Genomic DNA, 141,563 nt, shown 5'->3' on the forward strand with positions numbered 1-141,563 from the left:
CCACAAACATAGGATTACCTTCAAGACACAGAACGTCTTGCCTTTAAGCCATTATTTTGTGGTTGTTCTGTATTATATTCAAGTATCGCTTGTCAGAGAAAATATTACAGCGGTGCTCTGGCAGGATAGATCAGAGGGCTCGTCTAGGGAGGCCATTTGGGTGGAATTGAGGAATGGGAAAGGTGTAGTAACACTTATAAGGTGTATTATAGACCACCTAATGGGGAGCGAGAATTGGAGGAGCAAATTTGTAAGGAAATGGCAGATATTTGTAGTAAGCACAAGGTTGTGATTGTGGGAGATTTTAATTTTCCACACATAGACTGGGAAGCCCATACTGTAAAAGGGCTGGATGGTTTGGAGTTTGTAAAATGTGTGCAGGATAGTTTTTTGCAGCAATACATAGAGGTACCAACTAGAGAAGGGGCAGTGTTGGATCACCTGTTAGGGAATGAGATAGGACAGGTGATGGAGGTATGTGCTGGGGGGCACTTCGGGTCCAGTGAACACAATGCCATTAGTTTCAATATAATTATGGAGAAGGATAGGTCTGGACCCAGGGTTGGGATTTTTGATTGGAGAAAGGCTAACTTTAAGGAGATGCAAAAGGATTTAGAAGGAGTGGATTGGGATAGATTGTTTTATGGGAAGGATGTAATAGAGAAGTGGAGGTCATTTAAAGGTGAAATTTTGAGGGTACAGAATCTTTATGTTTGTGCTAGGTTGAAAGGAAAGGTTAAAAGTTTGAGAGAGCCATGATTTTCAAGGGATATTGGAAACTTGGTTCGGAAAAAGAGAGATATCTAGGTATATAAAGAATGTAAAAAAAATCTTAAGAAAGAAATGAGAAAAGCTAAAAGAAGATACAAGGTTGCTTTGGCAAGTAAGGTGAAAATAAATCCCAAGCGTTTCTACAGTTGTATTAATAGCAAAAGGATAGTGAGGGATAAAATTGGTCCCTTAGAGAATCAGAGTGGACAGCTATGTGTGGAACCAAAAGAGATGGGGGAGATTTTGAATAATTTCTTTTCTTCGGTATTCACTAAAGAGAAGGAGATTGAATTGTGTAAAGTAAGGGAAACAGATAGGGAAGTTATGGAAACTGTGGTGATTAAAGAGGGAGTGTTGGCATTTTTAAGGAATATAACAGTGGATAAGTCTCCGGGTCCTGACAAGATATTCCCTAGGACCTTAAGGGAAGTTAGTGTAGAAATAGCAGGGGCTCTGACAGAAATATTTCAAATGTCATTAGAAACGGGGATGGTGCCAGAGGATTGGCGTATTGCTCATGTTGTTTCATTGTTTAAAAGGGTTCTAAGAGTAAACCTAGCAATTATCGGCCTGTAAGTTTGACGTCAGTGGTGGGTAAATTAATGGAACGTATTCTTAGAGATAGTATATATAATTATCTGGATAGACAGGGTCGGATTTGTCCGTGGAAGGTCATGTTTGACAAATCTTATGGAATTTTTTGAAGGGGTTACTAGGAAAGTTGACAAGGGTAAAGTGGTGGATGTTATCTATATGGAATTCAGTAAGGCCTTTGACAAGGTTCCACATGGAAGGTTAGTTAGGAAGGTTCAATCGTTAGGTATTAATATTGAAGTAGTAAAATGGATTCAGCAGTGGCTGGATGGGAGACGCCAGAGAGTAGTGGTGAATAACTGTGTGTCAGATTGGAGGAGGGTGTCTAGCAGTGTGCCTCAGGGATCTGTACTGGGTCCAGTGTTGTTTGTCATATATATTAATGATCTGGATAATGGGGTGGTAAATTGCATTAGTAAGTATGCAGATGATACTAAGATAGGTGGAGTTGTGGATAATGAAGTAGGTTTTCAAAGCTTGCAGAGAGATTTAGGCCAGTTAGAAGAGTGGGCTGAAAGATGGCAGATGGAGTTTAATGCTGATAAATGTGATGTGCTATATTTTGGTAGGACTAATCAAAATAGGACATACATGGAAAATGGTAGAGCATTGAAGAATGCAGTAGAACAGAGGGATCTAGGAATAATGGTGCATAGTTCCCTGAAGGTGGAATCTCATGTGGATAGGGTGGTGAAGAAAGCTTTTGGTATCCTGGCCTTTATAAATCAGAGCATTGAGTATAGGAGTTGGGATGTAATGTTAAAATTGTACAAGGCATTGGTAAGGCCAAATTTGGAGTATTGTGTACAGTTCTGGTCACCGAGTTATAGGAAAGATGTCAACAAAATAGAGAGAATAGAGAGAGTACAGAGAAGATATACTAAAATGTTACCTGGGTTTCAGCACCTAATTTACAGAGAAAGGTTGAACAAGTTGGGTCTTTATTCTTTGGAGCTTAAAAGGTTGAGGGGGGACTTGATAGAGGTATTTAAAATTATGAGGGGGATAGATAGAGTTGATGTGGATAGGCTTTTTCCATTGAGAGTAGGGGAGATTCAAATAAGAGGACATGAGTTGAGAGTTAAAGGGCAAAAGTTCAGGGGTAACATGAGGGGGAACATCTTTACTCAGAGAGTGGTAGCTGTGTGTAATGAGCTTCCAGTAGAAGTGGTAGAGGCAGGCTTGATATTGTCATTTAAAGTAAAATTGGATAGCTATATGGACAGGAAAGGAATGGAGGGTTATGGGCTGAGTGCAGGTCGGTGGGACTAGGTGAGATTAAGCATTCGGCATGGACTAGAAGGGCCAAGATGGTCTGTTTCTGTGCTGTAGCTGTTATATGGTTATAGCAAATTTCAAGTCCTGATTCACAAGGTCAATGGTGACGATCAGGTTATTCTTGAAAAATGCAATTTAAGCTGAGAGATCTTAATATATATTCAATTGCAGTATTACTTAAATGAATCTAGGGCTATTGCTTTTACTACTCACATCAGTGAGCTGTGCTACACTTAGATCAGTTTTGTAACAAAACAAGTTTCCTAGAAAAAGCCCTGAAATTTGCTTAGCTGATTCAAACCCACGTTATCTTTTTTAAAAAATCAATTCAGTTTAAACTGACGTAAAGGTTATTCTTTATAGCTTAACACTTTAATAAATCAGCAGCCTAGCACGATGCTGTTCCAGAGTTTGGAGTTCAATTCCAGTGCCATCTGTAAGGAGTTTGGACGTTCTCCCCATGAACCCTGTGGATTTCCTTCAGGCACTCTGGTTTCCTCCCACAGTCCAAAAACGTGCTGGTTAATAGGTTAATTAGTCATTGTAAATTGTTCTGTGATTAGGCGAGGGAAAAAAAGACGGATTGCTGAGTGGTGCGGCTCGTTGGGTTAGAATGGCCAATCCGCTCTGTATCTCTAAATAAAAATAAAAATATAAATAATGTCAGGGAATAAATCTGTCTTTGTTGCATCTGTTGTAGTGAAGCAGTCAAAATTTCACACTTTGAATATCTCCCTATAACTATCACTACATTAAAGCCATAGGGAGAAAAATTTGCTAAGTTCTTTCGAAGTCAGGGAACCTTTCCACCAGATTGGTACCCAATAGTCACAAGCATTGGCTTTTTGTGTTTAATTGCTTTCTGATTTGTTTTTAGAAGAAAGCAAGATATGAGTGCTATAAAAAATCATTTTATTACATTTGTAGGATTGAAGTGGAAGTTAAACTCATCTTTTATTACATTAGAGATGATGGAGACAGAAGACAGCTTATTAATTATGCAAGGCGAACAGGAGCTATGTGCAGTACCATGTAAAAATGTACACTGACAAAATTCAGCGTAAAAAGTGAACTGGTATAGAACCTAGAAAATGAGAAATTTCAGAAGTGGTTCACAGAGACATTCAGAATCTAGTTTATGCAATTATAGTGATTCTGTTGTCAAGGGCTGTCACGTTAATGGGAAAATCCCATTAAAACTGAAGTTAGCTACCACCAGATGTAATATTGTTGTGTAGACAATTGACATTGAATTCTCCATGAATGATTTTGACAGGTGACAGTAGTTGAGGAATTGATGGATGCAGAAGCGCCATGGTGACAGGTAGGCATTGCATAGTTGGTAGTCACATAAGTCATGACGGCAAAGGATGTGCCCCTGTGACTAGCTGAGTCCACGCCAGCTGTGTATAGAGCAAATAAATCTCTTAATTCCTCCTACTTTATTCCTATAGCCTTGTAAATTTATTTCTAATTTCCTTTTGAAATCATCGATGTATTTGCTTTTCCTGTACTCTTGGCAGAGAGCTTCAGGTCATTATCACTAGTTACCTAATCCTTTAAATCTATATCTCCTAATCCTTGTGCTAACAACTTCAAAGAACAGCTTTTCTTTGTTATCTTATCTAAACTTGTCAAAATCTTGAAAACCTTTAGACTAGGTGACATCCATTCTAGGTATAGCCATCCTTTCTCATGCAACCTGCCTTTTTTCAGCCTTCTGTTACCTCTTCTATTCTGCTTTTATTAGTATATGGTTAGGATCTATTAGCTCTGCAAACACTGACAAAAGTACTCATTAAACATCCCAGCTTACCCCATGCCTTGTGAGCGTGATTCCTTAATTATCATGGGTGTCAACACACTTCTTTCTTCTTGCTGGTAAGTTATTTTTGGGTCATTTTATGTTAACTAGTATTCTAAAATCATTTTCTTATTTTCCTTCTCAATTTATAATACATAACCTCATTCTTTCTTGTAGAATCATCTGACAAACATTGTGATCCTTGTGGAACGCAAGCATCTTTTTTTCATGTTCTCTGTCTACCTTGACTTTTATGGAGCTCTGGCATTATATAATCTGAGAAGAAAATAAACTTCTGTTGAATTGTTCTTATATCGAATCTGCTAGTTACTTGTCATAATTTATTTTACAAGCTCAATTTCCATTTAATAAAACCATATTGACTCTGTAAAATCATACTTTTTTCCCCCCTGTCCTGAATGCTTAGCAATGAGTTCTAGCCTTTTCCCTATTACTAATGATAGTCTGTGCCTTTCATGCTCTGTTTTCTTCCTCCCACTTGTTTTGAAATATCAGAGTAAAATTCGAGTATCTAGGATTTTCTGGTGAATCCACCATCACTGCAGCTTTTTTTAATAATTAGAAGTATGTGATCAGCTTTGATGGATTTGAATGATTTATCAGATACTTTATTGTTACTGGTATTGATCTCAAAGTTCAAATTAGAGTTATTAGTACATATAATATCAAAGTATATATACTATATACATCCTTGAGATTTGACTCCTTGTAGGCAGCCACAAAACAAAGTAACCCAATAGAACCCATTAAAAAAGACCATCAAACACCCAAAGTGCAGGGGGAAAAATTGTTCAAACAATAAAAGTAAGCAAATAACATTCAGAACTGAAGTTCATGGAAGTGAGTCCACAGCCACGAAACCAGCCATCACTGCAGCCGATCCAGTTGTAGGCCACAGCCTCAGTTCAGCACAGATGAGTAAACCTTACGGAGCAGCGAGCTGAACACACCATCCCATCCCTCACCTCCGGCTCCGAAATCCTGACCTTTTCATTCTGGCCTGGCACTTAAATTGGCCAAAGCTCAGGTTGTTTTCTCGCTCCCTGACTCGGGCCCTGCTGCCTCGACTCTGACTCACTTTGGATCTGCGCTTTGAGTTTACTCCAAGGCTGCTCCACCAGTTGCCAAACGTTGGCTCATTTCCCACTCTCAGGCTTGGATCCCACTGCCTCAGTTAGAGGTCATAATTATGTTCTACATTTAAAATAAAGGCTTCCTTTCCATCTACTGTGTATGTTTTGCTTAAAACTTTAAATTCACCTTCTTATTTGAGCTTCTTTTCCAGTCCTGATGAAGGGTCTTGGCCCGAAATGTCGGCTGTTTATTCCCCTCCATAGATACTGCCTGGCTTGCTGCATCTCTCCAGTATTTTGAGTGTACTGCTCTGGATTGCCAGCATCTGCAGAATCTCTTGTGTTCATGAATTTAGCGAACCACAGTCTCAACGTATCTCATAGTTTTCAAAGACAGATGTAGCAATGCAACAGATCCCACTGTCCCTCTCTTTCATTACACCCTTTAGAACTATGCCAGTATATCTATGGTAGAATCTGTGGAAAAGGAGGCAGCACTAACGGTTCAAATCAAAGACCTTTCATCAAAACCAAGTGTCTTTGACTTTAAATATTAACTGAATTAAACTTTTCATGGATGCTGCTCAATTTGCTAAGCATTACCAGCCTGTTTTAATATTTTATTTAATCAATGTAGACTCTTCGAGGTCTCTCTGCCAAGATATAGCAATTAGTGCCTCTGAGCACTGGAATTTAGCTGTCTTTTACTGAAAAGGTGTGGGAGTTTGTGATTGGTTGGAATTTCCAGTGCTTGTGTGGCAAGACCATAAAGAGATAAAATAGGAAATGGAAAGTCAGCTGAGGAATGTAAAGGGAAGTATTCACAAAGTCAGGCGAGGAAAGAGTGGTCTGTAAGTAGTAGTTACATAAGAACTTAGAAAAATTGTAGAGTAGAAAAGAAGAGATCACTGGGTTTGGAATTGAAATAAAAAAGTATGAGTTTCATGTACAATGGAGTTGAATGATGAAGGATGTGATGGAAGTGAAGCATTACTAGGAATGGTAGGGGGGATAAGTTGAGAGTAGTGTTGAGACCTATGTGGGGAGGTGAAAATATCCCCTCAGTCTTATAGCATACTTCTTTATGGATTGAACCGGATTCTGAGATGTCTCTAGTAGCCCTTCCCCCACATACTTAATTCCTTTCCCTGGATTAGCATTGGAACATGTCAATGCTCATATCATTAACTCCTCGAAAATTGTCCATTCTTCTGCTCAAGCAATCAATCATCCACAGTATATTTTTCTTCTAGAGGGTACGTAAGATAGAATCAAACAGCGAGGAAACTGGTCCACTGGTCCACTTACAAAGAAGAGAAAATCTACAGATGCTGGAAATCTGAGCAACACACAAAAAATGTGTGTGTGTTGTTCCACTGGTCCACTTACTCCGTGCTGAGCCTTACTATCTATTTTCAGTAATCGCATTTCACTTTCCCCATATCTCCATGAACTAACCCCAGACTGGACCACTCATCGACACACTGGGCCGATTGACCTACCAATCTGCACGTCTTTGGGATGAAACAGGAGCAGACAGAGGAAACCCATGCAACAGAGTGAGAGGATGTAAATCCCACACTGATAGCACTGGAGGTCAGGATCGAGGTCATGTTTTCAGAGCTGTGAAGCAGTAGCTAGATTAGTTGGGCCATTGTGCACACGTTGTTAACAAACTTTCTACATTCCAGAGGTAAAACATGTTGAAACTTGAGTTGTTTTTTTAAAAAAATATAATTTTCCTTTCTTCTGCATCCACAGAATGTAGAGTTGTTAAATCTACATCATACACTAAAGTCCCTGGTGCCACTGGCCGAAATACCACTACAAAGAGCCCTGGGCCCTCACGGCGTAGCAAGTCCCCAGCTTCTACTGGCTCAGGTAATCAAGAAACATTGTCATCTACATTCTGTATTGGTGCGTGAAAAGTTAGTACACCCTGTGATAAAATCAACACTTTTAAAAAATAGAACTAACCATCACTACAACGCAATTCTTAGTGATTGTGAAACAGCAGGAACATGAAAACTACTTGTCTATTGAGCTGACTTATATTTTTATTTTCTTTCCTGCATTCTCATGTTATTTCATTGAAGATAAATTGTGACAGCTGAATTCATCTGCATATTTGTTAAGTTAATGTTACAAAAAGATCTTGGGAGTTAAATTGTTTTCTTGCTATTAGAGTTGTACCACAGAAACAGACATTTGGTTCACCACATCTCTGCTGATTTACTATTTTTCCTATCTACACTAATCCCACTTGACTATATTTGGTCCACATCCTTCCATATCTTATCCATTCAAGTGTCTATCAAAATGTCTCTTAAATGCACAATTGTATCTGATTCTACCTCTTTTCCTGAGAGCTCATTCAAGACATTAACCACTCCCTATGTTAAGAAAGTATAATTTCCCCGCAGTCCCTTTAAAGTTACTGCCTCTCACCATAAATCTTTTCCCCCATGTTTTTGATATCCTTAAGAAGGGTGGCAAAAGATTCTGACTGTCTGTCCTCCCTATATCTCCTATATACTGTTTCTCTATCAAGTCACCCTTCAGCCTTTGTTTTTGCAGGAAAAAACAAGTCCAGTCTATTAGCTATAGACACCCCTCCAAAACAGATAACATTCTGGTGAATCTCCTCTGCAGTGTCTCAAGACAACCATGTCTTTCCTGTTAGTATTGCACACAGTACTTCAAGAGTGGTCTAACCACTGCTTTGTAAAGTTGTAATATATTATCTCCACCTATTATGCTCTGTGCCCCAAGCTATAAAGCCAAGCAAGCCAAAAGCCTTATTCACCATGTATCTGTTGTGACAATTTACAAGATACGAGGTTCATGATTGTGTACTGTCATTTTTCAGTACAGGAGTCCAAAGGAGAACAAAATGATTGTTAACTCAGGAGCCAATGTAGCAGAAAAAACACAATAAGCATAAAGAACACGATAAATATAAATATAAAAGCAATCCTGTAAAACACAATGTACTGTTATATACATAGACTGACTGTATGTGTATGAAGTGATGCTAGGTGATGTGTACATAGTGGTGGTGGATCAGTAATTGGGTGGAAGATGTTGATCAGCCTGAGGTGTTTTTGAGTCTAATGGTCCTGGCATGGAAGCTGTGTAGCCTGTTCCCTGATGAGAGTGAGACAAGCAGTCCATAAGCAGGGTGGGTGGAATCCTTTGCAATAGTGCTGGCCTTTCCCAGTACCTTTCTATATATCCTTGATGGTAGGTAGGCTGAAACTGGTGATGCCCTGGACAGTTTTAACTATCCATTGCAGTTCGATACAGTGCAGTTTCTAAACCATACAGTGATGCTCTCCACTGTCCATCTGTAGAATGGCATGATTATGGTCTTGAAATCCGAAGTCCCTCTATTCATCAAAAATATATTTAAATTTACCTTCCATGCTGTTACCTAGGTAAAAACATTTACTTATGCCATCCCTGACTCAGCAAGTTATTTTTTCCTATTACATAAACCTCTCTCTCCTGTCTGTCTTCCATGAATCCCTGACACAGTTCTGTCATTTTTTTTTTGTATAATTGCATCAATGCAAACTTTGGCATCTATTCCATATGCACAATAAATGCTGGTGTTTTGCATATTGGAGCATTTAGGTTTCAGATATCCAGGAGCAGTGATCGCTGGTATACTGCCGCCTTTGGAGAAGGAAGATAGTGAAATTCCTTGACTCTTTCCTTATGGCTTCATAAAGCTTTTCTACTCATTCCACTGCAAATAGCATCAAAGTGCTGGTTTGTAAGGCTGCTGTGGGAAACTCTTACATTCTGCTTTTTTTGGAAAGAGGCTTATCCTCTTAAAAATCATTTTAAAATTCATTTGTGGTTTGTGGCCCTTTACTGTTTATTGTTAATTGCCTTTAAGTGTATCACAATTTTAGTTTGCCACTCATCCAGATCATGTTGCATGTGGTTTTTGGTTGGTTCATTTTCTGAGGGTTTATGAATGAATCTGACCTTCGTGCAAATACTGGCTTAATGGTCTCTTCATGATGGAGCAAAGGCTGCTAAGGATGATTGGATTTAAGACATACCCCTAATGAATTTCTGTTGCTGCCTTTTGTAAAGTCATGAAATTCTGACTTTAAGATTTCAATTCAAAAATAGAAGATTTCTGAAGCAACCCATATGAGAAACTCAGCATATCATAAGCCCGTAAGATACAGGAGCAGAACTAGGCCATTCGGTCTAACGAGTCTGCTCCGCATTTCATCATAGCTGCTCCGTCTTCCCTCTCAGCCTCACTGTCCTGCCCCTCCCCCCACCCCATATTCCTTCATACCCTCACCAGTCAAGAATCTATCAACCGGTGCTTCAAATAATATACATGAAAACTTGGCATCAACAGCTGCCTGTGGCAAAGAATTCCACAGGCACCACTCTGTGGCTAAAGAAATTCCTCCTCATGTCCATTCTAAAAGGACGCTTCTCTACTCTGAGGCTCTTCATATGACAAACCATTCAACTGTGGAATCATTTTGTGAACCTCCTTTGAACGCTCTCCTGTTTCAGCAAATCCTTTCTAAGATAAAGGGCTGAACCTGCTTACAGTACTCCAAGTGAGGCCTCACCAGTGCTTTATAAAGTCTCAACATTACATCCTTGCTTTTATATTCTAGTCCTCTTGAAGTGAATGCTAACATCGCATTTGCCTTCCTTATCACAGACTCAACTTGCAAATTAACATTGAGGGAATCCTGTACAAGGACTCCTAAATCCCGTTGCACTTCAGATTTTTGTATTTTCTCTCCAGTTAGAAAATAGTCAATCCTCTATGTTCGTTCTACCAAAGTGCATAACCGTAAACTTCCTGACATTGTATTCCATCTACCACTTCTTTGCCCATTCACCTAATCGATCTAGGTTCTTCTGTAGCTTCTCCACTTCATCAAAACTACCTGCCACTCCACCTATTTTTATATTGTTTGTAAGCTTTCCAACAAAGCCATCAATTCCATCATTCAAATCATTGACATATAACCTAAAAGGAATCGGTCCCAACACTGACGCCTGTGGAAGACCACTAGTCACCGGCAGCCAACAAAGAAAAGGCTCCCTTCATTCCTCCTCTTTGTCTCCTGCCAGTTAGCCACTGCTTTATCCATGCTAGAATCTTTCCTGTAATACCACGGGCTTGTAGCAGCCTCATGTGTGTCACCTTGTCAAAGGCCTTCTGAAAATCCAAGTACACAACATCAACAGATTTTCCTTTGTCTATTCAGCTTGTTATTTCTTCAAAGATTTCCAACCAGTTTGTCAGGTAAGATTTTCCCTTGAGGAAACCATGCTGACTACAGACTATTTTATCACGTGCCTCCAAGTACCCTGAAACCACATCCTTAATAATTGACTCCAACATCTTCCCAACCATTGAGGTCAGACTAACTGGCCTATAATTTCCTTCTGCATCTGTCCCTTCTTGAAGAGTGGAGTGACATTTGCAATTTTCCAGTCATCCGTAACCATTCCAGAAACTAGTGATCATTACTAATGCCTTCAGAACCCTGGGGTGTACACCATCTGATCCAGGTGACTTATCTACCTTCAGTGCTTTTAGTTTTCGAAGAGCCTTCTCCCTAGTAGTGATAACTTCACACACTTCATGACCCCTGACACCTGGCACTTCCACCATACTGCTAGTGTCTTCCACAGTGAAGACTGATGCAAAATAATTAATCAATTCGTCCACCATTTCCTTGTTCCCCATTACTCCCTCTCCAGCATTATTTTCCTGTGGTCCAATATTCACTCTCACCTCTCTTTTACACTTTATATTTCTGAAGAAACTTTTGGTATCCTCTTTAATAATATTGGCTAGCTTCCTTTCATATTCCATCTTTACCTTCTTAATGACATTTTAGGTACCTTCTGTTGGTATTCCCAATCCTCTAACTTCCACTAATTTTTGCTCTCTTATATGCCCTCTCTTTAGCTTTTATGTTGGCTTTGACTACTCTTGTAGCCATGGTTGTGTCATCTTGCCTTTAGAATACCTCTTCCTCTTTGTGATATATATGTCATGTGCCTTCCAAATTGCTTTCAGAAATTCCAGCCATTGCTGCTCAGCCGCCATCCCTGCCAGTGTTCTCTTCCAATCAATTCTGGCCAACTCCTCTCTCATGCCTCTGTAATCCCCTTTACTCCACTGTAATACTGATACTTCTGGTTTTAGCTTCTTCTCAAATTTCAGGGTGAATTCAATCATATTATGATCACATGCCCCAAAGTGTTCTTTTATCTTAAGCTCTCTAATCAATCCTGGTACATTGCACAACACCCAGTCCAGAATAGCTGATCCTCTTGTGGGCTCACCCACTAGCTGCTCCAAAAAGCCATCTTGTAGACGTTCTAGAAATTACCCCTCTTGGAATCCAGCAACAACCTGATTTTTCCTGAGGTCCCGGTGCCGGAGTCAAGGTTGCTGCTTTTACTGGGGGAAAGCAGGTCGTCTACAGGCTGAATGCCCAACGTTTTAGCCACCTGGGGAACTGCTAAGACTGTCGACATCCAGAGGACTGTGACGGTAACAGCCACTATGCCCACCCCCACGGATTCTGGTTTTGTGCTGAAGGCGGTGTTTACCTGGGGTAAGAACCTGAGGCAGCTAAAGGCTTTCATGGACCCTGGGGCAGTGGGTAATTTTCTGGATAGAGGAACCACCTGTTGGTTCAACATACCGCTGTGAGAGTTGAGTCAGTCCTTGCCCGTAACTGTCTTGGATGCCCACCTACTAGGTTCCAGGTAGATCCAGCAATAGACTGTCGTGTTGCAGATGAGAATAGGGGATCATGTGGAAGACATGAGTTTCTACATTATTGACTCTCCACTCGTACCCCTGATCCTCGGGTGCCTTTGGCTGTCTCAGTATAACTCATCCATGGACTGGAGGGAGGGGAGAATCACTGCTTGCCCAGCTATTGTAAGTTTGTTTGTTTTCGGCTTGGTGTTCTGACCCCCAGACTATCCCGAGACCAGCAGCTAACGAAGGGACAGACTTCTGCTCAGGATAACCTGGAGCCTTCAGGAGACCCAGTCAGGAAGACAAGCTGGCTCCAGCCAATAGGCTGTGCAAGTTCCAACCCAGTCCGGTCAGGGGTGTGTGGGAACAAAATCTCTAGTTCAGGAGCAAACCAAGGAGGTGCCCGAGCAGTATGGAACTCTTGCAGCTAAGCCCATGGGCTCCAGTTGCCAGGTCCTGTCTAAGGGGAAGGCTCCAAGATGGAGATCCTTGGAACCTAGTCCCAGGAGCACAAGGACCATGTGTCGCACCTTGCTGCCAATGTCTGAGGAGATAGATTAGGATTTGGACTGTGATTTAGCTTCTGTTTTCACTAAAGACTTTTATGGACCTATGGGCAGACTTTGGGATCTGCTGAAGCATCCCCACTACCGACGGAGTCTCAGGTCATCCTCAGAGGAAAGTTTGGGGGGTAATTGCAGCATCCAAGCTGGTAGAGATCCTTTCCCTCTACAAGGATTTGGAAGAGGTCTTCAGAAGGGAAAGGCCTTGATCCTTCCACCACACTGACCTTATGACTGTGAAATAGATCTACAGCCAGGCACGTGTCCTTCCCGAGATCAACTATAAGTGCTCTCAGGCCCAGAGAGAAGCGCTATGGAGGAGTATATTAAGGAGGCTTTTGCCTTGGGATTCATTCAGCCCTCCACCTCTCCAGCCGGCGCTGGCTTCTTCTTCGCAGGATTACAAAGGGCTGAATCGCATAATGCTTAAGAATCATTACCCTCTTCCACTCATGAACACTGCTTTCGAGATTCTCCAAGAGGCAAGAGTATTCTCGAAGCTAGACTTGTAGAGTGCATACAACCTGGTTCGCATAAAGGAGAGTGACTAGTAGAAGACTGCATTCAACACACTGACAGGGCACTATGAGTATTTGGTAAAGCCCTTCAGCTTTGTGAATGTACCACCAATTTTCCAGACCTTTATAAACAATGTGCTCTGGGATGCTCTCCATAAGTACATCTTCAGCTACTTGGATGACATCCTAATTTTCTCAAAGTCCATGGAGGAGCACATTGCTCACGTCAGAGATACCCTACTGAGGTTTCTTGATCATGGACTTTACGTCAAGCTGGAGAAGTCTCAACTTCACATAACCACTTTTTCTTTTTTGGGCTTTATCATCTCTAATGGCAATCTCAAGATGGACCCTAGTAAGATGGAGATTGGTAACAACCATCCAGTATGAAGCAGGTCCAATGATTCCTGGGATTTGCCAACTTCTATCAAAATTTTATCTGAAATTTCAGCTCAGTGGCGGCTCTGCTGAGGCATTAACCGAGAGATCCATGGGCCCTTTTGTTCAGACTACCGAGGCGAAGGCTGCTTTCACAGAACTCAAACGGCGGTTCATGACAGCTCCCATTTTGGTTACACCCAACCCAGACCTTCCCTTCATCATGGAAGTGGACACCTCAGATATCAGAGTGGGTGTAGCGTTGTTTCAACATCTTCAGGCAATAAAGGACACCTGTGTGCATTCTTTTCCAGGTGACTATCCCCAGCAGAAATGAATTACAACACTGGGAATAGAGAGCTGTCCCTGTTGGTCATTATTATTGAGGGAAATTGCCACAGGTGTACTCTGTACTGGCTGTGAATTTCCCCTCCTTGTCCTGACAGTCACCCAGTTATCTGGCTTCTGCAACCTCCCTGTAGCTCCTGTCTATCACCACCTCATTCTTCCAAGGTTATTGAGTAGCTGCTCCATGGATAAACCTGCAACCAATGACAAGAAGTAATATCTGCAAAAGAGACCATAGCCTTGAAATTTTACATAGCTGGCTCATTCCTAATATTCTCAGAAGATAACATACTCCTGCCTTCTGAACAGCAATGTGGCTGACTTTTACTTGACCTCTGAAATGACCTCAGTCAATTCAGAAGCAATTAGGGATGGACAGCAGGTGCCAGTGATATGCACAACTCATTAAGTATTTTTAAAAAATCTTCTAGGTGCAAGCATTGTATTAAGGGCCAGAGGTCTGCAAGAATAATGCTGGGGCTATAGCTGGAAATGTGACTTCGTGGTTAACTAATGGAATCTGAACAAAAGTTGGATAATATGCCTCTGTAAATGATGGAGTGAACAGAAATGATGTAGGCAAAATTTGAGAAAGTTTATTGAAAGCTTTTATGATCTAAAGAATTTTATTCTGCTATGTACCATCATGCAGACAGGAAAGAAAAGCAGCTTCAAGAGAACTGCAAGGAAAGGATATGCACAATAGCAAATAGTTCAATTGCAGGAGTTTTCAGTTAGGGTCCAGCAAACTTAAAAGACTTGGAATTCTGATATACAATGGTCAACTTGGGAGCAACATGCACCAGTGACCAAAATATCTTAAAGTGCGGTTAGCTTTGAAGTGCTAGCATGTCGAGAGCACACAGACTCTTTGTGGTCCTCTTGGCTGAAGTTTCAGTCAAAGGGGGTAAAGTCTCTGAAGGTGTTGGTTTAGGCTACATTGACAGAGTTGGAAGAGGTTTTCTTCTATGGAAATGGTACATATTGGGAAAGGAGATTCAAGGTTGCATGCAATTCATAGTAATACTTATCAACAATCAACAATTAGCAGTCCTGCTTGTATATTTTTAACCACTCAGTCTTTAGTCTCTCCAGAGAGCTCCTGCACTTCGGTGAGACATGAATGAGTAGTAGGCAGTGGTCACGATTCAGGCCATAGGATGCTCCAAGGATCTTCTGAAACATCCTTACTATTAAACCGTTCAGAATCTCCAAGTGAATAACAGCCTCATATATGGCAAGACCCCTTATACGCAATTTACTGGAAACTGCCTCGTGATTTCCACTAAGTTGTTACAGACAGGCCTATCTATGTAACTAGAGCCTAAAATGAAGCTTGAGTCAGCCATCTTGCAAAATATTCAGCCATGTTATAGCTGATGCAACAAGGAAATCACTAATTCTTTTTCATTCTACCACAGCATGAGAGGCGAATTAGAAGAAATGTCACTGGATTCAGATAGAGCACATATGGGGCAGCAAAAAAAATCAAGTTTAATTATCATTCAAACCATACATAGATACAGCTGAACGAGACAGTATTCCTCTGGGGCTAAGGTGCAAAACATTAAAAATAGGAACCAAACATTCAAAAATAGTGAGTAATATAATTCAAAAATATCGAGCAAAGGAACATATTTGCTCAAAAAAAGTAGTCTAAGACCCTGAGCAACAATGTCCAGCAATCGATGATACAGTCTCCTGGCAGTGTACAGACACATGCAGTCCAGCCTGTCATTCCGTCACTTGAACACGGGGGGCAGCACTGATGGGCAAGGCCTGGTCCCAGCCAAGCTCAACCACCTTGTAGCACTTTCACCTGGTCTGTGGCAGCAGGCAAGCTCGAGGCGTGAGGCCTAGTTCTCGCTACAACTGAGGGTACACAGCTCCCATGTTGACTGTCCTCCACTAGACAAGGGTAACAGGACTGCAGCAACCTACATTATCACTGTCCAATAGAGTCTTGCAATTGCAAGTGAAGTGTCCGAGACAATCTCCCATGGTTATACTCGGTCTGCAACACAGTCTGCAGCCAGGTCAGCTCCTCTGAACCCAAACCGGCTCCTCTGTCACATCGGCAGGCTCCTCCAATATCCTGACAGGCTCCTTCGATATCCTGTCCAGCTCCTTCGATATCTGGACCAGCTCCTTCGATATCTGGACCAGCTCCTTCGATATCTGGACCAGCTCCTTCGATATCTGGGCCAGCTCCTTCGATATCTGGGCCAGCTCCTTCGATATCTGGGCCAGCTCCTTCGATATCTGGGCCAGCTCCTTCGATATCTGGGCCAGCTCCTTCGATATCTGGGCCAGCTCCTTCGATATCTGGGCCAGCTCCTTCGATATCTGGGCCAGCTCCTTCGATATCTGGACCAGCTCCTTCGATATCTGGACCAGCTCCTCGATATTTGGACCAGCTCCTCGATATTTGGACTAGCTCCTCTGATATCCGGATCAGCTCCTCTGATATCCTGACAGGCTCCTCCAATATCCTGACAGGCTCCTTCGACGTCTCGGCCAACCCCTTTGACACGAAAGATCACCTTCTTCCATGAAAGATGGCAGAATAATCATCATTATCCAAGGAGACACTTCAGAAGGTTTGTAAGTGGCCATGAATAAGAGATTTTCAAGAAAGTGGTAGTGCTCATTTGGCTGGATGCCAGTACTTGCATCCACAATAGACTGCAAGATGTGTCTCATGACCTGTGGAACATGTAGAAGATGAAAGCCTGAAAGATTCTGCAAAATCAAGCTGCCACAAGTATCTTTAATTATTTATCAGGAATTTAAAGGGGACTGAGAAAAGGAGAATAATTTAACTTGTTTTCTCTCTCCTCCAGTTCTGACAAAAAGTCTTTGATTGTTAACTTGGAATCTCTTTCCACACCTTCTGAGTGTGAAGGGTAATGTAACTGGTGGAAATGTACAGAATTCACGACCACCGACATTGAGCTGGGGTTCACTTTAAGAGGCTGGTCTGACGTGATTACATAAAGGACTTCTACCGCACTTTGTGTTCAGTTTTTTTGGAGTTCAATAAATGAGTTCTTATGTTTTCTTCTAAAATATTAAACATCTTATGTTGTTTTATTTGTGAAAACCTACATTGGTGACCCTGATGCTCCAGGATGATTCCAGAGTTAATGAACACGTCAGCCAACACAATCGCTTTGAAATTGTTGGCGATTTGGGAACAAAATGCCATTGCTTGGTTTGTACAGGCTGGGGCCCAACTCGCGCTGTGAGAAATCACTGCTGACAGCACCAAATTCTACTATGTAGTAACATCGCTTAGAAGCTCCATAACTGTGAGAGTGGTGAGTCTACTAGAACACTCACCTGAACATGATAAATACCGATCGCTGAAACTCACCCTTCCCAGACTTTTGAATTATCGGAGTCTGAGCACGCCAAATAGTTGCTCCGATGCTAAGCCATCGGAGCTAATGGACCACATACCACCTCTTCTGGAAAACCACCTCCCCTGTTTTATTTTTAAAGAACTCTTCATGCTGCAAATGCCTGATCAAGTTTGCGTAGCCTCTGCTAATGCACCCGTGAATGGCTATAGGGAGCTTGCTAAACTGGATGATAATCCACGCTCAGCCAGGCGGTGCTGTATAATTCCTCCTCTTTTCCGTGCATCAGTAAGCCCAGTCAGCAAGGGCAAAACAAACTACGCTGGATCTGTGTTTTTACCACGCTCGCTTTGGTACGAATGCTAAGAAGTGCCGACCACCTTGCAGCTTCGACCGTGGCAGAGCATCAGGGCACCAGAGGTCCTGAACGCCGTGGGTTCCAGATGCTGTTCATTACGGATACTTTTCAACGTGACGCTCCCTGTGTGACACAGGTGCTCAGCACCGCCTATAGATGAGAAGGCAAGGAGTGATGAAACCTCGCTGGAGGTCACCAGCAGCAGCAAGATTCAGACTTATGCGATATAATGGGTGACATTCTGCTTGAGTGGGCAACGTTGCATATGGGACTTTGTCCTAGCTAAAGTGGCTAGACCTCTGCTCGGTGCCCAAGGATATTAGTCAATTGGCCCGCCAGTCCATGCCTATGTGTGTAGACTGGACCCAGAAAAGCTGGTAGCCATGAAGGCTGAGCTATCCAACATGGAAAGACTTGGCATGTATGCTGGTTGAATAGCCCCTGGGCAAACAAGAGAAGATCTGGAGATGCTGGAAATCCAAGCAACACAGAAGCCAAAATGCTGCAGGGACTCAGCGGGCCAGGCAGCATCTATGGAAAAGAGTAGGGTCGACGTTTTGGGCTGAGACCCTTCAGCAGGAGTGGAGAAAAAAAGATGAGGAGTCGGAGTTAAAAGGTGGGAGGAGGGGAGGGAGAAACACAAGGTGATAGGTGAAACCGGGAGGGGTGAAGTAAAGAGCTGGGAAGTTGGTAGGTGAAAGAGATACAAAGCTGGAGAAAGGGAAATCTACTAGGAGAGGACAGAAGGCTATGGAAGAAAGAAAAAGGGGGAGGAGCACCAGAGGGAAGTGATGGATAGGCAAGGAGAGGAGGTGACAGAGAGAAAAGGGGATGGGGAATAGTGGAGGAGAGAGGGCGCCATTACTGGAAGTTTGAGAAATTGATGTTCATACCATCAAGTTGGAGGCTACCCAGACAGAACATGAGGTTTATTCCTCCAACATGAGTGGTGGCCTCATCGCAGCTGTAGAGGAGGCCATGGATTGACATGTCGGAATGGGAATGGGAAGTGGAATTAAAATAGGTGGCCACCCACTTCTTCTGCTGGACAGAGTGCAGGTACTTGGCGAAGCGGCCTCCCAATCTATGTTGGGTCTCACCAATATATAGGATCCACACTGGGAGCACGGGACACAGTACATAAGCTCAACACAACTCACAGGGGAAGTGTCACCTCACCTGAAAGGACTGTTTGGGTCCCTGAATGGTAGTGAGGGAGGAGGTGTAGGAACAGGTATTAAACTTGTTGGGCTTGCAAGGGAGATCAGAGGGGAGGGATGAATGGACAAGGAGTCGCGTAGGAAGCGATCCCTGCAGAAAGCAGAAAGTAGGGGGATGGAAAGATGTGCTTAGAGGTAGTATCCCACTGGAGATGATGCAAGTTATGGAGAATTATGTGCTGGACGCGGAGGCTGGTGGGGTGGTAGGTGAGGACAAGAGGAACTCTATCCGTAGTAGGGCAGGGAGAGGATGGTGTGAGAGTAGATGTGCGTGAAATGGAAGAGATATGGTTGAGGGCAGCGTTGATGATGGAGGAAAGGAAGCCCCTTTCTTGAAGAAGGAGGACATCCCCTTTGTTCTGGAATGAAAAGCCTCATCCTGAGAGCAGATGTGGTGGAGACGGAGGAATTGAGAGAAGGGGATGGTGTTTATACAAGTACCAGGTGGGGAAGAGGTATAGTTGTGGTAGCTGTGAGTCCATGGGTTCATAGTAGACATCAGTAGATAAGCTGTCTCTAGAGACAGAGAGATCAAGAAAGGGGAGGGAGGTGTCAGAAATGGACCAGATAAATTTGAGGGCAGGGTGGAAGTTGGGGTCAAAATTGATGAAGCCGATGAGCTCTGCGCGGGTGCAGGAAGCAGTACCAATGCAGTTGTCGATGTAGCATAGGAAAATTGGGGAGTGGACACCAGTGTAGGCTTGGAACAAAGACTGTTTCATGTAGCCGACAAAAAGGCAGGCATAGCTGAGACCCATGAGAGTGCCCATGGCTACACCTTTTGTTTGAAGGAAGTGGGGGGAGTCAAAGGAGAATTTATTAAGAGGGAGGACAAGTTCTGTTAGATGGAGAAGAGTGGTGGTGGAGCGGAATTGGTTGGGTCTGGTGTCCAGAAAGAAATGGAGAGCTTTGAGGCTGTCCTGGTGGGGGATGGAGGTGTATTGTGAAAATAAAATGATGAGGCCAGGATCTTGAAATCATTGAAAAGATCCAGGGTGTGTGAAATGTCATGGATGTAGGTAGGAAGGGACTGAACTAGGAGGGATAAAACAGATTTGAGGTATGCAGATATGAGTTCAGTGGGGCAGGAACAAGTTGAAACAATGGGTCTACCTGGACAAGCAGGTTTGTGGATCTTGGGTAGGAGGTAGAATCAGGAAGTGCAGGGTGTGGAAGCTATAATGTTGGTGGCAATGGATAGGTGATCTCCAGAGCTAATAAGGTCAGTGGTAGTGTGGGAGACAACGGCTTGGTGCTCCTTAGTGGGGTCCTGTTTGAGGGGTAAGTAAGAAGAGGTGTCTGAGAATTGTGGGTGGACCTCAGCAGGGTACAGGTCAGTTCACCAGACTACTACAGCACTCCCTTTATCTGCGGGTTTGATCGTGAGTTTAGGGTTAGTGGAGTGGAGAGCAGAGCATTCGGAAGGAGTGAAGTTGGAGTTGGAGAGAGGAGTGTTGAAGTCGAGGCAGCTGTTGTCCTGTCAGCCGTTGGCAATAAAAAGGTCCAGAGCAAGCAGAAGTCCCGAGTGGGGTGTCCAGGAAGAGAAGGAGGGTTGAAGACACAAGAGGGGTCGATGGTGCGGGGTGGAGAGTTCTTGCCAAAGAAGTAGGCTCTGAGATGGGGACAGTGTAGGAAAAGCTCAGTGTCATGGCGGGTGTGGATCTCTCTGCGGTGTGAGCACAGGGGGACAATGGTGACTGCCCTTACTGAGGGCAGAATGTTCTGTCACAGAGAGGGGAAGGTCGGAGGGAATGGTGAAGACCTGGCATGGATGAGAACTGGGAACGAAGGGGGAAAGTGTCAAAGGAGAGGGGAGGGTTGGGGTGTTCAGGGAAGGTAGAATGAGAGGAGGATGGAGTCTTAGAGGACCCAAGAGCTGGTGGTGGGACCTGAAAGAGACAGGATTGCAGAATGGTGGTGGGGGAAGGAGAGACGGGGGTTTCAGTAGCAGGTGTCATGTACCCCGCGACGGGAATAAAGAACCAGCAGAAATAGAAAACACTTTGGAGTCCAGTATTGCTATTAACTAATAATATTTATTAGTAACTACACAATACAGTAATATAAATGTAGATAAATCAAACAGGTTAGCAGTGATTATATGTATATAAGTAAGTAAATCAGTAAGTGTGGAAATATATGTGAAAAAAACTAAGCTTCTTCAAGTCTAGGGGTAAAAAGATACAGTCTTACGATGATGAGTAAAGTTCAGTTCAGTTCGTGGTATTGAGTTGAGTAGTGATGGAGAGAGAGAGAAGGAGAGATTTGAGTCTTCAGGTGAGCTGACGCCATCGATCTTCTCGTTGTCCATCGAAATCCTTTAAAAGTCACCAACAAAGGGGACCGTTTTTCTGTGGTGGAGCTATGACCCAGGCAAGGGTGGACACATGGACAGCTCCCCACTGGTCACTGCCTTTTCCTTTCACTGCAAGAGCCACTGATCGATCTTCCAAAAACCCAGTTTTCTGCAGGCACCACAAAGCTCATTCAGTGTCCAAAACAAGTGTCTGAGGTCTATATCAACTGACCTCCTATTTATCTCACCATACTGGATACCAGCTGTCATTCAAGTAACTCCTCCTTCCTCTCTCTGTGTAAGTAATGCGAGCAGGCAAATGTCCTTGAGAAGTATCAACACGCTGCCGAAAAATCATAACATTGATTGTACATCAAATAACGCCCTCAGTCACCATAGCAACTTACGAGCTGCGCGGTGTTGTCTCCAACTCAGCAGAAATCCAAAAGTTAGCCAGTTCTTTCCTGTGCCTTAAAGTGACAGTCCAACAGTTAATCTTCGTCTCTGTCTCTCTCTCTCTCTCTCAAAACAACATGTCAGTGTTAAATAGCTCTCTCTCTTTCTTTTCAAAAGCACAGTTCATAGGGGTAATCGAGCACAGTTCATAGGGGTAATTCAGGACCCTGTCACACAGGGCGTGAAGACCCGGCCCTGGGCTTCACTCCTCCATATTGTCCCTAAGTTCAATGGTGGTTGCCGCCCATGTGGTGATTACCAACACCATAACAAGGCCACCACCCCCGGTCGTTACCCAGTCCCACAAATCCTAGACTTTTCAGCACATTTAGCAAGAAAGCTAATTTTTTTCCGAAGTCAGTTTAGTTAGGGGCTACTATCAGGTGCCTGAGTGCTCAGAGGACATTCCCAAAACAGCTGTGATAATCCCATGTGGCCTCTTTGAACTTCTGCGCATGCCGTTTGCACTGAAAAATGCAGCACAGACTTTCCAATAGCTGATGGACTCTGTATTGAACGACTTAGATTTTCTTTTAGTTTACTTGGATGACATACTTGTTGCTGGTGCATTCAAATCTGAACATGTATCTCATCTCTACATATGAACTTATACTCCCCTGTATAGTGTGCCCTAATCAAGTGCTTGGCTGGTCAGCAGACATGACCAGGGTCTTTGATGATACCGAGCAAGCTCTTTCCAATGCAATGCTTCTGGCACACTCGCTGCCCAAAGCACTCATAGCCATTACTACTGACACTTCGGACTACACTGTGCGTGCATCGACAGCTCTGTTCCCCCTGAAAGGAAGTACGGCACATTTGACTGTGAGTTTCTTGGTCCCTATCTGGCTGTCAACCATTTTAATTTTCTTCTAGTGGGTCGCCATTTCACAGTGTTCATTGAGCACAAACTGCTAGTGCACATGATGGCCAAAATATCAGACCCTTGGCCTGCATTGTAGCACACCAACCACCCTGCATAACAGAGTTCACAACCGATATACAACGTATCAAGGGAAAAATAATGCCATAGCTGATGCAGCCTTGTCTGCTGAGTTCCTCTGGCATTTTGTGTGTGTTGCTTGGATTTCCAGAATCTGCAGATTTTCTCTCGGCCGTGGCTGATTGCCTCTCACGGCCAGCCATTGAGGCCATAGACATAGGGACTGACTATGCCAGCTAACCAACTTACCGACCCGGAGATCCAGGCTTACCGAACAGCAGTCACGAGCCTGCAGCTGGCTGAATTTATGTTTGGAGAAGCTGAGGTTTCTTTCCTGTGCAATGTCTCAGCCTGGGGGAGAGGACTGTGTAGGGCAATGTAACTGACATTGAGATAGGGTTTCACTTTGAGGCTGGTCTGACGTGGTGGCATAATTACATAACGGACTTTTACCTTGCTTTGTGTTCAGTTGTTTGGAGTTCAATAAATGAGCAGGGCTATGGTTTTTACTTAAACATAAAATGCCTCACATGGTTTTATCTGCGAACATTTACAAGTGCTTTGGCATTTTCTGTTTTTATTTGAACCACCTCCTGCATCCCCCACTTAACTCTTTCAACACAGGAAGGCTGTTTATTCCATTGGGTTCATACGAGGCCACAGTAGAATTCCATCACTCCCACTCTTTTCCATTTTCTCCCTTTCATGAACATCAACTCCCCTTTTGATTCTATTTGGTTACACTAAGTGGTAACTTGTGATAACCATACCAGCATGTCTTTGGAAAATGGGGAAAACACTAAAAAAATGAGTGAAAACCCACATGACCAAAGGGAGGTATGCACACTGTAGACACCTCACTCAAGGTGACAACTGAACAGGGTAGTGAGGCAGCAAGGCTAACAATTATGCTATCTAGGTGTGTTGGACTCCATTCTTCCTGATCAAAATATACCCCCAAGCTTGGATTTCTTTTATTATTACTGAGTCACCTATCCATGTCATTACCGCAAGCTCAAGTAGTTTCAGGTCCGAGTGAACCTATTTCTCAAATAAATGGGCATGTAATGCAGCCTCACCACTGTCACTGACATCAGGAACAGGGCATTTAGCTGTGTGTTATCACATTGCTTTGCAAGAGGAAGTATTGGGTTGTGGGAGGAGTTCAGAGAAGTGAAAACAAAATGTGTTGATGTAATTCTTTTCACATCCTTCTATCAGAATCAGGTTTAATATCCATGGCATATGTCATGAAATTTGTTAGCTTAGCGGCAGCAGTACAATGCCATACATGATAATATGGAAAAAATAAATCAATTTCAGTTAAGTATATATATGTATATTAAACAGCTAGATTAAAAATAGTGCCAAAACAGAAATAATATGTTAAATAAGTGAGGTAGTGTTCATGGGTTCCATTCAGAAATTGGATGGCAGAGGAGAAGAAGCTGTCCCTGAAATCGCTGAGTGTTTGCCTTCAAGCATTTATACCTCCTTCTTTCTTTCAGAAAAAAAATACATTTCTTTAACTTGTTTTCTTACTGGCACAAGAATAAAAACAGAAAATACTGGAAACACTTAGCAGGTCAGACAACATTTGTGTCAGGACGCTGAAGCAGGGACCCAATCGCAGACCAAATACTGTGCACACTGTGATATTTCTTGAGTACCAAATCCAGAGGAGCAACTAAGTCAGCATCAAAGTTCCGGTGGAGATCTAAAGTTCCAGAGAAATCCAAAAACCAGAATCATATTCAGACAGAGTTCAAATGCTGGAAAGGCTCAGGAAAACTCACTGGCAAAATCTGGCAACAAACAAGTGAACACACAGGACTAAAATACACTAAGCAATAAACAGAGAGGCAGATGATAGGTGGAGCACAATGAGACAGAAGTGGCTGCAAAACAAGTGATAATGAGAAACAGATGGGAGGTGGAGTAGAGCAGGAGCGGAGACAGGAGCACATGGGGGATGAAAACAAACAAGGGCACATGGCAATGCAGAACCACAGACTGACGGCTAGGGGGATACACACAAAAACTCAGGGAGTTCAACTGGAGGTACTGACAATTTGCGTACAGAGAAACAGAGTTATGTTTCAAGTTGAACTTGATGGTGCACCTAGCTTTACTCCCATCTTCTGGTTAGCTGTATTTCCCTAAATATTTTCTAGAGTCAGGACTATAACAGTTGTTATCAAGACCCATTCCCAACTAAAATTATGCTTTTGAAGTTCATTTGTTGTAGAAGGTTCTTACTTAGCTTCCTCTTTCATTTCCTTTTCCTATTCTTTGCACTTAAATCCATTTTTATTCTCCTTTCATCTTTTAGTCCCCATTTGTTTTCTCTTTTTGATTGTTTTAAACTGACTACTTTGGACTTGGCTGTTAAAATTTTGTTGTCTAGGTGAAGAAGGTTTAGTATCTCCAGAAACTAATAAGGTGGGAGTGTGATGGTATTAGGTTCATTGTGCACAAAGCCCTAAACTCAAAAGAAGATTTTAAGCCCTATCCAATATAGAGCTGTACTGATACCCTCACTATAGTGAGGTTATACTGTGTCAACCTACTCTTCAAGGACTAGCTTGCTTCCCTGTCTAGTCTCTCCAGTGAGTTCTATCTGCCAATAATCACTATTTGAGTGGCGGTTTCCTCCTCTCTACCAAGGAAGAGATGCTTCCAGCTAATGAAATAGCTTAAATGAAACCCATTTTATTTTTAATGATACATGTTTAATTTTAGACAAATAGTTCTTAACACTTACTTAAAACTTGGAGGATTTCCAATTTATAAAAGATTTCCAAATTGCAGAAGATTTATAAATTACTGAAGATTTCCAAACACAGGTACAATTCTTAAGAACTAAAATAACATACCAACGAGTTGCAGATGAGTGAGTCATCCATCGCAGAAACTGAAGGTTGAGGAATGAATTCTAATTCTTTCTGTCACCCTGTCTTTCTGTCACTTTCCTTGTCATTCCTAACAATTCCCAATACTTCCTAACATTTATACTGTTTTGCTACTAGTTGACATTACCTTTATGTGATGTTCATCAGAAACCATTGCTGGACAAGGTATTTCATACAGATGGCCCAAATGTTTCTGGGGATGGAGATTCCAGAAGCACAAACTTGATGCTGTGATAAGGGTGACTGGCTGAGTACACAAATGTCCCAACTATTGATTGATCAACTATACCTGGGACCATGTTTCATCAGTCTGGTCTGCCAATTTCCTTGAATTCAGTCACAGTGGTGCAAATAATTTAGTCAATGTTGTCTGGTTTGATTCAGGCCAATTAACATAACCCCATTGTTGTGTTGATTAAACATGGGCCCACAAGTCCTCATTGTTTACATGTTTAAGTAAAGCAAGGAATATCAGTTAGAAGTTTAACTTTGTGTAGCCCCCCCCTCACTGGGCTGGTATGCAACCTTGGCTCATTAACCCGCTCTGCTAACAGCCACGGGACTCAGCAGTGAGAAGGCCACTTTTCATTAACCATAGGCGTCTAGGGTCAGTATGATTTGAGGTTCAACCAAATAGAAATGTCATGATGCTCTGATTAAAGAAACCTCAATTTGAGCGAGTGCTATGTAAATACTGCCCATACACAATTGTCGGCCAGCAAGAAATAACAGATCGTACACTGTATAAAATTATAAAGAAAGTATATTTACAAATTTCAGCTTTATCGAACAGTTAGTAGGAAAGAGAAAAGTAAAAAAATAAAAGGGCTCATTACAGTTAAACTAGTGCAAATGTGCACATAAGGTTGGAGCTCATACTGGAGTCCTTAACTCACGCGCTGGACCCACAGTTTGCATGAAAACACACACCACATTCTGAACTTAACTCAAAATCCATCTTGAACAAACGGGTGCTCTCAAGAGTATTGGCCCTTCTTCCCTGGAGCCATTCATCTGCACAAAGCACCATGCAATGGGGCTGCTCCTACCTACGGCACTCTCTGTCATCTTCTCTCCTGTCCTCTCTGCAGTTCCCCCCCCCCCAAAAAAACCCAAAACAGATGACTGTCCATCAAAAATCTCTCTCTGCCCTACTCTCTAGAACTTTCTCCTGATTGGCCGACACAATATTCCTAAATTGGACAGCAGGACTTCCAATTTCTAGCTGAAGCCAAAACATTCTACCAGCAGGACACACTGCTTTTGCAGAAACCGCAAAAATGAAATATCTACAGCATGGTAATAGAAACAGTGCATTACATTTGTCACCAACAACTCTGACCCATTGGAAAGGTCATGCTGCTGTGTTAGAAAGCTGAAGTGAGCAATAAGCTTTCCCAGCCCTGAAAAGTGAATATCCATCACAAGAGGTAGGGTTGCTGGATCCACAGTCAACTCCTGTGAGAGTTGTTTGTTTGTGAACCTGCACACAATTACATTATTTTTCAGTGTATTTGTAGTGGCAGTCCTACAACGGAAGTTTTTTGATAGTGTTGAACGTATAATTTGGAATATAGTAAGTTGAAATTGGCATATATAATTTAGGCACATTATTTAAGTAACAGAATTTATATTTAGCCACTGATGAAAATAATGAAAATTCATGGGAAGACTTAATGGTTTGGCAGTATATAGCAGTACCAGACATTGGCAATGTTAAAAGCCGGTGGATATGTCTGTGCATTTTATTCAATATCAGATTCATCATTTTGTCATTTGTTTTGATTCCGATTCAGATTCTGATTTCTACTGAACGTTACCTTGTTGATTGAGAACTTCACTGCATCTATTCAGAACCCCCACTGTAGTTTATTGAATGACACCAGCATTGAAGTGGGGCCTCAGTCAAAGTTAATTTAAAAGTTAAAATAAGTGATCTAACTGCAAGCACTGCTGAAAATGTAAGGACACATAAATAAAAATGTGTGAGAAGTTACAAGGAAAATGTCACACAATAACAGATTGAAAATAAACTGGCCCTATCCACCTTTCTGGAACAGACAGTTCATCACCGAGCTGCAATTTAAACCAATCCATAAAGCTGCTGAAGTACATTATAAGATTGTGTTAACTCATTTATTTGCACCATTAGAAAGGGAATTCTTCTCATTTCAAAAATCCTTTTAGATGAATTGTACTGATATATTTCAAATCTGCTATATTTTGTTCTGTGCTGCTTAATAAATTCATCCACATTTCATTTTATAGTAATTATTTTCAAATTGATTTACAACATTATGGTTATTACCATACAGAATGTAATCTGTTCTCATGTTTTGCAATCTTTGGGTTTCAAATGGCTTTTTAAAAAAGATTATTGAAAATGATAATTGGTATATAATACTAGCAATAAGATGCACTACCTATTATAATTGCAAGCCTTTATGAAAGATATAGCCCAACTCCGTTAAGCAGTCAGCTAAATTCAGCTCTGTGGGTCCTTGCAGTGTAATCTAGGGTCTTTCAGTCATGCCAAGGTAAATATCGGATTAAATGTTCTTGTTAGTTACCTTCTGTAGTAAACTTCAACAAACACTAATGTACACTGATGGTTTCTGTGGTAAACCATGTATATATGTTGTAACTCGGTTACCTGTCTGGACACACCCCTCTGCTGACTGCCCCTGTGGCTCCTCCCACAGAGTCCTGTATAAAGGTGTTCACCTTGCCCCTCCCCCTCAGTCCGGGAGCAGGCACTCACTGTGGAGGTCGTATTGTACAGCGAATAAAAGCCTTTCAGTATTTTACCAAAGCTTAGTCTTTTGGAGTAATTGAAGGTGCTTCAGTTTCTACATTGGTAAAATCAGTTCCTGAAACTCTCACATAGTAGAGCAATCACATTCAAGTCATTGCTTGTTACTTAATCTGGGCTCTAATAATGGACCAATGATCAACTGAGCCAGTCAATCTCAAACGTGCTAGCAAAGTAGTTATAGTGTAATTACAGGAATTGGTTTATTTTTCAGAAGTAGATGAAGAATAATAATTATTTTATTGATTTGCTAGTATTTAAGGTGAAGATTGTCAATCTGATATTGATCTCGATTTCCTTACTTGTCTATAGTAAGTAGCTATGGATTTGACCTTTTATTGTGTAACATTGGCTTTTCATTTAAAAGCCCACATTACCTTATCTCATATGATATAACTTTTGAGTACTTGTACCCAGCAGGGAAGCTTTGCTGTCAGCAGTGTGCATGGGAAAATCCTAGCTTACTGAACCTCATCTTCCCCCCATTTATGATATATTCTGAAAGTCACCAGCATGTTTTACATAATTACCTATGGTTTAATTTCTAGTAGGCAAGCATATATTCAATAGTATTATAAAAATGAGTGTTTAGCCAAAAATAATACTTCCAGAAATGTAACTGTCTGAAGCCAATTTTTAAATTGCATCACTCTAAGTGATGTCATGAAGCTTAGAAATTAAAATGCTCAGGCACCTTCTCTGAAAAGTTAGACAACCCACCAAACCTTCAATAAAGTGTGTAGAAAGGAGTTGTTACATTGAAAGGGTTTCCAAATAGGCTGCACTAGCATGAGCTCTACCACCCAGAAGGACGAAGAGTGCAGAAAGACGACATTTGAAAATCTAAAAACTTTAGCTGAAATAAACATACATAAGGAACTGAGAGCACTCCGCAGGGCAGGCAGTATCTGTAGAAGGGAAAACAGTTAATGTTTCAAATCAAAGACCGTTCATTGGAACTGGGTAAACGAGAAAACAGGTCAATTTAATATGCTTTAGTGTAAGTCTGTCCAATTCATCTTATCTCTTTCCCTGTTCAGATTAAGGTTCTTTGATCTAAAATTCTAACATTCTCTTCTTGACCTGCTAAGTGTTCCAACCTTCTGTTTTTTATTTAACATATTAAACATTTTGATAAGGAGCCAGGCAAAGGGTTCTGGCATTCAGCGTATCTACACCCAAAATTCTTGATCACAGGTATCTCCTGATCTGATTGCACCCTCTTCTCTTGCCATTCTAGTTGCTGATCACCTGCATAATCACCTTTAATCTCCTCATAAACAATGCCCAAGATAGATCTGGCCACACTAATAGGGTGCAATGTCAAATACAAACTGATAGCTCTCATGCTATCTGTATTTTTAAAATTTTTTATTCGAGATATCATAAATGCCTGCACCCATCATAGGTGCAATGCATTCATTGATCTGCACTTCAACTACAATTGATAGAAACCGTAAACTTGGTAAATACTGAAGTCCTGAATATCAACAGATGTTTGGCTGGAATTCACAAATGTTCAGCAGAGAGTCACGTAGCACGTACAGTGCTATTTGGTTTCTTTTACCTAAGCTGTTCTTTTTCAAAGGGTTATCTATCTTGTTCTTCTATTCTGATCTTTCCCTGTAACTCTGCCTTTCAAAACACTTATCCAATTCCATTTTGAAAGATACTGTTTTTATTACCTTTTTCAAGCTCTACCTTCCACATCAAAACATTTTATTGTGCAGTAATGTCCCCTAATTCCCTCCTGTATCCTATGTGGTTCATGGGGTTCCCAAATCCTTCTGCTATTTAATAGTTTCATTACTACCTTCTATAATCCTTCTAATACATTCTCCAAGAAGAATTATCCCTGCTCTAATTTCTTGATGTAACTGAAAGCCACCCAAATCACTTCAAACAAATCTATTTTTCACAAGCAACATGCACAAAATACTGGAGGAGCTCAGGAGGTCAGGCAGCATCTATGGAAAGGAATAAACAGTCTATATTTCAGGCCAAGACTTTTCATCAGGACTGGAAAGGAAAGGGACAGAAGGCAGAACATGGTTAAAGGAGGGGAAGGAGAACAAGCTAGAAAGTGGTAGGTGAAGCCTGGTGGGTGGAGGAGGGGGCTGGTGAAGTGAGAAGCTAGGAGGTGATAGGTGGAAAAGGTAAAGGCCAAAGAAGAAAGACTCTGTTAGGAGAGGATGTTGGGCCATAGGAGAAAGGGTAGGAGGACGGGCACCAGGGCTAAAATGTAGCAATTATCAAACACCAAATGTTCAGGAAGGGAAACAAACAAATCATGCGAAGTAAACATTCAGAACTGAAGTTCACGGAAGTTCAGCACAGAGACGAGTAAACTTTGTGGAGCATAGAGCTGAACTGGCCCATCCCTTGTCCTGGGACTCTGATCTTTTCAATCTGGCCCACCACTGAAATCGTTCAAATCTCAGGTCGTTCCTTGCTCACAGACTTGGGGCCTGTCACTTCGATATGCTCTTGGGCTGGGCCCTACCACCTCGATTCAGTCCGTACCCAACTTTTCCATTTCAGCCCGGCACTTAAGTCAGTCAAACCTCAGTTCTTTCCTTGCTCTCCGCCCCGGGTTCTGCCTCAACTATGCCTCACCTTGGCTCAGGCGAGGCATGATCTTTTAAGAAAGGTTTCATTGATTGTTGATATAAAAAAAATTATACTGAACGCTGCAGAAAAACTTCTAGAGATAAAAGACAACTTTAGAAGTTATTAACGATGCATTACAAGAAAAAGTAAATAATAGTCAGACTTCAAAGGAGGGTTGTTCGTGGTTTACCTAATCTTACAATCGAAGGCTAGAAGTTCTTGAAGATTCACCAAATAAATCTGGTGTTATATTTGTACAGGAAACCTGGTTGAAATCTTGTCTCAGTTTTAAGATACAAGGTTATGTTGATATAAGATGCAATCAGAAAATGAGTAATGGAGGAGTGGATACCTTTGTTAAAAATAGGGTAGTACATACAGATTTGGAAATTGGAGCCGTTTATGAGTCAACTGTGCTTGGAATTTGAGGCAAAAATAGTAAATTACAGATAATAGATGTTTATTGCCCTTGTGAAAGGTTAACACGATATATTGGGAAGTGTGGGTGGAAATGGGAGAAGTAAGGTTATATGTGTGGGGATTTTAATGCTCATAGTACTTTATGGGGTTGCAGTGACACAAATGTGAATGGGATGGTGGTGGAAGAAAAGTGTTTGGTGTGCTTGAATGATGGTAGTAGTACAAGGATAAATCTAATAATACTGTTTCACTATAGACCTTACGCTGGTATCTGAGGATACAGGAAGTGTGTGTATCAGGGAAGTGTATAATGATACAACAGTGGGGAGTGATCATTTCCCCATTATCTGTACAATGGAAATAGATGTGTGTCGGAGGAAAGTTTCTCATTTCTCCAGATGGAATTTTAAAACAACAAATTGGGATATACTTGATGGTTTATGTGAAAGTAGATTTCCTGATCATTTGGTTTTGGAGGTTGTTGAGCTGAGTACTCTGTACTCAACTGAAGTAAGTCCCAGATCGTTGGGAGATAATAAAAGGAAAGCTGTTCCCTGGTCGATGGATGAATGTAAAACAACTATGAAGGTGCGGAATAAAGCTTTAGGAAAGTTAGGCAATGTTACTCCTATTTGTCTTTCATACAATTTAAACGAGCTCAAACCATAGTAAGAAAGGTAACGAGAAGGGCAAAGAAAATGTATTGGAGAATATACAGTTTATGATAGTATTAGGAAAAAGATCCAGCTAGGGGAAGTTTGGAATATGATACAGAAAACAGGGGAGTTAGAAAACATGATGCATTGCTGGTTTTGTATGGTGGAGAGAAAGTAGCAGTTGCTGCCTCTGCAAAGACAGAATTATTTGCAAAAAGCATATGCCTGTGTACTTAGTTCATCCAATTTAAGTAAAGAAGAGCGATGTTATAGATGAACAGTTTTGGCAAGCAATCCTCAGATTGTTGAGAAAAACAATGTTCCAGTTCCTACTTGGATGTTGACTTCACATTATATAAACTTAAAAGGCCTGTTAATATTGCTGGTCAGACATCACCTGGGAAGGATGATATTTGTTATAGTATGTTTACGTGCTTATTGGATTCAAAACTTATGTTAGTTTTGGAATTTCTTCAATACAATACGGATTGAAGGTCAACTTCCTTTTTCCTGGAAATTAGTGAAAGTTATTGAAACCTGGTACGGATCAATCAGATCCTTCTAGTTATAAACCTATTTCACTAACTTCACATTTATGTAAGATAGTGGAACGAATGGTTATAGCAAGGCTTTCTTATTTTGTGGAGAGTCATGGAAAATTAGCTGTACTCTATACCAATCTGGATTTCAAAAAGAGAGAATGACCATGGACTTCGTGTTAAGTTTGGAATCTGATATTTGTAAGGCCCAAGTTAGTAAAGAGTCAGTGGTAGCAAGGGCTATTGCTTAAACTTGATTGTTCTAGAGATTGAACAACATCTGTCGAGGCTGCTATATATCCATTTCTTATGGCTCCCTGTCCATGCTGGGGTTGAAGGAAATGAGATGGCAGACATTCTAACCAAGCAATTACTTAAAATTAAGGATGTAAATAAAGTGGTGTCTTTGCATAATGGTGGGGGGAGTGAAAGTAATAATTACAAAGTCTATTAGGTCACTGTGGCAACAAAATTGGGATAAAGAAAAGAAAGCACAGTATTTTTATAAAATTCAGAGGATGGTGGGAGCTCGGTTGGGAGATGGGTGAACAGGAGGGAACAAGTTATACTTGGATGTTTACATATTGGACATGCTAAGTTGAATAATTCCTTGCTCAAAATTAATATGTATGACACAGACATTTGTAAGGAGTGCACTTGTCAAAAACAGTGCAGCATATATTGTTTGAATACAGATCCTATGAGGTAGAAAGGAAACATCTAATTGCTAAATTGAGATCTTTGGGACAGACACAATTTAATATGGATAATTTGTTCCAATATTACTGTTAATGTAATGTATATAAGTGCGCACTTGACCTTCTGAAGTTTTCGAGAGTATGTGTTCCAAGAAAGCCAGAAATCCTGTCCGATTTTTGCCACTATCACGGGGCAAGAGTCCATGTTGTAATTCTGCAGGAGTAGGCTGCCATGAATCAAAATTGAAATTACTCTGCCTGTGGGCTTTAATGAATAGATTTAATGACTTAATTTTTGACCATGTTTAATTTGCTGCACCTTTACTGTGGTCTGCAAACATTAAGAAGTTTAGTATCATGATCTAGATCTTCCAATCATATTTACTATATGTGTCCTGTACAAAAATATAATCCCATCTATATTTTTCGGCATGGTGCATTAGGCCTTTATTTTGCATCAAAAATTAGATATTCGTGCTTTTATCCCTGGTTGCTCAGAAAGCCAAATGTTGAGCAGCACCTTAGAAAATAAGAAAGAGACAGTAAATTATAGGTGATAACTCCAGTCTCTTATGGTATGCTTACATCGAGAACTTAGTAAAATACTCAATATACAGTTGTGGCCAACCAGTTGTTTAAAGTTAACTTCATGTATTTGGGATATTTTAGCAACTTACATTTAATGTCATGTGTTAAAACCAATTCCCAAACCTACAAAAAATGGTGTTAAACACTCAATGTACATAATTTCTCATGTCACATGTTGCAGGTTGGCACCTCACTTAAAATATAAATGCAGTGAAACAGTCTGACGCAGTATACTTTAAACTAGTATAATTGTGTAGCAGAGAAGAGTAGGAGTTTGTACAGAGTTATGTACGTCAGGGTTGCTATAGAAACTAACAGAGTAGCCTATAACAGGGAAGACAAGACTTTTATGTAATAATAATAAGACATCAGCAAGTGATTTTGAATTAGTCTGCCTTTTAAGGCCTTTCCGCTTGATTTTTGCCTATTACCATGCAACTATCAGTACACCTGACTGTTGTTTTGTTATTTACTGATTTAAACAATTGCTTGTAATCCTTTGATTTTACAAGATCATGAATGTAGGGTTGATTTGAATGGTGGAGGCTGAGGGGAGTCTTATAGAATTATGAAGAGCATAGATCGTGCAGACAGTTATTATCTTTCGTGCAGGGTTGAAAATGTCTGGTGCTAGAGGGCATGCATTTAAGGTACATGTGGGGTAGGGGTAGTGAATTTCAAAGGAGATGTGCGGCAAGTTTTTATTTTACGTAGGGTGATGGATGCCTGGACTATGCTGCTGGGGTAGAGATGGAGGCAGGTACAATAGAGGTGTTTAAGAGGCTCTTAGATAGGCATGTGAATTCACATAGAATGGAGCTATTTAGATCGTGTGGGATTAGTTTAATTAGGTAAACACAAAATAATCTGCAGATGCTGAGGTCAAAGCAACACTCCTGGTGCTCCCAGTGCAGCCTCATCTACATCGGTGAAACCCAACGCAGATTGGGGGACCGCTTCGTCGAGCACCTCCGCTCTGTCCGCCGCAACAGACAGGATCTCCCGGTTGCCACCCACTTCAACTCTGCTTCCCATTCCCATTCAGATATGTCCATACATGGCCTCCTCTACTGCCATGATGAGGCTAAACTCAGGTTGGAGGAGCAACACTTCATATACCGTCTGGGTAGTCTCCAGCCCCTTGGTATGAACATAGAATTCTCCAACTTCTGGTAATTCCCTCCCCCTCCCTTCCTCTATCCCTATTTCGCTCTGCCCCCTCCCCCAGCTGCCTATCACCTCCCTCATGGTTCCGCCTCCTTCTACTACTCATTGTGCTTTTCCCTATTCCTTCTTCACCTTTCCTGCCTATCACCTCCCTGCTTCCCCTCCCCCACCCCTTTGTCTTTCAAATTACTGGTTTTTCAACTGGACCTACCAGCCTTCTCCTTCCCACCCTCCCCCCACCTTCTTTATAGAGCCTCTGCCCCCCTCCCTCTACAGTCCTGACGAAGGGTTCCAGCCCGAAACGTTGACCAATCTTTTCCACGGATGCTTCCCAACCTGCTGAGTTCCTCCAGCGTGTTGTGAGTTTAATTAGGTGCCATTAACATAATTAGTACAGCACAACATTGAGGGCTGAGGGGTCTGTCCTTGAGGTGTACTTTCCTATGTTCAGTTTTTCTATCTTTGTGTCTGCTGACTTGAAATGTTCACTTTGGAATTGGTAAGTTCAAGGCAAATTGTCAAAACAGAAATAATCACTAAACTCTTTTAATACATAATTTTAAAAGAAAAAAAGATTATAACAAATCTTATGCTGAATCATATGGACACAACATTTATACTCACAACTAGTTAAGGAGTAATGAACCAAAAACAGAAATGTTGGACAAACCCATCTGATCAAGTAGTATCATGAAAAGAGAAATCAGTCAATATTTCTGGGCATTGACCCTCCTCCTCAGGAGCTAGTGACCGGCTGGAACAATTTCAATCCTTTATAAATAAATACATTTGAATCACAGTCACAAAGACTTAAAAATGTAAAGGTTATTTTTCTATCTATTCCCCTATCCATGTCATTCATAAATGTATGTGCCTCAGTTAAATCTTCCATTAAATTCAATCAATTATCAAATATAAATATAAACTACACCCTACAATAGTCCATTACTCAGTATACCAGTCCATTAACAATATTTTCCATTTATGCAAAATGCCTCACAGACAGCATATTCATGTCAAATGGATGGAGGCAAAGTTATGAGTGGGAGGTTTTGCTCAAAGCGAGCCTTGAAGGGTGAAGGAAGCATTGCACATTAGTGAGGGAGCTCCAGTGTGAGTGAGTCTAGACAGATTAAAATGGTGGATTAAAAGGTAGGGACATTATTATAAACCAGAAAAGCAGATACGAAGAATTTGGAGTTCAGTGATGGGATTTGGTTATAATATTTAGATGTAGTGAAGAGATAAAGTTTGGCAAGGCTAAGAAGGGATTTAAACAGAGCTGAGAGACTTAGTTAAGATGATAAGCACAGTGAATAAGGTCTTAGAAGTGTTTTGTTTTGGTCAGTGACAAAATGGAAAGCTTGGAAAATCTACAAGCAAAGCATGTCCATGCTGGCAATATGAATTGAAAAGAAAGTACTAGAATTATTCAATAGCTCAGGCAGCATGTGTGGAAAGAAACTGAATTAATATTTGAATAATGATGAAAATTAATTACACTAATAAATCTGTGTCTCTGTCTACTGATGCATCTGGCGTCCTGGTTACTTTGGGGAAAATAATCCTGAGGCGGATGGAATTTTCTGAAACAGATGGACTACGGTGATGATCTTGCCTGAAACTGAAGTTCTTCCTGCTCTTGAGAAATTTCCTTCTGGTTCCTTCTTCTACTTCATGAGTCGATCCTATATGTGACTAACTGAATATGTTTGTGCTATTTTACTATGCTTTGCTAATATTATACGTCAAATAAATATTTTTCAAATATTTGTACATAGTCTGAATATTTTCAAATAGTTTTGAAAATAATAAAATAAATTTATTCCCTTTTTTTTCTTTACCATTATTGAGATTGGAATGCAAAATAAAAATTCTGCAGGACATCATATAGAGCCACGATTTTAGTTTGAGTTCAAAGTAAAAATATATTATTTTTATAAGGGAATTGTGGGTCTGACTGACAGTTGCATTATTTATATTTCCAAGACATAATATTACTTTTATTGACATAATGACTTTTAACATAATTTTTTTGAAAAAGAAAAGATATTCAGATGTTGATACTCTTGAATGTCATTAAATGGAAAGCAATAATCTTGCCTTAGCTACAGAAAAGTATATTCTCAATATTGTATTGATGATAATTGCAATGAAAACTTCAAGGTTCCCAGTGCCAGCAGCAAGCACATTTTATCTGTAGGGCTGTTGAAAAATCATACACTAGGTCATATACGTATTCACAAAGATGAAAGAAAATGACATTGCTCATAATATAGCATTGATCATAAAATACAAGAAGGAAAATGAATTTGAGACCAAATGGAACTTTGTAAGATTAAATTTCCATACACTTAAATCACTGTTTCTCCTTCAAGCTTTGAAATATTGACTAACATCAGAATCGGCTTTAATATCATTAGTATATGTCATGAAAGTTGTTGTTTTCCTGCAGCAGAACATTGCAATACAGAATAAAAGAGAAACTGTGAATAACACTAAGAACAAATATAAGAAAATTAAATTAAATTAGTGCAAAAAGAGAGCAAAATAAGGAAAAAAGGTAATATATAGATGAGTAACACACATAAAAGTTGCTGTTGAACGCAACAAGCCAGGCAGTATCTCTAGGAAGAGGTACAGTCGACGTTTTGGGCCGAGTCCTGACGAAGGGTCTGGGCCCGAAACGTTGACTATACCTCTTCCTAGAGATGCTGCCCGGCCTGCTGCGTTCACCAGCAACTTTTATGTGTGTTGCTTGAAATTCCAGCATCTGCAGATTTCCTCGTGTTTGCATATATAAATGAGTTTCTCTTCACGCAATAATTCTTCACTCAATATTGAAGTGAACAACTTGGTGAGAAATAAATGGCTAGAAATTTGCTCTTCTCACTGTTACCATCAGGAAGGAGGTACAGAAGCCTGAAGGTACATATTCAATGACTCAGGAACAACTAATTCCTTTCTGCCATCTGATTTCTGACTGGACATTGTACCCATGAACACTACCTCACTACTTTTCTATTTCTGTTTTTGCACTACTTATTTATCTATTTTATACATGATAGTATATAGAAAAACTGTGAATTACAGTGAATATATATATTTACTGTCATTCACAGTTTTTTTTATATTATCATGTATTGCATTGAACCGCTGCAGCAAAGTTAACCTACGGTATTTCACGACATTTTTGGTGATATTAAACCTGATTCAGATTCTGAGTTGATGGACAACATACAAAGTATATGCTGCATGCAATGCTCTCCTTCAGAAAGTCCATTTCTTTGACTTCAGCAGAACTGAATTTTGGAACCAGTACAATGTGTAACTGTTCCAGCACAATGAATTCATCATCATTAACAAATGACAAATTCCAAGGTGAAATGTAAGTTAAACTAATTGGTTTTCATTGTTTTTTTGTACTTGGTTTAGCTTGTTTTGATTACTCTTTACTAAGCAATAGGTCTAGGCATTTCTTTGTAAATGTAGATTAAATACTGTATTGTCTTTCATTTGTTTGTGAATGAACCATAACCTAAATAACTTGAAATCTAGTGGTTCAAGTGACGTGGTTATATGTTACTATTTACATTACTTGAAAGCCTTTGACAAGTAATGTTAAGTAGAATTCTGGATGAGTCATTTGCTATTGGGTTCATGTCAGATGAATCATGCATTCGCGTTCTAAATTATTCATTTTTTTCATTTGTATTATCAAAGGGGGAAGAACAGCTTAATCTCATGGTGCTTGCAATTGGTTTAATTGACACCTATGATGCAGCCTTAAGGAGCCACCTGAACCACCCACTCCCAAATCACAGACGTCAGTCTTACGCAAAAAAGCATTTGCTTATGATAGCCGTTTCTTACTTGGCTATCTTCACAAGCAGTGGTTTTAGCTGTGAGTCTGCACCTCAGCCTTTTTGCTTCATTCCATTATTTCCTCTACTTGAAGCTTTATACAGTCAGCACTCAGTGTCTGAGAATTACATGGGAAGGTGTTTTGTGTGTTGAAAATTTGCTGTCGTAATGAAGTACATAGAAGGTAAGTATGGACATTGGAACATTATCATCTAAATTTTGTTTCAGCTTGGGTAATAAGCTATTGATCTATGTAAATGTTATATTTTATACTATAGTACTAGGATATTCCTGTACCTCAATATAGATAAAGTAAACCAAATCACATTAATTCTAAAGACTTTACTTCTCTGAATGCTGTTTCCTTAGTTACTAGGTCCTTCTATAAAGTATAAATTTATATTTAAAATTGTGAAAAAAACCATTCCTGATTTAGTATTTATACTGACTGTGACCACTTGTAACCTTTTGGAAGGTCAGATAATAATAAAGCCTTAGGATTCATTGTTATGTATCTACAGAGGTGAAATGTGTGGATGAACTGGACTTGGGAGTGCCTGTTTTTATTTCCTACATGAATCCTTTAAAGGCCAAAAACTGTCTGCAGTGTGCAGGGCACATTTGAGTGAATCTCACCAGATACCAGTATGCAACACTTGATTCCCATAACAGTTCAGAGCTAATTACTAGCCCTAACACATTCTATTAACCATGGCAAGGTTATGCAGGAAGGATCCCCAGTTTCAATATTGACAGGGATTATCATCACTTTACTGGTCAGTTGCTGATTGTTCTTTATCTGGCACTTAACACAGTTATAGAAGTATTTGGTGCTTTCAAGTGTGTCAAAAGCTGATGGACTTTGGCTAACCTCAGGCATCTGCACAAAACAGCTGCTCCTAAGCTTCCAATATTAGTAAGCATTTCCCTTATACTGCATACCCAGCAAAGTAAGCTGAAGAAGCACACAACAGGACAAGCTACAGGGCAACAAAAAAAAGATTTTCAACAGAATGCCATGTTTGCCCGGGGTGTTTAGGGAGCAAATTTCCCACCTGAGCCTAAGAGGGGAGCAATGTGTGAAGCATTTGTTCTTCATTAACTGTGCCCATGTTGAAATATTGGCACCTGAGAACAAAGCAAAGATCACATAACAAATCTTGTGCTTGTGGTATTTTGCAACATCTTTTAGTTTTATATGTTGTTTCAGAGACATTGTGGATTTTTTTCCTGCTCAGTGAGGCCTTTAAATTCTTGCCAGGGAGAGAGTGTAGAAAAGACATGCAGTTTGAGAAAAATACAGACTTCCTTTTTGTACAAGAAGCCATTACAATATTTGCTTTCAATTTGCCATATTAAAACCAAAAGAGAAACCATTCCTTCAAGGTGCAGCTGGTTCCTGCATAACAATACTGGCTATCAGCTGTGTGGTCCACTGCCAGTGGTCCTACACGTGCTTTCATTCTGCAGCATTTCTCAGCTCCAAACTGCATTTGAAAACTGAAAGATGGCTGCTTACCAGCAGAGACTGATACAGAGTCTGTGTCCCTTGTGTTCAGGGCAGCATGCATATATGAAATTTGTGGGGACCTGCCATTGATATGTAGAGGCAATTCTTTCACCATCTGGATTGCCTTGGAAGGGCCCTGCAATTTTTGGCAGGAGTGTCAGACCTTAGGATGGCCTTCTGTATACAGCAATACCATACTATTATGATGGTATTGCCCTTGCCAGCTGTTGTAAGGTTGGCAGCCAAACAGTAGGAAGAAAGGTCAAGGAGAACTGGAGAAAGAGAATAAATAAAATAACCTTGACAGGCATTATACTGATTTATCTGTGAAGTACACATCCATGTGGGATTCCTATTCCCTATGCTTTTATCCAATTCCCCTTTCATCAGTAGTTTCATCTTTCCCTCCTCACTGATTATCACACTTGTTTACCATAATCCAGAAGTGAAAACAATCATAATAAACAGTCCAAACCATATCTGTATATAAATACTTATGCTATTTACCCACTAAAGCTGAGTAACCACTCTGAAACATTCCCTTATTGCCTATCCTCCCTAAATGGTCTCGACCCAAAGAGTCAGCTCTTTATTCCTCTCCATAGACCTGCTGACTTCCTCCAGCATTTTGTGTGTGTCACTGTAAATTTGCCTGTCCTAGTGCTTTTGCTGTCTGCACCAGCCCAGTTGTGTAAGATTGCTGATTTTTAATGAAGGAGATAGCTGATTCTTTTGACCAGGTCTGTGTCTAGAAAAAGAATACTGCAGGCTCCCCCATCTCGTCATCAGCAGCTCTAGTCCATAGCTGAGGAGCGCAACAGAGGCACTCGGAAGGCTGGCAGATTTGGAAGGAAGAATGCCATCTTCCAGAGTGAAGGCATCATGTTGTTGCTGTAAGAACAACGGCCATTCTGATGTGCCAACAGCTGAGCAACCCTAGTAGTCTATCCAAGGAGAGACTGCTGTAGCTCTGAGAGGCCTGGAAACCCACTTACTCACTGTAATCCACTGACTATTCCATTATTGGCTCTGATTCACAAGGTCATGAGTTCAAGTTCCGTATGAACACGGTCCTTTGCAGTACTGTGGGTGTTACACTGTCAACAACACTTTTTAGATAAGAATTTCAACAAGAATCCTATCACCTTTTAAAAAATGAGCATAAATGTTGCTTGCCATCTATTAGCAAATTCTTTTCTGTAAATGTTGAAGCCTTGACAAAGTTTTCCAGAACTCTTCAAATTTGTTTCAAAGGCTCTCTTCAAGTCCCTAGCAACACATGAGCAGGTAAAGGAGATGGAACATTGAAAATCCTCTGCAATGATTGTTTGCTCCCAGCCAACTGGTCACTATGAGGAAGGGATGCAAGGTTGAACGCTATCACAGAACTCAAAGGTAAAGCCCTCCCCAGCATTGAGTAGATTCATGCAAAGTGTTGCCACAAGAAAGTAGCATCCATCATCAAAGACCTCTGCCATCTAGGCCACATCCTCTTCTCGCTACTGCCATGGAGCAGGAGGTCTAGAAGCTTTAAGTCCCTCACTGTTGTTAGGAACAGTTATTGCCCTAGAACCATCAGGCTTCTAAACCAATGTAGATAAATTCATTCACTACTACTTTGAATTGACCTACAGGCTCACTTTCAAGGACTTTTTACAAATCACGTTCTCAGTATTATTTTTATTTGCCCAGTTTGTCTTCTTTTGCACATTGGTTGTTTGTCTGTCTTTTGTTTACATTTAGTATTTCATAACATTTTATTGTATTTCTTTTTCCTGCAAATCTTGCAAGAAAATATATCTCAAAGTAGTACATGGTAACATAAGTATATGTACTTTGATAATAAATTTACTATGAATTTTTAATTCACCGTAGTCCTACAAAACCTTGTTAACGAGTATCAGTGCACAAATTAAATCACAATTAATCTCTCAATGTATAGTTAACCGTAGAAATACTCAACCAGCTTGTAAATATCAGCTCCTTTACTTAGTTGGTACACTGCTTTACTACTACTACTATCACATTAAATAGGGCTTAAGATACTGTTTCAATTAAAAGAACAAAAACAGAAAATGGTGAAAGCACTCAGTAGATCAGGCAGTGTCTGGAAAGAGAAACAGAGTTAATATTTCCAGGCTGAAAACTTCCCTTCAGAACCTAAAGTACGATCTCTCTTTCTCTTTCCACAGTGCTGACTGATTTGGTGATTTTTCCAACATTTTCTATTATTTCTTTGGTTACCTATTTTTTAAAAAAAAGTTTTAACTCCTGGACGCTTCTTGTCCCCCTTGTAAGTTCCATCAAACATAACGTAATTTTCATAATGGACTAAGGTGCAATAGCATGAAGTGAGGGACAAATTTACAGCTGGAAAAGCATTATGATAAGTTGAAGCCAAGTATACAGTTGGAAGTTGAAGCAGCTACATAAATTAAGGGTTGTTTGATTTTATGTGCAGTGCAGTTGTTAAGATGCACAAGTAAAACAAAACTGCTGTTTGGAATGAGCTTGCATCACTTTCTCATTTCTCAGTATGCGGGTGATATTAATTGCCTTTGAGAAAGTAGTACTGAGTTGTTGCTTTGAACAGCAGCAGTCTTCTTGGTGAAAGCAGGTCTCAATGCTATTGGATAGGAGAGCGAGTATTTATTCCCACCACTGCAGAGGGAAAGGCAATAAATTCCTATTAGGATGGAGTGGGGCTTGAAAGGGTGACTGCATTTAGTAGTTTACCATGCATCCACTGCCATTAATCTTCTTGGAGATTGCTAATTTGAAAAATCAAAATCAGGTTTATTATCACTGACAGTAACTGCAATGTGTCATGTACAGTCCTGTACGAAAGTCTTAGGCACATATATATAGCTGGGGTGCCTAAGACTTTTGCACAGTACTATAGTAATTTTGTGTATTACACTGTACTGCTGCCACAAGAAAAAACAAATTTCATGACATATATGAGGGATGATGAACCAGATTCTGATATGGGTCTCTATTGTGGACTGAGAGTGGAAAGGGGACAGGGAGAAGGGAATCATGGTTGGGAAAAGGAGATGGAGGCTGAGCAGGAAGAACCAGGGAGACATTCTGTAATGTTTAATAAGCTAATCGTTTGGAATAAACTGACCTTTATACCTTATACTCTATTGTCGCCAAACAATTGATACTAGAATGTACAATCATTACAGCGATATTTGATTCTGTGCTTACCGCTCCCTGGATTACAAATATTAAATATTAAAAATAGTAAAAATTAGTAAATATTAAAATTTTAAATTATAAATCATAAATAGAAAATAGAAAAATGGGAAGTAAGGTCGTGCAAAAAAAACCGAGAGGCAGGTCCGGATATTTGGAGGGTACGGCCCAGATCCGGGTCAGGATCCGTTCAGCAGTCTTATCACAGTTGGAAAGAAGCTGGTCCCAAATCTGGCCGTCTTCAAGCTCCTGAGCCTTCTCCTGGAGGGAAGAGGGATGAAAAGTGTGTTGGCTCGGTGGGTCGTCTCCTTGATTATCCTGGCAGCACTGCTCCGACAGCGTGCGGTGTAAGTGAGTCTAAGGACGGAAGATTGGTTTGTGTGATGTGCTGCGCCGTGTTCACGATCTTCTGCAACTTCTTCCGGTCTTGGACAGGACAACTTCCATACTAGGTTGTGATGCACCCTAGAAGAATGCTTTCTACCGTGCATCTATAAAAATTAGTGAGGGTTTTAGGGGACAGGCGAAATTTCTTTAGTTTTCTCAGGAAGTAAAGGTGCTGGTGGGCCTTCTTGGCAGTGGACTCTGCTTGATTGGACCAAGTCAGGTCATTTGTGATATTGACCCCGAGGAACTGAAAGCTTTTGACCTGTTCCACTTGCACACCACCGATGTAAATTGGGTCATGCAGTCCACTACTCCTTCTGAAGTCAACAACCAATTCCTTCATCTTGCTGATGTTGTGGAATAGGTTCTTGTCTTCGCACCATGCCACCAGGTTCTTAATTTCCTCTCTGTACTCAAACTCATCATTACCCGACATACGGCCTACAATTGTTGTGTCATCAGCAAACTTATATATTGAGTTTGATGGAAACTTGGCTGCAGGTGTCTACACCTTGCCTGGTGTCTCAGGACTGGGTGTGTCTGCACCCGCACTGCACCAACCCAACCCCTCCTCCTCCTTTTCTGCCACCTGTCTCACACCCCTCCTGGGGGCTCCACCCTCGCCATTCCAAACATCCTTTTGCCTGCCAGATTTTTAAAAAATCACTCTTCGCCCCCCCCATTGACAAATACAGTACTGTGCAAAAGTCTTTGTGTCTGTCTCTCTCCTCTCCCTCTCTCTCTCTCTCTCTCTATATATATGTGTCTGTGTGTGTGTGTGTGTGTGTGTGTGTGTGTATATTTTTTTCTAAGTCATGACCCTTGTGTATTGTTGATAGAGGAAGTTGAGGGGGAGTCAGTTGCCTCATTAGTATTCTCATCTAGCATCAGTTTCATGCTTAATTTAACTAGATATATATTAAAATATCTGAAAGGAAACTAATAAAAAACGTGCGATGAGAAGATTATAATTCACATCTGATAGGAAGATTTTCACTGTATACCATACAAAGTGAAAGTATTTCTCATTAAATTTGCAATTTTATTATAAATGGAATAATAAAATGCTACTTTTTAAAGTCATAAATGCCTAATCTCTGCACAGCAACTGTTTATTGGTCCTGGACTGGGAACACTCCTTTAATATTACCTATGAGAAAGAAACAAGTTTGTGTTTCACAACTATGAGATTAATCTTTATTTTACATTCTGAAATAAAAATAATAAGGACAATATTTATTTAGTCGCTAAATATACTAGATGAAGCATGGAAAATTCTAGATTCAATCTTGATTTATACTAGATTATATAATTTGAGCCAAAGCAATAATGAGAATGTCACGCTTGGTATTCAGTGAGGGCAAAGCTTCCATTGGGCTCCTGCTGTTAAATATTGCTGAGTAAGTCCTGGTGTAGTCCTTGTACTTGTTGCTAGACAGAGAAAAGAGTAACTTTAACTGTAATGATTTCCCTCTACAAGAGTTGCAATTAGTTTTGAAGCTGAGATTTGAAGTGGTTGGAAGGATAAGATCTGCTGACAGAAACTGTTATTTGGTAGCATGACTTATCTTTAGGTTGCAAAAGGATTAAAGAAAGAAAACCTAAAGAAGAATTACATAACTGAGTTTATTAAATTAAAAAAAATTACCAGGTACATGCACAGATATATCACCGTTTACAAAGTGCTATTTTATTGTAACCTTATTTTAAATTTTGTTATGAATGATATCAATTACATCTGCCATTAATTGCCAGTTGATCTATCTGTGCATTCTAGTTTGTTTTGACTGAGATTAAGCATTTTGATTTATGACTCTAATAAATGAAACACGCTGACAGCTTATAGAGCGTTTGATGTTCAAAAATGTTTTGCACAGTTTGAATCTGAAATCTGTCTACTTCAAGTGGTATGATTCTGTTGTGTTAGCAAGAATACAAAAGTTATTGTCAGAGATGGACAAAAATAAATAATTAGTTAATTTGTTTGAAATATCAAAAATAGATGACTGTTAGGAAAGGCACTCTGTTGATATGTTTAAATATTAAGTAAAACACACATGGATGTGGCATTGTTCATTGTTTCACCTGACAATAACACTGTTATTGTTCATGGTTAGTGCTATTGCTCATTGCTCCAGGCATCCAGGTTTTTTCTTGATCTTGAGTTTGCATTCTCCCAGTGATGCCATGGACAGGGCTCCAGTGGCTCTGCTTTCTTCCCGCATTTCAAAGATGTATCGGTGGGTTAATTGGATATAGGTAATTTGCAGAAGAATAAAAGTGCAGATGAGCACATGAAGGATAATAAGGTGAGGGGAATGGAATTGCTCTGCTGGGAGCCTGCATGGATGCATTGGGTTAAATGTGGCCCCCTATTTCATAATGGGTAAGTAAGCAATCTTTCAACACCAAGGTGGTTGAGACCAGTCTTTTCCTCTTTATCTGTGCATTACTCTTCAGCAACTTCAGCTGTATGGAGATATCTTTTATTTTAACACTGAAGTCACTTAGTCACATTGATGATGCTATTTGTTCAGCATCAGATCCTAGAGAACGGCAAGCTCAGTTCTGAGAAGAATGAAGCCACTTGCATTGTCAGAAACTCCACTGCCTTGCTGTTAACACAACCCAGTCTTGTGCTTTGAGCCAGTTTTAATAAATTACAATTTTAATGTTATGTATTATTTTAAAACTAAAACTGCACATTCTTTGCGTCATCTAAATTGCAAAACTTGCACCCCCAGAAACAAATTTTTTTCTTAATCTCAAGTATGTTTTAATTTTGTTCCAATTATTGTGTTTGGATTAGCTTGTCCTTGTGTCAATCATGATCCTTTGATTTTGATCCATGTCTCCAAAATTTTTCAATTGGAGTTCATTGTCATTGCCATAGTCAAGCAGTGAAGTGAGAGGTCAGAAATAAAATCAGAAAATAGAGGAAACACTTAACAGGTCAAGCAATATCAATGGGAGAGAAAAAGAACTAGGTTGAAGACCCTTCCTTCGAATTGAGTAGGAGATCTCAAGCGCTGGCATCTGATCACCAATTCATTCCTGACTTCTGTGTTTCAGTGTCTCAGTGTGGAATTCTCAAGTTTACTTGTGCACAGTTGTAAACCAGCACATGTCCATGTGCAGCTAAACTATCAAACATCTCAGCTATTCTTATTGCGATCTTCTCTATAGATCTGTCCAATTTAATGCCTCTCCAATCATTTTTATAAAGAACTTAAGAACTTATCTCCCCAAACTAACCTTCAACCACTAATCACAATCACTTTTTTTGGCTTACAATTAATTTTCACATATCCATTTGCAACATATCGCAAGTTATATAATGCAGTAAACTGCCTTGGGATCATTGCAGCATGTTAAGCATAGATTATGTGATGTTGGACAAAAAAAAAGCTCCGTAAACTCCATGCCAAATATTTGTAAGAAATACTTCTGCTTGCCATTGAGTTCTTTGGAAACCAGCTACATGATTGAGCTTCTACAATGAATTGGATGATAGTATTCCAGAAAAAGATTGCATCCAATAGATTTTTTCTTACATCTCCTTGTGGAATCTCAAATACAAATACTGAATAAAAAGTTGGAAGCAAGACTCTCAACTGTCAACCCAGTAAACTATGATATAATGAACTGAATATGACAAGTAATCTCTGAAATAGAACGGCGACAGAAAAAGATAGTAATACTAAAAGCACAAAAACCCATGAATTCTTTAAGTAAGAAACTCAATTATTTGTAAATCTTTTCAGAATACCATAGATTTCCTAGAAAATTCATTATTTACATAGATGCTTCTGCTTCAGAGAGTTTTTTCTCTTTGTACTGACAGCCATGTTACTCAGCTTTCCCAGGTTGCCCAGTACGTGTTATGAAATAATTAGATCATATTTGCTTCTTCTTCTAGTGAATGGAGCCCCTGGCAGCCAGCTTTCTACTCCACGTTCCACCAAAACACCAAGCCCATCACCAACCAGCCCAGGCAGCCTACGCAAGCAGAAGGTAAGATTAGATTAGATTATGAGGACACACAGTCCTCTTTTATTGTCATTTAGTAATGCATGCATTAGGAAATGATACAGTGTTCCTCCGGTGTGATATCACAGAAACACAAGACAGACCAAGACTGAAAAACTGACAAAAACCACATAATTATAACATATAACAGTGCAAGCAATACTGTAATTTGATAGAAGAACAGACCATGGGCACAGTAAAAAAAATAATCTCAAAGTCTCTTAAAAGTCCCAACATCTCACGCAGATGGTAGAAGGAAGAAAACTCTCTTCCTGCTGTTACGTACCCAGTAACTGGGTTGTCAAACCAGCAGAAATGGATCACTCAGTTGGAGTCTGGATTACTAGAACTAAGAAAGTTTTATTAAAGAAACAAGCAACACAGTAATCGAAAGGATAATAAATACAACAGTTCAGCAATGATAAACACACATGTGCACAGAATTAAGATAACAGGATCAATCAAGCTCTATCGTTGTCTAGGGGTAAATGACCAATTTCAAAGTGACGCAATGTTCAGTCCAATTTAGTTCAGTTCGCAGTAATCATTGCCGTGGCGATGGACAATGTGGGGGGAAGGAGAGAGAGAACAAGAACGAATGATCATTCAAAACGGCTTCCACACACAGGCCTGCGATATTGCTCACAAGCAGCTTTCGGGCGAGTGCTTTGTGATGTCACCTGAGGTCACCGACTGTGACCCCTCCTCCAGATGCGGTCGATCCTCTGCAGTGAACCTGGCACCCAAGCAAGGGTAGACACACACCAGGTTCCCGCTGATCGTACCTTTCCACCCTGTGTGTCTATGGCTTGGTTCTGCAACCAGCCTTCCAAACGACTCCCGCCGACTTGCGGGGGGGCATCGCTTCCAGGGTCTCGTTACCTCGTGGTGTCGTGTGTGTCCTGCCTTAGCGAACCTGTCCCTTTTTATCCCCCTGCTGGGGTATCGCCTGTCCATCACTTCAAACAGTTCAGGGTTCAAAGGGGGAGCCGCTCTAGACAGCTCTCTCTCCCGTCCCTTCATTACACATCTCCAAATACTGCTCCATTGTTTTCCTTATCTCTCTCTTGAAGACAGGTGGCAGACCAACTGCTGATCACACAGGACAGCTAACATCTTATCTATGTGTATTCTTGTCACACTGCCATGAGCTTCCAGCGCTGCAAACTTGCCGATGCGGCATCCTGGAAGCACCCAACCACAGTCTGACTCTCAGTCCGTCCGAAAACTTCGAGCCTCTGACCAGCCCTCTGACACCGAGCACTGAGCACCTTCTCTGCCGAGCGCTTCGACCCCAACCCCGGCTGCCAGCAACAGGCAAAGTCAAGGATTTGGGGCCTTCCCTCCGGAGACTCTCGATTGCACAGTAGCAGCGGCAGCGAACCGGGCATTTCAGAAGTTTCTCCAGATGTTCCTCCATGCTTCTCACGTCCATCTCCATCAAATCAGAATTGTGCACGGCCCCTATTTAACAAATACGATATCATTTCACCGGCGAGGCCGCACGCATTATATATAAATATATAATGATATATATTATAGTGACACATTATAGTTACATTTATAGTGACATATTATAGTTAAGTATATAGTGATTTCATTGGTCAAAGTGATTAATCATTATATAGGCAGCAATACTAAATAAATCTGACAGATATTTCAAAGGGGTTCATTAACTGCAAGGGAACTTTTTGTTGGGGAGAGCTATAGTTTTTCACGTGCATGTCGCTCAGCTGTAAGTATGACGATGTGACAATACAAATTGTTTGTGCTAAAATGAAAGGCGTAGTATTCCTCAGATAGCTGTTGCATTGTGTACTGGTTTTAATTATTATTCTTTCTGATCATTACAATGCCTAAAGCAACTAAATCTGCAATGAGAAGAATCAAAGGAATGCAAATATTTGCAAGCTCCGCTCCATCATTAGCATTCCTTCTATTTTCCCCTTTACAGTTAAAAAAAATGCTTGAATGCAGATAAACATTTCTTTTGCAGATATATCTGAGACATCATTGTAATTTTGATATACAACAATTTTAAAACTATACATCTGACTCTGATTTTCTTTAAATGTTTGGCATGGAACTGATTATAGTGTTCTCATTTTACAAATGCACTCTATTTGCAATAATTTTGAAGTTCTGATGCTACTAAGGCATGGACTGCCATTTATTCAAACTTAAGCACGTTCTAATTAATGGTTTGGAGACACAAGAGATTGCAGATGCAAGTATCTGGGGCAAAAATTAAACTGCTGGACAAGCAACATCCGTGGAAGCAACTGGATGGTCAACTAGTAGTTTATTTATGATAGGGCAGAACTGTTGACAGTGCAGTCATTTGATTCAAAATGACTCTCTTTGTGAATTTCAGCAAAAAAGTGTGTGTATAAAGAGCATGCCATAAATACTATTTAGGTTCAGAATGTTATATACTTAAAGATGCACTTATAACTTCATCCAAGATCACACAGGGCTAAACTGGTGATATCCAACTGTCCAGCATCACAGGGTCTGTTAGGTTTTATTCAGTGATTAATTCCACTTCAGTAAACAGCTACAACTAACCTGAATAATCCTGAGTTTCCAGTGAAGTAAGGGTTAATAGAATGTAAATTTTCAAACCAGACAATACATCTGGAAATATAATTCAAAGGACTGCGTGCAATACTGCACTTCAATTCATCTCATGGGGACTGTACCTCCCCCTCTCTATCAATGATTCATGTTCTGTGGGAGACTCAAATGTAGAGAGACAATAGAGCTAAATGTCAGAGGTTGTTACGTAATAGTATCACATTTAACTACTTTTATGATTTTACATTTTTAATTATTTATCTTTAATTTCTTGCTGAAACCAGAGGAAAGAATTGCATCTAAAGTTCAGTCATCTATGCATAACTTTTTAAAGTTAAGTGATGGTCAAATAATCACAAAATAAAAACTAAATATTAGTGGAACAATAGGGAATAATAAGTGACTGTGAAGCTGCTGAATGGTTGTAGAAGGCTTCACCTTACTATTAAATAGCCTGTGTGCAGTCTCAGTAATATGTACAGTGGTGTGAAATTGCTCAGTGGATTGGTCAAGAAGGTCCACCACCATTCTCTCAGGGCAAATAGTGAAGGGCATCAAGTGGGTCAGGCTCCAAGGATGAAAACCTATAATAATAGCTTTCATTATTCTTTGCTTAATTATAAGATCACTACTTGCATTCATTAACAAGACTTATTGACATTATTACAAATACTATATCAAATATGAACAAAAAGCAAAAATGGTTATTTAACATAATTAATATTTTTTCACATTTTATATGCCATTCATTCCTGTCCTTTACACGTATATTGTTCTAATATTGTAGATGGCATACTACCTTTCTAAAATCCACATCCACTAAAGTTGTATCTGAATTTATCAGACCTGTATTTCTTCAGTGCCTGTTAGTCCAATTATCACCCACTATTTTTTTGAAGAATCATCAAACTGAAGAATATTGTAACTGACGTTGTTGGCTGAAACCTGAACATAGTAGTTATTTCTCTTTTCATTTCTTTTGTCTTTATGATGTAGAATGAAGCCATTTGGTTCATCGTGTCCATGCTGTTTTTCAATCGCATTGATCTCAGTTTATTTCCCTTTTAACAAATTAAGAACATCTTAAAAACAAACCAACATTGATCAATCCCTGATTCTTAAATTTCATGGACAGTTTCTTCCAGCAAAGGATACAGAACCATATGAAGATGGACTTTTTTTTTGGTTTCAGCTTTACTATCACACTCAATTTCCATGCAGTGAGTAGAGTCATTTCTAAGCCTCCTCAGTTAAATGCTTTTTCTAATCTGACCTCTGCAATGTCCAGTGGTGGAGAGGCACTGAAGAACTTCTCCAAATTCTCCAATGTGACTCTTGTTTAATGCTGTACTTAGCATTCATCTCCAAGAAGACTGTCTGGCATCATTTTGATGAACACGATGAAGATTAGCTCGTGCTCTCGTTCAACCAATATCAGTGCAGATGAAACCATGCTATGAATATTAATTTACCAAACCAACATCTGAAGGAAATTTGTTCTCTTAGCTTTATTGAAATGATTCTCTTCCCCACTGTTTCTGGCAGTAACTTAAATACCAACATTGAACACACCTCTTTAAGTTCTAACCAAGGCAATCACCATAGTACCATTCCCATTCCCATTCCCATTCCCATTCCCTGTGGCTTACAGCTGCTTCATTTAGCTCTACAGCAACGGTTTCAGTGGAACAATGATCAGGCATGTTCTACAAGTGGTTGGTGATCTAAGATCAGACTCTACCTACAAAGATAAAAGTAAGCTTTCTAACCTTAATTTGAATAAGTTCACTTAGTATTACACAGATGTTAAGATCGGTTTCCTCATGTGCTGCTGCTTGTGCACTAAAGAGGTCAAGAGGACATTGTGTATTTTCTTAAAAATGCAGATACAGTGAATGTTGGAGATCTGAAATACAGACAGAACTTTTTGGACTAACCCAGCAGGTTTAGTAGCATTTATGAAGAGCGAAATTAAGTTGGTCAAAGAGTATTACACAAATAGGGAATCACTAAAAGAGATCGTGAAGTTAGGACATCATTTTTTTAAGAAGTTGTTATTCTAATTTTGTACCATTTTGAAACATTAATACTTGACCCCCATGTTGACAAGATGGAGCTTTTTTTTAAACTTAAAAAAATCTGACAGCTTAGTAGCCATGCTGTTGGAACAGGTTGCCAAGGGATGAAGGAGAACAGAATGGGGTGGGGGATGATTAAAATTAGTAAGAGGAAGGGAAATCAACTCTCTAACTGCTCACTGAGACCATCTCTCAACCCCACCTACCTTAGAAGCAGCAGCATGCACATGCACTATACCACAGATGACCCCAATCCAAGGCAAACATTTAGATTTTTAGGGCCTCAAGCAGCAGCATTGGTAATCTGGTGCAGATTTGCCATTGTTGCCTGCAGGATAAAGAAGTTGATGGATTAGGAAAGAATGAGTTAGCTGGACCTTTACTCAGTGAAATTTGGAAGAGTGAGAGATGATCTTTATCTTGCATTTAAGATTCTGGGGGAAGTTAACAGATTGGATGCTGGGACGATGTGTCCGCTAGTGGGACAAAGGATCGCTGATACAAAACAGAGATGAGGAGCTTCTGACTCTGTGGAATATGCAACCTCTGAGAATTGTGGGTACAGTTTAATTGAACATATGCAAGGTGGAGATTGACAGATATTTGAGCTGCAAGAACTGTGAAGAGGATATGGAGAGAGAGGCAAAGTGGTGTTGAAGCCAAACTTGGATCAGCAATGCTCTTACTGATTGGTAAGGCAGACCTGCTTCTGCTGGAGTGTCTTAGTGATTTTCTTATCTCTGACTAAAGATCAGTACATGAATATGAATGTAGGGAGCTGATGCTCATAAAATGTCATTCCCAGTTTGACAGTAGGTGAAAAATAATGGTTCTAGGCACTGACCTTTTGAATCAGTTTCTTGTGAAAAGGCAGTATTGAGTGCCATGCACAATGATGATGTCATTATGTGTGTAATGACAATAGGGAAATGCCATCTGTTACTGTGAACATGATTGGAGTAGTCACTTTAACAGCTGAGACTTAAGGGAAATAGTGCAAGGTGTGCAAGTTGATCCAATTTTTAGGCATTGGGGGAAAAAAGTAAGGATGCATTTGGAGATTAAAAATAAAACAGGAAATGTTTTAAAATATTTTGCATGCCACAGTTTACAATAGGATATTGGATTGCACAGAGGGAGGGAGAGTTTAGAAGTGAGTGGGGCAATCAGCGTAATTTGTGCGCCACTGTTCCCAAGGAGACATTGGATTGTACAAAAGTAGGCATTTGGCAAGATCCAGTAAAAAGAAGTAAGGTTTAAGCGGAGTGGTTGCTGTGTAAGTGGGCCATTGTTAGAGTGAGGAGTTGAGACTTCAGCTTATCGAGGCTTCAGTGAGAAGAGGCTTAGACTGTAGGTAGATTTTTTTTGTTACTTATTCTTTCTTTCTTATTTCATATTTAGAGCAGTGGGGATGCCAGGGAGGAGGATAGTGGAATGCTCCTCCTGTGGGCTGTAGAAAGGCAGGGAGACCTCCAGTATCCCTGATGACTACAGCACTACACCTGCAAGAAGTGTGTCTAGCTGCTGCTTCTAACAGACCGTGTAAAGGAGATGGATCTAGAACTGGATGAACTTCAGAACATTTGGGAGGCCGAGTGGTTGTTAGACAAGACATATGGGGAAGCATATAGTTACACCCAAGATGCAGGATGCTGGTAACTGGGTGAGGGAGGAGGGTGCGAAATGGCAGAAGAAAGCCACAGCAGTCAGGTCGCTGGCACTGAGCCTGGCTCTATGGCTCAAAAGGAAGGGGGAGAAGAAGATTTAGATAGTGGAATTGATGGCTTTGTGGCAAATTTTGCCGATGACACAAAGACAGGTGGAGGGGTAGGTAGCACTGAGGAAGCAATGCAATTGCAGCAGGACTTGGACAAATTGGAAGAAAGGGCAAAAAAGTGGAAGATAGAATACAGTGTTGGGAAATGTATGATAAAGCATTTTGGTAAAAGGAACAATAGTGCAGACTATTATCTAAATGGGGAGAAAATGCAAATATCAGAGCTGCAGAGGGACTTAGAAGTCCTTGTGCAAGACTCCCAGAAGGTTATTTTACAGGTTGAGTCTGTGGTAAAGAAGGAAAATGCAATGTTGGCATTTATTTCAAGGGGAATAGAATATAAAAACAAAGAGATAATGCTGGAGCTTTATAAGACACTAGTCAGTCGGTATTTAGAGAATTGCCAACTATTTTGGGCCCCTTATCTCAGAAAGGATGTATTGTCATTGGAGAGAGTCCAGAGGAGGTTCACGAGGATGATTCCAGGAATAAAAGCTTTAAGATAAGAGGAACATTTGGCAGCTTTCGATCTGAACTCACTGGAGTTTAGAAGAATGCAGGGGGAATCTCACTGAAACCTATCAAATATTAAAAGGACTGGATAAGGTGGATGTGGAGAGGATGTTTCCTCTGGTGGGACCACCCACGACTAGAGGTCAAAGCCTCAAAATTGAGGAGCAAACAGCAGTAAGGAGGAATTTTTTTTTGAGCCAAGGAGTGGTGAATCTGTGGAATGCTCTGCCACAGACTGCGGTGGAGGCCAAGTCCAATGGTATATTCAAAGCGGAAGTTGATAGATTTCTGATTGGTCAGGGCATCAAGGGATATGGTGAGAGGGCAGGTGTATGGGGTTGAGTGGGAGCCGGGATCAGCCATGATGAAATGGTGGAGCAGACTCAATGGGCTGAATGGCCTAATTCTGCTCTTACATAAAAAAAAGAAAAAGGAACACTTTGCATCTATTGATCATAATGCCATTAGTTTCAAGATAATTATGGAAAAAGATAGGTCTGGTCCTTGGGATGAGATTCTAAACTGGAGAAAGGCCAATTCTGTGGTAGCAGAAAGGACCTGGCAAGTGTGGATTGGACAGGTTGTTTTCTGGCGAAGGTGAACTTTGTAAGTGGGAGGCCTTCAAAATAGAAATTTTGAGAGTACAGGGTTTGTACCTGTATGTTCCTGTCAGAATAAAAAGCAATGAAACAGGTTTAAGGAACCTCGGATTTCAAGACATATTGAAGCCCTGGTGAAGAAAAAAGAAGGAGGTGCATAGCAGGTATAGGCAGGCAAGAACAAATGAAGTTATCAAGGAGTATAAGAAATGCAAGAGAACACTAAAGAAAGAAATCAAGAGGGATAAAAGAGTACATGAGGTTACCCTAGCAGACAAGGTGAAGGAGAATCCTAAGGGATTCGACAGAAATATTAAGAGCAAAAAGATAGCAAGGGACAAAATTGATTCTCTAGAAGATCAGAGTGGTAATCTATGCATAGGGGGCCAGAAGAGGTGGGGGAGATCTTAAATGGATTTTTTGCATTTGTATTTACTCGGGAGATGGACATACGGTCTATAGATGTGAAGCAAAGCAGCAGCAAACTGATGGACCCTATACAGTTCACAGAGGAGAAGGTGTTTGCTGCCTTGAGGCAAATTAGGATGGATAAATTCCCAGGGCCTGATAAAATGTTCCCTTGGACCCTGTGGGATGCTATTGCAGAAAATGAAGTGGCCCTAGTAGAGATATTTAAAACACTCTTAGGAACGGATGAGGTGCCATAGGATTGGAGGATAGCTGATGTTGTTCCAATGTTTAAGAATGGGTCTAAGAATAAGCCAGGAAACTATAGGCCGGTGAGCCTGACGGCAGCAGCGTGAAAGTTATTGGAATGTATATATTAGTATAAGTGTTTGGATAGACAGGAACTGATTAGGGACAGTCAACATGGTTTCATGCATGATAGGTCATGCCTAACCAAATGTATAGAGTTTTTCGAGGAAGTTGCCAGAAAATTTGATGAAGGCAAGGCAGTAGATGTTGTCTACATGGAGTTTAGTAATGCCCTTGACAAGGCCCTGCTTGGGAGGATGGTCAAGTAGGTTCAGTCACTTGGCATTCAAGATGAGGTAGTAAATTGGATTAGGTATTGGCTTTGTGGGAGAACCCAGAGAGTGGTAGTAGGTGGTTGCCACTTTGACTGAAAGTCTGTGACTAGCAGTGTGCTGCAGGGATCGGTGCAGCGTCCATCGTTGTTTGTCATCTATATCAACAATCTGGATGACAATGTGGTAAACTGGATCAGTAGGTTTGCAGATGCCACCAAGATTGGGAGTATAGTGGACGACGAGGAAGACTATCAAAGTTTGCAGTGGGATCTGGACCAACTGGAAAATGGCTGAAAAAGGCAGATAGAATTTAATGCAGACAAGTGTAAGGAGATGCACTTAGGGAGGACCAACCAGGATAGATCTTACACAGTGAGAAGCAGGACACCAAGGAGTATGGTAGAACAGAGGGATCTGGGAATAATTCCTTTTAAGTGGTGTCAACGGTAGATAGGATCATAAAGAAAGCTTCTGGCACATTGGCCTTCATAAATCAATGTACTGAGTACAGGAGTTGGGATTAGATTAGATTATGAGGACACTCAGTCCTCGTTTATTGTCATTTAGAAATGCATGCATTAAAATGATACAATGTTCCTCCAATATGATATCACAAAAACACAAGACCGACCAAGACTAAAACTGACAAAACCACATAATTATAACATATAGTTACAATAGTGCAAAGCAATACCGTAATTTGATGAGAGCAGACCATGGACATGGTAAAAAAAAGTCTCAAGATCCCGATAGCCCCAACATCTCACGCAGACGGTAGAAGGAAGAAACTCTTCCAGCACTGTAAACTTGCCAATGCAGCATCCTGGAAGCACCTGACCACAGTCCGACCCTGAGTCTGTCCGAAAACTTCGAGCCTCCAGCACCGAGCACCATCTCTGCCGAGCACTTCGACCCCGGCCCCGGCCGCCAAGCAACAGGCAAAGCCGAGGATTCGGGGCCTTCCCCTCCAGAGATTTTGGATCACACAGTAGCAACAGCAGCGAAGCAGGCGTTTCAGAAGTTTCACCAGATGTTCCTCTGTGCTCTCACGTCTGCCTCCATCAAATCAGAATTGTGTATGCCCTCCTACTTGACAGATTACAGATATTCATCACTAGAGAGGCCGTGTGCGCTGCATCACGCCACCATCTTCTCCTCCTCCCGATGTTATCTTGAAATTGCATAAGATGTTGATGAGGCCTAACTTAGAGTTTTGTGTGCAGTTTGGTCACCTACCGTACCTATAGGAAAGATGTAAATAAGATTGAAAAAATACAGAAACAATTTACAAGAATATTTCCAGGGCTTGAGGACCTGAGTTATGGGGAAAGGTTGAATAGGTTAGGATTTTTTTCCCTAGAGTGTAGGGGAGATTTGATCATGGTATAGATAGGGTAAATGAAAGCAGACTTTTTCCACTGAATTTAGGTGAGACTACAACCAGAGGGAATGGGTTAAGGGTGAAAGTTGGAATGTTTAAGAGAAACATGAGATGGACCCTCCCTACTCTGAGGGTGGTGAGAGTGTGAAACAAGGTGCCAAGTCGAGTAGTGGATGCAGGTGTGATTTCAACATTTAAGAGAAATTTGGATGGGAGCGGTATGGAGGGCCATGGTCGAAGTGCAGGTTGATGGGACTAGGCAGATTAAAGATTTTGGCATGAAAGATGGGCTGATTGGCCTGGCTTGGTGCTGTAGCATCTATGACTATCAAAAATTGTTGAATTCTTTTAACAACACCAATAACATTTAATACCTTAAGGAATGTAACTGTGGTTTTAATAGCTAATTTTTAGTGTAAAGGGGTTGATTAGCAATAATTAATGTGTATCACTTTGCTAAAAGATTATTGTACTTGAAATGATATGATCTAAAACTTGACTTCAAAAGAGATATTAACTACTATGTAAGTCTCACAACATCAGATGGTTCAAACCACTCCTCCTTCGCTACTGAGGCAGACTGAAGTGTTACTTTCATTATACAACTAAAGAACTTCATAATTTGAAGAGGAATCTTTGAATATTGGCAAATAAATGCACAGCTGCTCGCCACTTAATATTGCTGTGGGATTCGTGCACATATAATTACAGCATTATTAACTTCAAAATGATAAGCTTGCAAAGTTAAAACAACAGGAATTCTGCAGATGCTGGAAATTCAAGCAACACACATCAAAGTTGCTGGTGAACGCAGCAGGCCAGGCAGCATCTGTAGGAAGAGGTGCAGTCAACGTTTCAGGCCGAGAGCCTTCGTCAGGACTAACTGAAGGAAGAGTGAGTAAGGGATTTGAAAGTAGGAGGGGGAGGGGGAGATCCAAAATGATAGGAGAAGACAGGAGGGGGAGGGATAGAGCCAAGAGCTGGACAGGTGATAGGCAAAAGGGGATACAAGAGGATCATGGGACAGGAGGTCAGGGAAGAAAGACAAGGGATGGGGGGAACCCAGAGGATGGGCAAGAGGTATATTCAGAGGGACAGAGGGAGAAAAAGGAGAGTGAGAGAAAGAATGTGTGCATAAAAATAAGTAACAGATGGGGTACGAGGGGGAGGCGGGGCCTTAGCGGAAGTTAGAGAAGTCGATGTTCATGCCATCAGGTTGGAGGCTACCCAGACAGAATATAAGGTGTTGTTCCTCCAACCTGAGTGTGGCTTCATGTTTACAGTAGAGGAGGCTGTGGATAGACATGTCAGAATGGGAATGGGATGTGGAATTAAAATGTGTGGCCACTGGGAGATCCTGCTTTCTCTGGCGGACAGAGCGTAGATGTTCAGCAAAGCGGTCTACATCTGCTCTCACTCCATCCTCCCGCCACCCCACTAGGAATAGGGTTCCCCTGGTCCTCACCTACCACCCCACCAGCCTCCGGGTCCAACATATTATTCTCCGTAACTTCCGCCACCTCCAACGGGATCCCACCACTAAGCACATCTTTCCCTCCCCCCTCTCTCTGCATTCCGCAGGGATTGCTCCCTACGCAACTCCCTTGTCCATTCGTCCCCCCCCATCCCTCCCCACTGATCTCCCTCCTGGCACTTATTCGTGTAAGTAGAACAAGTGCTACACATGCCCTTACACTTCCTCCCTTACCACTATTCAGGGCCCCAAACAGTCCTTCCAGGTGAGGCAACACTTCACCTGTGAGTCGACTGGGGTAATATACTGCGTCTGGTGCTCCCGATGTGACCTTTTATATATTGGCGAGACCCGACGCAGACTGGGAGACTGCTTTGCTGAACACCTACGCTCTGTCCGCCAGAGAAAGCAGGATCTCCCAGTGGCCACACATTTTAATTCCACATCCCATTCCCATTCTGACATGTCTATCCACAGCCTCCTCTACTGTAAAGATGAAGCCACACTCAGGTTGGAGGAACAACACCTTATATTCCGTCTGGGTAGCCTCCAACCTGATGGCATGAACATCGACTTCTCTAACTTCCGCTAAGGTCCCACCTTCCCCTCGTACCCCATCTGTTACTTATTTTTATGCACACATTCTTTCTCTCACTCTTCTTTTTCTCCCTCTGTCCCTCTGAATATACCTCTTGCCCATTCTCTGGGTCCCCCCCTCCCCCTCCTACCTCCCCCCTTACTCACTCTTCCTTCAGTTAGTCCTGACAAAGGGTCTCGGCCTGAAACGTCGACTGCACCTCTTCCTACAGATGCTGCCTGGCCTGCTGCGTTCACCAGCAACTCTGATGTGTGTAGCTTGCAAAGTTAAATGGAATTTAAATTTTTACTGTACTTGAAGTTTTCAGTGGTTTTACTTTATTTTCCCTTTTTTGAGATGGTGAGAGGAATTAGGCATATTGTCAAAATGCCCATTCAAATTTAAAATAGGTTTATAAAGTCTGTAAACAGAATGCTGTTTTTTTTTCAACTTATAAGCAAACTTGATTTGAAAACAGTACTGTTTGGTGAAGTCTGTTTTAGGTCAGTTTGGAAAAAAACAGGACAATTTAATTAAAATATTGAATTTGAACAGTTCTATATTCCAGTACAGAACCTTCTTTGTGGGGGGGTCTATTGTAAACACATTATAGAATTACGCATTATCTCTGGGGAAACATTTAGTAAAACAATGAATGGTGATAATGGTGGGGAATATTACAGAAATGATAATCAGGGACAGAAAATGAGTGGTTAATTAAGTAGGAAAAGCCAGCACGTATTTGAAAGTAAGAAAGATCCCTCTAAGGGTTGATTGGGGGTGGTTAGTGCACGGTGGAATTCTCTGGCTCGCAATTGTGACCATTGCTTTACATTAGTTATGTATTCATGATTTAGATTTGGATGTATAAATCACAATTCCAAATTTGTAGATGATGCAAAAGGTGGAGGCAAAGAGGATTTTTGAAGTAGCTATTAATGGATTTCATAAAAAGTATTGATAGGCTGTGGGAATAGGCAAATACATAGCAGAAGATATTTAATGCTGAAAAAATGTGAATAGTTACGATGTGATAAGGAGGATCTGTATAAGCTACAGGACACAATTTTAAACAGGGAGCTCGTAGGAAATACATGTACCCCATTGAAATTGAAGGTGCTAATGTTGCCATGTGCCTGATACTCTTATGGTCACAGTTGTGGTTGTGGTCACAGATCTTGAAGTTAACATTAGTTAGTTTTTTGTTTTTATTGTCTGGATATGTAAAGTAGTCCTTTTTTTAAAAACAAATTCCCATGGTATATAAGGGCTTCTGTTACAAAATGTGAGAAGGTATGGGAAGAGGTATTCTTCTTGATCTGGTGAGCTTCACCAAAATTTTAAGGTTTGATTGCGACTGGGCACCTTGAGCCGATAAAAATTACAGATCTCCAGTTCTATTGGTATTTTTTTTTGTTTTGACTTTCTGTGTACAATATTAAATAGAAGAGATCAATGTTAAATCGTAATTCAAATTATTAGACTCTTGCATGAATATTTACAAATGTTTGCATGAAATGAAGTGTATTTTCCTGTGAAAGCAAAGTTTAATGCTTTCCCATAACTAATTTCAGCAAGTTATATGTGCACTATTCAACATTACTGCAGCTGACCTTTTCTTTAGGACTGAAATAAAATGAGCCATTGCATGGTTATGCACTTCAGCAGAAAATGACATATGAGGTTTATGAGGAATGTAATTTATTCACTTACTGCAATGACATTTCTCTTTGCTGCTAGAGCTCTCAACACAGTGGATCCTCAACATCTCTGGCATCAACCAAAGTTTGTAGTTCCATAGATGACAATGAGGGGCCAGGTTGCGAAGGTATGAATTCATTTAGCATGTAGTATTTTTGTTACATTGGTCTATTACAGTGTATCGTTTTTTTCTCTTTTATAGTTTATGTTTGTTTTTGTTATGTGTGAATGTACCAGTTAATAGTAGGGAAAGTTTTTTTTAGCTTTTTATAAATGCTTCAAAAGTAAATCTCTCAAATGCTGGAAATCTAAATTTAAAACTGAAAATGCTGGTAATTTTACCAGGTGAGGCAACGTCTGTGGAGAGATAAAGATAATTAATGTTTCAGACTGAAGACTTCAATTAGAACTGGGAAAAAAAGTTATATTTAACAAAAAGATTTACATTACAGAGAAAAGGGTAGGGGTTAGAGAGAACAATGGGGAAGGTCTAGAACAAACCCTCCTCATTTTCTCTGCAAGTTAAAGATCTTGTTTATCTCTTAATATTTCTCAGTTCTCACAAATGGTTATCAACTTCAGATGTTAACTTTGTTTCTCTTTCCACAGACGAGGCCTCACCTGTTAAAGCATTTCTAACATTTCCTCTTTTTGTTCTATGTACAATATACCTCCTTGCCACTCTTTACAAAATCGTGCAAGTTGTGAAGTTTTCAAGTATTAAATTATGTGCATTTTAATTATCAAAGTTACTGTCTTTGATACATCTTGCAGATTAAAATTAGATCATTTATGGAGAATTTGTTAGGCATTTACCTTACACCGCTAACTTCTGATATCTCATAATGATCTTTTGGGATTTCAGGGTCTCCCACTTTGGGTGTCATTATTACTCTAACTTTAGAATTTTTAGTTGTCTTATTTGTGATTATTCCATTATGCAGTTCTATTCATTCATGGCATTTTCCATTTATACCTTGTAGTTTAATGTATTGATTTATAAATTTCCTCAGTTTTTAAATTTGCCTCAGGAATTTTCCATCCTTGATAATGTAATAACACTATGTTGCAAAGGTAGGATTGTTTTTGAGAAGAATAACTTACACGTAAGTAGAAATACAAATAATTAATGTAATTAGATTTTAATGTAATCTATTGTACAAGCACAATAATGTAATTTTTGACCAATAACCATTTACTTTACCAAAAATATCATTAAAATGACATATTTTAAATGTTAAAACATTTTAGGTTAGAAATCACTGTTGACAGTAACAGTAGGACTATACCCATGCATTATATGTCTTTCCCTGACATTATTACATTAAAGGCGTAAACCTATTCATCGGGTTAGCACTTACGTTGAAAGGGAGTATTAAACATTTTTCACTTTTATGAAAGACAGTAATTTCAAGCCTATACTTTGACTCAAAGGTCTTATTTTCTTGATGAAGTGTTTAACTAGTACCTTTCTGTTGCAGAAGTTGTGGAGGAAGAGTTCCAGGTGCCAGCATCTATAGCTGAACGTTACAAAGTTGGCAGAACAATAGGGGATGGAAATTTTGCAATTGTGAAAGAATGCATAGAAAGGTTTGTCTGTTGAAATGGACATCTTCATATACAGTATTGAATCTATTGTTATATCTGGTTGTATCTTCCTTAAAGGTATGTTTGGGAAACTATTGATTAATAAGCACAATTAATTGACTAAAGTGGCTACACACCTCCTTTCCTTGGTACTGTTCAGATATACTATTTAATGAGTTTGTAAATTCCTTGCACTTTGTATCAATTCCTGATTCATAATCAGCAAGTGTCCAGTTTAGGAGCCCCTGAAAATAACTAATGCAGGGGTCTTTACTGTGAACTTGTGACCAGGGTGTTGATCAGATTTGAGGCCACAGACCAGAGGAGCTCCTCCTTGATGGTGTACCCATTGAAGAAAATGTTATCAGTTTTTTTACATGGCTGTTAAGTACATTGCAGTTAAAAAGTGTTTATTGATTATTTTCATGGTCTCCAGATCATAATTTTTATTAATTTTAGTCTGACTGCACTTGCAACTGTTTGTTTTAAGTCATACTTGTTCTGAGCAAGCATTTTAATTTTTTTTGCTTTTTCCATTAGATCAACCAGCAGAGAATATGCTTTGAAAATTATTAATAAAAGCAAGTGTAGAGGAAAAGTGAGTACAGAAATAATTATTTTTTCTCTTAAACTGCTACTGCTTGGAAATAATGTACTGGATTTTCCTTAATGGATCTTGTCACCAATGTTCCTCATTCACTTAAATGTAGATGATCCTGAAGATGAACCACAATATCCTGACTGATGTCAGGGCCATGAGTAATGTGACAAGGTGATATGGATAGTTTAGAAGAAACCCTGCCTGAGAACTCATACAGAAAAGCTTCAACATATAAAAAATTCTCCTCCCTTAGCAGTGCCATCTGTCTAAGATATCAGTAAGATTCTTCAGTAGATAAGTTCTGGTGGGAAGTGCAAACATTGAAATCCTGAACTTACTGTCTTGAGGTCTAATTTCCTTTCCCAGCTTAGCTGGGCCACTGAAATGAGTGGAGTTGGACTTTGCTGGTATTGTCTAGCACTTTGGTTTAGGAATCCTGTGTTATGCTAGTTATCGCTTACTGGTTTCACTAAGGATTGTAGACCTGCAAAAGTGGTAAAGAGGGGGGTATAAAATAGAAAGAAATGGAAATACCCTGCAAGTTATACGGGTTATGGAATTGCAATGTTAACTCTGTTTCTTCTTCCACCAACGATTCCAGACCTCCTGAGCATTTCCAGCATTTTCTGCTTTTATTTCACACTTACAGAATTTTGTGTAGGCAGAGATTATCTGGATTTTTTTCCTTTGTATATTGCTTTTATTTTAACATATTTGTGTTTATTACTTTTAATTTTTGTTGGTTTAAAAATAGTGAATTTATCTTTAGATATAAGACATTAAAAATGTGTATATTTCTACAAAGCTGCTGTCTGTCAAAGGTTTCTAAAATAGTTTCAGGATCATTCCATTATATTTTTAAGGTCTTTCGGCTAGTAAGGGACATAATGCAGGACTCTGCAAAATAGCTTCTCTGCATCCAGAGGAGCCTGCACAAGCGAATTCTGAGCCACAATTTCTGAATTTCTAAAGCATCTAAATAAAGGTTAAAATCTAAGAAAATTATTTTAAAATGTAATTTTTATTTTTCAAAATTACAACCAAATCAAATTTTAAGTACGCTATTCCCCCGCCATCCGAAGGTAGAGCGTTCCTATGAAACGATTCATAAGCCAAAATATCGTAAAGCGAAGAAGCAATTACCATTTATTTATATGGGAAAATTTTGTGAGTGTTCGCAGACCCAAAAATAACCTACCACATTATGCCAAATAACACATAAAATCTAAAATAACAGTAACATATAGTAAAAGCAGGAATGATATGATAAATACACAGCCTATATAAAGTAGAAATACTTTTCCACAATCATTACTGAACTGTTCTCCGTAGCGAAAATCTCACGCAAGCGCCGTTGGCAGAAAATCTCACGCAAACGCTGTTGGCAAAAACACTCTCTCCAGTAACCATTAAGCTATGAAGCTGCCAAATCATACCAAATAACACGTAAAAATACACAGCCGATATAAAGTAGAAATAATGTATGTACAGTGTAGTATCACTTACTGGAATTGGGAAGACAGCGCAGAGCACACTGATGATGGTGCGTTAGACTGAGTCATCGCAGGTTGGCTGGTGCGGTGGCCCCCACCCTCCGGGCCGCCAACCGATACCAATCTGCGAAGCATGTAGGGGTCCCGCAGTCGCCGGGAGGCACACAGCACATCTTTAAGAAAAAAGCTGAAATAAACAAGCCCACTTCCTCTTCCAATTGCATGTCGGCCCAGATCAGTGCTAATTGCCGATTGCATCGCCTCTGATCTGGGCCGACAATTACGTGTTGGGCAGCACCTAATTAATTAGCACGTCTATTTCGGCTTTTTTCTTAAAGATGTGCTGTGTGCCTCCCGGCTACTGCTACATTCTCCGCGAATCGGTACAGTATCTGTCCGTGGCCTGGGTGTTGGGGTGGTGGGACACTGGGGTGTCATCTCGTCGTCTGTTTCCATTAGGGCAGGCAGCTCATCTTCTCCTATGACTGCCCGCCTCGATGTCGAGGGTCGAGGTTCGTCGTCTGCTGTGGCTGATGTGGAAGGCTTGCTTGACTGCTAAGCCTCGCACATTTTTCTATCATACAGTTCATTGTAAGGACTCAAACCATCTTGCAAATATCCCCTAAACCTACGTACCCTTTCAAAATTAAAGTCGTACTTTATCATTGCAGCGAAAATCTCACGTAGTGGCTTCACTTTCGCTACTGCATTTGGTTCGATTGTTATCCTTTCCTCTTCCAATTGCATCTATCAGTTCCTGGTCATGAGATGCCAAAACCTCTTCAACATCATCTTCGTCAGCTTCCTCAAGCCAAACTCACTTAGTCCTTACTTCGTTCACCACGATCGAAACGCTTAATTATGCCTAGTTTTACGCTAAGTGTAACACCCTTACAAGCTCTTATATGCTTTTCCGACACCTTAGAACTCATCTTGCAAACAGCTGCTCACAGGCACATGTAAAAGCAATGCCGTTCCGAATCCGGGGGAGAGCGGCTGCTTGGAGTGCGCGCTGCCTTTTATCGCGTGCTGAATTTTTTTATCGCCGCTGATTTTTTTTCGTAACAGTGAAAACACCTTCTGAAAGCGAAAACAGGGTACTAATGTAGGTCTTTTGTAACAGTGAGGTTTCGTAAAGCGAACATTCGAAAAGCGGGGGAACACCTGTAATATTAAAAGGAAACAAATTATAAAAAGATAACACATTCTGACTGATCCTCACAGAACTAACAATCCACATTCAAATGAATGGAATAGCACATACAAAATGCTGGTTCTGCAAGGCTGCTGTGGAAGATTAGATGGTGTGGGATCCCAGGGAGCTGGCTAATTGGATACAGCACCAGTCAGACAGATTCTGTGGAGGGGAATAAACAGTCAATGTTTCAAGTCAAGACCTTTCATCCTGATCCTGATGAAGTCTTGATGAAAAGTCTCAGCCTGAAACATCAACTGTTTATTCCCCTCCATAGGTGCAGCCTGACTTCCTGCGTTTCTCACACTTTTAGTGTGTGTTACTCATGATTTCTAGCATCTGCAGAATCGCTTGTGTCAAATGAATGGATTTGTGTCTGACTCAAATTCTGAGGGCAGGTGCATACATGCTGAAGAGTTCTGGCAGAACTTGTGCTTGACCATTAAACTTGGTGGGAAGTGCAACCACAGAGCACTGTGGACAAATTACTAGTAGAGCTTGGCTCATATGTTTAGGATTTGTGGATATGTCTGTGGGGCTAAAACATATTGGAACTTGTGCTGAAGGGAGCTGTGGTTCCATGTATAGTAGAATTTCTGGCAAAACCTATTAAGAAAGAAATCAACATGTTTTTAGATAGAAAATCCCTAAAGAGGTATGTGCAGAGAGTGGGAATATGTCACTGAGGTAGAGGATCATCTGTTATCATTATAGAATAATGGAACAGTTTAAAACAAAAATCCTGGCTGATTAACTATCTTTGTGGTTGCATTGACAAAGGTAGGCAGAAAAGTTATATGATGTCATATTACAAAAATAATGCTCCTTGTACCTCTTACAGGAACATATGATTCAAAATGAGGTGTCCATTTTAAGAAGAGTTAAACATCCAAACATTGTTCTTTTAATTGAAGAGATGGATACACCAAATGAGCTCTATCTTGTCATGGAGCTGGTCAAGGTAAGACTATTTTACTGACGAATGAGTAATGAAAAATTAAATAATTTAATAAAATGTATTTATAATGCTTCTCAAATATATAATCAAATCAAGTTTTAATAACTTGAAAGCAGTAAAATTATTGAAATATTTACATCTACCTATCTACATAATTGGAATCTATTGGAATATTTGATGGAATATATTTCTGAAAGGGTAACCATACAGTGATATAATTTCTTTAGGGTGGAGATCTTTTTGATGCAATTACCTCTACCAACAAATACACGGAACGTGATGCCAGTGGAATGCTTTACAATCTGGCTAGCGCTATCAAATACCTGCATAGCCTTAACATCGTGCATAGGGATATCAAACCGGAAAATCTATTGGTAAGTTGTGAAATAAATATCCTTGAAAAATACTAACATATATGATAACACGGCAATATGGGAGCATACTAGTGAAACAATGTAACAATAGTCCATACTCACAGAAGATTCCCTATAACTTTTAAATCACATATTTTAAATATTAACTACAAAAATGATTAGTAATGATTAATTTTCAAAATAGTGATAAAAATCAAAAAGATCTTTATGAGATTTATCCTTCCCTAGTCTGCTTTGAGTGTAGCCCCGATTGGTGAATTGTTTTTTTTAATCGTCATATGTACCAAGGATATGGCATTCATGTAGATCATTCCATTCTTACATCATTGAGTAGTACAAAGATAAACAATAATAATGCAGAATAAAGTGTTACAATTACTGAGGGAGTGCGGTGAAGGGAAAAAATAAGGTTCAAGGCCATAACAAGGTAGATTGTAAGGTAGAGTCCATCTTACCATATTAGGGTACTATTCAAGAGTCCTAAGACAGCTGGAAGGAAGCTATTCTTGAGCCAGGTGGTGTGTGCATTCAAGCAATTGTACTCTGTGCATGATACAAGAGGAGAGAAGAAAGAGTGTCCGGGTGAGGTCTTTGATTATATAGGCAGCAAGAAGTGTAGGCAGACTGAATGGGGCGGAGATCAGTTTCTGTGAAGTGCAGAGCTATGTCCACACCTCTTCAGCTTCTTGCAGTTTTGGGCAGAGCAGCTGATGTGCAAAGCCATGATGCACCACGTAGGATGCTTCTTGTGATGCATTGGTAAAAATTGGTGAGGATGAAGTGGAACTCTCCAGTGTCTCGAGGAAGTAGAGGCACTGGTGTGTATTCATTGACTGTGGTGTCTATGAGGTTGGACCACATCGATATTGGTGATGTTCACTGCTAGGAGCTTGACGCTGTCAACCCTCTGGACCAGAGCAGCATCGATGCATGACATGCAAAAAGGAGCATGTACATTACCTTCCCCCCACCCCACCCCATCCTGAGGTCACAACCATCTCTTTTGTTTGCCTGACACTGTAGGAAAAGTGATTGTCATGACATCATGCCATTAGAGTGTCCTTCCTGTGCTCCAACTAATTATTAATTGAGATTCGGCCTACCATAGTGGTGTCATCTGCAAACTCATCGATGAAGTCGGAGCAGAGTCGGACCATGTGTATAAGAAATAAAGGGGAGTGCGGAGGTCACAGCATTGTGGAGCACAAGTGTTGAGGAGGTGTTGCTGCCTATCCTAGCTGATTGCTGTCTGTTGGTCAAGAAGCCAAGGATCTGGTTGCAAAGAGAGTAATGCCACATCATCATATTTGCTTCTGATTCAAAGAGAAGACTCCAGACGTTACCTTTTCTGATGTAGGTATCATAGAAATCACAAATGTCTTGTTGTTTCAATGATTCCTATATCAGTAAAGATAAGTTGATTTTGCCAGGACTGGAGAGTTTTGGCTTCAGGTAAAGATCATCAAGTGGAACAAAGGCAACTAAGAGAGCTAGACAGTAAAACAAAAATGAGATCTGTTTGTTTTAGTTGGAGCTGGAATGAGCATTAGTTGGGTAAAAACTTGAGTTAAGATGAATAGTGAAATTAGTCAAGTGACCTGAGGAAATTATCCCCACCTAAAAGATGGGTGGCCTGTAAGGGTGATAAAGGCAGAAACTCTTGTGGAATTTACAAAGTACTTGGATGTGTCTTTAACCTACAAGACTCGGAAACCGGAACTAACAGTTGGAATTAGGCTGGGCAGTGCTTTTCGAGTTGATATTCATACTGTGGACCAAATGGTAACCTTCTGTGCCAGAAGTATCTGCTATTCCACTCATTACCATTTAAACAAAATTGTATTGCGATTATCTAACAGCTCAAAGAACTGGGGAAAAGTTTTTCAATAATATGTTTATTACTTCTATAAATCTGGATCTATGCAATGCAAATCATATGTGGGTTAGAAATACATGTTTACAAATTAATATCAATTTAATCTAAAATAGTAAAGCTGGGTCAAGGTTCTGAGGTCATTTACATGATATACTTATTTATCAGTTATACTATTCAATTGTGACTTGTTTATTAATTATTCTCATTGCAGCTTTACATAAAAATATATTGAATTTACAAGCTTAAGTCTTTGTAGAATTGTGGTTGTTGAGGCTAGACACTTCTAAAACACTAACAGTTGAAGAGTATTACAATTTGATATACTGTATATGCCCCACTGGCTTGCTTAAATAGTTTGAGCAGCCAATCACAACTGTGTTCATAAAAAATGTGTCTAGGAAAAGAAGATAGGAGATAGAGCATGTTTCACCTTCTCTGGGCATTCCAAAATGTTTGAAATGCAGTCATTGAGGGAAATATGGTTTCAACATAAAATTGTTTTTGGATGTAACCAAGTAATTCATTTGAGATATATGTTGGCTTTGATGCTGGGTGGATTCCCTGTTGTCCATGAACAGAGTTTTGGATTGTTTTGCATATTTGTAATGGGACAAACATTCTAATAGTGGAGCACGTCTTCTCTGCTGCAGTGATATATCACCCCACGTTTTCTGATGAAGCCTTTGAAATTAAGAATAACAACAAGACTTCTGCACTCATAAATCAAAGACAAAGTAAATTTATTATCAAATTATGTGTTTGTCACCATACTCTACTTTGAGATTCATTTTCTTGCATACATTCACAGTAGAACAAAGAAATACAACAGAATTAATGAAAAGGTACACAGAAACAAAGATTGACAATCAATGTGCAAAAGAAGACAAACTGTGCATAGCAAAAAAACAAATAAAAATAATAATAATTAAGTAAATAAATCATACTGAGAACATGAGTTATTGAGTACTTAGAAGTGAGACCATGTCTGTCCCATCACAAACTTGTAAAACAATCCAAAACTCTGTTCAAGGACAATAGGGAGTCCTTCCAGCATCAGGGCCAACACGTATCTTAAATAAATTACCTGGTCAGCATACAACATCTGTTTCGTTTTAAAACTGAACTCAGAATCATTTTGAGTGTCGGGTGAAGTTATCCATGCTGGTTGAGGAGCGTGATGGTTGAACAGTAATAATTGTTCCTGAGCCGGATGGTGTGGGACCAAAGGCTCCTGTACTTCCTTCTGATAGCAGCAGTGAGAAGAGATTATTGCTTAGATGGCGGGAGTCCTTAATGATGGATTCAGCTTTCTTGTGGCAACAGTCCTTGTAGATGCAATCAATGGTGGACTGGGCTGTATCCACTACCTTTTGTGGGTTTTTCTATTCTTGGGCATTGATGTTTCTAAACTAGGCTGTGATGCAGCCAATCAGGATATTCTCCACTATGCTCCTCTCTCCACTAATCTCAAAAATGAGTTGGGATAGAATATAACCAATGAGCAAGGAGAAAAAAATGGAGCCAACAATCTTTTTAAAAATTCACATAACCTTCTTGAGAAAAGCTAGTCTAAAAATAAACACTAAAAGCTAACTCAAAACTGCACAATTCACTGCAATATTTTATAATTTGTCTTTAGAACTGCCGCTAGTGTACTGAGCATATAGCAAACACAATGAAATTTGGCTTTATTGAGGGCATTAACAGGGTTAGCCATTCACACTGGGACCTGAAGCCCCAGAAATCCTCCAGTATTGACTTCAACACCAGAAATACTTCATAACTTTAGAGCTACAAACCCTTACCGATTTTTGCGTAGCTGTCTTTATCTAACCCATGTTGCGTTGCTTACTCAACTATTCTGTACCTTTTTGTCTGCCCATTGTTGATCGTCATAAATTGAAAATATGAAATGCTTAAGTACTCAGCTGTTCTCTCAGGGAATACATAGGTTGATGCATGCATGATGTTGACCATTATTTTATAAATCAAAATGGCCAAAATCACAATGCCCACAGAAACTGCTTGACCTTATGTTTGTTTCTTGCATTTTCTACTTTTGTTTCAGATCTCTAGCATCTGCAATTTAATTGACTTTAAATTTTATTAGATTTCTATTTAATATAATTTAGTTCTTACAACTGTTTTTAATGTGGGATTTTAACCACTTACAAAAATTATCTCTCAAACGTGCCTTTAGTTATCTATTTTTCCCCCACTTTTGCACAATTTCTGTTTTGAACAGCTCCTTAACACATTTTGCTGCATAAATAAGACTATAAAAACAACCTAAAATATTGTTACACTGGATTCTGGTTAGCTACTGTTCCTCAATTCTTTTGCATACCTATATAAAGGGATAATAGATACATGAGGGACTTGCATTTCAAAGTGGAGCAAATGTAATTCACATAATACAAAATAAACCCAACATTACCTTGTCCTCAGTTGTAATTTAGCTGGTCATTTTTTGCAAGTGCTATTGTTTCCATAATCTTGGCTTGATCATTGACTCGCTATGAAATTAATTTCTTTAGGCACAAAGGAAATAAGACAGTGATTTGAACAGTAATGAATTATGGAGCACTTAAGTCTCAAATTAGTAGTTATAATAACAAATGTTTATTATTTTTCTTAATGCTGGAGAACAATTAAGCCACACGATCACCGAGGTAATGAGTGTGATTAAATAACACCCGGAATGGCTCTTCTGTTCCCTAGATGGCCCGTTTTTTAAATAGATATTTTTGATTAGCAAGTAGACTTCTGTTTTATTAATAGTTTGTTATATTAAGGCAAAGAACAGAGCACTGCCTCTCTCTTAATAACATGTAGGGATTAATAGCAGCAATAAAGGGGAATAAAGTAACTCACAAAGCAACTATGTGAAACATTTGACAATTAAGAAAAAATATGAAACATTTAACTCTTCTTCTTAAGCCATCCCTTAGGATTGAATATGATTTGCTTCTACTCCAATTTTGTGGATTCTGAGTTGACTACTGAGGCCAAAGTGGGATGAGAGGCACAGCCACAGATGGGACAGAAATTCTTAACGACATGCATGTCTTATTGCATTGGTCTTTGAATCAAAGTGTTTTGGCTGCATCCTTATGTTTTCTTTAACTGGTGACTGCAATTTTGAATCTGCATCAGTTAAATATGACATTATGAATGGCTGTCCCCACTGGTACTATGATTATAAAACTGCTCTCACGGAAGGGTCACGATTTCAGTGTATTGCTATAGAAAAACAAATGCATAGCTGGCATGTACCCAAACACCTGTTGTTTGTATTTTATTGCATAGGTATATGAGCATCAAGATGGAAGCAAATCTCTGAAACTAGGGGACTTTGGCCTTGCCACGGTAGTAGATGGGCCTTTGTACACTGTCTGTGGAACACCTACATATGTGGCTCCAGAAATAATTGCAGAGACTGGGTATTGTACCATATGAATATGCTTACCATGTACAGATATCCTCCTCTAAGCAATACATTTAAGTATTATTGCATGTTCTATTATGACTTCCATTCGTTTTTTTTCCATTTTTCTCCAGAATAGAAACACTTGTGTACGTTTCCTTTGATATCAGCTGCCCTATTACCACATCAAACAAGAGGCTAGATTTCTTTTATGGAGCTAAAATAACAATGCTATTTAATTGTGAATGATGTCATGGACAAACTTGAACTTTCTGTCAAGGTTCAATAGATAGAATTCAGGAACTCTGAGCAATTTTCTTCCCTTCTCTAACCCAAGAATGTAAGGCAGTTGTAGTAGCACATATAAGACTAAGAAGGGTATGGAAAAAAGGTGATATCAGAATCAGGTTTAATATCACCGGCGTATGTCGTGAAATTTGTTAACTTTGCAGTAGCAGTACCATGCAGTACATAATAATAGAGAAATAAAATAGTTAAATCAAATAAGAAGATCAAAAAAATAGAAATAAAAAAAGTGGTGAGGTGGTGTTCATGGGTTCAATGTCCATTCAGAAATCGGATGACGGAGGGGAAGAAGGTGTTCCTGAATCAGGGAGTGTGTGCCTTCAGGCTTCCGTACCTACTTCCTGATGGTAGCAATGAGAAGAGGGTATGTCCTGGCTGATGTCCTTAATGATGGATCCCGCCTTTCTGAGGCACTGCTCCTCGACGTAGCCGCCACCCCCCATATCAGACTCTGATGCAGCCAGCCAGAATGCTCTTCATGGTACATCTCTAGAAATTAGGGAGAGGATATCAAGAAGGAGGAGGTGACATCTGTCTTGAAAATTATTACGGAAGTCCCAACAATAGGATCGATCCTAAAATACTTTGAGGTAAGCAAGTGAGGAAGTAGCTGCGAGATCTGCAGAGATCATTGATTCCTCATTAGCCTCAGGTGAGGGTCCAGAAGAATGGAGAATAGTCATTAGCCACTGCTGTTCCCTTGATTAAGAAGGGAAACAGCCAAACCTGGAAACCGTAAACGGACGAGCCTTACATCAGTGATAGGGAAATATTGGAGAAGATTCTAAGGGTCAGGGTGTACTTGCATTTGGAAAGTCATGGACTCATTAGGGAAAGTCAGCATATAACAAAGGGATTTCAGATCCATAATTTCTTGAAAGTGGTGTCATAGACAGACGGGTGTAAAGAGAGCTTTTGGTACATTGGCCTCCATAAATCAGGGCATTCTGTACAGGAGTTGGGATGTTATGTTGAAGTTGTATAAAGCGTTGGTGAGGACAAACTTAGAATATTGTGTGCAGTTTTGGTCACCTACCTACAGGAGAGATATCAATAAGATCGAAAGAGTGTAGAGTAAATTTACAAGGATGGTGTGAGGACTTGAGGATCTGAGTTATAGGGAAAGGTTGAATAGGTTATGACTGCTCCCTGGAGCATAGGAGAATGGGGGAAGATTTAATAGAGCTATACAAAATTATGTGGGGTATAGATGGGGTAAATGCAAGCAGGCTTTTTCCACTGGGATTGGGTGAAACTAGAACTGGAGATCATACGTAAGGATAAAGTGTGAAATATTTAAAGGGAACTTCTCTCAGAAGCTGATTCAAGTGTGGAGTGAGCTGCCAGTGGAAGGGGGTTCAGAGAAGTCTGGTTAAGTACGTGGATGGGAAGAGTATGGAGGGTTATGGTCCAGGTGAGGGTGGATGGGACTAGGCAGTTAGGAATGGACTAGATGGGCAAAAGGGCCTATTTCACTGCTGTAGTTCTCTGTGACTGTAAATTTGGACTGTTTTCTATTGAACATCAAAAGCTGAGGAACAACATGATAGCTGTATACAAGATTATGAAAGGCCCAGATAAGGTAGGTAGAGTCATTTCCTTGAGTAGAGATATCACATACAAGAGTGCATAAATTTAAGGCCAAAGGAGGAAAATTTAAACAAAGACTGTGAGGCAAGTTCAACTCAGAGAGTGATAAGTACTGAGAGCATTTTGCCAAGAGAAGCTGCAGTTAGGAAGGTATAAAAAATCCTTTAGAACAGCAACATTGATGAGGCATGAACAAGCCGGGAAAAGAGTGAAATGGACCATGTGCAGGCATGGTTCATTTCACTCTAATCTTGGATGAGCTGAGTTTAATTTGGCATCATAGTTGGCATAAATATAATGAGAGAAAGGATTTTGTGCCTTTGTGATACTCGATGGTCATCATCTCTATTGGATTTATATCTCATGTACTCAGCAGCTGTTCCTGACCTTCTGTTTTAAATTTGTGAATATTTTTAACTTTCACATGCTAAGTGCAACCCACTTAGAAATGAGTTTATTGCATGACTAAACAAAAACTAAAATAGAATATTTTTTCTTAGGTTTATGTAAACTCTGCAGAGAATTTATCCATGTAAAATAAGTCTCTACTCAGTCCTGATCACGTTTGAAAAGCAATGCTCCTACATCAGTGGGACATTTTTCATTATGCATACAAACAATCTCATGGCAACTTTAATCCAAATTTAAGAGATCATTTAAATTTTGCATTAAGACAGCTGATTTATTTTCTAGGAGAGAAGAAGCTTATTGATTTAAAGCTAGGTGGTGTAAATGAAAGGAAATACATCTCTCCTCTCGTTATTTTACTGTCAGTGTATCGCCTTTGAAGAGGTGGATCAGTACTTACATTCAGAACCTGATTTACTCACCTAATAAACAACAAATGGGCCAGCAACAGCCACAGCACAGAACTTAAATGAAGAATGCTCTGTCTGAGAGAGAAAGGATAAAAATGCGTTTGAACACAGTGCAGCACGAATTAATATTCTCAACATAGTCTATGTGAAGGACATTGCATGAGCCTTGTTAGTGATCCATATTGCACATATGAGTTTTGAAGATTGTTGTTTTAATATCTATACATACCTAAATGAGTTTTTATCTTCATAGATACGGACTGAAGGTGGATATCTGGGCTGCTGGCGTGATCACTTATATTCTGCTCTGTGGTTTCCCTCCTTTTCGTGGGTATGTACTATGCAGATGATTTTTTTTAGCTTTTCAGTTCATTTTAGTGGATATTGGTGGACAATGCTGAACATGGACCTTGCTTTTTTTTTCTTTATTTAAATGGATTAACAGCAAATATCAACATTTCCTGGAAAACACAGGAAGACATTATATAGCAGCTTTAACATTGAGGCTGAGTTGGACATAAACTAACACTGAGCTGGTTAAAGATGTATTATGACAGATAATTGATCGCTTGCTCAAACAGTTCAGTTTTGAAGGAGAAGCTTATAGAAGAGAGATGTAGGGCAATCTAGTAAGGTTATTTTAGGTTTCTATGTGTATAACACTCTAGACACAACATTGGGAGGAGTGTAATGGAAAGTCAAGAGTCTGCGTTTGGTGCACTGCAGACATCTCAGAGAATTGCTGAGGTTAGAATGAAAAGGACAAAATCAAACCTTTTGTTTAATAATAGGATTGTAGTGAGAGATCTAAAAATATAACAGTGCCAGCTGAACCAGAAAGAGAAATGGGGTGATCAACACATTTTTGGGAAAAAAAAAATCAAAACTGATCTTAATGATAAGATGAATAATAATGTATGAGAGTGCAATAGAGAATGAGGGCGTAATAGCGTAATTATAGATGTAAGTGCAGGCCTAGGGCATTAAAACTGAAAATGGAAAAATATCATTTTTTAGCTTTGTTTTAAATTATTATTTGGCTGTAGTTTGTAATTGCTTTCATTGTGTACATGCTCATATTTTATATTAAATTAATTTAAAATCTCTTTCAAAATTGACATATACTAGTATAATTCTGGAATGACTGAGGGCATATCAAGTTGATAGGCATCTGTGGACCTGCAATCATTGTCTTATTATCTCAATCAAGTATGAATTTATCTCTATCATTTGGTCAGATTGCTCCCCAAATTCCTTATAGAACAGCTATGAATAATCACTCACTTAATACAGAGTTGATAATTCATCATCATCTTATAATTATTCACAGGTTCAGCTGAAGTTCATAATAGTAAAAGACAGCTGCAATTGGCTGCTGATGAGCTACATTGTGTTATAATTGATGAGTTAAGAGAAATGATATATAACCATCAAGAATGTATAACAACTTCAGTCATGTGACTGCTACAGTCTTCTTATCACAAGATCATAAATCAATGAATTACCTGAATTATTCAGTATTTTATTTCTATAATTTAGATCAAGTAGACTATTTTGCTGATGTAAAATTGTGATGGGCACATAGAACTTAAAAATATGACCTTCTGCTATGTCCTGAAAAACTAGTTTATGTGCATGGGTACTTCAAACTGCTTTCAAGCTATTTAGTTCATTTTATTGATATATGATGCTGTAGTAGATTTTAATTGAGGATACTTTTTACTGAACAAAAAGCTGAACAGAATCTCAGTGTCTGTAGACAATATAGAAATCAGGCTTCCAGGAAAGAATGAGTAATCTGCAAGTGAATACCTTGGCAAATGCACAGGAACATATCAGCAAATTTTTTCCAATGTGAAGTGGAGATCTGTGAACTTATTTATCTTCCATCTCAAGCTCTGATGATAATAGATGGCAATCAGCAGAGCATTATTAAAACAAAATGCCAGAAAACTGTCTTGAAGCTGATCTTTACCTTCAGAATTGTATTTGATGTATTTAATGGCAGTTTTCATTTCAGTCTTGGTATGACTTTCTACCTTGCAACACTTCAAGTTGTTTAAGTACTTTGGGTAAATCACTTCAGTGAGGTAATACATTTGCTGTCATAGAATTAATGGTCTGAATGGCCTCTTGCAATGACACAGTGTTTATTCATTTATTCCTACTCTGTTCCATTAATATCAGGATCGAAAACTGCAGCTTGCTTACATATAGTTTAAATGTAGTACAATATGTTATAATGATATGCTATTTTACTCTACGGTAAGGTTTTATTTTAGAGCACTTTTGTGACACTAGTTACTAATCCTGGAAGCATACTGAATGGATAAGCATTAAGAACACTAAATAACTGTTACAATTTTGATAGTAAAGAAATTGAGATTTGTTTTAATATAGCATTTGAGCTGTTATTTTTGCAAAGCTCTGACAAGTTATGAAATGACGATATATTATACTGAACAGATACTGGCTACAGTAACCTTGCTGTTGGATTTGTTAAATCCTGTGTAGTTAAGCCCATTTCCAGCTACTTAAGCACATAATAAAGAAAATTACTACAGCAGAGTACAAAGATTTTCAAAGATGCTATTTTTGGTAGAGATGTTAAACTGAGTGCCAGAAGTCTTCATCACAATAAACTGTCACGTTAACCAACAGAGAAAGATAAACTAGTCCTTCAGCTTACTGTTTAAGACTTTTCAGTATGGAAATCATACAGATGTAATTCATTGACCACATGCACTGTATAAATTGATATTTATTTTCAGTGTTTGCAGCCATTGCAAACTGTTATCATAGATTAAGTCTATTATTTTGACAATCAGTTATACAGCAAAATTACTTCGCTTCATTTTTTTAAAGGTACAAACTGCTGTTGGACAGTTCCATCAACATCAGCCACAATCTGCCACCAAATTCCGATAGGTGTGAATTTAATAAGGATACCAACTAACAACCTTGGTGAAAATAACTCAGAGTAACTTAGTTTAAACAACAGATCAGAATCAGAATCAGGTTTAATATCACCAGCATATGTCATGAAATATGTTAACTTTGCGGCAGCAGTATAATGCAATACAAGATGATGTAGATGAGTTAATTTGTGGAATCCAACAGAAACCCTACTAAAATCAAGTTGTGTGACCATTAATCAATGATATAATCCATGAGATTTCTGAGATAATGTATTTTATCAGGTACATTAATGCTCAGGGTGTTAATTTGTGCATCCTATTCCCTCAGAATAAATGGTTCTGGGTAATTTTTTAGATTTAATATTTATCAATTTTTAGACATCAACTCCTTGCCTATTTTGGGAAAGAGGCTCTAAGAAGTTCTTGAAAACTGCATTATGCTTTGATAAAGTTAGTAATTTGACAATGTTGTGTCCTGGCTGTCTACGTTATATGCAAGCCAGTGCAGTACGATATGGAGAGCAAGCTGTTCCAATGCAGCAGGCTCCCTCTTTCCGTGCAGCTGGTGAATCCAAAGAAACAGCAGAGCCCAATGCAGTTTGGCACTGGCGGCATCACAGGAGTTGCCAGTCAACTTGAGTTCAATGTAGCACTGCCTTAGGGACTCCAGCTCCAGATGTTTCCCTCAAGGTTTACTCCTGAAGCCTTTCCCATGAGTATGTTTAGCCGCATGGCAGTGGAGGTTTGAGGTCAGAGTTTTACTTCTCTTACATGAGCTGCTAACCATGGCTGACGAGCCCCGTTGGCCCAAAGAACTGGTTTTAAGGCACCAGCAACCCTCCTTTGCCCCTTTTCCTGTCAGTAGAAACAGTTCTGTTAGGTTTAGTAGCTAAGCCACACGTGAGCTAGACTTGGTTGCCAACGACTATTTGAGCTACACACCATTGGGAGCACTTAATAGGTAGTGGGAACTTATCCCCACTACCTCCCTTGGCTATGACAACCTTAAGGAACCACTTAGCTATTATGATAATAGAATATTTCATGAATTAGGTATGCCATTCAAAGATGTAACTGCTCAATAGCATCATACTCTATTTTATGAGTGCAGCAAGGGGCCATAAGTTGTGCACAGAGGTAAAAATGGTCAATTTCAGAGCTAAATGTTAAAGTACAAATTGGATTCCTTCACCTAAGATATGGAGATAATTTTTGGGGGGTAATAAGTAAAGTTCATTTGCTTCAGAGTTCATTCAAAATAGAATTGTCAGTATTTCAATAAAAATTCTAAATAACTTACAGTATGACACTTTAATGAGCTAAAATAATGGGATAAGTTCACTAAATCGTTTGAATAAATTCACTGAACACTCCCTGCTGTGATTCCAAAGCAATGTAAATTTTCATTTAAAATTGAATATTAATTTATATCATTTCTTGTGGACTCCACTGAATACAGGGTAATGTCCATGATAATGCCACAACCATAGCCTTCTCCCCATTCCTGTCAAAATCACCTTGCAACATGCTTCTCCTTGCAACTTTATCAACAGTTTCCATAAGGACATAAGACCCATTGAGTTGTCTGCCATTCCTTCATGGCTGATTTATTATTCCTTTCAACTCTATTCTCCCGCCTGCTCCCCACAGCCTTTGATGCCCTGATTAACCAAGAACCTATCAATCTTCACTTTAAATATACACCCTCTGGCTAAAGAAATTCCTTCTAATCTCTGTTCCAAATAGACATCCCTCTAATCTATTCTGAGGCTATGCCCTCTGGTCCTAGACTCCCGCACTATGGGGAACATCCTCTCCACATCCACTCTACTTACCCTTTCAATATTCAATAGGTTTCCTTTATAAATAAACCAAAGAAAGTTTTAGACTCCCCTATACTGAGCGAAATTTCAACTTTCAATCCTCCCCCTCCTACCACTGTTTTTGACAGGATCATTTGGACTTAGTGCATGGATCCCAAGATCGTTGTCCTCAACTTCAATATTGCCTTCCCTTTCTAGACATCTCCACTAGTCATATCTGTACTCTTAACCGATCTCTGCTGTTGAGACATAATCCTCCTGTTCACTTTAGGTCGCTATCATTAACTATTATTATAAGTGCCCACAAACTATGAGATGTGTGAGGGTTCTGTCCCTGAGAACTGTCTGTAAACTGATTTCTTCTTAAGTCAGAATCATTGGTTTTCCATATAAAATTGCTCCATTTACACTTGCTTTAATTCTTTAACTTCATTGAATAATCACCATACCACTACCCATATTTAAGATAATGGAATGTATCCAGTCAATAATGAATTTCATGAAACATTCTTTTATTAATACTAGATTGAAAAATGCTTTAAAAACAAAGAGAACGTTTCCATAATTGGATTTTTGTTACTTAGGTCATTCATAACCCAAGCTGCTGTCCTTTGAAAAAGTTTTACTGTAAGCATTCCCCAACACCTTCCTGTTCCAAAAGCCTTCTTTTAGCACTTCTGTCACAGCTTAACTTTATCCCTCCAGAACCTTTTTATTTCCTCCACTCTATTGTAAAGTATTTAGTTTTCCTTTAGCAAGTACTTTGATAAATCTTAGTGGTGCATCGTAATAATGTTGGAGTTTTTATTAATCATGCTTCAGAAATGCCACTATGGTAAAATGTCAATGGTCTGCTGTTTCAATGTTGAAAATCCTGATGGTTCAGCATTTGGTTCACACAGTGCAGTTTCATGCCTTGCTCCCATTACACACAATCGAGCCCCAGTTTCTGCACTCACTTTAAACTTACAAGGTTTGCTGGCAAAATTATTATAATATACTGTATATTGTGTAATAACTAAAGTAATTGAATTTAAATGTGTTGGAATATTAATTTGAATACATCCAAAAATCTGCCAGTCTACCATCACTGAAGTCCTCAGTTTGCTGGATTAGTGAAGTTTTAGTGTATTACAGTAACAGCAACATTTGGATTAAAATATTTGAACAAATAATACTTAAATTTTATTTCATCTATCTACATTTCTATTTCTATTATCTTGGGAAAAACAACTTTATGCTAACTATCTTTAACATTAGGATGTGAAAGTTCCCAAAAACTATAGATTCACTATGTTTCTTCTAGATGATTTGTATATTGTAGGTATTGTTATTAAAAACCAACTCAGAAGGTCCCATCATTGGCACTCTCTACCCATATTCTCAGTATTTTAAAATCTCATGTCTGGAGATTTATTAAAAGCATTACATTAAGCAATTTTATATCTTCAGCTTCCTTTTCCACAAATGTTATATTTTCCTGAACATCTTTAAAGAAAAGTAATAAACTAAAGATGATGTTATTTACAGGCATAGCAATGATCAGGATGTCCTATTTGATCAGATACTGATGGGACACCAGGAATTTCCATCACCATACTGGGACAATATTTCAGACTCTGCAAAAGTGAGTATCTGCTAATTAGCAAGAAACCATGCCAATGTAATGATTTGCTTGAAAGCTAAACATATACTCTTCATTGCTGTGCAGTTGTAAAGGTACTTTTGCGGGTACAGACATGTATGTATGGGAGGGAGATTTTGTAGATATTAGATTAGAACCTGACTACTAAACATATTAAAGTCAAAATACATAGGATCATATCAATATGATAAAATATTTAAGTCATATAATAGATGCAGTATGCTTTCATTCCAGCGTGGAGCTATATTTTAAACTGACCTTTTGAAAAATTCATGAACTTATCTAGAACTACTTCAGGAGGCATTAAATGCTTCTGCTTGGGAGTATGAGGTTTCAAGATCATGGGGTATTCTAACCGAGGATCTAAAACTGATCATACATGTTTGAAGACAGTATAGAGAGATTGCGTTACACAAAAATGGGCGCAGTCAGTCTTTTGTTTTTGGGTGTTTACTATCTTTGAGCCACTGTACATACGTGCAGAATGCCATTTGTGAGGATATTGTCAAGGTCATAATGAACATCTGAAGGAAGTATGTAGACCAGACAGTTCATGCTCTGATCAAATGCCAGCATGGCCTTTTAATATCAGAAAGTTATTACTGCCCTCGCTTGGTAAGCTATTTACAAGGAGTAGATGCTGAAAATTCAGACACTAATTGATTTCTTTGACCTTTGATGTGATCCTCTAGGTGTTCAGTGGTTTCTATATTTATCACATTGCCTGAGTTGACAGAGTGATCTGGCAGGTGTTGAAGGACTTTGTGTTACCTTGAAGGCTTCTGCACGAATTAGTTGCACGTGTACAGCGTGTATCTTTACTACCACCTGTAGCTACAAGCATAACCACAAAGCAAAAGAAGGGCTCATCTGTCTGTCAGAATGATTGTAGTTAAGATTTTTCATGAGTTTAGCTCCTTTCATGCTGGAGTTGGAGGAATTTGTAAAATGTTGTAATTTGACAATCAGTGTTGAGTAGAAGGATTCATTCCCTATTTGCTCTTTCCATAGAACATTTGGAGAATGTGGAATTCCAGTGATGTGTGTAGCATGCTCCACATTTCAATCCTGCCCTGTGCCAGATCTGAAAGGGATTCCGTCATCCCTTAACGTATAGCTGGTCTAAGATAATAGCCAGTCAATCCTGATGATCAGGTCCTGACAACAGTCCAATAACCTCCATTCTGCTAAAGTTAGCTGAGTCAGCTGTGGGAAAGCAGACCCTGGTTACTAGTGATAAAGACAATGTACTATAATTTGTGTCTGATTATTTAATGCACCGCATTGCAGGATGTGCAGAATGAAAGCCTTCCTGCCTCTGAAAATGTGCTAGGGTAGGCAGTTGGTATGCTGTATCTACCTCCTGCACTGCTCTGGAGGAACTTTGCATTTTTCAAGAGAGTGGCTGGCAGGTGCTGTGATCTGCTGTTTGCTGAAGGGCCTTAACATCATGAGGGCTCAGCCTTTGTACCAACTGCAAGGCAACTTGCTGAGGAGCTGAAGGTAAAATTACGAAGTGTCTCTTTCTTCGATGCAAAAATTTAAAGTCAACACAAAAAGTGTGAAACCAAATTCATGAATGAAAACATGCCATTTTTATTCAAATGTAACTATTCACCCCTGCGCATTTCTTTAGTGTCTGGCCGACTGTGTATATACATACCAAAGCAACACACACAAAATGCTGGAGGAAGTCAGCATGTCAGGCAGCATCCGTGGAAGTGAATAGACAGTCGATGTCTCGGGCCAAGACTCTTCTTCAAGTCCTGAAGAAGGGCCTTGGCTGAAATGTTGACTGTTTATTCATTTCCATAGATGCTGTCTGGCCTGCTGAGTTCTTCCAGCGCTTTATGTGTGTTGCTTTGGATTTCTAGTATCTGCAGACTTTCTTGTGTTTATATATGTACCACTCCACCACCTGCAGCATGGCTGACAGGTGGCTGCTGAACTGCAGATGGTATTAGAGAGCAAATTTCAGCAGCTTTAGGAGTCCTGGCTTGAATGCTGCCTAGCTTGGTTGATAGGCAATTGTCAGAGCCACGCCAGAGTTGGGAGAACAATACATCTGGCTTGTGGTTTATGGAGCCAATGACTTTTCACTGTGTTTGTGTCCCATATATCTGGTTAGTTGATAGATTGCCGGATTGCAGTGATGTCTGCAAATCCTTTTACAAACTCTAATCTGCATCCCAATGTCAGTCACCTGACCTTAGATAATACAGGCTGAGCTTCCTTTGCAGTAAGATCATAAGACATAGGAGCAGAATTAGGCCATTTGGCCCATTGACTCTGCTCCGCCATTCCATCATGTCTGATCTATTATCCCTCTCAACCCCATTCTCCTGACTTCGCACCATAACCTTCGACACCCTTACCGATCAAGAACTCATCAACTTATGCTGCTGGCACTCAAGGCAGCAATGAAGGTCCTCCATCTCTGGCCGTGTTCAGGGCTTCCTTCATCATGTCAGTAGCTTCCTCTCAATTTTCTCTACTGTCAGTCGTACAAGTCCTTTTGCACTCAGATGTGGAAGGATTCTTCATTGCTGTTTCCGTAAAAATTTTGTTTTACCAGTCAGAGTTGTTAGCCCTGAGCTGAACCCCTGAACCTGGAGGACCAGTGGACCACTCTTAATCGGCCTTTACCCTTTGAACTTTTTGGCATGGGGGACCCTACCAAGAGCCAAAGCATAAAGCCCTGACTCCAGCCAATATGGCTGTCCAAGTCATTGAGGCACACAAACCTCCAAACCACACCAAAATTGTGGTCCACTCATCAACCTCAGTTTTAAATATGCCAAATGACTTGGCCTTCACGTAAACACAAAATAATCTGCCGATGCTGGGGTCAAAGCAACACTCACAACACGCTGGAGGAACTCAGCAGGTCGGGCAGCATCCGTGGAAAAGACGAAAGGTTCCGGCCCGAAACATTGACCAATCTTTTCCATGGATGCTGCCCGACCTGCTGAGTTCCTCCAGTGCGTTGTGAGTGTTGGCCTTCACGGCTGTCTGTGGCAATGAATTCCACAGATTCACCACACTCTGGCTAAAGAAATCACTCCTTATCTCTGTTCTAAAGGGATGTCCTGCTATACTGGGGCTGTGCCCTCTGGTCCTAGACTTCCCCACTATAAGAAACATTCTCTCCACGTCCACTGTATCTAGGCCTTTCAATATTCGATAGGTTTCAATGAGATACCTCCTCATTCTTCTAAACTCCAGTGAGTACAGGCCCAGAGCCATCAAACGCTCTTCATACGGTGCTGAGACGTTAGATAGTTTTGGACCGTCTGATGCCTCATTGTGATTAGATCCACAGATTTTCAAATTAGTGCTTCCTACCTGGAAAGTATAACTTCCAAACTCTGTACAAGGTCCTGTGCAAAATGCCTCACAGAAAGGATAGTTGAAACTGGGATTTCCACCCTTGAAAGGGGGAAGGGGGAGGGATTAGCAGAATGTGAGAAGTGCCCTTTTCTTCTAGGTTGGTCCAAACCCCTTGCCAGAGCTCTATGCAGGTGTATTGTAAAGTATAAAGTATTGTATCAGTAAGTGCAGGTTAGTGTTTGGATTACAAAATGGGGTCAAGTACTGACTAAATACACACACAAAATGCTGAGTTCCTCCAGCATTTTGTGTGTTGCTTAGATTTCCAGCATGTACAGGCTTTCTTGTGTCAAGTACTGACCAGTGCAGTTCCTGTGTTTCTATACTGGTGGACATTAGTCTGTCATCCTAACACTGGGATACAGTTAGGCAGTACATAAGACTGCAGTTGTACAGTGCCAGAGAATTCGACAGGTGGGTGTGAGTCCTGGTTACCGTTCAGATTCCCTGCTCTCAGTGTCAACCATCTTCTGCAGTAGTAACAAGCAAAATTTGGATGTCTCAGGGTGGTTGGGGAAGTAACAATCAGATGGGGAGTCTTCACCATGTAGTTGTGTCATTGACGTTCAGGAAACACTTCAGTTCGTTTTCATGGTGCTCTGATCCCTCAGCCTCACGATAATATGTTATTGTGGCTTCAGTTTGTGTCGGGAAAGCTGAGGTCATGTTGTGGCCTTGGATTTACTGTGATTTAGTTCAAAAATTACAAAAATCTGCAGAAATGTTTCTCATCCATTCACTGCACTTTAAAAGCTATTATTATTGTATTTTAATACTTCACAGCACTACAATATACTAAAAGGCATTACGTTGTTTAATAATTGATGAAGAGTTTAATATAAACATCACTGACTGAAGTGAATGCGGGGAGTTAGAAAAGCATGTGAGATAACGTGGTTGTTTCCATATTTTCAAGAATGATTACTGATCCCATGGCAAAAATGACACTGATAGGATCATAAATCAATAATTAATTTAATTGAGCTCATTTACCTGGATACAAAAGCTAGACTTCCCTTTGGCCTGACTCAATTTAATATTGATTTCTGAAATGTTTATATATAATAAAGGATGGAATGTACTGCACCAGAATGGCACTGTGTTTAGTAAATGTAATATATTGCCATTGGTAATTATATCAAATCTAACTGGCTAAGATGAATGCATTTTGGATAGTATTTCAAATATCAGTAAACAGAACAATTGATTTTTAATTGATAAAGCGAAACATACTGTAGTTAGGAAAACCAGACATATATAAACCAGCATAGAAGTAAAAAAAAGGATTGATTATAAACATTGTTACTTTAAAATGAAATTGGAGCTGTGATGGTTTAAGGATTTTACCTGATGCTGGAAATGCATAACGGCATAAACTGGCCCTATGGGTTGCCGAATTCAATGAACACAGTGGTATGTTTCCACTTCCTTGAGTTTCATTGATTAATAGGTCCAAAATTTGGAATCTAAACATGACAGTATTTACAAAGTTCTATTATTTAGGGCATTTCCAATTTTCAGTTAGCAATAGGAAAAATAGTTGAGTTTTTTTTACTGCTTTAAACAACAAAGCATAGATTATAGCAGTTTAGATCAAAAGTTCAACATAATTCAAAACTTGGCAATCCAACAACTCAACTTTAAGGCATATTCTGTAATCATCAGGAGAATAATTTCATTCATCTGGCATATATCTTCCAGAGTGCTCGGATTAAAAATTTGTAAGAACAATATCTCTGGAGTAAGTTCTTAAGCATTTCACTGATGTTGATTGGGAGGATCAAAAACACTAAAAAAAAGCAATATGTAACTCAGATGTAGATTAATTGAAGGAAATGAGGGAAGTGAGAGCTGTGTTTCCTATTATTGAAGAGTACCATATAGTTTGGCATTTATTTAAACTTAATCTGAATATATATGAAGATGTGACAGTATAGTGTCCTCTCTGCAGGGGTGTACCCAAGAATTAGTGTATGATTTGGGGTTGGTGGTGCTGAAAGGTGACATGAGAGAGATGAACAGAGCAGCAGAGGCAATGGCATTCTTAATATTCATTTAGCATGTAGATATATTTGTATAACGTGCTTTTATTTAAGGTATACCTCCAAAACTGGTCAATTAAAATTCCTGTGCACACCCTTCATATATCTGTTTTGTTATCTCTTTCCTGATATGAAGTACCTCTATGACTTAGGTTAGGAATACTTGGCAATTATCATGAAATACAGAAGATTTGCTTTGTTGGACTAATGAATTATTGCTTCCTAATGTTTTCCTTGCTGATCCAGGTAAATAGTCATCTGGAATCTTTGTGTGATATTTCATTATACCCATCTGGGCATTTATTTTTAGGAGCTTATCACCATGATGCTTCAGGTTGATATAGAACAACGATATTCTGCACAGCAGCTACTGGACCACCCCTGGGTGAATGTAAGTCTTGTTTACTGATGCTTTCATCATGTGCTCGAGCAGAATATTTCAGTTTCATATTTCCACAGCTGGAGGGATAGATGGCTATGACGGGTAGATAATTGTGGTAATAATTCTCCTATGAAATATTGCAGAAGTAGTTTGGGAATGTATCTCTATAAACAGTGAAAAGGCAATAAAACACAAGAATATGTCACAATTTGAGTTACACAATACTGCATAGTTTCATATCTTTGGCTTAGTGCACAGCCGGTGTACAAATGCCAATATTAGTCAAAATATTTTAATTAGAAGTATATTATTAGAAATACGATTCAGATAAATCATGTAATTCTGTTGTACAGAAACATGTAATTGCAGTTTTATCAGAATATCCATAGTGAAAAAGATATGCTGGTAAAGTGTTCTATCATTGCTTGAACTTAATTTTATGTATTGCGGGAATGATGAGTTCTTGATTTCAATTAATTTGCAGTAAATAGCATAATATAGCGTAAACTTAAAAATAATTATCTTGGAACAAATGGGAAGTATCTAAATTTCTTGTCATTCAGGGAAATGTCTTTGAGTCTATCTCAAATGGGTAAAATCAAAGTGGACTCTTACCAGCTTTAAGGATAATTCATAACATTGATTAGGAAGTCTGATCTCAGCTAAGCAAAGTTGAAAAATGAAATGAAATCTATATTATCAGAATAAAAATGCCCTTTTTTGTACTAATTGGGTATAAGGTGATGTAAGGCATTAATGTTCAATTTTTGGCCTATTGTTGGACAGTATAATAGGATACTTTAATCATAAGCTAACTGTTCATTACCTGACTTGCTGATGGCATGGTTACTAAGTTCCTAAACTTATATTCTTTACCTGATGCAAAATATTTAAAAAGAACTTGCTACTTGGATCTATATGATATTAGATTAAGATACTTAGAAAGTCTCAATAAATGTTCAAACAGATATTTTATACTTAATGGCTTATTTTATGTTTGTTTTTCTTCTCTTTGTTTAGGATGATGGATTACCAGAAAATGAGTATCAGCTCTCAGTGGCAGGAAAGTTACAGAAGCACTTCAATACAGGCCCCAAACCTAACAACACCACGGCTGGAGTGTCTGTGATAGCAGTAAGCATCAATAATTATTAATCATTTAAGCTCTTTCAATGAAAACACCAAATCCAATTTTATAGCGATCTTGATCAAAATCCAAAGACACCCGAAGTTTCCCTTCTGTATGCACTGCACCGAGTGCCTACTTTTCTCTATCATTCATGCCCCAGCCACAGAGAGAGAAAATATAGAGTGAAATTCAGGGAAACCATAACACACACCTCTTAAAAGAAAGGTTGCTTTCTACACAGAGATATAAACAGGACACTCCCCCACCCTGATTCACATAGCTTCATACAGTTTCTGTAGGCCAGCTAAATGGATGCTCGATACCTTTCATGCATTTACCATTTTACTATTTCTATAGGATGCTGAATGAATGAAAAAGCCCTCCATGACTGGTCCAGTAGGAATTGCATGGAGGGCGGAGTAAAGAACCAGACTTGAAAGATTGTTGTAATTTTCTGTCATCATGTTCTGTTGTATAATTTACTCAGAGAGGCAGACAGTGGCTGATCTTAACATATGTTGGCATGTGGAGTTGTGACAGAGGCTCAACTGGAAAAGGCTGCATCAGGAACTCAATCTACTTTCTTGTGTGAAAGATGTTTCTTGCTTGTGTGAAAGATTTTGTCATGAGGCCACATGTCTTAATTTTAGCATTTAATCCATTTATATGTACAAACTGCTGGGTTTCCAGCCACTGAAAGTGAGGAAGAACTGAATTTTAAGAGAATTGGATGAATTTATGGACTATTTATGCACAAGTGGTAAAAGGAATTTTGCTCCATGTCCAAAAAAAACAGGGTTGCCTGGTAGACCCCGCACACCCAACCCCAAACACAAAAGGACTGGCCTTCTGCGCCTCTCCATTAATCCAATTACCTCTCCTCATGCACAGCATCAGCAGATCTTCAGAGAGCAACAATTGGTTTGGGCTGAGAGGAGGACCTTTACTCCCTGACCTGCATCTTATCCCACAGCCACTGACAAAATGAACAAAATTAGACCCCACACAAAATGTGAATAGCCCAGCTCAAAGCTACACTGAACTTACAGTGCCTTGGAAAAAGCATTCAGCCTCCACAACTCTTTTCACATTTTGCTGTCTAGTTTTCTAAATTTAAATATACTGAAGTAGGAATTTTTTGAGCAAATCTACAAAACGTTATGTGAAATCAAAAGAAAAATTACAAAACCTGTCCACAATTTACTGAAAATTAAAAGCCAAAATTGTGGGGCTGATGAAGTATTTATCTCCTTTGTTTACTACATTAACTTTCCTCAGGTGCAATACTATATATTACCTTATCAACTCACCCAATTTGTCAATGTAGAAAATTGGAGGATCGCCTGTTTCAATGAATTCATAGGAATAAACACTCCCGCTCTCTGTAAGGTCCAATGGTATGGTCGATTTTCAGCAGACCAAACCAAAATGAAGACAAAAGAGCATTCTAGACAAGTCGGGGAAATAATAATAGTGAAGCACAAATCTGGGGAAGGGTGCAATACCATCTCAAAGGCACTGAACATGCCTTGGAGCTCAGTGCAGTCCATTGTGAGAAAGTGGAAAAAATGTGAAGCCACAGTCTCACTGCCTAGCTCAGACTGCTCCTCTAAACTGAGTCACCAGAGAAAAATTGCACTTGTTAGACGGACTACAGTGATGCCAACAGTCACTCTGAGTGGGCTGCAGAAATCAGTGGTTGCGACTAGAGATGAAGTTCATAGCTCCACCATTTCTAAGGCTTTACGCAAAAAGGGTATTTATGAAAGAGTGGCAAGGAAGAAGCTCTGACTTTAAAAAAAACATATCCTTGCCCGTAAAGAGTTTGCAAAGTGTAAGGATGTGGAAGGGAGATCTTGTCATCAGATGAGACTAAAGTGGAAACTTTTGGCCTCAACATGAAGCGGTACGTGTGATGTAAATCTGATACTGCACGTCAGCCAGGTAGCACCATCCCTACTGTAAAGTATGGCGGAGGTTGCTTCATTCTACAGGGAGTTCAGCAGCAGGGGCTGGAAATCTGGTCAGAATTGATGTGAATGCTGCTAAACACAGGGAGGTCCTGGATAAAACCTGCTAGTCTCTGCCAAAAAGCTTAAACTGGTGAGAAAGTTCATCTTTCATCAGGACAACAACCCAAAGCACACTGCCAGAGCAACCGCAGAGTGGCCTCAAATGAAGAAAATTGATGTCCTTGAGTGGCCCAGTCAGAATCCTAACCTTAGCCCAATCAAACATCTCTGGCAAGACCTCTGGATTACTCTCCACCACCACACTACAACTAATCTGGCACAGCTTGAGCGATTTGACAAAGAGGAATGGGCAAATCTTGCTCCATCACACTGTGCAAAGCTAATAGAGATTTATCCAAAAAGACTACTGGCTGTACTAACTGTGAGAGGTGTTCAAATAAATACCGAGGAAAGGGAATGAAAACTTCTGAACTACGGACATTGCAGTCATTGAATTTTTAGTTTTTCATGCTTTACAATTTTCCCTGTGTTAACATTCTCATTTAAGTTGATCAAAATCCTTGGTTGTAATACCCATTTATGTGAACAAAGGGTTGGGGGTGAATACTTTTACAAGGTATTGTATTACTTCAGAGTATCCTGATCTTGTATCCACATTCTCTGTCCTCCCCTCTTACTCTCCACTCAACAAAGCAATTGCTGGAATAACCCTAGGAGTTGGAAAATGGGAATTACTGAACATTTAAAAGAAAACTTTGACCATTTTATATAAATATAGAAGTGTTTTATAATTTCCACTAATTATATTTTATCGTGCCACATCATTTAGACCATAAGACATAGAAGCAGAAGTAGACGACTCAGCCCATCTAGTCCGCTCCACCATTCCATCATGGCTGATTTATGATCCCTCTCAACACTTCGTTCCTGCCTTCTCCCTGTAACTTTTGATACCCTGACTATCCAAGAACCTATCAACCTGCACTTTAAATACACTCAATAACTTGGCCTCCACAGCTGTTCTTGGCAATGAATTCCACAGATTCAGCATCCTCTGGCTAAAGAAATTCCTTCTAATCTTTGTTCTAAATCGACATCCCTCTACTTTGATGCTGTATTCCTTCATCCGTAGACTCACCCAATATAGGAAACATCCTCTCCACATCCACTCAGTCTAGGTTTTTCAATATTCAATAGGTTTCAATGGGATTCCTCCTCGTTATTCTTAACTCCAGTGAGTACAGGCCAGAGCTGTCAAATGCTCCTCTTGTATTATCCCTAATACATATACTGTATGTATATATACTTACATTATCCCTAATACATGTACTGTATACATACTCGGATATTAAATGAACCTTTGAACACTTTAATTCCCAGGATCATTCTCGTGAACCTCCCCTGGACTCCCTCCAATGCCTGCACAGCTTTTCTTAGATAAGGTGCCCAAAACTGCTCACAATTGCCATTAGATTGCACAGTCATTTGCTCTCTTTGTCCTTTTACCAATCTACCTGAAAGAGAGTGGAGATAGCCCATGAATGCATTTGTGGGTGATGTCATTTGCACTGTGTGAACCTACAAAGAATATATTCAGCCATTCCAAGTTCTTCCTGTGTTATGCAAATTTGTGGCAACCACGTGATAACATCATCTGGGCACCATAAAAATATGAAGTGCGCTGAACTTGGATTTCTCCAGAAATTCATCTTGGAACACCACAGATATTGCTTCAGTTCGGGTTAATTAGTAGGAAATACAGCAGATGGTTTAAAAGCAAAAGTAACACCAGTAGATAGACACACAAAACAAGAGCTTAAAATAATACCAGCAAATATGTTACCTAAATCATATTCATATATTCATCTTCTACAAATCTTATATTATTTAGATTTCTAAATACAAAGCTTAAAGTTCAAGGTGCATTCATTATCAAAGTACCTATATGTCACCGTATACAATCTTGAGATGCATTTTCTTGCAGGCATACTCAGTAAGTCCAATGATCATAATAGAATCAATGAAAGGCCGCACCAACAGGACAGGCAATCAGTGTGCAAAAAAGGATGGAAAAGTGGTAAAACTGCTATTTTATTGAATGCTGCAAGATGTTTATCTTTTAGTGTATAAAATACAGGAAGCTCCAATGATAATTCAACTCATCGAAGCTAAATTCATGATTTTTGGTTTTGGTTACATTGTGAATGTGTTTCAGGATTTACATAATGTAGATTATGGGAAGCTTTCTAAACTGTGTGTGTATGTGTGTGTATATATATATATATATATATATATATATATGAGGCAGTGTGATAACATTAGAAAATGATACATCTTATTTGTTGTGGTTCAGCAGATGTACAGTTTACCTATAAGTGTAGGTACAACGACTGACACCATGCATAAAGACTCATCTATAGTACCAGTGAGCTGTCATGTTGTACTTCAATATATTAGTGATACATTACACTCCACAAATATACATGAGTGCCAGCTAGGTGAAATATCAAATTTTCCTTGTAATTATTTTGTTTTATTCACAAATTCAGGAAGTGTGACAGAGTGAGGGATATGTAAACTTTGAATGTCTTTCCAGTGTTCATTTTGTTCATAGCCTGAGCCTGAGATTTGTGCTTGATGTCGCCACTTACTATGAGTGGCACTGAAACAAATGCAGTAAACACTGCAGGTGTGTTGTATCTGAGAAGAGAATATTTTAATGTTTTGGATAGTAACCTTTTGTCAAGATGCATTACAATCAATAGGATTACAATGCATTTCCATTATTTTCTACTTTAAGACTTTTGTTTTCACTATTTTTCTTTCTGTGTAACTACTTAAAAAGGCAAGCTAATTTCTTTAGATTTTCCATCCCTGCTTGTGGAAAATCATTGGCCTCTTTCACAGTTTGCAGTTTGGTCAGGGGTAGGCTTTAGAGTTTTTCCAAGTAGTTAATTGCTTGTACAAAACTTTTGCACATTTCTCCAAACCCACTGACTATAATTGGGCCCAAGCAGTCTTGGGTCAAGTGACCAAGATCTACTGGAAATTAATAGTTGCCCACAATCCTGTGGGGGCAACTTGCCTTTGAATCATAACAACAAAAGTCTTTATCATCTCTAATTCTGCTCTTGTCTCAATACAATGAATGTAAATTTGTGTCAAGCTGAGTTCAGGTAGACTCCATTCATTGAGAGCATGTCTAAAGTCTGGTCAACATGATCATCTCTTTTCTTTTGTAGCAAGTGACAAATCTACTTGAGTTAAGAAAGCCTATAGGTTCAAATCTGGAGTTTACCAGTTCTGTAGTGGTCTGTGGCCTTAAATGCAGGCATTGTCCCTTGGTGGAGCCCCACCTTCAGGCTGTTCCATTTGCCACATTGCCTGAGTCAAGCTGTCTCCCATCTCCCCAAATCATTGAGCCCTCTACCATAGATTCAGGATATGCACCACCACACAGCCATCGGAATGCACCAATATTTCACATTCATATTCCAGGATGTCCATTGTGTAAAACCTCTGCTAGAACTCAGGAACATTATTCCTCATCCTGACTAGTGTCAGAGGTTCCTGCAGCTCACTTATCACTCAGAAGCTCCAACACTTAATCAGTTCCAGTCCAGTTACACTCATCCTATCCTCTCCATAATTCAGCAAAGCCAAACATGATCATTTGCCGCTGCCCCTTGACCCATCAGACTAAAAGGCTGGAGAATGGCAGGACATTTCAATGCCCATGCTAATTTGTGTTGTATGGAAACATTTCAATCCAATGATAGAGTACATACAGGCAGGCACTCAATAGCGATGCTGATTCAGTTTGCATTGTTTGGGATTTATTTTTTAAGAAGTGGTCTGCATTTAATCAGGAACTCAACTGGGTATGATTACTTCATTTATTTATACAGAGCTGACCTCGTCCAATTTGACTCAAGGCCAAGGGCTGACTTTTCTCAAAACCATTACAACCTGAACTTCACACATACAGTAGGATCCCAAGGGGGTGAATCATATTGCATGGCTTTAATTTGAAATGAAGAAATTAGCTGTTGGATTTCAATAGGAACTACATTTCATTCTGTTGACTGTAACGCGTTTTGGGATGCTTTGAGTCAATGAAAGGTGATGAGAGATAGCACCATGGCACTACAGGTAATGTGTCTGCTGTGACAAGCATTGAAACAACCTGTATGAAGTCTGAATATTCTCACTGTGACCATGTAGGTTTCCTCCTATATCTCTTTCACCTTAACCAATTGGCTCCTGAAACTTATCCGTAGATGACTGGTGAGAGATTTGAGGGGTTGCAGTGAAAGGGTGAACATGTTTTAGTGAATAAAGTGGAAGAATGGGATTGATTGGAGAACTGGTATAAACTCGCTGAGCTAAATAGCCTCCTCTCATGGAGTAACTAATATGATAGATGTTACTGCATACTTTCTTTCTCTTTAAAAGTGCCTTAATTAATTGAGTGGAATTTTGTAGTGTTGATTGGAAGTTTGGACCATGACCATAAATACATGTTTTACTTCCAATTGGAGTTTCCAAAACCATGTTTTGATTTCTACTTAAATCTTAGTTTCAATGATATGCTTTCTTATGGACTCAAAGCCATGTCAAAAGTTTGTTGTGCTATTATTCAGTCATTTTTTTCATTGAGAGATATTTGCAATGAATATAAAGTTTTTCAGGGGAAGCAAAGAAAGAAATGAAGCATTAATTCAAAGAGGAAAAAAGGTATTTCATGGGGAGAATTCTATTTTCTAATTCATGTGTTGAAGAATTTGAGAAAGGCCATTCATAACATTAAAAATTTTAACACATACCACAAATAGTCTGTTTAACTTGTATGCATGTAATCTAAATTCCTGTGTAATTACAAGCCTTTATATCAGTTTCATTGTCCTTTGGTAGCACTGTTTATGTCTGACGTTACAGTAAATTTATTTTACTAAATGGTTAATATGACCACATTTGGAAATTATTAAAGTTAGACTAGTTTGGAAATTCAAATCAGCATCATTGTTACAATTTGATTTTCAACAAAGTCAAAAGTCTCCATGGCAAAATATCAGGATACAGTCACAAAACAGTTAGGAATTTACAAAGTACTATAATTTTATTTGGGAGAGTAATTGTCTTATTCATTTACTATAGACTATCTATCAGAATTATTATTTGAATTATTAATCTCAAATATCACAAAAATCATATGGTAATTGATTTTTTTGCTTTAATCTCATTATGCTGAAGATAGTAATTTTCCCATTTGAATTGCTTATTATTTTACTCTGATCGTTTGTATTCTCCATTTTCTATCCAGAATATAAATGTATGAGATACTGCTACATTCCTAATGAATGTTAGCAAATCAGTTAGGATGTTGTTTGTACATCATGATAGCTGATAGGCACCTAAAAAAGCAACTGTTTAGAAATTTGTATAAGAATAGAAAATGCTAAGTATTCTAGCACTTTTTATTTTGTTTCAGGTTTCTAATGATCACAGTAGTTTGCCTTTGTGTACCTGGTTAAAAAGAGTAACCTATTTTCAAATTTGTGGCAAAAGGTGAAAGGCAGTAATTTACTGGTAGCAAATAGCACAAGGTATATGGTCCACAATAACCTTCTAACATAATAAAGCATAGGATACACTTAAAGAATCCCATGGTGGGGAGAAAAATCCTCTGATGAGCCAACCCAAAACGTGTACCATTTTATCCCCCAGAGGATTAGAAACAAGACACATTTGCCTAGCAGCTAAGATAATGATGTCTGATATGAGTGAAGCAAATTAAAAGAGAAAGAAGCAATTTCAAAGAGAAAAACTGTTTAAAATGTATTTCCTGCTATCCCACTGAAGTATTCTTGATATTACAAAAATAGAGTCACTAATTTTAAATACACCCTTAATAATAATGTGAACATTTTTTATGATTTTAAACATCTTGAGTTATAAGTTTATAAATGTACACAACTTGCAATTACCTTGAGCCCTAAGTGAATTTTACTGCAGATGAAAATAGTGCATTGAATCATCTTATGACTGAATAGGTGAATACACCCTGTTGTATGATTACATTTGCTGTTTAGTTTTTGCTTAATTAAATTACCTTGGCCAGGAAAACAGCAGGGACCGGTGTCCTTGACCTAGAGTGTGGAACAAACTGGCCAGGTTCCTCCTTGTCATTGCTACTTAGTAATTCAAATTGAAAATGGCTCTGTGTTGATGTCAAAAGAGGACAAAGCAGAGCTTTGCCGTGATGATCATGTGATGATATTTTTGAGAAGCAAGATGAAAATTAGAATTTTGAATTAGTATTGGAAGGTATTGGCCATCTGTGCACTATACCCCAGCATAAATATTGTAGCAAGGAGTGGAGGAGGAAAATAAAAAGAATATTATAAACTGTATGTAAAACTGCATGTTAACCTGATAAGTCAAAAATCAGTTATTGAAGTATGGAGTTGAAGCAAAAAGGAATGAGTTTTAACCCAGATATTAATTAATACCCATTTTGTCAACAGTTTTCTATTTAGTGTTAAGATCTGGGTTCGCAGTTTAGTAGGTAAATACATGTAAAATATTGTTCCTACCCTGTGCATTATTTTATCAGTTACTTTACCAACATGTCTTAAACCCCACTTATTTAACTTCACTGTGCATTTTGCATAATAACAGACTTAATAATAAAATATTATTATTAAAGGACCCTTAGGCATTCAATTTAATGCCGTAGAATTTATTTTAAAAATTCCAAATGTAATGAAAGTAATGGATGCTGAACCATTTAGATTATTTTCCGGAACTTTTTATCTGGCTGTATGTTATTGAAGTTTAACAGTTTTGAATTTGAAACAATCCGTATATTACCAGATACAATTATGCAATGGTTTGACCTCGGGGTGAGCATAGGACTTCAATCAGATATGTTGCCTTTGACATGTTCTATGAGTTGAGAATAACCTTTAACCTCTAACATATCCTGTGAGGTCAGTCATTTCATTTGGGGTCAAGCACTCAATGGCTAAGGTTTCTAACAGGATATGCTTGGTCATGTGGAGCTATTTTCTCATTGTGCAATCTTAGAATATTTTTGCTTTCTGGATCTCTTAAGCCTAAATTAAGTTTTCTAAAATATATAATGACCACCTAAATGTAATAATGCGAGCATCATCTTTTTAAGAAGAAGTCCAGGAATTTAAGTGAGTATAATAATAGTTATTGGAACAAAGACATTGGCAATTGTTTATCTGTTTCCAGTCTCGGTGATTTTTCACTGTGGAAAATATTATTGCATATCTGACATCATCAACTAACTGCAGGAATGTGGTGTTCCAAAAATAAAGTTTGTATTTTGTAAATTCTGAAATTTCTGTTGTACATATAGTCTTCAGACTTTCTAAGAAATGCCAAGGTTTGTATTAAATCCTATAGTAAATAACAATTAGTATTCTTTTATAGTGGATTTATAAAAAAAAAGTAGACATGCATAAAAAGTCTATACAGGAGTAGTATTAGTGAGGAAGCATGTTCATAAAAATCAGCTCACCTCATTATATTTGTGCAGTTGTTCCTTTAGAGACCATTTTTGTGCTTTTCATAAAATTCAGTAAAGTTGATTGTAAGTAATGGGTATTTATAAATAACATAAAGAAGAGTACTTTAAACTTAAGCTAATCGTAGAAGATGTAGCGATAATATCCTAAATAGCCATTGGAGGGATTTTAAAACACTTAGCACAAACTAAACGGCCACCAGATGGCAGCGGTTGACAGGAGAAAAGGCTTTCAGCTTTAGAGGAAGGAAATGGATATGATCAAATGGAAAACATTGGTTTTTATCTTAATGGCTGTTGCCTTTAATAAAAAATGGTTGTTTAGGTAACGTGTAAGTATACCATTTACAAAAGGAAGTGTTACATAACAGTTCCTAGAGAGAATCTTTACCAATGGTCCAGAAATAGCCTTTTAAATAAGTCTGTAACAGCATTCTTCAAAAAAATTCAAATAAGCCTTGTATTTTGAGTCCAATTTAAATAGTGAGCCAAGAAAAAAAATGTTTTCAGTCAAAGTGGACCATGCTTATCACGGTAGCCATTTTCAGGAAGTGCTGCATTTATTAAAATAAATAATGCATTTAATGCATGAACCACCAACAGCCATTTTAATGATGTCACCAATGATATGAGACAAGCCTTCATTTGTTCAGGGCTGCTGAGATATAATTTTATATCTTAGGCTTTCAAGAGACAAAATAGTATTTTGCAAAAGGAATGGTTTGTGTGTGTAGTTTAAAAAAAGATGAGTTGTGTATGACAGATTTCTTTTTGAATTCTAGTACTATATTGAATCAAATATTTGTATTTAATATGCTTTTTTCCAAAATATATCATGTATTTTCTCTGCTGATTTATATTGAAGAACATCCAGAAAGAGAAGAAGCCAACTATTAATATAGATTGCAAATGATTTTAATGAATACTTTCAAATCACTATCTGATTATTACCATACCATGTGCAATCTTTTAAAAGTTGAAACAAGTACTGAAGAAATCAAGTTTGGATGGGTGGGTCGCATAGTTAGATGTGTTTAAGCTCGGTAAGGTGGGTTTTGTAGAAATTTAGTCACTAAAGGAGATGTTATAGTGAGACGAGGAAACCATGTCCAGTCATCTCAAAGAGTATGACATTTAGCAACAGCACTGCTCTTTGCCCAACTGTTCAGATCTGAACCAGCATAACAAACCACAAGTGCAGCAAGTAGATTGGAGTAACAAATAGCTGTTAAACCTCAAAGTCATGGCCAGAACGTTAGAAGTAAGAGAGCTACTGTTGTACTAACAATAGGAGTTTTGTATTTGGTAGACGAACATAAGCTTGCCAAGCACTAATTCTCTTTACTCCAAGAGTCCAATGCAGAATGATTTTTGAGCATAACACTAGGGATATTATAGAAGATTTTATAATGAACAATATGCTGTGAATAGATGAAGTCAAAAAATTAAGTAACCATACATGGAACTATAGTCAAAAAATTTTATTATATAAAAAGGAATGATATTTTGATCAATTAATTTTTTTATCATTTTAAATATGTGAAAGCTTTAAACAAAGCATTCATGAGTACCAAAGCTAAATAGGTTAATCTACATTAAAATAAACAAAATTCATAGATTTTGTCTTACTTGGAACTGGGTAAAATGGTATGCAGTATGCTAAATCAATCTAGTGCTTGTGATTGACTCTATGGATGATAGCCTTTAACTGGTTTTAATACTGCAACTTATTACATTACTATGAATACTGCATTTTACATGAAGCTTGCATGTTATTTTTCATGTCTGTTGCAACATTGAGACGTTCCCAAACCTGCAATATGGCCTAATTTTTAAGTTTTATGGTAAAATGTTACCAGGCTATAGTCTGTAGCTTTATATGAATTAGTAGCTGGCTAGTCTCAACATGGGTCTGTTGGGTATGGGATCGCAATGGCAATGGACTGAGTTGCCGATTTCTCTCTGCTCAGCTGGACCAGGGGTTTACCATCAACCGATCAGAGTCATTGGACTACTACCAGCAACCAGGAATGTATTGGATAAGGTATGAAATGGTGCAGTGCCAAAAGTCAGTGTTTCCATGACAACGTGCTGGCAGTCTCCATTAACCTTACTTCAGCTGTCAGTTATGCAACTAAAGCTGTGCCTTTGATTTATCCATATGCTGCTTTATCAGTTCATCGTAACAGACAAACAACAAATCACTCATCTTCATTCTCCACTCGTGCATCATGCCATCATTGTAAGCTTTTACCCATTCATTGTATATCAGTTTAGCTTAAATTTTCATCATTTCACATTTAATCTTGCAAAGTAATACAGACAGGTTTAAAAAATACATCATATTTGTATTGCACTGTTTGCATATGTGCTTTAGGTATGTATAAAATCTATTTAAATAGATCAAGCATGATCTGATTGAGTCACGCACTAAAGTAATGTCTTCTGTTTTTAAACCTTTATCAGTATCACACATTCCCTTTGGGGGGAGAAAAATCAGTGTTCATGTTAGTTCACCCATACCTTTAACTATTCTAAACTTACAACAATAATAACCTCCCCCCTTACTTTTCTTGATTTCTCACAGTCTTCAAAGTTAACCTAATCTTCCCCTTCCTCGTCTTCCAATCACTCTCCATTGTCATCTGGGTGAGTGGGAATGTACTTGGCTAATGCTGTTCTTCCTGATGCTCTCATAGCCAGGGAATGGCCTTCCATAAGTACCCATCCCACACCTCCATTGATGGCTAAGTGGCATGACTTAATTTCCTCTTATTTGTCATCTACATATTGCTGAAATCATACAACATTCTGATTCCCCTGCTCCTCAATGTACCATGACAATCACCCTCAACCCTGTGCTTGATGATCTACAATTTCCAGAGGTATCCTGACAGCATCCAGCTATTCCTCAGTTGTCCAATCTCTAAATTATTAGATGGCTTGAATGGCATCTAGTATGGAATGAGCAAAAAATTTCACCTGCTGAATGTTGATAAGGTTGGAGCCCTTGCCTTTAGTCGCTGTCACAGACTCTGGATCTCAGCCACTAGCTCCATCCCTCTCACTGGAAATTTTCTGAAAGCTTTATTTGATCCTGAGATGAGAGTTGAGCTACATCTTTGCACCACAACTAACACTATCCTTTGTAACTTTGCTTCAGCAGGTGAAACTCTCATCTGTTCCTTTCTTCAACCTCTGACCCTATATTTCAATTATGTTAGTGGCTGGCCTCCGCTGTTTTGTATCCTGCAAACTTGAATTCATAAAAACTGTCCAAACTCACAACATATCCCATCCACCCACCATGTTAAACCACAATGGCTCCTGGTTAGATCATGCGTTGATTTTAATGTTCTCATTTTTGTGTTCATATCACTCCCAATCAATGCAACTTCCAGCCATAGAATAGCCAAATTCTGCCTGGGTGATCATCGAGTTTATTCACTGCACCATTGGCAAGCTTGTTTTAAACTGGAAAAGCTCGTAGCTCTACATCTCTCCCCTTAAGCCTCACTGCCAATCAACTCATTCCTCCTTACGCTGCTAGTGGGCAGCAGTGAAGGTCCTCCATCTCTGGTGGCGCTCAGGCCGTCCTTCATCATGTCAGTAATTTCCTCTCGGTTTTCACTACTGTCAGTCATGCAAGTCCTGGGTGGAGGCTCACAAATACTGTCACACTTAGATGTGGAAGGATTGTTCATTGCTGTTTCCTTAACAACTTCGTTTTACCGGTCAGGGTGGTTAGCTGGTCAGCTGAACCCCTGAACCCGGAGGACTACTGGACCACTCTTAGTCTGGTCTCAACCCTTTGACTCGTTTGGCAAGGGCAAACAACACCTTGAAATTATTGTATGCTTTTAATGTAGTGAAGCATCACAAGGGGCTTCACAACCCTTCCAAGAGCCAAAGTGTAAGGCCTTGACTGCAGCCAACATAGCTCTCCAGATCATTGAGGCACACAGGCCTCCAAACCACAAGGTTGTGCTCCTCTTAGAGGCCTCCTTTAAGAGCCCTTTTAAAAGCTTCCTCTAAAACAAGCCCCTTGTGGTGCTTCACAACATTAAAAGCACTATATGGTTTCAAGTTGTTGTTTTCCTACATTTGGGCTGTAGAATGATCAACACGGCCGCAGCCTACAACTCTTATTTTAATTGGCAGTCATGACTGACAGTTATCCAGCTGTAGAACAGCCCATCTGAAAATTGGCTCACCCCCAAAATTTTACTTTTTTTCTTGGTCTCTCTTGGAAAGTATTTCTTTCCATTGTCCAAATACATTCCTTCCAGTTAAGTATCATATTTGTCATGATTAGTTTTAGTCACATGGGAAAGAGAAATGATGTAAGCCACAACTTTTCCAAAATTTGTTTCATGATTACTTGTAAATGGGCAAGAAACATTTGTACAATAGCCTGCAGATTTTTTTTTTAAATTTTTCTTCCCCCTTCCTTTGATTTGTTTCACGTGAGACTTCACTTGTTCAGTTCAGCATTGATACAACTGAGGAAAACAGATTGAAATACCTAATTAGAAGTAAAACACCAAAAAAAAAATCCAGAGGTTAACCAGAGAGCTGCCCATTTTGAAGACTGAAGTAATATTGAATATAGTCCTATTTCTGTAAAAGCAGCATTTTTCTTTTTTAATGTAACCAGATTATTGTTCTTGAATGGACATTTGATGAATGAGATTCTGGTACTCTCAGGTATCAGCCAAACTAAACCACTGGTCCGTGACAATATAGAATGTCAGAATTTTTATTCCCAACTTGTAGTACAACATATAAATAATAAAAATTAAAGTAATAATACTGAAGCAAACACAGATTACACCCAGCTATAACTACTGGGGATCCTAAAGAAATAAAGAAAATCAGAATTAAGGAAAGGGAACATCAACAAAACTCAGCATGCCAGTGGTCATATTCACAGAAGGATATTGTATTTTATTTCCACATTCATTACAGTGAACAAGTTGCTTTTTGCTTGTTCTTCCAAGAGCAAAGTTCACCTTTATTCCACAGAATAAAATTTCACGCTCTCAAAACTTTCTTTTGGACTTGACACAAACTTCAGTCTTCAGGTATGTGACAGTAGTCTGCAGAAGGAAGGAAGGAAGCTTGGCCTACTCATGCCTTAAGTAGCTGCTGCGGTCTTGACCTCTTGGTACTTGCACTTGCAGATGAAAACGTATTCATCATTATCTACTGTTAGGGCTGTAGACTTGTACTCCTTATCACTTCTTCAAAACATTCCCACTTCTAGGCTAACACCATTTTGTCTTACAAACTTGCATTTCATTTTGGCATATACCAAAGGGGAATCAATTTTAACTCTTCTTTCAAAGGCACAAATGAATACGGTCTGAGTCTTTAACAATACAGATCAGAACTAAAAGGAAGAATTAATTTGCATTTATCTAGTGGCTATTTGCATCCCTAGGATGTCCCAAAATCCTTTGAAATACAGTCACTTAGTTTGAACAATTTAGTTAATACTCTTTACTCTAGTTAACTGTTTTGGACAGTTCACTTTTAAAAAAACATTGTCTATGCAAGTTCTCCCACTCATTGCAAAAGCCATTGTTAGTCAACATATCATACTTACTGCCATTAGGATAACTATCACTAATAAAAGGAACATTCAAAGCAATAAACACACACAAAATGCTGGAGGAACTCAGAATAAATTATTTTGGTCTGATGAAATACAAGGATCAACATGAAACAGTTTTATCACTAGTGTCCATTTAACACTATCATACTGGCACTTTATTGGAATAACTTTTCACCATCAATCTAAACACCTTTAAAAATCAGTTTGTCCTATTGCATTATCTCAGTAGTTCATGTTTGAACTGAAAGCATTTCCTTTACTGGTTGCCACATTCATAGCAGATAAGCATCAATTAATTTTATCTCTTCTTCAGAAAAAAAAGAATGTTCTCAGCTAAAATTTCCTTCCTACTTGCAATGATTTTCTAACTCATTGTAAATTCTGACTTTCTTTGGGTTTAATTCCATTGAAAATTATTTTGCAGAAATTTTATTCCTCTAGTTAGTTTACTTTTAACTAGTTCTTCTCTTTGTGGATTTATTTGTAAAGTGCATTATGATTTAAAAATAGTTAAAAATTGTGCCACATCATTAAGTTCTAATTTTTACTAATTCTACAGAACTCACAGCAACCACCTTGCACACTACCACCATGTTCAGCCAAAAGTGTGAAATAGATAATCTATCTCAAATTTTTTCCCCAGAGATCTTGGACATCACAGAATCCAACATTTAGTCAATTCAGTTCACTCTGTATTACTAAGAAACACCGATTAGTATTGGGTGTTTTTAAAAAAAGCTATCAGATGAGACAATGTCCCAGCTGTAATACTGAAGACTTCAGCCTGAAACTAGCCACTCCTGTAGCTCTAAAAATAGAAATTTCTGGAAATACACAGCCGATCAGGCAGCATCTAGTGAGAGGAAAACAGAAAAAAAAAATCACTTCAGTCACTTCATTAGTACTACTTTAGTAGCTGTAATTTTTTTTATTTTTCTAGTCCTCTGACCTTGGCGTTCTCGTGCAGTTGCAACACTAATATCAACTAACAGTGTAAGAAATAGTCTGTTCACAAAAAGAATCAAAAATCCACTGCTTGGTCAACAGTAAAGTGATGGAAGATGACACAGAAGCAATGCTGATGCCAATTTTCCACCTATAATGTATTCACTGATGGTCAGTTTGGGTATTACCAGAACCCTGAGCTCCACAAGTCTATGAAGCCTTGGTATAAACATGGACCCAAGAGCTCAGTTCCTGAATTAAAGCTGTATTTAATAAAGTCTGGCAACAAAAGGTTCTGGTGAAGTGATTTTGAGTGCCAAGGGGAAAGAAAAAGAAAACATCCTCAACTCAAACCTTGCACCAAGAAAGATGTTCGTGATTGTTGGGGGCATCATTTCAGGAATTCTTCAGGACAGCATCCTAAGGTTCAACAAATTTCAGCTGCTTCATCAATAACCCCTCTTGTGTCTCTGAGAAATGAGGACATTCATTGATGATTAGAAAGGGTTCTATTCTATTCATCATTCCTTACCAGTTCAAGTGAGCAGTCCATATCCGCATTCACCAAAACCCAGACAACCAATCAAATGTGAGCTGGTAAGTAGCAACCAGGCCATATATAGTGCCAGGCAATGGTTATTTCCAACAAGAGACAGATGAACCAATCCTGAAATTCAGTAGCATTACCATCACCAAGTGTCCCCACCATCAAAACCCCTGGGATCACCTTTCACCAGAAAGTTAAACTGGACAACCTCCACTGAGTTCTGCTGGCATTTCATGTGTGCTGTTAAATATTCTGCATAGGATAAATTAAACATACTCAGTTTTTTGGTGATTTCAAAATCACCACAATGAAAGAGCTTACATAAGGAGAAAATATTTAAAGGCAGTCTTTGTGACCTCAAGATATCCCAAAGATTGTTACACCGATTTAAGAACTTTTTGAAGTGCAGTTATCAAAGTTGCAGCAGCTGATTTACACACAGTAAAGTTCCAGAAATAGCACTGAATGACACAGCTGAAGATATTTTTAAGCAGTATTAGCTGATGAAATGGAAATTGATCCAGGGGTCAACCCTGCTGTTCAAGGAGTTCTGTGCAAAACTTTAAATTCATCTGGAATGATAGATCTTGGCGCATGTACTCATCTCAAAGAAATCACAGTCATCTTCAATCACAACAATCTAAGAAAATTCAATCTGCGCCTTGTAAGGCATGAAAGTGCCTGACACAGACCTCTCATGGTCCGAGTTGACGTTCCCTCCCTCCCCTCAGATATTGTTTATAGAGTAGTACACTCACAAAGGATGCAAGAGAGAGAAGAAAACAAGCAGTATGGATCAGAACAACTTTGTAATACTGTCATCTTAATGAGACAACTATAGGCGGCACCACAATAATTACAGGTGCATTCTTTTACAGTAGGATCTACAGATACCCTGAGGTTGTAGGTCAATGCAATAAATCTCAAAAACATGATGAAACATAGTTAGTTATGATGAAATAGTTTTCTGTCAAGTCTTTTTAACATGTATATTTCAGAGGCATTTTAAAACTGAGTAAGAAAAATTTGGGATTAATAATATTTATTAATAACATACAAAAGTACTTAAATAATTAACAAATTAAACTAAAGGTTTTTTTTAAAAAAGCCCTAACGCTCTCCCCTTTAATAAGATGTGAAATAAAATGCTGGAAGTAAACAGTATGTTCAGACAGCACTGCAGAATAAGAAAGAGTTTGCGTTTCAGGCTGTTGATCCTCCTTCAAAACAGATAGGATGAGGCAGGGCTGGCTCGACTGATCCCGATGTTTTTGGAGTGGTCTGGCCAATGGTTGAATGAGGGTAATGAGAGGGAGAGAAAGCCGCAAAATCCAAGCTATACATATTATTAAAAGGATAAACCAAAAGGGGAAAGCTGGAAATCCCCAACAGATTGGACTGTTCGTGTAGAGGCAAACATTGAATTAATTATGTTCCAGATGGATAACCTTACAGTAGAACTGGACATTTCTGATATACACAGAAAAGAATGAGTTATTTGAAATAGTTGAATTCAGTACTAAAGGCTGCAACATGTCCAAACAGAAGTTGAAGTGCTGTTTTTCATGTTGGACTTTGTACAGGAAACAAGAAGTAGAAACATAGAATGAGGTGGAGACTTAAAGCAGCATGTAGCTGGGAGCTCAGTATCACCCCTCCAGGCCCAGTGGTAAGGTCTTAACCCAGTTAGCATCTCCTCAGTCACCTTGACCTCAAGCTACCAGAGGTAGTTCATTTACTTGTGTGCAGTTCTGGTCACCTACCTACAGGAAAGCTGTAGGATTGAAAGAGTGCAGAGACAATTTACAAGGATGTTGCCAGGAATTGAATTATAAGGAAAGGTGGAATAGGTTAGGGCTTTAATATATTCTCCAGAACGTAGGAGAATTGATAGAGGTATACAGAATTATTGCTGGCCGGTGGTGTGGCATCAGCGCCGGATTTCGAGGTGACTGATCCTGAATTCGAATCCGGTCAGCACCTTGCACACTTTCCATCCATGCTGGATTAAGTGTCGAGCTAGCAACTCAACCTTGTAAAAACAGTCAAATGCTATGGAAACAGCAAAAATGTCACCCAATATGCCACAAGGCATGAAAAGGAAAAACAATATAAAATTATGGATGGTGTAGGTAGGGTAAATGCGAGTAGTCTTTTTCCACTGAGGTTGGGTGAGACTAGAACTAAAGGTCGTGGGTTAAGGGTGAAAGGTGAATATTTAAAGAGAATGTGAGGGGGTACTTCTTCACTCAGAGGGTGGTAAGAGTGTGGAACGAGCTGCCTGTGGAAGTGGTGGATGCAGGTTCAATTTCAACACGAGACATTTGTATAGGTACATGGATGGGAGGGGTATGGAGGCTACAGTCGGGTGCAGGTTAATGAGGCTAGGCTGGTTAGTAGATCAGCACGGACTAGACGAGCTGAGGGTCTCTTACAGTGCTGTGGTGTTCTATGACTCTGTTGCTCCTCCTACCCCGTCTGCAACTTAAAACCAGCCTGTTTTCTCCCGTAGTTCTGACGTAGGATCTTTGGCCTGAAAACCTGGTATTGTTTTTCATTCCAAAGATGCTGGCTGACCTGCTGAGTGTTTCCAGCGTTTTTGATTTTAGTTTCAGCTTTTCAATATCTGCTTTTTTATACATTTTCAATTACCTCCATCCACACCTACCAACATGCAGACCTACATAGAACATTACTGCACAGCCATGGGCCCTTCAGCCTATGATGTCTGGTCATTGTGAGGCCCATATGCCTCCGTACCCTGCTGTTCATGTGTCTGGCTGAACGCCTCTTAAATCTGGTTCACTAATACAAACAATTAAGCTGACTAAGGTTGAGTGACAGAGGATCCAGCTGGCGTTTTCCTAGAATAATGATGGTCTGCCACTGGAATCAATGGGGAATGCAACTGAAGAGCTGGGTAACAGGTCCTGCATCCCAATATTTCAGTAAACCCCAGACTCGAAGCATGTGCATGTAAGTCCAGACTTAATTTAGTTTGAATGTCCAAACACAGATGAATGCTTAGAGTATTGCTGGTTGCGGCCGGTCCTACAACTTCAGTTCTCATTTTGTAGTGAAGTTCCTCACAATACACCAGTATATAACTTCCATTACACTCTGAAAGATGTGAAGAATCACTCATATTCAGGTTCTATTTCCTGCTGTCCAAAAGCCATCACTTTCCAAGGTAAAGATGATTTGTCTTGGAAAATTAATTTGGAGAGGTTTTGTTCTTGTAGCATAATACCACATACACCACTCACTACTTGGTGGAATTTAGTGGTGCAATGTACACCTGTAGGTGGAATCTCATGTGGATAGGGTGGTGAAGAAAGCTTTTGGTATGCTGGCCTTTATAAATCAGGGCATTGAGTATAGGAGTTGGGATGTAATGTTGAAATTGTTCAAGGCATTGGTGAGGCCAAATTTGGAGTATTGTGTACAGTTTTGGTCACCGAATTATAGGAATTATGTCAACAAAATAGAGTACAGAGAAGATTTACTAGAATGTTACCTGGGTTTCATCACCTAAGCTACAGAGAAAGGTTGAACAAGTTGTGTCTTTATTCTTTGGAATGTGGAAGGCTGAGGGGGGACTTGATAGAGGTATTTAAAATTATGAGGGGGATAGATAGAGTTGACGTGGATAGGCTTTTTCCATTGAGAGTGGGGGAGATTCAAACAAGAAGACATGAGTTGAGAGTTAAAGGGCAAAAGTTTAGGGGTAACATGAGGGGGAACTTCTTTACTCAGAGAATGGTAGCTGTGTGGAACGAGCTTCCAGCAGAAGTGGTTGAGGCAGGTTCGATGCTGTCGTTTAAAGTTAAATTGGATAGATATATGGACAGGAAAGGAATGGAGGGTTATGGGCTGAGTGCAGGTCAGTGGGACTAGGTGAGAGTAAGAGTTCGGCACAGACTATAAGGGCCGAGATGGCCTGTTTCTGTGCTGTAATTGTTATATGGTTATATTTCAGTGGGCTTCTCAGTGATGTAACAGGAAAAAAGATTGAATAATATTTATTCATCCAAATAATCAAGATGCTGTCCTATCAAGAGGCTAGATAGTTGGGGCCTGCTTTGCAGTTCAGAAGAATGAGCTGTGATTTTATGGAGACATAAAAGATCCTGAGTGTGCCTGACAAGATAAATGTTCAGATGTTCTCACTAAAAAAACAAGGAGCATTGCTACAAGACAAGGAGTTGGTAATTCAAAAAGATGTGTAGAAATTTCTTTTTGTAGACAATGGTGAATCTCTGGAATTCTGTACCCTGAGGGTGTGCAGATTAGATCATTAAAAGTATTTAAGGTGAAGGAGGATATGTTTTGAAAAATCAGGGTAATGAGAGTATTGGGGAACTAGTATAAATGACAAATTTAGGCCAGTGTTGATCAGCTGTGATCATATTGAATGATGGAACAGATTTGAGGTGCTGAGTCATCCAGTCCTCCCCTAATTTCCTTGTGTTTTTGTATATGCATTTGTTTTAAGGGTACAGAGTGAAAATAGCAATTAATTAGGTGACAGGTTACTGTCCCATTCCAGATCTTTGACTGGCATAGTGTTGACTCTTTGTGAATGAACCCCAGTGAGCTGGCTTTATGAATGTAAATGATTATTATGTCATTTTACATCTAAAGTTCATTTATTTGCTCGTCTTTGGTAAATGCCTCAGCTTCTGGCTTGTTAACAACTGTTCAAATAAAACATATTTTACAATTTTTTAACCTTAACATCAACAGCTAATATCAATAACTGCCTTTGAGTTTTGCAGACTAAAATGCTTCAATTCTTCACTCTTAAACAGTATTAGTAGCAAATGAAGCTTTTACCTTAAGCAAGAGGGAATCTTTCAATCTCCTTTCATAATTCACTGTTCTGCGACAAATTTCTTTTCAGTTTTCTTTCAGCATTCTGTGTCACTTTCACAAATTCCTTGCATCATATATTTGCTTTGGTATCCATTTCATTTCGGCTTGAAAATGAAATTTTGATACCACAATTGTTCATCAACATCTCTGCGCTGGGAACAAGGAGCAAGTATTAATCTCATGTCTGTTCATTTTTTCCTCGTGTTTCTGCTGTTTTGTTTTTAAGATACAACTAAAGCACTGCCCATCAATCTAAACCCCATAAAAAAAGGGATGAATAAAAGTGATCAGTTTGTAATGTTTGAAATATAACTTAATTGAGGCAAATGACAGATTTATCGTTTCAAGACAGGAAATTAAACCAAAATAATGCAGTTACTTTGAAAACTATTACGAAGCAGCAGTTCTTATGTGAAAGGGTTATCATACGAGGAACGTTTGATGGCTCTGGGTCTGTACTCGCTGGAATTCAGAAGGATGAAGCGGGATCTCATTGAAACCTTTCAAATGTCGAAAGGCCTAGACAGAGTAGATGTCGGCATGATGTTTCCCATGATGGGGGAGTCTAGGACAAGAGGGCACAGCCTCAGGATAGATGGGTATCCTTTCAAAACAGAGATGCAGGGAAATTTCTTTAGCCAAAGGGTGGTGAATTTGTAGAATTTGTTGCCACATGCAGCTGTGGAGGTCAGGTCGTTGGGTGTATTTAAGCCAGAGATTGATAGGTTCTTGATTGGATATGGCATCAAAGGTTACGGGGAGAAGGCCGGGAACTGGGGTTGAGGAGGAGATTTTAAAAAAAGGATCAGCCATGATTGAATGGCGGAGCAGACTGGATGGGCCAGATGGCCTAATTCTGCTCCTATGTCTTATGGTCTTCTTGAAAGCCAGAAGTGCAATGCAGAAGCATCACTCCTTGAATATTAAGCATTAGCTTCCCCAGTGGCTTGTTTAAATACAATATTCGTGCATCATGGTAGGTCTGACCAATGAGGGAGGATGCACAGATTACTGAGATAGTCATATGCTTCTCTCCAGTGGAGTGACAGTTCAGGTTATATCACAATGAGAGTTCAGAGAAATATAGGCAGTGAACAAGAATACGATGTAGTGAAAAGATTGGTTGTTCACATTCATGGGAAGAGTAGAACAACAAGATATTTTTAGAGTTTGCACAAATCTTGGAATCTGTTTGAATTTTAAATGACTGTATCAGAGTAGATGAACAGGAACCAATAATGGATATTTAGGTTTCCAAGAGCTACCTGAGGGGTATAACGTACAAGGTGATCAAGTAACAGCTGGAAAGTGAGATTAACCTAAATTCTTTTTGTCTTGTGTAACAGAATAGATCCTTTTTTTTGTAGCCTAGCTTTCTATGCTTTTGTTAAAGAGTTTAGAAGATTGGGATATATTGAAACAAGTTTATTAAACTTGACAGGAAAGATGATCAATAGTTTCCTGGTTGGAGAATTCAGAACTAATAATTACACAGCATAATGGGTCAGCCATTTTGTTGAAAAATGACAATAACTGTTGTGACTACTTGGAACCACTACACTCTGTCTGGTGACTCTGTCACCCATAATGCTGTTGGGTAAGGAGTTCTGGGGTCTAGGCCAAGCACAAGACAGAATGGTATGTGATTTAGAGGGGAACATTCAGGTTGTGTTGTTCCCATATACATTTTGCATTTATCTTTCTGGACAGCAGAAGTTGTGACTTCGAGAGTGCTGTTGGAATAGGCAGATAAGTCATTGCAGGGTTTTTTTAAGATAGGAGGGACTGTGGTCACAGTGTGCAGAGGCCTGTTTTTGTCCCGGATGGAATTGATCTGACATTGTTGGGAGCTTCACCTAATCAAGTAGGCGGAGAGTGTTCAATCACACTTCTGATTTGAACTTTTCAGTTAGTGGATGGTCTTTGGAATGTTAGCAGCTTGCTACAGTATACTCTTCTCTGACCTGCTCTTGTATTCACATTATTGATCCGGTTGTGTTTCTGCTCAATGGTGACCCTCAAAAAGTTAACAGAGAGGGACTTGGCCATGTATTTTGAATATCAAGGTAGTTTAATGCTCCATTGCTGGAGAAGGCTTTTGTCTATTAATTCTGACACTTTTTTTCCTACTTAATAGCCTATCCCTAAATTCTAGATGAAGGTTTGAACTCCACTTTCTGACAAGTTGCAAATGCAATTGAACATTGTACAATCATTGACTAAGGTAGCTGAGGTTAAAACAGGACCTTGAGGAACTCTACAGTAATGTAGTGAGATTGGGATAATTGACCTTCGTCAACTACAAATATTTTCCTTTGTGCACGACGTGACTCCAGCCATTGAAGAATTATTTCACATATTTTATTTCTGTATAAGAGGAGGTTATGCGGCCCATTGTGGTCAGGTCAGCCATTCCTACCATCCCATTCCCCCAATTTATTCCCTGTAGTCTCTTTCATATGTCCATCAGCTCCCCAATCCAACTCCGGCTTTTCTTTCCATTCATCTGCACTGGGGCCAATTAACCTATTAACTAGCAAGTCTTTGGGATCCCACATGTGGACAAAAGTTGCTTTGACGTTCCAGGCTAATGCAGTTGTCCATTGCATTTGAAAATAAGCCACGTGTTATGCTAGAAGAGCCCTTCTAAAATTAAATTATCTTCAATGTTGCCAATCTAGTTATTTCCAGGAAAAGAAATATCGTCTGTACAGGCACACTCCTGGTCTTGACTAGGTCATGCAAATAGGCTCGTAGGAAGAAATTACACATTGAAGCGTGGCCCATCCAGCTCTACATTTCCTATTGATCACACTTTCACAATCACCACCCTCCTCCCCACCCTTCACATTTTTCAGTCTCTTCTTGAGTGCAGATATAGGCGACGGTGTGGTGTAAACTCTGCCATACTGTCTGTCAGAAGAGGAATTGTTTCATACTGGCATGTCCCGTGTCTGTCATTAACTTAATACTAACTGGCTCCAATTGGGTTATTCAGTGCACATGCAGGCTACTCACATGATCATTTGAACCATTTTCCACTTGAAAGTGCTTGAGATTTACTATTCAGGCTGCTCAGTCCTAATCTCATAGAAAGATTTACCCAAAGAGGACTCATACATTTTTTATAGTACTATGTTATCGTCTACTTGGACACTGGTGTAGTATAAAAGGCAAATGAGAGCAGCAAACAACATTAAAAATGGAATTTCTCTAATAATAGGTTGCTTCAATAGCTCAAACATTGATTTGTCAAGTCTTTTTTAAAAATTTGGCAAACATTCTAGGGCTCTGAAGTAACAAATAACAACTGTGCTAGGGCTCCATCGTATTATTGGCCTTGAGGTGTGGGCTCAGCAGACCCTCACCCTACCCAGAATACATTGCAGCATGTGGTGCTTTGCTCCTCTGGTGGAGAGTTATTTACAGTTACCATTTCCGGTGCAGTACCTCAGGCAGCATACACAGAAATGATTTTTGGCACAGTTCTCAATGCTACATTTATATTCTAGAAAGATTGATTTTTCTTGCACATCAAGTTTGGTTCCTGCTCCAGAACATTTCTTCATAATAGTACTCACTGTTTAAGCCAAATACATTGACTAAAGACTGTCCTTTAATAATTAGAATCATAGTTACAAATTCATAGAGCCCCATGTTCTGCCTCTGCTTAGCATTTTATTTGTGGACTGAGCTGGACTCATATTTGGTGCTAATTGGTTTCATATAGCTACCTAAAAACTATTGTGTCAATGACTTTTCATAAGGTTTGATCACCTAATAAAAAGTTGCCCTACCAATAGCTTTTAGCAAATTCTGGAACATTTTCAAACTGCTATCTTCAATAGTGCAAATTTTGGAACCCACTGTTTATATGAAAAACTAGTGGGTGATTATCACAACAATTCTAATGTTTATCTGTGTTTCATTCAATTGTCCATATCCAAACAAGAACATGAACATAACTGTATTCAGTCTCCATATTATTAATTTCAAAGTATAAAAATACATACAGAGCAGTAGTTCAGAAAAACATGCCTATTCTTCATGCAAGAATCACTGCTGTAGTTCACACAGAAAGCAATGGTTTAGTTGATTGAATGTATGAGTTCATTGAGAAAATAGACAAGAGTCCCCGGAGTCTTCCTAACATTATTCAAGATAAAAGGAAAAGGTAATTCTAGAGTCGCAGAAATACATTCCATTAAGAAACAATTGCATTTGTCTGTCTCCAGCTCAGTCTATAGTTCGTCCCTCATCATATTTCCCCATTTTTCTCTCTTACGTTTTTTTGTTGGTTCCTTCCACATATTAAGGCTGAATTACAACATATGCATTGACAAAATCAATGATTTACATGGAAATATATCAGAGACATGGTTGGAGGAGACAGCCCCTCAGTCAGATTATTTTATGAAGATTATGTAACAACAAAGCTTTGAGTTCGTTTCACCCCCAGGATGGATATAAAGTTACAGATGTCGATAATTCACTTCAGAAGTACCAGAACTTTTTACATACTTCTCTGTTAAATTTCAAAAATAAAGAATATCAGTCAATTCCCCATGGTCACTATAAGGTTACAGTATTGAGATTGAGTGAATAAGAGCAGACAATTTATCCTGGATGCGATTGCAGCCCATTCTGATGGAATATGAGTCTCTTATATCACTTAGATGAAAGATTCACATGAAATGAGTACCAACTATTGCATCCCAATTTCCAGTTCATGCAGGTCTTAATTGCCCTCAATTTAGGACTAAATTGGCAATCTTACTTAGAGATATCATGTGATAGCTGGAATGGGAAAGGAAGAATGTCACTAATAGAGTAAGAAGCAATTTGCAGAGTCTGAAAATCACTCTCGCTTTGGCAACCATTGTCATTGTTGAGCATTCTCAAGTTGTGTTTACCATTTTCTCAGAGTGAAGTGAAACAGATAATATTCAACAATGGTACTGGTTCCCCAGAACAGAAAGTATTCCATTTCCCAAAACTCAACTCCAGAAAAACTTCAAAGGGATTGTTAAAAAGATAACAACCCTGAGTACAAGAGTTGAGAATGATGGGAAATGCCATAACCATTTACCTTTTACACTGTGCATGTCCAGTGCATTTCTTTGTTGCTGTTAGAATGGTATATTAACATGAAAACCAATACTCTGTGGCTATATAAGCTTGAGCTATGATTGAAAAAGGATGTTACAGATGGAATTTGCATTGTAAAATTCTTACATACCTCCAGTTATTCGTTATCTGAACAAGAAATTTTCCCAAAATTCATACGCTATTCACTAACCTGATTTCAAAAGCAAAATAGAGAGACTGTACACAATTTGGTGTTACTAAGACATTTGGTTGCAGTGACTTTGCTAGTATTTTGGAATACTGTAAGTGTAAAGAGCTTGCCTTTTTAAAAAAAGCCAAAGAGAGAGTGTTGAACAATTTAAAGGTACCGGTCCCAGCGGGAATCATTCAGAAGCATTAGTGGATCAGCAATAACATAATTAATGATCTCAGTTACTGAACTCGCTCTTTGAATGTACTAAGCTGCTAAGCAGAAAGCTTTTCTCAAGCGAGACACATCGTAACATTCAACTCTGTTATTTACATTGTTTTAAAAGTTCTAAGTGTTAGTATTTCTAATCAATTAAAAGTAAAATATGCATATCACCAAGAAACGTATGAAAATGGAGGTATTGTGACATCTGCTTGTATGGTGTTTGGGAAAGTTTGAATACCAATTCAAAATTTTAAATTGATTTCCAGGTTACTAATCTTGTTCACTAATCTTGTTCATTCTGGATACAGGCTAAAAGGCAACTACCTTTTACTTATCCTTTTTTTCGCTTATGTTGTGCTCATGAGACATCTCTTTTTCCATAAATATCAAGTTGTTTAGAACTCTGGGTAGTAGATTCTGAAACTTTGGATTTTATTTACGATCAATTAGAAATAGAATCAGAATCAGGTTTATTATCACTGATATATTTTGTGAAGTTTGTTGTTTTGTGGCAGCAGTACAGAGCAAGACATAAAAGTGACAGTAATTTACAATAAATATATAATAATAGTGCACAGGAGGAATAGTGAAATAATGTCCGTGGACCATTCAGAAATCTGATGGCGGAGGGGAAGAAGCTGTTCCTAAAATGTTGTGTGTGGGTCTTTTGCATTTCATCCCTGGTGATAGTAACGAGAAGAAGAGATGTCCCAGATGGTGATGTCTTTCCTGGATGTTACTTTTCTAGATGTCAGTCTGTTATTAACAATAGTGTAAGCAAGTCGCATTAAAAGGATTATATTTTAAAATATTAGTCTTTGCAAAGTCTTCCGACTTTTCAGACTTCGTTATTTCTGTTACTTGTGCATATCTTTAGAGCTCCTTTAAAAAGTGATAAACCAGCTTGGTGTAGGTTAACGGGACAGATTAATCAGCATAGCTGCTGGGGATTTGCTGGGTTGTTGCTCCAGCACATGACTTCACAAAGTGTCTAACAGCAAAGCTCAGTCTGGAAATCCCAGTAAACAACTGTCAGAAAGATTTGAACTCCGGCCTTGCACAAGTATTCAAAGCTTCCTGACAGTCTTGGAAGAAAGTTGTCAGAACTGCTGACATTTTTCAGAAAAAGATAATTGTTCCATTATTGTAAAAATCTTTCTCATGTAACTTTGAATTAAGTAATTCCTACACTTGGAATATGTGAAGTCTCTTCATCTCTTAGTTCAGTGTGGTTTACAACATAACCAGTCTGCTGGCAAGAAAATTGCAAAATCTATACATGTATCAGTCAGTCAGGTAGATATGGTATAACAGCAACATAACTACCTTAAAAGCAAGTAACTCCCCAGTTTTCTTTTGTTAGTTTCATTCTGAACTTTGTACAATAGTAAATAAGGCAGATGTCAGCATAATTTTCAGCAAACCTTCCTCTGTTTGTCTCAGGATTGTTTAAATGTCACACTTATTTTCAACAAGATATCGAATTATATTTTAAGTTGTAATCATTAATGTTACATCATAATGTGATGCAATATTAACTAAAGTGCTCATATGAACAGAATAAAGTACCTCAGTGTATTGTGATTTACAGCAATATTCCGAATGCAAAAATAACTTAAATTATTCCCATCAAGCAATGAAGTGAATGTGCATTGTTAATAGAACTGGTTACATTTTTAAATTTTTATTTTTTTGTTTTCATTTTCAAAACTTTAAATACAAACTGCAATCCAACAACATTATAGTATGCAACATCTGCAAGCCAATAGGCACGATTAGTTTTACAAAGAAAGCTAGAATTATGTTGAACTTTAAAAACCAAAATGTAGGAAAAGAATTTAAAGCATTATTCCTTTATTATAAAAGGACAGCTAAACCAGTCAGGCTGCAGTATAAGTTCTAAGTGTCACTGACTTGCATTCAGGGAAAAGTATAAGAAATAATTGTTACTTTGATTTTTTTAAAGTTCCTGATAATGTTTTTGTACTTTTAATATTTCATTGGCTCACCTCCCTCTCAAGATAATTGCTGCCAGATAATCAAAAATACATTCTAAAATAATTTTATATATTGGGATGTTATGGGGAGGTTGTATAAGACATTGGTGAGGCCAAATTTAGATTATTGTGTACAGTTCTGGTCACCTAACTATGGGAAGGATATCAGTAAGATTGAAAGAGTGCAGAGAACATTTACTAGGATGTTGCCGGGTCTTCAGGAGTTGAGTTACAGGGAAAGAGTGAACAGGTTAGGACTTTATTCCTTGGAGCATAGAATAATAAGGGGAGATTTGATAGAGGTTTACAAAATTATGAGGGGTATAGACAGAGTAAATGTGAATAGGCTCTTTCCACTTAGATTAGGAGAGATAAATACAAGAGGACATGGCTTTAGGGTGAAAGGGGAAAGGTTTAAGGGGAACATTAGGGGGAACTTCTTCACTCAGAGAGTGGTGGGAGTGCAGAACGAGCTGCCATCTGACGTGGTAAATGCAGGCTCTTAAGTTTTAAGAATAAATTAGATAGGTACATGGATGGGAGAGGTCTGGAGGGTTATGGACTGGCTGCAGGTCAATGGGACTAGTGGAATAAAGTTTCGGCACAGACTAGAAGGGCCGTTCTATGGTTCTATTGCTCTTTTGCCTATTGGAAAGATTTTCTTATTCTTTTTCCAAATTCTTGTTAGTGAAATCGGATGAAATCAAAACAGTTGGCTGACCCCAAATGAATAAGTGTATCAATAATGGGAAAATGGATATAGTTTTAGTAGTCAATGATGCTGCTTACTTTAATGTATAAATTTCAAGTGTTCATCCTTGGATTTCTGTTTAATGTGAATACTAAATATTCAGTAACAGTGCCACAAATTTTTGATAAACAATTTTACAGGGTTCTATTTATATTAGATGGGAGAAGAGTAAACTTACTATTGTTTTAGAATGGCATTCCATTATCTATCTTTACTGTGGTAAGATAAAATCAGTGGGCTTGCCTACATTACACAAAGGGTCTACTATTTTATATAGTCAAGGTAATTGGTTTATGGTGATTAAATACATTAAATTAAACTTTTACTGGATGGATTTCACAGCTTTTAGAATCACAGTATGGTATGCAACATCTGCAAGCCAATAGGCACGATTACAATTTTACAAAAAAGCTAGAATTATGTTGAACTTTAAAAACAAATAATAACCAATCCAAATTGGTTCTGGACTGAAATGTACACTCCAACCTTAGAAATAATTCATTGCTTGTAGAAGTTGTGTGTGTGTGTGTATACGTGGGGCAGGAGTGTCCTAGGCAGCCAGAAGGTAGTGAGAGTGTTAATCCCTTTCTAGGGGACATATTAACAGTTTTACGGCAGCTCTGACCTCACTCTAACAGAGGCCCTAGTATTCCTGCATTTTAGGCATACTGTACATCCACAGTGAATGCATTAACTAAGACTTCACATTATTTTCAATTCCTGTAAATAACAACATTAATGAGGTTGGACTAGATTTACTTGCACAATTCAGAATAGAATAGGTTTTTGTATATTGGAAAATTAACATCAAAGATTCCATTTACAAGCATCAACTTATAGAAAATAATATTTTATGAAACGTGACAATTGCCAGTGCTAGAATGCTTCAAAGACACCGTTTGAAATGCAATTATCTATTCCAAGATATCCATTTGTAAAATGTATAATATATATAAAGTCTTATTCCCTTTGATCATGATTACAATTTAGGTAATGTTCCTACATGTGTCTCAAACCTGATTTTTTTTTCTCATTTACTATTTTATGACCCTGACAGACCACCGCTCTTGATAAGGAGAGGCAGGTTTTCCGAAGAAGATGCAACCAGGATGTGAGGAGAAGCTATGTGGTACAAACTAATGCACCAGAACACAACTCTGAATCTGAAGATTACTCACCAAGCTCGTCCGAGACTGTTCGTTCACCAAATTCTCCCTTTTAATAAACCCTGTTCCCATTACCAAGCTCTAATTGCTTAGTGCAATTTTATAAATCATTTCTGAAGAAATAATGAATGTTTAGTTAATTAGCTAGGACGATGTTGCACTGATATATGAACAGTATTGATTCTAGCATGGTTTAATGGAAAAGCACAAGGCATGTGAAGGTGTAGGTGAGTCCAGCTGCTTTGCAATTCAGCCATTGTCTGTATTCTTAACTATTTAGGTGCTGTATTTTCCTCGCACCATGAAAAACATTGATGTTTTCAGTTTCTGAACTTTTTTTTTGAAAAGAAACAAGTTATGGTGCAAAAATTATACTGTTGTTCAAAGGATTCTGAATCTCTGTGAAAGAGAAGTACTTCTCAGTATACGAATCCTGAATTCTTCAATATAATCAGTATCCAATGCATTTTCTAAAGCAACTTTTATCTAGGTTTCCAGAATAAGTTGCAACACTTAAAATAATTGTAACATCCATGGTAAGTAACCTGATTACTCTAAAATGTAGTACGATAAAACTTGATTGGACAGTACTTTACAGAGCATAGAATGGTGAGATAGGTGACTAGGATTGTATCACTGAACAGCAGTATTGTACGATATGACAAACTAAAGTAAAGCTCCACAGTTTGATATTTAGTTCTTAGGAAAGTAATGAAATTTATGTTAGAATACTTGTATCAACTGTGTAAAACATTCCTAAAAGTGAAAAACTTTCACATGGATAAACTTTTACAATTGTAAAACCTCTGAGACATCAGGCAAGAAACATCCAAGGCCAAAATCTTCCCCACAGACTATTTTGTAGAACATTGTAAAAGTTAACTCCTGTGAAATGTCATTGCTTTACAGTAGTCATCATCTGACTATGTGTGGTGCATAAATACTACAATAAATAAACAAGCCAAATCTGTGAATAAATGATTTATTGAAAACCAGAAGAATACATAATGGAAGTTGAGTTGTTTCTTATCATTCTGAAAGTGGACACTCCAGAATTTTTTGTGGCTTTGTCTGGTTACTAAATATCCTGCACAAATTTATTTATTTGAACACTTAAGCAAGTGTCAGAGAATGTCAGATCAAGAAACCTTAAACTAAATTGCTTCTGATACCCATGTTTCTGAGCTGTTGGTGCAGAGCTTCCTCAGTTCAGCGCTTGATTTTGAAGCCAGATCTTGACCAAAGTAAGTCTCTGGACCCAGCTGCCTGTAACTGGGATCCAGCTGTCACGGGATTATCAAAACCATTGGCAGAGGTACTGGAGCTGGTACCTCACAGTCGCAGCAACCTGGGTTCAATTCTGACTTCGATATTGTCTGCATACAGTTTGCTTGTTGCTCTTGAGAGTGTGTGGATTTTTTTTTCTATGTGCTCCAGTCTCCTTGCGTTGGCCAGGTAAGTTGCCCCCAGTGCAGGTGGGTCACAGAGAAAATTAGTGAGAGAATTGGCTTTTGTCATCTCACAAAGCAATCCCAATGAACTGAATGACTTCTGACTAGAGTCCAAGAGTAATATGGCCTAACTGATCCAGCTGACAAGTTGCCTATGTAAGGTAGCCTGCATTTGTGTCATATCTTTATAAACTTTTCCTATCCATGTACTTCTGCAAATGTCGTTTAAACATCATTGTTTAATTAGACACTTTCACATGGTATTCATTTCATCCCACTGCACTAGTTCTAAAGGAGAATCACTAAAGTCACTAAAGACAATCACTAAAGCAGGGATTCCCAACCTGGGGTTCACGGACTTCTCGGTTAATGGTGAGGGTGCGTGGCATTAAAAAGGTGGGGAACCCCTGAACTAAAGAAAGGTGACACGCCCTGCCATCAGTTGCTTTGAGTGCTGGTTAAACTCTGCATCTAGGCACATTAGCTGTACCAATGATCGTTTGAATCAGGAATTTAAAACAAATTCTTGCCAATCCTGGAAATTTTATTTTTTTTTAGAGATTCCATGCAGAAACAGATCTAACAAGCCCATGCTGCCCAAATGCACGCAAGTGACCAATTAACCTACTAACCTGTATGTCTTTGGAAAGAGCGAGGAGACCAGAGCACCTAGAGAATATCCACAGAGTCATAGAGTTCCTTAAACACAGTGGCGGGAAATGAACACAGGTCACTGGCACAAAATTTGAAACAGAAACAAAAAAATGCTTGAAAAAAAATATCAGCAGAGAAAGCAGCGCTTAAGGAAAAGGAAACAGTCAACATTTTTCTGCCTGTGATCCTTCATATCTAACCTTCACAATTAAGTGAAGGAAATTATTCTATGTTAGCTCTTTTCCATGCAGAAATGAATTGGCCCACCTCACTTGACCAGGTTCACCAGTTATTTCTACCTTCACATGGTAGTCATGAACTTCCATCAGATCACATGATCAGAAGATTGAAGCCATTGATCTCTCATGCGCACACACACATACACACACGCACAAGCAGGCATGCACGCACACTCTTACACAAATCCTGTTGCAACAATTTAGGACCAACACCGATAAATATTTTCAAAGTACAAGGTTAATTTTCAGGAGAGAGATACCAATTTACATAATATTAATTCAGGTGTTATAAAACTCACTTGAACAAAGAGGTCATAATCAGTCAGCTATGGTATTTAATTCAGTTTTGCATTACTTTTACATTTTATGTTTTTACAATTTACATAAATAAGACAGTTACTATAATGCACACTCGTTACTGAGTAGGCAAATTAAAGTTTCCATCTTCTTGATGACACAGCTACTTCTGTTATAACTTAGCTTCAAAATCCAGTGAGTCTGAGTCAGTTTATCATGCAATTTTGCTGCTGCTGCTGTCTTTTTTCACTAGAATGGTGTTTTTTTAAAATCTGCTTTGATCAATAGTTTCAGTAGCTTGAGCAAAGAGAGAGGGAATGTTCCATTAAGAGGTTGAATGTTTTACTGAGAAATAGATGGAAAAGGCTGACCTAGAGTTTTCCTGGCAGTTAGATCCCAGCAAAACCAGTGAGGAAAGTGACTTTAGAGCCAAATTTCAAACACCAAAGACAAGAAGTCTATTAAACCATAAGCCATAGGAGCAGAATTAGGCCATTCAGCCCATCGAGTCTTCACCACCACTCCATCATGGCTGAAATTGGGGTGTTAAAAACTAGATCAATTGGATAGGAGAGTTTTGGGGAGAAGGTTAGTTGATAAGACCTTTGTAGTTCAACACACCACTGCTTGTGGTAGGTGAAATCCTTCAAAAAAGCTGAAGGATTTAAAGATGTTGCCAAGTCAGGAAAAGAAAACTATAGGATAGTACTTAAATACAAGGCAAATTTCTAAATGAAGTGCACTTTGTGATTCAGCAAAAACTGGAGCGAATACAGGAAAGATGTCAATAAGATTGAAAGAGCACAGACAGCATTTAGAAGGATGCTGCCAGGATTTGAGATCATGAATAATAAGGAAAAGTTGTTGGAGCTATACAAAATTATGAGGGTATAAATAGGGTAAATGCAAGCAGACTTTTTTCACTGAGGTTGGGTGAGACCAGAACCCAATTAGGTTAAGGGTGAAAGATGAAATATTCAAGGGAAACTTAAGGGCAATTTCATCCACACAGAATGGTGAGAGTGAAACAAGCTGGCAGTGGAAGTGGTGGATGCGGGTTCAATTTCAACAGTTAAGAGAGATTTGGATAGGTACATGGATGGGAGGGGATGGAGGTGGATGGGACTAGGAAGAATAATAGTTCAGCACAGACTAGATGGGACGAAGGGCCTCTTGCTGTTCTGTTATGATGTATGAACCTACGACATGTAAGCACAGTTAGGTGCTATGTAATGTGTGGGTAGTGTTGAGAGTGAAGAATCAGGTCTGCAGTGGAGTAGTTTTGAATGGAGGGGGCAAAGATGCAGAATATGGTGCACCTGCAACAAGACTGAGGCAGGTGGTGTTGAGGCAATAGAAGGAAGCAGATTTGATGATAAACAGGATATAAATTAGGAGCCTGTGTTAAAGTGAGAACATGGTGAGTTGCCAGCAACCCAGATCAAAGAACAGCCCCTGGGTACATACAAGTCAAGTTACAAATAGTACTGCAAAAGAAACAAGAGGAAAGAAATAATGCTAAAATATTCATTGAATTCTTATTTTAACTTAGCAAAACTCAAATTCTCCTGACATTTTTTTTTTGATATCTGTAACATCAGTTACAAATGCCCTATGCCAAGGCCAACAAGAATTGTTTAGAAGCTCATACTACTTGAATACTGATCAAGAAATAAGGCTCACCGAGATATACTTTCAACTTGCACTCAGTCACAAAAATGGAGTTCAGCTGCACAATAAATATTTCTCCAGTTTTGAAAGGAATATCCCAAGGAAGTAAGCATTGATAAAACATTAAAGTATGTACCTCTTAAATTTCTCTCCAGCTATCCAACAAAAAGAAAGTAATATTTGGATATTAGATTTGTTTTAGATCATTCAAATATGATCATTTGCTTTCCACAGTTGTCATTTTTATAGTGTCATGGGAGCATTTGACAATCTCTGCCCAGCACCCTTACTAAATTCTTTAGTTTAACTAAATACTGAGCGAGCTTAAAATGGAATTAACCTTTTTTTAATTGGAATACATTCCATATCCTTTTAACTGCACACTTTTTTTTTATGTTGAAGGGAAAAATCTTGATGACACAGCTTGACAAAAATAATTGGAGGAACTGCCAAGTTAAAAGAGAGGGATTTGGCTTAATAACCATGGAGCTTCGTTTTACAATGGCCAAGCCCCTCCAAATGTCAACTGTCTAGCATTTTCCACTTTCTGAAACAATGTTAGGAATTCACTGCAATTATTTTTTTTCGAATCAGTCGTTAACAGAAATACTGTGCTAATGAGATCAATAACCGCAGCAGCAAAATATGGAAATACCAAGAGATTAAGCATCAGCAACAGCAAATTGCAAAGTGTCTGATCATAGCCTAAGACTATATCTCATGGCCTCTCACAGATCAGTGTAATTCATGGCTCCAGGTTAAAAATATAGAAACAGAGGAGTCAAAATGCAAATATAATTAACTCTGCAGCGGCTCAATTAGTTTTTAGATTATGTTAATCTAAGTTCATTTTTGTATAAAGAACCCTTCACCAATAATTTCTAATTTCATTCAAATTGTCACCATAATTTTAGCACATTAATATCAAAATTGTCAAGCACCAATTAGGACGAGCCAGGATGACGCAGAAGCTGTGGGCTAGCAAAGGTACTAGTGGTTGATCCACTTGAATTAGGCCCACTACCTGTTATACAAGTGTGTGATCGAACCCAGAGCACCCAGTACTGTATTACCAAGACATGCTCAGATGCATATGAGAACCTTAGGTGGGGTCAGGTGTGAGGAAGGCAGAGGTCAGGAAGATCTGTGGGAGCAGTGGGCACCAGAGGCTATGGTCTGTGTGGAGAGGATGGCAGTGGAAGAATATGCATGTACAACAAACAACCAGGCAAGTCCTATAATGATTCATGAAGACCAGGAGGACCTCCTCAACTCATCTGGGTGTCAGGTGGAAAAAGCTGGGGGGGGGCGTGCTTAAGGATGGACTGCTGGAAGGTGAATGGCATCATCCCCTGCACCTCAGAAGGAGAAAATCTCACTGGAGTTGCAAGGATGTACCTGGTCAAATTTCTAGTGTGGCCTAGAAATGGTCACAAGGATATTTAATTTTTGAGAGAAACAAAAACAATTTTCAATTCAAAATGTGGAAAAGGAATCTTCTGCTATTGAATTCCCAAGCAGTCATCAATGGAATTCCTAAAGAAACACATGACCAGTGCCGAGCAGCCCAATGACAAGATGTGAAGAAATGCCTCTTCGGACTGAGCAGCTCTGCTTGAAGAAGGGCATAACTTTTAAACAGCAGAGGGAAGTCATTGAGATGAGCCTGCAAGTAGCAGAGGAAAACATAGCAGCAAAGCGTGATGATATAATTTGAAGTTGCAGCAGGCAGAAGATTTGAGAATTCCGAATCCGGACAGAGATCAGAGCTAAGCAGAAAAGTTGAGGTTTGCTCATTTGGGATCATACTTTTGGTCAGTTACTACATCTCTGCTAGCCCAAGTATTTCAGTATTTTAACTGCCGTGCTCCTCATTTCTCTGTACACACTGGAAACCAATAACTTCCCTTGAAATTCTGCAAAAAGCAGCTCTTTCCTCTTGCCCACAGCCTCCTTCATGATCTTCAGCAGAGCTTCTAAATGTCAGCTAGGAGCTTCCTCCACCACTTTTGCCATCCACGTTGGTGCTCAATTTTAATAGTAAGTTATCTGAGTGAATCTCCCTCAAGAGGTAAGAAGCACTGCCTATTAATTACATCAGTGGTGGTGATATTTCTATCTCCCACAATAAGAAAGCATGAATAGTTCTGCTTTGAGTACCCATGAGTAGTATTCTTAACTCACACATGCAAGTTTCACATACGTTTGTACAAACATATATATATATATATATGAAATTCTGAAGTTAAGTTCAGTCCTGTGGAACGTTCCTCCACCAGGATGGAGGTAGAGAAGCCAGAAGGCACATGCTCAATGATTCAGACACAGCTTCTTCCCCTCTGTCATCAGATCTCTGAATGGATGTTGAACCCATGAATACTACCTCACTACTTTTTTTGCATTACTTACTTAATTTAACTACTAAATATGATCAACAAAAAAAGACTTTGACACTAAAAAGTCTTTTTCTGTTGATCAGTGTCAAAAAAGCCAAATTAAATCTACTGTGATTCAATGGTGTAAAACAATCAAATATGAAAACTCCAAGGGCAGCGAATACTTTTTATAGGCACTGTAAGTTTACTTACTGTAATTCACAGTTTTTATTGTTGTGTATTGTATTGTACTGCTGCCATATAACAACAAATTTCATGACATATGCTGGTGATATTAAACCTGATTCTGATTCTGAATTCACTCCGGTGATCCAATTAGCACACCCAAAGTAGTTGTAGTTTCCACTTTATATAGCCAGGATGCAATGTTGGCATTCATTCTAGAGGTATAGAATATAAGAGCAGGGATGTGATGTTGAGGCTCTATAAGGCACTTGTGAGACCAGACCTGGAGTATTGTGTGCAGTTTTGGGCTTCTTAATTTAGTAAGGATATACTAACATTGGAAAGGCTTTTGAAAGGGTTACCGTATGAGGAATGTCTGGCAGCTCTTGGGCTATATTCCCTGGAGTGCAGGAGGATGAGGGGTGATCTCATAGAAACATTCCAAATGTTAAAAGGCCTGAACAAATTAGATATGGCAAAGGAGTACATTCAGTCAGAGACTCATTCCACCGAGATGCAACACAGAGTGTCATAGGAAGTCATTCCTGCCTGTGGCCATCAAACTTTACAACTCCTCCCTTGGAGGATCAGACACACTGAGCCAATAGGCTGGTCCTGGACTTATTTCCTGGCATAATTCACATATTACTATTTAACTATTTATGGTTTTATTACTATTTATTATTTATGGAGCAACTGTAACGAAAATCCAATTTCCCCCAGGATCAATAAAGTATGACTATGACTATGACTATGTTCTTTTCCTTGGTAGAGGAGCCTAGGAAAAGAGGGCATGGTGTCAGGATTGAAGGACGTCCATTTAGAACAGAGATGCGGAGAAATTACTTTAGTCAGAAGTTGGTATATCTGTGGAATTTGTTGCCATAAGTGGCTGTGGAGGCCAAGTCATTGGGTGTATTTAAGGCAGAGATAGATAGGTTCTTGATTAGCCAGGGCATCAAAAGGTATGGGGAGAAGGCAGGGGAATGGGAATGACTGGAAGAATTGGATCAGCCCATGATTGAATGGGGGAGCAGACTCGATGGGCTGAATGGCCTACTTCTGCTCCTATATCTTATGGTCTTATTTTCATGGTTTGGTGCAGACACAATGATATCAGAGAAGGCTATCAGCACAGTTTCTGGGCGAGTTGCAAAATCGCAGATTATATTGAGAACCAACACACACACACATAATACACTATGAATAGTTGACATACACTTTATTCCTCTTGGCATAATTTACAATGGGAATCAGGGAATCAGTCCAGGACCAGGAGTTCTTGAAACAGCAAAAGCAAAGCAGGACTGTTCTTGTTCCTATCGTAACTCCTGCAGAAACTTCAGTGTTTCCTTAAATCCCAAATATATTGGTAGAAACTAAACAGCTCAGTAGCAATTTATCCATTGAATTTCTGTCTATATTGTTAGCGTGATCTGTCATTTTCTCCATCCGTATGAAAATTAATTTCTAATACTTGAAAAATTTAGGAAATTGTTTTTAAGTACATTTAAAAATATATAGCATTTTTAACTGAAATGGAATGTAAAGTGCGCAAGCTAGAGAAAGCAACAAGTGCTGAATCATAGTTTAGAGTTGGGCAAGTGATAAATCAGCAAATGATGCTGAAAGTCATCTGAGAATTCTGAATGTCAGTGTCAGGAGTATCAATTGTATCAATTACCAGCATCCATCAACTTGATGTCTTCAAAACATTTGGAATTTGAGGCTTGTGCTTTTACCTCTAACTTTTAAAAATTAAAAACCTGGTAAGATGGCAGCGTGTTCAGAGGCAGCAGCCTCAATGGGGGCAATCAAAGGTGTTGCTGTCTTTTTAAAACATCTTTTTTATGATCGCAAGACACTGCTGAACATTAAGAACTTCAAGTTCTGCAGGTGTACCCCATCAGGGAGATGCTCGTTGGTGGAGGAGCTGGATTTGGTGTGGACCGTGTTGCTGTGTACTACAGAGAGACATCGGAGTCGGTGTGAGAGTGGTGTGCAAGCTAACAGCGAGTGACTGTCTGTGCTATTTTTCTTGGGATCACAAGACCCTGTTAAACATTGGCAATATGGAATGCTGCAAGTCCAATTCGCTGGTTTATTGGTAGTGACGGGGATGCTGCATGACCTCGATTAGGTCTTATGCTGCAGTGTCGCCTGTTGCTGCTGCCCAAGAGAGTGATGTCAAAGGCGCTGGTGTGCAGCATCCATGCTGGTATCAGTGCTGCACTCCAGTTTTCACTCAGTGGAAGAAAAGCTAGACTGCATTTGCCTACAGACTGCTGCAGGCATGCTTTTGTCGATATCATCCATGGACTCTGAGACATGGGCTGTATTATATTTTTCTTGTGTGACAGTGTGTTTAACTGCTATTTTATATGTGGTATATGTGCTTTATGTGAATGTTGGTGCTGTGGTTTGCACCCTGGCCACGGAGGAACGCTGTTTCATTTGGCTGCCTTCGTGGGTATTCATGTACTGTTGACTGACAATTAAACTTTAACTTGAACTTGAACACTGGTGCACCAGCTTGCCCCTGATCTTCGGTTTTGTGATGTCCAGTTAAGATCATAGAGTCATACAGTTCAGAAACAGGCCCTTCAGCCCATCATATCTGTGCAAGCACAAAGCACTTATCTATGCTATTTGCCAACGATTGGTCCATAGTCTTCTATGCCTTGGTGATTCAAATACTCATCCAAATACTTCTTAAATGTAATGAGAATACGTACCTCGATCACCTTCTCAGATAGCATTCCAAATTTCAACAACTCTCGGTGTTTTTTTCCCTCATATCCTCTATGATTTTTATAATATTGTACACTTCTATCAGCTCTTCAGCAAGGGAAGTAAACCCATTCTATCTAATATTTCCTCATAACTGAAATACTCCATCTTGGGCAACATCCTGGTGAATCTTCTCTGCACTCTCTTCAGTGAAACTGCAGAGCTTTAAATCTGTAACAATAATGCCCTCAAGCTAATTAGAAATTAGGAGTGCCAGTGCCCATACTTCTCTACAGCTCACCCATAAAGACATTTTTATATCTCCAAAGATTGTGCTTTTGATCTGCCACTTCACTGACTTCTGCATTTGACCTTAATTCCAAATAACTTTTTGAGATTGCTAACAAATTTTACAAAAACAATCTTGTCCGTTTAATGGATAGAATTCTCTCACTTGGCTATGCAGCAAATCATTTAAAAATAGACACATCTTGATAGATTTTACCATATACAGTATAATCTACTTCTCCATTGTAAGCTCCCATTTTACTATCAAGAAAAAAATAATTATTTTATTGTATTTTACTTTGCATGAATGACAACATCTTCTCCACTGAAATCATGTTATTAGCTGTTTATGAACTACATTTTAAATGATCTCTAACAAAGATACACATGGTAAACATTGATAGATAGCCAGATGAATGAAAGAGGAAGTATCAAAGATGGAACGTGTTCTCGGTTAGAAAATTAAAGTCTCCCACAAACAATGGAATACAGATATAATTTTTAGATGAGTTATTTTACATGGTTCAAAGTTCAAAGTAAACTTATTATCTAAGTATGTATGTGTTATCATATACTACGCTAAGATTCATTTTCTTGTGGGCATTCACAGTAGAACAAAGAAACACTATAGAGTCAATGAAAATCTACACACAAAGGCGGACAATCAACGTGCAAAGGAAGACAAACTCTGCAAATACAAAAAAAACTAATAATAATAATAATAATGATTAGTAAGTAAATAATACTGAGAACATGAGTTGCTAAGTCCTTAAAAGTGAGTCCATGGTTTGTGGAATCAGTTCAGTGTTGAGGTGAATGAAGAGCTTAATGGTTCAAGAGCTTAATGGCCATCCTGAACTTGGTGGTGTGGGGCCTAAGGCTTCTGTATCTCCTTCCTGAAGGCAGCAGCAAGACGAAAGCCTGAATGGTGGGGGACCCTAATAATGGATGCTGCTTTCCTGTGGCAGCATTCCATCGGCGCTCTATAAATGAGAAACTTAAGTAGGTTAGCCACTTAAATACTGTGGCTAGACAAAATCTTCTGAGAGATTGGAATTCCCATGGAGAATGACTCACTTCCTGATCCCCCAAAGTATTTTGAACAGCTACAAGGCATGTCAGGAATGTGACAGAACCAATTGGACCGAATGAATGCAGCTCCAGAAGCCTGACACTTACGTAGAAGAGATTGCAACAACATTGCCAAACATGAGGCACCTGGAATCTCCACCTCCAAACATCATTGAATACTGTGTAGCAATTAGGTTGCCCTTCCTTCGTTGTTCCCGAATTAAAATCCCAGTAGTCCTTGCCTAGAGGCACAGTGAGAGCACCAACATCACAGCGACTACAGCAATTCAAGCAGATGGATGACCTTCTCAAGGGTAACTAAATCGTGCATTGAACTAGCCTTATGCATCACTGCATAGAAGGATAGAGTTCAATGGGCTTTGCTCATTCTGGTTTTACTTGCATAATCATAAATGCAATTATTTTTATTAGGAATTGGAAAATTCAAGGTGCATGCTAAAAAGAATTATTTTAAAAATATATTATATGATCAAGGCAAAAAGAAATGAAACGAAAATAGCTAAATGTAAAAATCAGATTCTTGTTTAAGTATTAATTTCAAAATCCACCAAGTATTCTTATTTGCAGAACTTTTGATCAAACTCCAAGTACTTGCATAGGAGTAGTTAGAATAACAAAAATGACAGCGATGCAATAAATCACACCATAGCCCCATTACTTTTCAAGTTTATTTTAGTCACAAGTGGTAAAGTACACACTACTCACATTGAGCAGGCATAGTGGGTTTAATTGTGTTTAGAAAGTAATGCTATGACTACTGTATGTCTCATGACTTAAGGATTTACAATCACAGACACATTTTTTTAACCAATGGGCACTTTCTTGAAAAAAAACTTCCCCAGTTTCCCTTAATTTAGACTGCAAAATCTGTCTGATTCTTCACAGTCAAGGTTTCAAACGAATTCTTTGCAAATGCTGAAGAAGACTGGAATTTAGTATATTATATTACAATATAAAGCAGACAGAATATAAAATGCATCTGATAGTATGCATTTCTGAATGGACACATGGTCCATTGCCAAAATATTCTGGAAATACAAGGAAGCATTCAGTGATTTCAGTTTGAAAGCTTCTTATGTTGAGGTAATATGCCCAACTGCTTCACTTATGATACGAGTTGTATACCCTATTTAGAATAATTGGCCAGCTCCTACATATTTTTCTCAGCAGTAGAGCTGGTTGAGATGCCCCACTATTATATAGTCTTTGTGAAGGGCTTTGCAAACAGAGCAGACAAGCAATAAATTGGAGAGCCCCTGAAAGTGGACAGAGGGATTACCTTGTTTGATTAACCTTCATCCATTGTTTTTGACGTAGACACCCAGGAGGCAACCCACTCAGCTCTTCTTGGGCAATGGGTGCAGATGATCAGCGCAATTAATGCAAGAACCAAGAAGATATTGGTATAATTGTTGGTCAAATTATGTATGTTGACAAGGCGGTCCAAAAACAACTTTGTTCTCAATATCAGCGGGACCAAGGAACTGACTGTGGATTTGAGGAAGAGGAAGTCAGACAAACAATGCACCAGTCTTCATTCAAGAATCTGCCTTGGACAGGTGAGCAGGTCGAAGTTTCTGTGTGTCAGCATCTTGGAAGAACTGTCTTTGGCCCAGAACATAGATGCGTCCATGAAGAAGGCAAGCCAATGTCCTTAGTTTCTTAAAAAATTTAAGTTGATATGGCATGTCATCAAACACTTTGACAACCTTCTACAGATATACACTGTAGAGCTTTCTGCCAGGCTCTATCATGACCTAGTATGCAGGAGGCCACTGGGGGGGGGGGGGGTTGACTCAGTCAGCTCTATCATGGGTGTAGCCCTGCCACCATCTCAGGAAGGTGGGAACCATGTAGCTTTCACAATTTAGGCCTTACCCTCTTTTATACTGCCATCAGGCGGGAGGCAGAGGAGCCTGAAGACACACAACTCAATGCTCAACAATAGCTGCAATCAGGTTCTTCAACCAACCTGAAAAATCATAAAACGAGCTTGGATTATATTGTATTTATTTTCTTTCTCGGAATCTTTCAAATTATGTAAATTAGCCATGGAAAAAAAACACTGGCAAGGATGATGGCAGGGTAGCAATGACTGGAATTTCTGAAAGCAATTCAGAAGGCTCAGGATATATACATCCCAAAGAGGAAGAAGTATTCTGAAGGAAAGATGACACAACCATGGCTCGAAAAAGCCAACATAAAGGACAAAGAAAGGGCATATAATAGAGCAAATATTAGAGGGAAGTTAGAGGATTGTGAAGCTTTCAAATACCAAAAGAAGGCAAATTTTAAAAAGTCATTACGAAGGTAAAGGTGGAATATGAAAGTAAGCTAGCCACTAATATTAAAGAGGATAAAAAGAGTTTCTTCAGATACATAAAGTATAAAAGAGAGACAAGAGTGGATAAAGGACTGCTGGAAAACAATGCTGGAGAGGTAGTAATGGGGGACAAGGAAATGGTGGATGAACTGAATGAGTATTTTGCATCAGTCTCCACGGTGGAAGACACTAGCAGTATGGTGCTACCAGGTGTCACCGGCCATGAAGTTACCATAACTAGGGAGAAGGTTCTTGGGAAATTGAAATGTCTGAAGGTAAGTAAATCACCTGGACCAGATGGTGTACACCCAGGTTTCTGAATGAAGTGGCTGAAGAGATTGTGGCGGCATTAGTAATGGTCTTTCAAGAATCACTAGATTCTGGAATGGTTCAGGAAGACTGGAAAATTGCCACTCTACTCTCCAAGAAGGGAGAGAGGCAGTAGAAAGGAAATCATAGGCCAGTTGGTCTGACTTCAGTGGTTGGATTCAATTGTTAAGGATGTGGTTTTGGGGTACTTGGGGGCACATGATAAAATAAGTCATAGTCAGCATGGTTTCCTCAAGGGAAAATCTTGTCTGACAAATCTGTTGGAATTCCTGAAGAAATAGCAAGTAGGATAGACAAAGGACAATCGGTTGATGTTGTGTACTTGGATTTTCAGAAGGCCTTTGACAAGGTGCCACACATGAGGCTGATGAACAAGCTACAACCCCATGATATTACAGGAAAGGTCCTAGCACGGATGAAGCGGTGGCTGATTGGCAGGATGCACAGAGTGGGAATGAAGGGAGCCTTTTCTGGTTGGCTGCTGGTGACTAGGGGTCTATGTTCAGTCCAATTCCTTTTACGTTATATGTCAATGATTTGGATGATGGAATTGATGGGTTTGTTGCAAATTTGTAGATGATACAAAGATAAGTGGAGGGGCAGGTAGTTTTGAGGAAATAGAGAGGCTACAGGAGGTCTTAGATAGATTAGGAGAATGGACAAAGAAACAGCAGGTGGAATACGGTGTCAGAAAATGTATGGTCATGCACTTTGGTAGAAGAAATGAAAGAGTTGACTATACAAAAATCTGAAATGCAAAAGAACTTGGGAGGTCTTATGCTGGATTCCCTAAGGGTTAATTTGCAGTTTGAGTCTGTGGTGAGGAAGGCAAATGTAATGTTAGCAACACACATCAAAGTTGCTGGTGAACGCAGCAGGCCAGGCAGCATATGTAGGAAGAGGTGCAGTCGACGTTTCAGGCCGAGACCCTGAAACGTCGACTGCACCTCTTTCTACAGATGCTGCCTGGCCTGCTGCGTTCACCAGCAACTTTGATGTGTGTTGCTTGAATTTCCGGCATCTGCAGAATTCCTGTTGTAATGTTAGCATTTCATTTCAAGAATATAAAAGCAAGGATATAATGTTGATGTTTTATAAAGCATGGTGAGGCCTCACATGGAGTATTGTGAGCAGTTTTGGGCCCCTTATCTCTGAAAGAATATGCTGAAACTGGAGAGGGTTCAAAGAAGGTTCACGAAAATTATTCCAGAATTGAATGGCTTGTCATATGAAGAACGCTTGATAGGCTCTGGGCTGTATTCACCGGAATTTAGAAGAATGAGGGGTGACCTCATTCAATACTATCGAATGGTGAAAGGCCTTGATAGGGTGGTTGTGGAGAGGATGTTTCATATGGTGGGAGAATCTAAGACCAGAGGACACAGCCTCAGAATAGAGGAGCGTCCTTTAAGAACAGAGATGAGGGGGAATTTCTTTAGCCAGAGAGTGGTGAATCTGTAGAATTCACTGCCACAGGCAATAGCTTAAGGCAGATGTTGATAGATTCTTGATTGGTCAGGGCATGAAGGGATATGGGGCGGGCGGGGGAAAGCAGGAGACTGGGGCTGAGAGGAAAAATGGATCAGCCGTGATGAAATAATGGAGCAGACTTGATGGGCCAAATGGCCTAATTCTGCTCCTATATCTCATGGTCTTATTTATGTTCATTTATGATAAATATTTGGATCTTCTTATAATTTGCTGTGTTGCTGCTACAAAATTTTCATGGCATTTAAATGACATAAATAAACTTGAACAAGTATTTGACATCTGATATGCACATTTTGGCTTTTATTTCTCTTATAGCTAGGAAGACGCTTTTGCTTAAATGGAAGGATGTCATTCCGCCTACTCACGCTAAATAGTTACATGATGTTATGTCATGTTTAACTTTAGAAAAGATCCATTGCTCAATTTCTGAATCTAGCCAAGACTTTCACACATTGTGGGGAGCATTTTTCAAATATTTTCAAAATCTTTGATTTGTTGTTAAAGTACAGATGTTGGCTAATAACATATTTCACTATATAATAAGGATTTATCTTCCTTCTTTCTTTCCTTACCAAGCAGCTTCGATCTTGGTAGTGGGTTTAGAGTTCTTTTCTGTATAATAATAAAATTATCATATTTCAATATTATGATTTAATTTAATTTACATGAATATAGAATAATGAGATTGCAAGTGTGATTCAAACATGTATTGGTATTATTTTATCTTTTTTGACATAATATATACTTCTTGTACTCTGTATTCTTTATGTAGAAATTAATAATAAAAACATTGAAAAAGGAAAAAAGAACTAGTTCCACAAAAGATTCCATGACCTCACCTGATTGGTCAAGGTCAGTGAACAGTGATGTTCAAAACTCAAATATCACCCGCTATACCAGCGGGCTCATACTGCTCTATGGACTAGACTAATTTCATTCACCTTCCAATGCTTTCTGTTCATCAAAACTCCTACGATAAAGTCACAGGGTCACGTACTCAGCACTGCCACTTGCCCAATGCACGTTATAACCTACAATGTGCACATTGTTGGCTACTCATCACTAATTGTTCCCCCCCCCACTTTTGTTGCACAAGGTGGCATCTGAGAAGAAGTGGCAGCAGTTCTCCTGTAAAACTCTGAAGCAGGTTATTCACATGAAGGAGATTATACTGACCACCTCTGGAATGCCATTACTCAGGCAGAGGTCAGTAGCAAGGAGGAGGTGTTGGAAGATAATGGTAGGCATGTTTCTCATCCTCCTTGCCAGAAGAGCAAGAGGTCAGCAACTCAGTGATAAATTATTTGACATAGAAGGTGGAGAATCTTATGCAAATCAGTGAACCAAATTTGATGCATGGTTTCAGGGCTTTGACGCAAAAACTTGATAATTTCCTGCTCGCCCCCACCAAAGATGCTGTTCCACCCACTGAGTTCCAGCAGTTTGTTTGTTGCCATCCAAGCTTGCCTGTCACCTGGCTTCGCAGCGTACATTAGCTTGCGATGGCCCTTGTGGCTATGGGGATCAGGGGGTATGGAGGGAAGGCTGTTGCAGGGTTCTGAGTTGGATGATCAGCCATGATCATAATAAATGGCGGTGCAGGCTCGAAGGGCTGAATGGCCTACTCCTGCACCTATTTTCTATGTTTCTATGTTTCTATGTGCTCCTGAGCAGGCTACTTGTGATGCCTTTCAGCTGTTGTGATGAGTGGTCCTAGACTTGAAGCATTAACTGTTTCTCTTTCCACAAAAGGAAAGCTTTTGGTCCATCAGGTCCACGTCAGCCCCAACAGGGCAATTCCTTCAATCCCTTCCCCTCTCTCTATACTTCCCTATGCCCCTGTAACTCACATACCCACATTCAGGGATTATTTACATTAGTTGGTTAATCTTCCTTTGGAATGTGAGAGGAAACCAGAAAATCTAGCAGAAACCCATGTGGTCACAGGGGAATTCCAGACAGATATCATCTGAACTCTGGAACAAACCAGGTTCCCTGTAGCAGTGGGTTACACCACTACCAATGTATATTTGTAATCAAAAATCCCTTTGTTCCTCTCCCCCATCAAAATTTGCATCTTCCAGAGAAGATGTAACCTCTAAACTGATTGCCTTGCAGTTATCCATGTTTAACTTCTTTTGCCAAATATTTCCTCATTCTGCAAGTTTAATAAATGTCCAGTAATTTGTTCATTCCTCCTCAGTATTAACCAGTTTCCCAATTTGGTGTCTTCTACAAATTTACAAAGTGTGTCTTTGATTTTAGATTCCGAAGACTTAATTTGTTAACAGCAGTGGTCCTAGCTAATAGCTTCTCTTTGCTGTGCTTTGTCCTGAGGCCAACCAGCAATCTCTCCTGCTACTTTTCCCTTGACTCGGCATTCACTGACCTTTCTCATTCGTCTACCATTGGGCACATTAGCGAATGCCTTTAGATACATTACATCTGCCGAAACAAAGTCGTATTTTTACCATCTCCCTATCATTGATTACTTCCTCTCTTACCTCCTCCAGAAATACTGATTAAATTTAGTCAAGCAGGGCTTTCCCTTTAAAAACCATGCTGAATCACTTTTATACTTCCCTATTCTGGATATTCCATTATCTTGGTTGGCAGGGGTTCCATTAACTTTCCTACCACCAGAGCTAAACTAATGTATTCTATTCCCTTTGTTAAATATAGATTATGTTAGCTAACTGTCAGTCCTCGGGCACCTAACCTTTTCTTAATAAATTACAATGTGCAATAATGCTTTTGCTTTCTCTTCTTTAGATTATTTCAAATGGATGGATAGAATCCCTTGGGATGGTGTTTTATCCTCTGAGCTTCATTAAATTAGTTTATATATCCATTCTTCTTTTTATTACTATCTGGACCTATAATGTCAGGTCCACCTGTTCTCTCTCCTTGCAAGCACAGAGGCATAATAACATTGCTGCTTTCTCCCTATTCTTGTCTGTATTATGTTCATCTGTGCCTTCACACCTACCCCTTAATGGCTCAGACCCCATCCTCATTTTTACTGATTGCTGTGTCTCTATAGCATATTTTACCATATAATTTGCTCCTTGTTTGCTTTCCTAATTTTGACATTATTTTGCTAATCCCTTTGCACTCCCTCTTGTTATGATCTTGTCTTCAATTTGCATATTATATTCCCCTTTCCTTACTGTCACTCGTGCCATTATGTCTTCATTTATCCATGGAGTTCCATGAGTTCTTTTTCTTTAACAGAATATATTTTCCCTGCATTGCTACATATCGATAGACACGTTTCCCTTTGTTTTATATACAGGGATTTGCCTATATTTTTATTGTTCATTTTATCTTCTGAAATTCTATTCTCAGATTCTCAATAATCAGCTTTTCCCGATTCAATTAGTCTTGCTGTTGTCATACATATGTCTTCTATTATCAATTTAAAGCATATTACATTATCGTAATTACGACCCCGATGTTCTCCTATTTTAACTTTTATCATCTGCTCTAGCTCACTCCCTGTTTCAAGATCCAGTAGCAAATCCTGCCTCAGCATTTTTCAGATTCGGATTGAAATGAGTACTGTTGCAATACAGGAAACGCATTCCCTTATTTCCTGTATTTATTGTATCAAATTAGAATAAGTAGCTGAAATCTCCATTATTACTAATCTATGTTTTATATTTATTTCACTAATTTGGCCCCATTTTCCCTCCTCTTCTTCTGTGTACTAACTAGGTACTGTACACACTATGCAAATGATTTTTTTTCATCTCCTTTCAAATGGATTCCAATTTTGTTGTTATTATAGGTGTATTTCTTTTTCTTCTTATCTCTAATATGTAACATCCATCAACACTCTCCCTTCCCATCTCCACCCCCTCAAACTCCACTTTCCACATCTTTCCCTGTCTCCTTCTATTCTAAACATGTTATATCCTGCAATGGATCACTCTCATAGATGCTGCCTGACTAGCTGAGTTCTGCCCGCATTTTGTGTGTGATACTCAAAGTATTTAACATCTGCAGAATCTCTTGTATCAAAGGATAATTCCTGGTTTCTCTGTAGTCGTCATTCAGTAATCCCTATGTCTGGTTTCTGGTATTACAAAACTGCATCCAGTTCTCTTATGTTACTATGAGCACTGTGCAGACTTTAATTCTTTTCTGATTGGTTTGCATTCTATTTTACGGATTTTTAAAATTTAATTTAGAGATACAGCATGAAACAGGCTCAAAAAGCCACACCACCCAGAACCCCAAATATTTAACCTTAGCTTAATAACGGGACAATTTACAATGACTAATTAAACTACTAATTGACATGTCTTTGGAATATGGGAGGAAACCGGAGGAAACTCACACATTCAGGGGGAGGAACGTACAAACTCCTTACAGACAGTGCCAGAAATGAACTCTGATGACCCAAGCTGCAACAGTGTCATGCTAACCATGTCCCTGTGAACCATTTATGATAACTACAGAGAATGACCATCAGTTCACAAAATCCCTTTACAGCCTTCCCTTCCCATACTCCAGACTTAAATCTATTGCCAACTCTCTAATCTCTCCCAATTTTGGGCATTTTTCTACAGTTTATCGCTTCTCCTGTTTTCAGATACTTAACCCACTGACCAGTTATCTGCCCTAATGTTTTTCCTGTGCCTCAATGCCAAATTTCACCCTGGGGCTCCTACGAAACACCTTGGAAGTTATTTTGTTGGTTTAAAAGATATTAGAAAATCTGGATTGCTTCTCTTCAATTAAAATTCTCCAATACCATTGTTTTGACTGGATGATTACATTTACAATCTTGTTAACCTTGGCTGTATATTAAAATTCTCCTTTTCTTGTTCTATTGAAAATAAAATTGTGTAAGTTCATTTGTTCTGAGAAAATCAGCTTTATCCTCCCTCAAGCGAATTCCTTTATAAGAGGTAGGAAGGGTAGAATCTTTTCCTGCCCGTAACCACATGTATGATGAGCTTTTATCAGCTTAGTCCGGATGATAAGTGAAGCAACTTCTGAGCTGTGCTGAGTTCTGTCTGTAGATCAAGCAGCCCAATAAATCATTTAGAAACTAGCAATGAAGTCAGGAATCATATGGCATCTGTGATCTTTCACTCTTCTGGCATGTAAGAATAAAAGAAGATAGGGAATAAGAGAATATTTAAAAGGAAGAGAATCATATTGTTTAATATTGGCCACTATAACACCAGGTTGCCTAATCCAAAGTACTGCTTTTTCTTCAGTTACAGTATCTTTAAGATAACAAGGATGAGAAGTAGCAACACATTTGACCCCTTAACACTTCATTATCACATAGCCTTTAAATTTTATGTTCCTATTTTACTCCATAAAAAATCTTGTGACTGGACGATTACAAAACCAATTACTATGAATTTGCTCCCGAAAACCGTCTAGAAAATTAGTCAGATGTTTATGACGCATTTCACTCGTCTTTTTCTAGTAGTTGTAGTGATAAATTCCATCTGAGTTATTTCCAATCTTTATTCCATGAATGAAGATATTTACACATCTTTGCACCAAGGAAGCAAAGCTTGGCTAAACAGAACTCAAATCCTCTGGTAACATTAAGCTTTCAACAAAAATAAAAGTATATTTAAAATTTTCAGTTTTTACTTCCTGTTTCTCCCATTCCCTCTGCCATTCGCAGCTATGGCTTGGACTGTTTGTCTAAGTGAAGCAGTAGTTGTATTATAACTGAGTACTTAAATTTTAAACACAAAAACACATTATTCATATATGATCTTTACAAGCACTTTTTTCTTACGCATTAGGAAGAAAAATGTAAAGGCCTGAAAAATCATGAATTCTTTTGTATTCATATTACAGTAAGAAAATTATTATTTTTAACCATGGGACCCATCACAAACATTCTAATTATAAAATATAAGCAGAATAGCAATATACAATGATAAATGTTGTAAGACTGAAAGATTTGACCTTTAAAAATAACTTAATTAGGAGAACATTGAAAGTATCTTTCATAAATGCTTTGGTGCACAAACTGAATACTTAATTATTAATTATAAAGAGTAATAGAGTCATAGAGAAATACAACACAGAGACAGGCCCTTCAGCTGATCTAGTCCATGCCAAACTCTTTCAACTGCCCCGTCTTATT

The 141,563-nt window shown here is 39.0% G+C and overlaps 1 protein-coding gene across 2 annotated transcripts; it reads left to right on the forward strand.

Annotated features, from left to right (window-relative positions):
- The first annotated feature begins 39,058 nt into the window (after positions 1-39,058).
- On the forward strand, positions 39,059-121,265 carry dclk1a (doublecortin-like kinase 1a). 2 transcript variants are annotated; one of them, XM_072264276.1, is made up of 13 exons: positions 39,059-39,211; positions 48,045-48,139; positions 61,863-61,950; positions 63,305-63,413; positions 63,951-64,008; positions 67,541-67,660; positions 67,885-68,031; positions 73,217-73,350; positions 76,302-76,379; positions 82,320-82,416; positions 88,177-88,257; positions 89,269-89,382; positions 120,201-121,265. In XM_072264276.1, exons 1-13 carry the CDS (start codon positions 39,196-39,198, stop codon positions 120,363-120,365), a joined length of 1,302 nt encoding a protein of 433 aa, XP_072120377.1. In that variant the 5' UTR covers positions 39,059-39,195; the 3' UTR covers positions 120,366-121,265. The 2 variants fall into 2 exon arrangements, with proteins under 2 accessions (XP_072120377.1, XP_072120378.1); XM_072264277.1 differs by lacking the exon at positions 39,059-39,211 and adding an exon at positions 47,770-47,856.
- Positions 121,266-141,563: the final 20,298 nt, after the last annotated feature.

Source organism: Mobula birostris, chromosome 7, assembly GCF_030028105.1.
Source record: "Mobula birostris isolate sMobBir1 chromosome 7, sMobBir1.hap1, whole genome shotgun sequence".
Taxonomy (NCBI): domain Eukaryota; kingdom Metazoa; phylum Chordata; class Chondrichthyes; order Myliobatiformes; family Myliobatidae; genus Mobula; species Mobula birostris.

Bases quoted from the DNA above. Each gene is read 5' to 3' on its own strand.
- dclk1a (XM_072264276.1), top strand. The intron at 67,661-67,884 runs GTAAGACTATTT...TAATTTCTTTAG, and splicing joins TTGTCATGGAGCTGGTCAAG to GGTGGAGATCTTTTTGATGC. The intron at 68,032-73,216 runs GTAAGTTGTGAA...TTTATTGCATAG, and splicing joins TCAAACCGGAAAATCTATTG to GTATATGAGCATCAAGATGG.